The 139141-nt window shown below is 42.9% G+C and overlaps 2 protein-coding genes and 1 long non-coding RNA gene across 4 annotated transcripts; 1 reads left to right on the top strand and 2 right to left on the bottom strand.

The window, feature by feature from the left end:
- Nucleotides 1-39092: 39092 nt before the first annotated feature.
- On the bottom strand, nucleotides 39093-60044 carry LOC119876649. The gene is made up of 3 exons (XR_005364559.1): nucleotides 59614-60044; nucleotides 55051-55128; nucleotides 39093-40831 (listed from the first exon to the last, which is right to left on the bottom strand). It is a non-coding gene; the product is annotated as an uncharacterized LOC119876649 (long non-coding RNA).
- Nucleotides 60045-66626: 6582 nt separating this feature from the next.
- Nucleotides 66627-99824, bottom strand: SCPEP1 (serine carboxypeptidase 1). Of its 2 annotated transcripts, XM_038547825.1 has the most exons (13): nucleotides 99679-99824; nucleotides 95852-96000; nucleotides 91751-91840; nucleotides 87399-87554; nucleotides 86978-87052; nucleotides 81949-82021; nucleotides 78331-78368; nucleotides 77750-77878; nucleotides 76775-76868; nucleotides 75872-75985; nucleotides 72885-73022; nucleotides 71176-71339; nucleotides 66627-67221 (listed from the first exon to the last, which is right to left on the bottom strand). In XM_038547825.1, the coding sequence occupies exons 1-13, from the start codon at nucleotides 99743-99745 to the stop codon at nucleotides 67159-67161; spliced, it is 1350 nt and encodes a 449-aa protein (XP_038403753.1). In that variant the 5' UTR covers nucleotides 99746-99824; the 3' UTR covers nucleotides 66627-67158. The 2 variants fall into 2 exon arrangements, with proteins under 2 accessions (XP_038403753.1, XP_038403754.1); XM_038547826.1 differs by lacking the exon at nucleotides 76775-76868 and having other exon boundaries at nucleotides 75872-75995.
- Nucleotides 99825-108270: 8446 nt separating this feature from the next.
- On the top strand, nucleotides 108271-125036 carry COIL (coilin). Its single transcript, XM_038547808.1, has 7 exons — nucleotides 108271-108543; nucleotides 115271-116384; nucleotides 116508-116594; nucleotides 117028-117075; nucleotides 119388-119457; nucleotides 122382-122470; nucleotides 124069-125036. Exons 1-7 carry the CDS (start codon nucleotides 108299-108301, stop codon nucleotides 124150-124152), a joined length of 1737 nt encoding a protein of 578 aa, XP_038403736.1. The 5' UTR covers nucleotides 108271-108298; the 3' UTR covers nucleotides 124153-125036.
- Nucleotides 125037-139141: the final 14105 nt, after the last annotated feature.

The raw sequence follows: 139141 nt of genomic DNA, 5'->3' as shown, positions 1-139141 counted from the left end.
GGAAAAATGCTTCATCCTCCTTAGTGATTAAAATGCAAATTTAAGTGACAATGAGATACCTTTTACCAGTTGAGTTTTAAGTATAAAGTCATGTATACATATGAATTCCAATTGCATGCTGTGATTAGTGCTCTGCAGGAAACAAAGAAGAAGCTGAAATAGGCAAGAAATAGCAAGGTTCTCTGGTTCCAAAAGTCAGAAGATCCCAAAAGTCAAACTTAAACTGAAACCTAGTGGATGAGGAAGAGCCAGCCTTGCAAATAGTATTTGGGAATAAGGATTGGGAAGTATTCTCAGCAGAAGCAATAACATAGGCAAAAGGAATAAGCAGCTTCTGGCGAACCAGAAGATCATGGTGGGTGCAATATAATGGGGGTTAGGGGCAGTGCTGGGAAGGAAGGTTGCAGACAGGGGGAAGAGGGTGTTGGTGAGAGGGTAAAGAGAACTAGACCGCCTTATAAACTGTAGTAAAAATAGGATTTTATTCTACTCTGCTCAGCCCCAAAGCCAAGCATGCTTCTACCTCAGGACCTTTGCACTTGCTATTCCCTCTGACTGGAATATTCTGCAGAACTCTGCAGAGTTGACGCACCTCTTTCAAGTCCTTTGCTCAATGGTCGTCTTTGATGTCTCAGTGAAACTTTCCTGGTCTCCGTATTTAAAATTGTGATCACACACAGACACTTCTCTGTCCCTCACCCCTTCTTTTTTTTTCTTCATAGCACTTATCACTATCTAAATTCTATATGATTCATTTAGTCACAAGAAGAGACATTGGGGGCATGGCACATGGAGGGCACTCAGTAAAAAAGATGTTTAGTGAATGAATGGGAAGCCATTAAAAAAAGGTTAAGGAGAGAATAATACTAGGGGCGCCTGGGTGGCTCAGTCAGTTAAGCATCTGACTCTTGATCTCAGCTCAGGTCTTGATCTCATTCAGGGTTATGAGTTCAAGCCCTGCATTGAGTGTGAAACCTACTTTAAAAAAAAAAAAAAAAAGGCAGAGCAGCCCGGGTGGCCCAGCGGTTTAGCGCCACCTTTAGTCCAGGTCATGATCCTGGAGACCCGGGATCAAGTCCCGAGTCGGGCTTCCTGCGTGGAGCCTGCCTCTCCCTCTGCCTGTGTCTCTGCCTCTCTGTGTCTCTCACGAATGAATGAATAAAAATCTTTAATAAAAAAAAAGAAGAAAGAGAGTGATACAATGTAATTTCTATTTGTTTGGGTTTTTTTTTTTTTTAATTTATGTTTTTAAAAGGGAGCTGAAGCTGCTATGCAAAGAATGGGTTAAAAGAAGACCAGTACAGAAGCAGAGAGATCAGTAGGAAGACTGCTGCAGTGGACCAGATGAGAAATGGTACTGGCCGGAGGTAAGAGTCATGGCAGTGGGTATGCAGAGACTGCTTTGGACACAAGATATATTTTGGAAAAAGTATCAGCAAGAATACTTATGCTGTTGAGGATAAGGAAAAGGGAACAATGAACAATGCTTCCTCTGGCTTGAATCATTGGTTTCATTTGGGACCCACTATGTTTATAGTGTTTTTGGACATTCAAGTGCAAATGAATAGTTGTATATGCAAGTCTGGAGCTTCAGAGAAGTGGCTCAGGTCGGAAATACAAATATGTATTAAAAATCATATAAAAGTGGATCTTTTAAAGAAAGACAATGCCCTGCTGGTAATGGAGGGATGGACTGTCTACAGAGGAGAACCTGGGAAAATGATATCCGAGCAGTTAGTCCTAGACACATTGGTAGGAAAAAATGGGGAGTGGTAGGAAGTAAAAGAAAAAGATGAGACTATGAATATGATTATGAGGAGGGGCAGAAAAGCAGAGTCAAAAGACTGAAGATCCACCCAGCAGCTGTTGCTGAGGAGGAGGTGGCCACAAGGTCAGGGCAGTGCACAGATCACAAGGCAGCCCTTGTATGAGATTAAAACGTGAAGGAATGAGAAAGGAGGTAAGGACAGAGGGCCATCCTAAGAAGTTGGCCCTGAAGAAAAGAGGATGACCAGGCTTAAACTTTAACATCACCTCAAAATGGGCAAAAGTCTACTTAAGGCAGGAATTTTAAGCTAGGATGCATAAAACAGCTTCAGGGATGTTTGTGAACCCCCTGAAATTGCTCACATAGTTTTATAAGTATGAAATTTTTCTATGGAAATAGTCATGGATAGCTTCTATCAGATTCTCTAACCCTGATGTTAAAAAATAATAATAACAGAGGCACCTGGCTGGCTCAGTCTGTAGAGCATGTAACCCTTGATCTTGAGGTCGTGAGTTCAAGCCCCACATTGGGCATAGAGATTTTATTATTTTTTAAAGATTTTATTTATTTATTCATGAGAGACAGAGACATAGGCAGAGGGAGAAGCAGACTCCCTGCAGGGAGCCCAATGTGCACCTCCATCCTGGAACCCCAGAATCATGCCCTGAGCGAAGGCTGACACTCAACCACTGAGCCACCCAGGCCCCTGCACCAAAAAAAAAAAAAAAAAAAAAAAATTTAAATATAAGAATAAGAATCTAGTAATGGAATAAGACAGAAGGTAACATTGTATTTTAGAAAAACCGAAAAAAAGAAAAAGAAAAACCGGGGACTGGGGGGGGGGGGGGGGGAATAGGTCAGTCAGAAGGAGGAAGTGACAAAGGAGACCAAAAAAAAAAAAAAAAAAAATGCTGGAGATTAAGTAGTGACTATCTCAGGGAGAAGGTACTCAATCTAATCTGATCAAGACACTGCCCTCTCTGGTAAGTGGAAATGGCCCAATCAGAACCCAATGCTATTACTCATTTAAATCCTAGAACTCTGCTCCTCATCCTGACTCCATACCCACCAAGCAACCTTCTGATAATTCTCTCCAAGGAGAGAAGCCATGGATGTACCTGTGGCAGGCACCAGTCCAGCTAACAGGTAGGTTATGGTCTCTGTCAATTACATAAATAGCCCTCTTGTTTTCTACATCTTTTTTTTTTTTTTTTAATTTTTTTTATTTATTTATGATAGTCACAGAGAGAGAAAGAGAGGCAGAGACATAGGCAGAGGGAGAAGCAGGCTCCATGCACCGGGAGCCCGATGTGGGATTCGATCCCAGGTCTCCAGGATCGCGCCCTGGGCCAAAGGCAGGCGCCAAACCGCTGCGCCACCCAGGGATCCCCTTGTTTTCTACATCTTGTATACCCTGTGAAGGTTTGTTGTTTGAGTTGACTTTCAGTTCTGGGACTTGAACATGGTGGAGTTTTTGAGCCTGCTGTAAGGCTGAGTAAAGACTTGATACAGGACCATGGCAACTTTCATCAAAACATCACCAATACATTGTCTTGTGAGGCTCTTATTTTTTTTTTAAGTAGGCACCACACCCAACGTAGGGCTTGGACCATGACCCTGAAATCAAGAGTCACATGCTTCACTGACTAAGCCAGCCAAGCTACCCCTCTGAGGCTATTAGAAAGTCAACCAGTTATCTTCTCTGGGCAGATCATCCAATGTCAGGAAGCACATGTTTGAGAAATGTCCTGCCTTTCTTAACTGGAAGCATCTACAGAAGGAACTTTTTCAGTGGTAGCAAATACGAACAGTCTCCTTAACAGACAATACAGTGAAGGAGTGTCCCAGCTCCTTCAGTTGCACTGAATAAACAAATGAAACTAAGTCCCTCCCATGCTGCACTGGTTATGCCCCAGGATCATGTGTATCTACAGAAAAGAGTAAATGATCTACTCCTAAAGAAGTCAATAGAAAGAGTTAGGGAATAATAATACCCATAGCTAATACTTAATGAGCGCTTAATGCCCAGCATGATGCAAAGCACCCCTCCTAATCCTCCATCAACCTCAAATACTAGGCATTCCTATTGTATACTGCAATCCCATTCTGCATCCTTAGTCTCACAGTGGTGGAGGCAAGGTTTTAACCTCAGAAATCTAGCTTGGAGCCCATGGATTATAATCAACTCACTACAGTGAGTACTCCCCTCCCGGAGGCAGACCTAGAGTCAGCAGGCAGTTTTATACAGGAACATGTCTGCTATGGTCTTGAATTATGTCCCCTTAAGAAAGATATACCAAAGCCCCAACCCCCGAACCTCAGAAGGTGACTGTATTTGGAAATAGGGCTGTTGCTAAGCTGAGGTGAGGCCAGAGTTGATCTGACCCCAAAGCAGTCTGATTAGTGTGCTTCTAAGAAGATAGCCATGGGAAGATGAGAAATGCAGGGAGAAACACCACAGGACAACAAAGGATTGGATTTATACACCTATAAGCCAAAGAATGCCAAAGATTGCCAGCAAACCACCAGAATTGAAGAAGACACGACACTTCTCCAATACCTTAATTTTGTACTTCTTCCTCCAGAACTGTGAGACATGTTTCTCTTGTTTTGAGCCATGCAGTGTGTAGTATTTTGTTCCTACAGCCCTAAGAAACTGACATAGTAAAAATAAAATAAAATAAAATAAAATAAAATAAATAAAAAGAAAGAAACTGACATAGTACCTTTCTTTAAAAAAAAAGATTTTATTTATTTATTCATGAAAGACACAGAGAGAGAGGCAGAGACATAGGCAGGGGGAGAAACAGGCTCCCCATGGGGAGCCCGATGCAGGACTCAATCCCAAGACCCCAGGATCACGACCTGAGTTGAAGGCAGATGCTCAACCACTGAGCCACTCAGGTGTCCCAATACCTTTGTTTCTTGAACCTGTGGAAGCAAGTTGGTAAAAAGGAATGTGAAGTCACTCGGCTGGTGATAAAAGGGGGGTGTCCCCTTCCTCCTCTCTGGACCCAAGGTGTCCTGGCTCCACAGAGGCAGAGGCCCCATCCAAGTGGCTATCGTGAAGGGGCCTCACATCACCAGTACCCAGGCTCTGGCACTATCACCACCATATATTTCCTGGAAACTTTTCGCCTACATATTTAAGACCTTAATTCTGGGTCTATTCAGTGGGTGTCCTAGAGGGCTATGGTTGGCTCTTTCCCAGAGCCCTCTCCACTCTTTTCAGTTTCTTCCGATAGCAGTACAATTGGGAAGTAGAGCTAAGAAACTCAATGAACTACTTCAGACAGGATGAAGTTGTACCCAAAACCAATTTAGGTCCTTTTCCTATAGCCAAGCTCATACATATAGAGAAGCAATTAATTATCACAGATTGTTACTTACTTCATTTTATCCTGTGGGTGGTATTTGCTGCTAGGCCACCTGTTGTGATCCTCCCAGAAGGCCACCTGACCATGCTGCATGCCTGTAGAGGGATGCTTGAGTTGCTTGGACTCTATAAGAACACTGCAGTGAACCCTCTCTGGCAAGGTTTAAAATGATTTGAGTGTTTGTTTTGTTAGTTTGCATAACTTTTGAATGCCACTGCAGCTGGATCGACTGAAACGGCAAGGTGTAGAAGTCTCAGATAACTGCAGGGATGAGAACCGCCCTGGGGATGAGACCCTTTGCCAAGGTGACTCATGTCTAGGAGTGATGATGTTGTACACATAACGCTATAGGAGCTCAGACGCTACACCCAGTCTCCCATTGCCCCAACCTCCACACAGCCTCCACAATTCCTTTGGAACCATTTTCTTGCTCTATCTATTCTAAAACCTGGCAAGTTTCTGTCTTCTGTTTGATGAGACAGTTGCCTACAAACTAATGTGTTCTACCCAGGACTGTCACTAGCCTACAGTGGCATTGTGCAAATTAGGTAACAGGTGTCCCTTCCTCCAGACAGACACAAGTCTGTGCCAGGCCCCATGGTGAGCAGAGTGCAATAGCACAGCTTGGGTTCCAGGCTCTACTTGCCCTTGGGCTAGATGTCCTTGTGCAGGACACAAACTGCACAACCTTCTATGACATTCCTATAGTTGAGAGTGAGTCCTAACAGAATGAGTGCTGTCCACTATGACGCAATCGGCCAACCAGACCTCTGGGGTTTTTTGCATCACACTGCGATGGTTTTATTCATTTAACTGCTGCCAAAGCCTAAAGTATTGCCTTGTTCAGCACAGGTTTTTGTTTGTTTTGTTTTGTTTTTAAATTTTTATTTTTAAGTAATCTCTGTACCCAACCTAGGGCTTGAACTCACGACCCCAAGAGTCACATGCTCCACCGACTGAGCCAGCCAGGTGCCCCTCAGCACAGGTATTTTTTTAAAGATTTTATTTATTTATGCATGAGAGACAGAGAGAGAGAGAGAGAGAGAGAGAGAGAGGCAGAGACACAGGCGGAGGGAGAAGCAGGTTCCATGCAGGGAGCCTGATGTGGGACTCGATCCTGGGTCTCCAGGATCATGCCCTGGGCTGAAACTGCTGAGCCACTGGGACTGCCCAGCACAGGTATTTAAAAAACGCTTGGGGGCAGCCCCGGTGGTGCAGCGGTTTAGCGCCACCTGCAGCCCAGGGTGTGATCCTGGAGACCCTAGATCGAGTCCCACGTCAGGCTCTCTGCATGGAGCATGCTTCTCTCTCTGCCTGTGTCTCTGCTTCTCTCTCTGTGTGTCTCTATGAATAAATAAATAAAATCTTTTAAAAAAATAAATAAAACCTTAAAAAAAAATAAAAAACACTTGGCTCAGCGGTTTAGTGCTGCCTTCGATCCAGGGCCTGGTCCTGGAGACCCAGGATCGAGTCCCACCTCGGGCTCCCTGCATGGAGCCTGCTTCTCCCTCTGCCTGTGTCTCTGCCTCTCTGCCTCTCTCTCTCTCATGAACAAATAAATAAATCTTAAAACAAACAAACAAAAAAAAAACCACTTATGGCTGGCAGTTTCTCCTTTGCTGGCCTGCCCACTGCTCCCTTGTGATGTGTTCAATAAAGGTCTGCCTCCTTTGTTCTACCTTGGATGAATTCTTTCACTGCCCACATGGCCAGCCTCCAACCAATCAGGTCGCCTCACATTTGGTGGCCCTCAAGGGGGAACCATCTGCTGTGCTGTGCCAGGACTTACCCTTGGTGGACTGATGAGTATCCCTTGGAGAATTGACGACCTCCAACCAAGGTCGCTCTTCAGTGAGGATCCAAAGCCCCAGAAGAGTCTGCCAGACCACTCTTGCCCAAAAGGGTGAGGGATTTCCCCCCTTGCCCTTCAGAGTGATCCTTCCCTCCCTCTCCTTTCTCTTTTCTGCCCTCCGGCAGCTAAACCCTAGTACTCCTCAGACAACTGAGGGTCTCTGGCCACGGCAGCTCCCTGGTGTGGTTTGAAGGTCTGAGGGCAAATGAGTTGGACTGCCCATGACCTCCCCTCTCCCACTCTGTCCCCTGAGGCCTCCTTTCCCAATGTGTGGCACAATTGGCAGTGGCAGCCCATCAAAGGTGAATCTGCACATTTTGCAGACTTGGTTGGGACCCTTTCCTGAAACTGGCTGACTCTCAGCCGCCTTGCTTCTTTCAGCACTCCCTTTGTTCCCATGGGTCCAGTCACCATCTTGATCTACAGGCACAACACATTACTATGGGTCTGAGTGAATGCAACAATTCCATACAAGAATGCTGATTCCACAAGGGTTCCAGCCCATGCCATCGGAGGGTCCCCTCCCCCGAAATCCCATGGACCTGGCTATCAGAGAATTTCACTCAAATCCCCTCTCAGCATGTTAATCTAATACCATCCTCTGGTCTCCAACTGCACAGAACCCCTGATGGACACTTTAGGTAGGGACAGCCTCCCCACCTCTATCTAGCAGGAAGCAGCTACTGAAGATGAGCCCTCCACCCAAATGCCAAAGATTTGTCATCATGGAACCATCAGGGAGAATGTAGAGGCCACTTTTAGGCAAACAGGCTTGAGTAATGGAAGCCTGAGTGAGGCGAAGAGCCCATAGTGACTACTGAGCTAAGTACAGACAGGCCCAGCAACTCATCTCAAAATAAAAATAGGCCCTACCAATGGGCTACTTACAACTGGGAGGGAATAGGTACCAAATATGTTCCTATGCCTTCTCACTCCCATCCATAGCTACAGCCCCCCCCCCACCCCTGCCCACCTCCTAGCAGACAGTCTTTCCTTTGTTGACTGCCCTGCTGCTCCCCTGCAGTGTATTCAATAAACGTCTGTCTCCTTGTGAATTAATTAAAGAAAAAAAAAAAAAAAACCACTTGTAACCTCAAGTAACTTGACCTAGCCTCTCAGTTTTCTCATCTGTAAAATAAGGATAATAACAGGATCTACTTCATGTGATTTTTGTGAAGATTAAGTGAGATAATCCATATAAAATACTTTGCACAGTACTGAACCCAAGAAATAAAAGTTATTCAAGTGCTTTTCAAGTGCTTTTATTAACCAATCAAGAGCAAAGTCAAAACTCACTCAGCAGATATGTGATAACAATTATTTTTGTGCCAGGCCTTGTCTAAGGTGTGATTCCAAGGTGAATACCCCCAATCTGGTAGAGAAGGCAGACACGAACATGAACATACGTAAAGGCCATGTGCAGTGGGGTCAGTGCTATGACAGAGGTAAGTACAGAGGTGGGATGAAAGGTGGCAAGTGTTACTGTGTTTCCTTCCACTTGTCTTAGAGTTAGGGAAGCTCGAGTGGATTTCTGGTACTTTCCTGCATTTGACATTCACCAAAATAATATGTATTGCTTGCGTTAGCTGTTGTTGCATACCAAACCATCCCAAAACTAAAATGGCTTAAAACAACCACGGATTGTTAGCTCAGTGGGATGGTTTGTTTCTGCTCCATATGTTGTTGGCTGGGTGACTTGACTAAGGTTGGAGGATCCAAGATGGCATCCTTCACATGTCTAGCGCCTCGGCTGTGTTTGCTGGAAAAGCAGGGCCTGGTGTTTGTTTTTCTCTCTTTGTGGTCTCTCCACACTTCCCTTTTTGCTGGACCCCCCTACCAGGGGCTGGGGGCTCTAAGAAGAGGAAGGCTTAAGCTGACAGGTGTCTTAAGACCTAGACCCAGATCTGGGCAACAAGTTACTCAACCTCTCTTCCATGCTCTTCATCTGTAAAATGAGGGGCAGTAAGATCTAACTTGCCAGGTGTTTTTTGAGAATGAGAGAGGGTGCAATGAAAGCACTGGCACATGGTAGATGAGACAGTTGAGCAGTGATAGAATATTGTTTTTGCTAGTTTTCTTGACTTTCTTCTTAAGTAAGGTAATATGACTGGTATATTTGGAAACATTTTTCCCCCACCTGTTATGGGAACACCCAACAGACCTCTAGTATTGCCTGCCCCTCCCTAAAAACCTCAGCAATTATGCCATGGAGTTGGGGCTTGGCTTTGCGAATTTGTTCAACCTTTTGGAAAGCAATTTAGTAATCATTAACAGACTCATAAAAAACGTTCATATCCTTTGACCCAATAACTAGATTTTCAGAAAATTATCTCAAAAGAAAAGCCACATACACATCAAGTTCTTCATTGCCATTTTCTGTAGAGCAGTCTAAAATAGAGAAGCAGGGACACCTTGCTGGCTTAGTCAGTGGAGTGTCTGACTCTTGATCTCAAGGTTGCAAGTTCAAGCCCCACATTGGGTGTAGAGATCACATAAAAAAATAGAGAAATAGCTTAAGTGTCCAATAGTAAGGGAATGGTTAGCTAAAATATAATACAAATAAATACTTTCTGGAATATTATACAATTCCTAAAATGACTATTCTTATCACTATATGATAGCATGGAAATTTTTATAAATAAAATGCTAAGTGACAAATTCAGAACTCAAAAATGTCTCTACATGAAAAAAGACTAGAGCCAGACATGGAAAAAAAAAATCTGTGTTTGGGAAGTGATTTTGGAATTGATTTCTTTTCTTTTCTTTTCTTTTTTAAGATTTTATTTATTTATTCACAAGAGACACAGAGAGAGACAGAGGCAGAGACACAGGCAGAGGGAGAAGCAGGCTCCATGCAGGGAGCCTGATGTGAGACTCAATCCCGGGTCTCCAGGATCACACCCTGGGCTGAAGGTGGTGCTAAACTGCTGAGCCACCTGGGCTTCCCTGATTTATTTTCTTTAAAAATGTTTTTTATTATTTAAAATCAAAATCAGGAGAAAAATTTAGGCAAGCCCATATAGAAAAAAAATGGTTTACTGAAAAAGAAAGGTCATAGAGTAAATGCTAGAGAATAAATTGCAGAGCTTTTAAAAATACAAGTGCCTGGGGCACCTGGGTGGCTCAGTCAGTTAAGCGTCCAACTCTTGATTTCTGCTCAGGTCATGATCTCAGGGTTGTGGGATGAAGTCCCACATCAGGCTCTGCACTCAGCAGCTGAGATTCTCTCTCTTCCTCTCCCTCTGCCCCTCCCCTGCTCACACTCTTTCCCTAAATAAGTGAATAAATAAAATCTTAAAAGAAAAAAAATACAAGTGCCTAAGCTTCGTCCTACAGATTCCAATGCAGAGTCTCAGGTAGGGCTTAGCTATTTTTTTAAGATTTTATTTATTTATTCATGAGAAACATGGAAAGAGAGGCAGAGACATAGGCAGAGGGAGAAGCAGGCTCTGTGCAGGGAGCCCGATGCGGAACTCGATCCCAGGACCCCAGGACCATGCCCTGAGCCAAAAGCAGATGCTCAACCACTGAGCCACCCAGGTGCCCCAGGTTTAACTATTTATATTTTTTCAGAGTTCCACAAATTATTTTGATGTACACCAGGGCAAGACCCGCTGCGATGGAAACATCATTATTCTTTCAAATGATCTAATAAACACTCTGATCAGAAATAGTAATACAGGGGCGCCTGGCTGGTTCAGTGTTACAGCATGTGACTCTTGATCTCAGGGTCATGAGTTTGAGCTCCAGGTTGGACAGAGAGTTTATTTTTAAAAAATAGTAACACAAGGAAGATTTACATAATTAAAACATTTTCCCCCTAATAAAATATGTTCCTACTTGTGGGCCTTTTCTATTTCCATTTATTTACTTGTACTCTGATAAATTTGTAGCCTTTGTACATAATCCAGAACACAAAAAGGACAGCTTTCGATAAACACATGTGGTTCTGTACAATGTAAGGAAAAAAACATGGCATAAGAGCTGATGGCCTGAGGTTTAGCAGGAAGAGTAATAGAAGCAGAGAAAGATCTCATCTCCATATCAGTCAAAATATATTGACAGAATTTCAAGGACGATCTCCCGCTGTGACCAGCTGTGGACCTTTCCTGAGGAATAGAAGTAGTGAGTAGTTTCATGAGATTTGATATGCATATTTTTCTTTCTTTTATAACACTGGCATTAACTCACAGGGATTTATTATTAAAGACTGAAGAGTAGAAACTGAAAAAGCCAAATTGAGCCTTGTTCTACCCAACTTAGGTTTCAGAGAATATGATGAAAGAGACAGTAGATTCTTTGAGAAAATCCTGGAGTTAAGCAATTTTCATGATGACTGTGTTTCCTAAGACCATCATTTCCCAAAGTCTGCTCTTTGTATAAAACAGTCCCTCAGAAGACTGGAAGATATTGCTTGAAAAGGGATTTCACCATAAAGTTAGTTTGGAATGTAGGATTTAACCAAGTTAGAAAGATTTCTTAAAAAAAAAAAAAAGAAAGAAAGAAAGAAAGAAAGAAAGAAAGAAAGAAAGAAAGAAAGATTTCTTTGCAGGACTTCTCAGGGCCTTTGTGAATCTCTAAGAAAGAATATAGTAGGAAACATGAAAACCTTATGTTGGTGGATGGAATATACTTTACAAAACACTTCCATAGGCCATGAGATTTCCAGTAAAAGCTAAATAAATATTAGTTGTTAAAAGCAAAGAAAATTAGTATAGGGTATTATGGTCCTAGGTTTATATTATTTCATTTGGATTTTCACCAAAGAAAAATTAACTTTTATGTGAAAATCAGGAGATAATATTTAGAAAATTCAAGAGCTTCTCCAGATAAACTCTTAGGATTAATGAGAAAGTTCACTAAAGTTTCCAGACATAAGATCCTTGCCCCCTCCCACAAATAGATTTCCTATATACCAATAGCAAACAATTAGAAACTTTAATCTTAAAAATATCATTTATAATAGGGCCAAAATCTATACACTATCTAGAAAGAAGTTCAACAAAATATGGTCTAACTACTATGTATAAAACTTAAAGTCTTTATTCAAGGATATAACATAATTCATAAACAGAGAGAGAAATTATATACCATGTTTATGGTTGGTGAGACTCAATATGGTAAAGATGTAACGGCCTGCATCTTTCACTTACTTCATTTCCTGACTAAAACTTCTATTTCTCTTTTACCTTTCATTTTCTTGTTTCTTGTAATATCTAAGAACAAAGATGGTCTCCACTCTTACAGAAGGTCTTCTGCCTGTCTTAGCAAGCCTCTCATGAGACATGTTTCAGAGCTCCGTGTAGAGATGCCCAGTAATACCTGGCTAGCTCAGTTGGAAGGGCATGTGACTCTTGATCTTGAAGTTCTGAGTTTGAGCCCCATGTTGGGTGTAGATATTACTTAAAAAATAAAATCTTAGAGGACACCTGCGTGGCTCAGTGGTTGAGTGTCTGCCTTTGGCTCAGGTAGTGATCCCAGGGTTCTGGGATAGAGTCATGTATTAGGCTCCCTGCAGGGAGTCTGCTTCTCCCTCTGCCTATGTCTCTGCCTCTCTCTCTGTGTCTCTCATGAATAAATAAATAAAATCTTTTAAAAATAAAATAAAATAAAATCTTAGAAAGAAAGAAAAAGATGCCGAGTAATATATCCTGGTGGCTGTTTGTAAGAGTTCCAGTACAGTGCAGAAAGGTCTTAAAGCATTTTAGTGTACTGTCAGATTTTCTGAGCACCTATGCAATTTATTTGTGTCTTCCAACCCTTAGATATCTCTTTGGAAACCTTAGCTAGAAAGGGCTTTCTTTGTGCCCCAAACTGCCCAATTTAAAATTGTTTGTAGATGTAAATGAAGATGGCTTCCTGGCTCACAGCAATACCCACAGAGGCCACATTTGTGCAACATTTCCTCTGATAATAAATTCAACCCCAAATCATAAAGATGGAGAGGAGGTAATCCAGGCTGGGTAGATTATAATGCCTCATTCCTCTGCCCTATAATTGGACGAGATGGTGAACACATGGCCCAGGCTGAGCTGATCAGTCTTTCCTGATGGAGGAAAGAATAAAGCTAACAGAAAAAGAGCAGAAGAGACCAGTCATTTTTGAACTTCTGGCTTTAGTCACCCCTGCACTTTCATGGGTTGAGGATATGAGCCAATAAAGGTCCCCTTTTTTTTCTTAAATTTGTTCAATATGGCTTTCCGTCTCTTGCAACCAAAGAATCTGTAATAAGTGGGACACCTGGGTGGCTCAGCGGTTGAACATCTGCCCTTGGCCCAGGGCATGATCCTGGAGTCCCTGGATCGAGTCCCACATCAGGCTCCCTGCGAGGAGTCTGCTTCTCTCTCTGTCTATATCTCACCTCTCTCTGTGTGTCTCTCATGAATAAATAAATAAAATCTTAAGTAAATAAATAGCAAAAAAATAAAAGATTATTAAAAAAAAGAATCTATAATAAGTAAGCAGATGGAAGCTTCCATGCTTCAACTGCCCTGGAGTCTACACAGGCTACTAGTAGTATAGTCAGAGGTTATTCAGGGAAGCAGAAATGCTACAAGTTATGGGATAAAGAATTTATTACAGGAAAGAGAGCATGCACAATGGTGAGAGTAGCTCAGGAAGTACAGAACCCGTAGGAAAGTCAGGGGTCAGAGAAGAGGTCACTGTTTGGTCAATCTGAGAAGTTAAACACATCCAGAACTGAAACGAGATGGCAAAGGCAAGTTCACTGGAGGTCAGTGGGAAGCTGTGCCCCTATGTAGTTACTTACTTTGAGGATTACTGTCAAGCATCTGGCATTGAGTCTTGGGCCACCATCAGTCAATAGGGTCAGCAGTTGGTAAAAAAAAAAAAAAAAAAATGCAGATCAGGAGCAGAGGAGAATAAGAACAAGCTGGAACCCACAGGCACCTCTGTGTCTATCTGTAACTGCTTCCAACCTTGACAATCTTCATAAGGTAATGACTGCTGCTTCACCTTCACCTTCCAAATCTTAAGCAAATTTCTCTAATGGCTAACTCCCACCTGGAACCATACAGAATCTGGGAAATGTAGATTCCAAGTCCACTGCTTGGGTACACAACACAAAGTTAAGTTTGCTCAGAGACCACCTCTGACTTCTTGCCCCTGTCCTAGGTTCTGTTGTCTGACTTCTGCCTTGCTCTCGGAGCTGAAAAATGCCCTTTTGATTATCTGCTGAGAATTCTCTTTAGGCCCCCTAGGACTAGTCCTTGCTGTACCCTATCAACCGCACCCAAGTCCTCTGACCTCTATCTGGGAGCAGTGGGCACTACTTGCAAGCATGCCTTCCTGATATCAGCTCCTTCAAGTTTGATTTCTGATTGCAGCACACCCATGATATGCTTGAGCAATACTCCTCCAAGCCGTTTTGAACCTCTACATTGTTTGTACAGGTGGTTCTTACCCTCCAGAAGCAGAGTCACCTGCTTGTTGTACATAGTCTCATCACATTTTCATCTCCTTTCCAACTTTCACTAAAGTGTAACTTTCCCTTGATCACCAGCTTTTGTGCCATACTTAAATAGCTTCTTAATTTTTTTTGTATAGAGTCCAATTGGGATGTTCTTCCCTTTAACCCAGCACAGCTGATTTCAACATTCAGTTTTATTTCATTCTATGACTGAATTCCTCTTTACTTTAATACTAGCATCAGCAGCTGACTTTCTTTTCCAAAGAGAAAAAAATTGTGGTTATTGTTATTTTTTTAATCACTTAAGGAAAGTTTCTGCATGACTAATCATGAGCTAAGAACTAGAGTCATGGTGAGATGGGATACTGGTCATTCATTCAACTGGATTCCATGGATCAGATATTTAAGATGCTTGTCCTGGCAAAATGACAAATGACTACATGTCACAGATCTTTAGGGTCACTCAAAAGTATCTTTAGTGGTGAATGTGGCATTCAAGAGTGCCAAAGGTGTTAATTTATCTCTTGCTCTATTGCTACCCTCTGTCAACCTCTTGTCATATCAGATGACCCTGATATCTCCTGCTTTACTAAATAAATTCTTATCATCAATTGTCCTGGTCCCCAGATTCCATGCTTTGCCTACAAATTAGACAGCCTCCCAGAACCCACACCTGTGGACCACCTTCCTTGGGTATATCCTGAGTGGGTGTGGTTTTTTGTTTTTTTTTAACTAAACTCTGCACCCATTCTGGGACTCAAACTCATGACCCTGAGATCAAGAATCATATGCTCTACTGACTGAGCCAGCCAAGAACCATTGAGCAGGTGTGTGCTCTTTCTCTTTCTCTCTCTCTAAAAAAAATTTTTTTTAAGGATTGATTTTATTTATTCATGAGAGACATACACAGAGAGAGGCACAGACATAGGCAGAGGGAGAAGCAGGCTCCATGCAGGGAGCCCGATGCAGGACTTGATCCCAGGTCTCCAGGATCACACCCTGGGCTGAAGGCAGTGCTAAACCACTGAGCTACCTGAGCTGCCCCTAAACAAATTTTAAAATTTAAAAATTTGGGGCACTTGAGTGGCTCAGCCAGTTAAGCATCTGACTTTGGCTCAGGTCATCTCAGGGTGCTGGGATGGAGCCCTATATGAAGTCAGGCTCCGTGCTCAGTGAGGAGTCTGTTTGTCCCTCTCTCTCTTTGCCCCCTCCCCCAACTCATGCTCACTCTCTCTCCCTCAAATAAAAAATAAAATCCTTTAAAAAATTTTTTAAATCTTAAAAAATCTTTTAAATTAAAAAAGTAGGTTCCATGCCCAACATGGGGCTTGAATTCATGTCCCTGAGATCAAGAGTTGCATCCCCTACTGACTGAGACAGTCAGGTGCCCCGAACATTTTAATTTTTGCTTTTTGTTTTAAGATTTTTTAATTTATTTATTCATGAGAGACAGAAAGAGAGAAACAGAGATATAGGCAGAGGGAGAAGCCTGCTCCCTGAAGGGAGCCCGATGTGGGACTTGATCCCAGGGCCTGCGATCATGACCTGAGCCATAGGCAGATGCTCAACCTCTGAGCCACCCAGGTGTCCCTCATTTTAATTTTTGAATGATCCACTCTACCACTGAACACATCATGAAAGTTCTGCCTGATTTGTGCACTGAGGGTGTGTGTCTGTAGCAGACTGGGAGGAAGGGGATGGTGTGGAATGGATATGATCCTTGGAGGAGAAGCTCCATTCTCACACTGATAACTGTGACAAGTTTCCTAAATAGTAAGAGAGAGAGCAGAGAGAGACAGAGAAAGAAGAAAGAAAAGAAAAGAAAAGAAAGAAAAGAAAGAAAGAAAGAAAGAAAGAAAGAAAGAAAGAAAGAAAGAAAGAAAGAAAGAAAGAGAAGGGAGGAAAGGAGAAGAGAACGGAAGGGAAGGGAATGCAAGACAAGAACCTGTGAATTCACTACCTTACATCGTATAGGAGACTTGATGGATGTCATTAAGTTACAGGTCTTGAGATGGGGAGATTATCGTGGATTACCTGAGTGGGCCCAGCAAAATCTCAAAGGTCCTTATGAGAGGAATGTGAGAGGGTTAGAGTTAGAGAAGGAGATGTGACTATGGAAGCAGAGGTTGGAGTGATGGGGCCATGAGCCAGGGAATGCAGAGAGCCTTATAAAAACTCAAAAAGGCAAGCCTACGATTTCTCCAGAAAGAAGGCAACCTAATCAGTATCTTAGCCCAGTAAGACCCATTTTGGACTTCTGACATCCAGAACCGTACGTTTGTGTCATCTTATTACATGAAATTCGGGATGATCTGTTACAGCAGCAATAGGAAACTAATACAGTGCCCCAGGCAGCATTGACTGAAAGGTAGAGATGGCAGGGTTATCGAGAGCTGTGCTGCTCTGATGGCAGCCACTAGTGACATGCTGCTATTGAGTAACCACCATGTGTCTAGTCTGAATTGAGATGGACTGCAAGTGTAAAATACATATCATATCTTAAGGACTTCATTAATATTTTGGGTACATCAGGTTAAATAAAATATACTATTAGAAATACTTTCATTTATTTTTACTTATTTAAACGTAACCACAAGAAAATTAAGAATTCCATGTGTGACCTGCATCCTATTTTTATTGATCAGAGATTTGGATGAATCTCGCTGCTGCAGTTCCTGACATTACTGTGAAACCTGGGTTGGTCCAAGCCTTGCACTTCTAGCTCATATGTCTCTGGTTCCTATCAAGTACTCCAGGATGCTGCCAGAAGGGAACATGCCCTGAACTACCCTAAACCTGCCTGGCTTGAGTCTTGGCAACCTGCTTTAAGTTTTTCAAATTTATGTTTTATGAGCTGAGGCCATCTTTAAAGAAAAGATCACAGGAATGCCTAGGTGGCTCAGTCAGTTAACTGTCTGCCTTCGGCTCAGGTCCTGATCCCTTGGTCCTAAGGGGCTCGCTGCTCCGCAGGGAGTCTGCTTCTCCCTCTCCCTCTGCTGCTCCCCCTGCTTGTGCACTCTCTTTGTCTCTGTCTCTCTCTCAAATAAATAAATCTTTTTTAAAAATCACAAAATTAGGTATGAGTCTTGGAGTAATCTGTACCAAGTGAAGGACCTCAAAATTTCATTAGCCTCACCATGAATCTGCCTCTGTCTTCACTCTCAAATCTCACCTGGAATGGCTCCTTTCTTCTAGTTTCTTTCTTTCTTTCTTTTTAAGTTTATTTATTTATTTTTTTTAGTCATCTCTATGTCCAACATGGGGCTGGAACTCACAACCCCAAGGTCAAGAGTCGCACACTCAGGCAGCCCGGGTGGCTCAGCGGTTTAGCGCTGCCTTCAGCCCAGGGCCTGATCCTGGAGAAGACCTGGGATCCACTTCCACGTCGGGCTCCCTGCATGGAGCCTGCTTCTCCCTCTGCCTGTGTCTCTGCTTCTCTCTCTCTCTCTCTCTTTCTCTCTCTCTGTCTCTCATGAATAAATAAATAAAATCTTAAAAAAAAAAAAGTCACATACTCCTCTGACTGAGCCAGCCATGTGCCCTTCTCCCAGTTTCTACTCTGCCAGAGATCTCACTTCCCATAAATCTCTCACTCGTTCCTAAGATAATATACAAAGTGGTCACCACTGCCCTTAACTCAGGCAAAAGAGGCCTGGCCCTTAAGCTTTGGAGGACACCATATATCAGGAACACAACAGAGAGGTATATTAAAGAATGTAAGAGTGCCTGCCAGCTGAGATTTGGCACTCAGTGCTACTACAGCACAATCCATAAGCCCTAAACATTCATTCTGGTGACTAACCCTGTTCAGGTCCCAAGAAATTGCTTCATTACATTTCTAGCCTCATGTCCTTGAAACAAAAAGGGACTGAGACCAAATGCCATGATTTGTAAGTTGTACTGCTGATAACAGAGCTAGACACTGCTCTGGAATACAAGGAGGAGGAAGCACTTAAAAAAAAAAAAAAAAAAAGACAAATCAATTAACTTGTCAACCCTTCCTCCCAGCTGGCATGAATGCAATGGGCTCTTACATAACAAGGTATCATTTCCGAGGGGTACCTGCTGCTGATATTTGCAACAGTTGCAAGTGACAGCTAAGGAATATTTTGTAACATTAAATAATTCATTCATATTACTCTTGAATTTATATATATTCAGGTCTAGATGCAGCATTCATGAAACATTATATGACTTGGCAACTAGATAGACAAATACATTGGCAACTTGATGCATACTGAATGCTAGAATTATGAGTTTTTATAAAAATTTTAATAAGAAAGTAAATTTTTCAAAAACTTGGTTATAAATTTCCACTTTATTGAAATAATTTTGAAAGTGAGTACAACTCAAGATTATCACAGAGGCAGAAAATGCAGAAGTGGAGTTCAGAGAAGGAAAAGCCTGAAGGAAGAGGAAATAGAAAGTCATCTGTTTAAATTTCTAAAAACTGGAAATAGTGAAAGTGAGCTATGATCCACATAAAAAACTGCACACAGGACTTTACAAATCTTTAGTCAATAAAGATTCATTACCAAATGAACAACGAAAATAAAAAAACTCCAATCTCAAAAAAAAAAAAAAAACCTCCCAATACACATTTTGAAAAGATCAGATGAAATTTCTGCAACTCCTCATTTTTCATTAAATGAAGATTTAATTATTGGTTAAAACAATGAGAAAAAAAAGAATTATTTATAACAAAGTCATAACTCAGCTGAATGCAATTCTGGACAGTCCATTAGCACATGAAAAAAACTGCATTTAAAAAATCTGTAATTGAATGTAAAAAATCAAAAACCTCTGGACCTTTAATATGCTTATTGGATAGTGATCCTGAAAAATGCCTGTCACATCTTTTGGGCAGTGTAAATACATCCCTAGCAAAGTGCAACCTAACTCAAATTAATGGCTATAATTTTCTATTGCATGAATGTGACAGAAAATTTAGTATTTAACTTTACAGCAGAATTATTTTAGACAGAGAAAGAAATTGTAGAAATCACTTTTATATGTTTGTACATCAGAGGTCCCAAAACAAATATTTTGTTACTACTGCTGTGACAGAGTTTTATAACTGATCCTAAAGATCAGCTTAGGCCAATTAAGTTATTTCTGTCCGGAAACATGCAGGTTCTTGACTAAAGTGAAACTTACTGTACCACCCAAAAAATACATATACAATCACTAGAATTAATTTTTTAAGAGACTGAATAAACAGCAAAACAAAAATAGTATTCAGTATAGATAAATGGTGTTCTTCTGTGATATATGATGTTATTATAAAATTATGTGTATCTCGTATTTAATCGAGGATAATGATGCTTTTTGTGGCAGCTCAACATGCATGGAAAACAATAGAAATTTTCTAGGTTTCATAGAAATTCTTTTGAAATGTGATACAAAAAGGTTCCACATGCAAGGGTGCCTGGGTGCCTCAGTCAGTTAAGCATCTGTCTTCGGCTCTGGTCCTGATCCTGGGCTCCTGGGATAGAGCCCCACATAGAGCTCCCTGCTCCTCGGGGAGTCTGCTTCTCCCTCTCCCTCTGCCTGCCACTCCCCCTGCCCTATTTATGCTCTCTCTCTCCCTCCCTCTCTGTCAAATAAATAAATAAAATCTTCTTTATATTGTTCAACACATAATATAAGTTTTAAAATGCACCAAATGAGGGGAACCTGGGTGGCTCAGTCAGTAAAGCATCTGATTCTTGATATCAGCTCAGGTCTTAATCTCAGGATTGTGAATTTAAGTCTGGAATTGGGCTCCATGCTTGGCATGGAGCCTTCTAAATACATACATGCATGCATACATACATAAAATGCACCAAATGATCACTATGTGGAATGGAGTACTCAAAATGAGATTATTAATTTAATGTGCTTCAATGTAAGAGAAGAAATCATACACAACATATTTAGAAGTAAATCTTTTATTTTTTTAAGATTTTATTTATTTATTCATGAGAGACACACACACACCGAGGCAGAGACACAGGCAGAGGGAAAAGCAGGCCCCATGCAGGGAGCCCGATATGGGACTCAATCCCAAGACTTCAGGATCACACCCTGGACTGAAGATAGGCACTAAACTCCTGAGCCACCCAGGGATCCTAGAAATAAATCTTTGTTACTCAATTTACCTAGATTATATTATGATATATAATAATATTATTTATTTTTCTTTTATCATTTTAAAAGTAATAGATTTTAAAAAAATAAAATAAATAAAAGTAATAGATTTCAAAAGCCACGAAAAACAATTTATGCATATTATATACATAGATTAATCACCAAAAGAAAAAAAAGGAAATGGAAATTAATTTTCATTAGTTTTACATCTGCAGTAATAATTATATTCAGTTATCTTTGCTATTTTGCTGGTTTTCAGTCATATAAAAACTATAGTTTTATGGATTTTTTAGAAGATTTTATTTTTAAGTAATCTCTACATCCAACATGGGGCTGGAACTTAAAACCCGGAGATCAAGAGTTGAATGCTCTACCAACTGAGCCAGTCAGGCACTCCTTATGGATGTTTTTTGATTCTCTTGCCATGAAAGTATGTTTTGTTGTGATGAAGCTATATTTGTTAGGGAGTTAGAATATATTTGATTTAAGTATTTATTTGTTTGATTTTAAGCTTTTAGTTATTTAAGACCTGGTACATTAGTATTTTATTCTTATCTTATTCTTTGTTGAGAGTAGACCCAGTGTCCACTACCAGTGTTGCTACCCACTGACCTCACTTTCTCAGATACAGAGCCCCAGAGCGTACAGGAGCCAACCTGGCAGCTGGATCTGTTGCCAGTTTGTGGTCACTCCAATTCCCAGCTTCTGCCTCCACCTACCCAGCCTGTTGCTGACATACCAACAGGTGTCAGGATCAAGAGCATCAGCCAGTTCAAATCTAATTTCTGTCATTTGCAACTGAAAGAGATTTGTAGTATTCATTCATAGGGCTCTTTACAAATTTTCCATTTCCTTATTTTCAGACACACGATAGGAGCATACTTCCACATCCTCTTTGAAGTTAGGTATGGTTATGGCACCTGTTTTGACCAATACCATGTAAGCAGAGATTTTAAGATACAGTACAAGATCAGCCACTCTTTTCTCTCTGTCATAGCAAATGGCAACACTCCAGATGCTTTCTTAAGTTGCGTATCATTTAAAAATCATCATCATGCACAGCATGCCTTACTTAATGCCTCTGAACTATATACCCTTAAAAATTATTTCTCCCTTCACCCTGGCTCCCAAAGTGAGGATAATGTGGGACAGAGCCCCCAGCAACCTGCAATGGTCATGTAAGCATGAGCAAGAAACAAACTTTTACTTTTTCTTTTTTTAAGTAAGCTATATGCCCAACATATGGCTTGAACTTATTTTTTTTTAATTTTTTAAAATTTATTTATGATAGTCACACGGGGGGGGGGGGGCAGAGACACAGGCAGAGGGAGAAGCAGGCTCCACGCACTGGGAGCCCGACGCGGGACTCGATCCCGGGTCTCCGGGACCGCGCCCTGGGCCAAAGGCAGGCGCCAAACTGCTGCGCCACCCAGGGATCCCTGGCTTGAACTTATGATCAGGAGTTGCATGCTCTACCAACTGAGTCAGCCAGGCACCCCCTAAACCTTTGCTTTTTTTAAGCTACTGAGATTTTGGAGTTTTTGTTACCACAGCATAACCTATGACATCCTGACCAATACGAATGTTGACTAGTTTAGGGACAAAAAGCATTATTGCTCTCTTAATTTGCATATCATTTAAAAATTATCAGCTTGCACAACATGTACTTAATGCCACTGAACTATACACTTAAAAAGTATTAAAATGGTCAATTTCATGCTGTCTGTATTTTACCACAATAATAATAATAAAAGAGATTATCAGCAGGCAATTGTATATTAGCCACAGCCCTAGGGGTAATTTCATGTAAATGGCTATGATGGCTCAAAAAAGGGTCTTTCCTGCATTCATTTGGCAAACTTTTATTGAGCACCTACCTACCATGTGCTCACCACCATGCTAGGCACTGGTGGTACCAAGACTATACTTTTTTTTTTTTAATTTTTATTTTTATTTATGATAGTCACAGAGAGAGAGAGAGAGGCAGAGACAGGCAGAGGGAGAAGCAGGCTCCATGCACCGGGAGCCCGACGTGGGACTCGATCCTGGGTCTCCAGGATCGCGCCCTGGGCCAAAGGCAGGCGCCAAACCGCTGTGCCACCCAGGGATCCCCCAAGACTATACTTCTGACCTTGAAAAGCTTTCTTCCTGTAACAGAGCCCTCATCATAGCTGTCTGCCATCCATCCTAGCCCACCTTCCACGCCCCTGCCCCAGCCCCTCTTAGATTCTTGCTTTATCAGTAGACCCATCAGTAGCCCATATCAAGCAGTGATAGCTATAACTGAAAGGCACTGTAGCCACTTAAGGAACACTTGCTCTTCCTAATCTTTTTGCCCCTTTCCTTACTAGTGTGGTGTGTAAAAGGACCAGGTCTCCAGTCCAGCAAGCCAGACTCAATTCCCTGCTCTACTACATCATAGTTTGGTGACATGGGCAAGTGACATAATTTCTCTATGCCCCATTTCTTCGCTGGTCAAGTAGAGATACAAAGAATGCCTGCCTCTTGTGATCATTGCAAAGATTACATGAGTTATTTCATATAATCATTTAGCCCAATGCCTGGTACAGATTAAGTGCTGAATAAATATTAGTTATTGATGAGTTGTTGTATGCTCCTGGTTTACCCTGTGATGCTGGTGTATCCAGCCCACTAATGGAAGTTACAGTCAAGGATTCTGCACCCTGGACTTCTCCAGGTCTCCATCCACTGATACTTCTATACTTACAGTTGGGCTCTCACATCTTGCCTTTCTCTGCAGGGGACTGTTGCTGGTCCACAGCCACTTGGGAGCACCCTCGAGTTAAGCGCGATCCGTTCTCTCTCCTGACAAGGTGGCTCAGTTCCCAGCCAGTGAGTTCAGTGAGAACCTTTCACTTTCAAATCTAGCCAGAGCTGGGGAACTGGGTGTTTCCTCTCAGACACTTGGCGGGGAAACTGGCTCTCAACAGTGAAGTAGCAATAAACCAGGAGGTGCCTGGCTGGCTCAGTTGTTGGAACCTTCAACTCTTGATCTCAGGATCATGAGTTCAAGCCCCACACTGGGCATGGAGGAAGGAGAAAGAGAAGGAGAAGGGAAAGGAGAAAAGGAGAAAAGGAGAAGGAGAAGAGAAGAAAAAAAAGAAAGCCATAAAACTGAGACCACTTCCGCAAGCGAAGACTTCTAACAGCACAGTATCCCAACCTCTGGAGGCAATCTGAATGTAAAGTCCTAGATGATGATAATTTTCTTTCCATTATTCATGGTTATCTCAACCAAACCTAAGTTCAGTAGTTCAGTGACTTCCCTTTTTTTTTTTTTTTTTTTTTTTTAGCAACTGTCCCTTATTCAGAAATTCCAAAATATATAATTTGGGGTTTTTCTTCTATTTTCCTTATTTTGTTAAAAATTAGCAGATGGGATGCCTGGGTGGCTCAGCAGTTTAGCACCTGCCTTCAGCACAGGGTGTGATCCTGGAGTCCCGGGATTGAGTCCCACGTCAGGCTCCCTGTATAGAGCTGACTTCTCCCTCTGCCTATGTCTCTGCCTCTCTCTCTCTCTCTCTCTCTCCTTGTCTCTCATGAATAAATGAATAAAAAATCTTTTTAAAAAGTTTTTAAAAAATTAGACTTGATTTTTTAAGATCAGTTTTATTTTCATTAATCGTTTAAAAAGATTTTATTTATTTATTTATGAGAAACACAGAGAGAGGCAGTGACATATGCAGAGGGAGAAACAGGCTCCTAGCAGAGAGCCCTATGCAGGACTTGATCCCAGATCCCGGGATCATGCCCTGAGCTGAAGACAGATGCTCAACCGTTAAGCTACTCAAGCTTCCCTTTGGAGCAGTTTTAGATTTATAGAAAAACTAAGCAGAAAGTAGAGAGAATTCCTATATACGCTCTCTCCCCAGGACACACTTTCCCATTATTAACATCTTGTATTGGTACATTTATTATAATTAATGAATCAATATTGGTACATTATTGTTAAGTTAAACCCATAGTTTACATTAAGCCTCATTTTCTGTGTTATATAGTTCTATAGGTTTTTTTTAAAAAAATTTATTTACGTGTTTGAGAGAGAGGCAGAGAGAGAGAGAGAGAGAGCATGAGTGGGGCAGGGAGGGGCACTGGGAGAGGGAGAAGCAGGCTCTTCACTGAGCTGGGAGCCCAATGTGAGGCTTGAACCCAGGACACTTAACCAACTGAGTTACCTAGGTGTTCCTATAGTTCTATAGGTTTGGACAAATGCATAATGTCATGTACAGTATCAGAATAGTTTCACTGATCTAAAATCCCCTATATTCCACTTAATCGTTCCTTCCTTCCATCCCTCTCCTCTAACCCCTGGCAACCACTGTCTATGTCAGTTGCCTTTTCCAGAATGTCATATAGTTAAAATTATACAGTGTGGCTGTAGCCTTTTCATACTGGCTTCCTTCACTTAGTAATATGCATTTAAGTTTCCTCCATGTCTTTTCCTGGCTGATGGCTCATTTCTCCCTCCCCTCTCCATCTTTATTAAGAAATATTTGACACATAACATTGTGTAAGTTTAAGGTATAAACATATTGACTGCATACATTTATAAACTGCAAAATTATTACATTATAGTATTAACTACCACCTCCATCCCATCACATAATTACCACTTCTATTTTGTGTGAGAATTTAAGATCTCATCTCTTTGCAACATTCAAGTATATGTGTTGCAGGATCATTAAGTGTGGTCAAAGAAAAATTCTTTTTTTAAAAGATTTTATTTATTTATTCATGAGAGAGAGAGAGGAGAGAGAGAGAGAGAGAGAGAGAGAGAGAGAGGCAGAGACACAGGCAGAGGGAGAAGCAGGCTCCATGCAGGGAGCCCGATGTGGGACTCGATCCCGGGACTCCAGGATCACACCCTGGGTGGAAGGCAGGCACTAAACCACTGAGCCACCCAGGGATCCCAAGGAAAAATTCTTGAGATGTTTTATGGTGCAAATCAGTAAGTTTAAGTAGCACAGGGACAGGACCAGTGGGCAGAAAGAGCCGCAATTTTTGCTCTATGAAGCTGGTGACCAGATGCTTAATGCCCAAGGGGAAGGGGATGTGCAGGGAGTATGAGATCATAAATGTCTTTGAATTTCTACACATAAAACTACTTTCGCAAGGTTTCTCTGCTGCTTATTATTTAGTTTGATATTAACTATGGGTGAGATGTACAGGCAGTCATGGGACCCTTTAAGAATGCAGCAACCAGCACGTATTTGATCCTTATCAAAACTATGCAGGCTTTAGGCCAGCCTTCTGGGATAAAGGTGAACATTTTTCTGCTTCTGTCCCTCATCATTTCTCCCCTAACTAATTTTCAGATCTTAAATCTTTAAGGTTGTTGAAGGGCAAAGGGCTCATCTTCTGTAACTTCTGCAAGCTGACAAGGGCCATAGAGCTGTCCCTACCCATGGACCAAAATTGGTCTCTATCTGTCCTTACAAGTAACTATAACGGAAGGCCATTGCTATAGAGTCCAGAATGACATCAGAGTGAATTTGTTTAGAGTAGTAAGAATCATCTGCTGGCTGGGCGAAGGAGTCAGGAACTGCTTTCATGTATCTCAACAATAGGAAAGAACAAAGCAAAAGAGACAACACATTAGGATTATTATGATGATGAAAATAAGAAGAGCAATGAGAAGACCCTTTGGTATAGTCCATAGTCCTCTTCCTGACCAGGAGTGTATCCAATCATTAAGTGGCAATATAGGGCCTTTAAGAGCACCAATTTGATTATTCATGTCAGTAAGTACTCCTGTTATATTTTTGTTATAATCTGGAATGTAGACACAGAATTCTGCTTTAAAAATGGCACGTATTCCTCCTTGCACTGCTGTTAAGACATCTAACACCATTCTATTTTGTAACTGCTTTACCCACTTAGATCATTCTAGTGTTTTATAATATAATGCTATTTTGAGAGTCATTTAAGGCCTTAATCATGTAGTTATCAAGGACCTCCATGTGCTATTTAACATCTTATAGTCCTAGTGATGGAAGAAAAACAGATGTCAGATGATCATACCAATGGAATGCAGGTCTTGTCCATTATTGTTTTAGATATGGAAGATTAGCTCAACTTGTGATAATCTTATTGCTATGACCACGTGTCCAGGCATAATCCATAGTACATTTTCCAATCCAGCCTGATGGAAGCCATGGCCATAAACTTGACCCACATAACCATTGTGTTCCATTAGGTGCTAGCCATCTGACGTCTTGTCAGTTTGTCCAGTCCGTAGCAAACCAATTGGTTGCCTTAAAATAATGGTATCACCACATACTTCCAGAGGGAGCCATCTCATTTGGCAAGTACTATCGGACCATGAATTGAGGGTATGGTTTTTCTATTCCAAGCATAAAAGGGCCTTTTGGCTTAGTTGTCCTATTGTGGGAGTAAGCCACATATATCTATCCTATATTTGATATAATCCTTCCTGAGTGTATCAATAGGAAGAATTACATAATCAAGAAATCTGTTGTCATAAGCCTACCTATGGGTTGGCATAATTGGTTAAAATTTTGATAGTTTGAGGATAAGAGAAAGGCCTCATATGGCCTGGAGAGTCCCATGTAACATTTACCATGTAACATAGGCCAGCAAGAAACATTCTTTTTAGTAATAGAGATATCCCTATATGTACTAGTATTAGGGTGATGTATCATATCGACTACATATTGATATAAATAATGCCAATCTGTACTTTGTCACAGAGAAATCCACCAAGGAAGTCCTGAGGGGCTTGATATGGGCAGTAAGCCACAAATCCAGCATGTAGATTGGTTTTGGAGCTCAGAGTAATATGCCCATTGTCAAAAAAGTTTACCATTTAGGTATGGTTTGCAGATGGCAGGTAGAAGAAAAACAACCTACACTCTTTTTTCTTATCTCATTGTTTAAAGAGGAGTTTGATATCTTTCACCAGTTCACAGAATATGAGGACACGTTGTCCAGTTTGTTGTCAGCCTGTGTTAAAGAAGGTATAAGTTTAATTCTGGAAATACGAGTCCATGTTGAGTGGCTTTCTGGTTTTATCACAGTGGGAGTGCTTAATATACCCTGTAAATTCCTTTGCATTTAGAAATTAGTTGTCCAGAGTTATCTGCCTTCCAATCTTTTATATATATATTTTAAAGATTTTATTTATTTATTCATGAGAGACACAGAGAGAGAGGCAGAGACATAGCCAGAGGGAGAAGCAGACTCTCTGCAAGGAGCCTGATGTGGGACTGGATCCCAGGACTCCAGGATCATAACCTGAGCCAAAGGCAGATGCTCAACCACTGAGTCACCCACGTGTCCCTCAACCCTTTAAATAGACTAGTTCTCCAGGGTTTACTTGCAAAGAATTTTGAGTTTCCTTAGGTCTGGTTTTGGCAGTTCCTTATTAGCATATTCATTGAGAGTTTTATGGATTAATCTAGCTTCTAATAAAAACTGTAAAAGATTATTATAATCTTGGGTCTAAGGATAAGTCAATGGTAAGGAAAGGTCTGCCATGTATTAATTCAAAAAGGCTTAACCCCAATCTTTCCCACGGGGTGTTTTTTAAAATTTTACTTATTTGAGAGAGAGAGAGAGAGAGAGAGCAAGTGGGAGGAGGGGCAGAGGGACAAGCAGACTCCCTGCTGAGTATGGAGCCCAAGGCAGGGCTCTATCTCAGAATCCTGAGATCCTGACCTAAGCCAAAGTCAGATACTTACTGAGAGCCATCCAGGTGCCCCTCCCATGGGGTGGTTCTTATTCTCAAGAGACCTAGTGGTAAAGAGTTATCCATTTTTCTTGTGTTTCTTTTTTTTTTTTTTTTTTTTTTTAATTTTTATTTATTTATGATAGTCACACACAGATAGAGAGAGAGAGGCAGAGACACAGGCAGAGGGAGAAGCAGGCTCCATGCACCGGGAGCCCGACGTGGGATTCGATCCCGGGTCTCCAGGATCGCGCCCTGGGCCAAAGGCAGGCGCCAAACCGCTGCGCCACCCAGGGATCCCATTTTCTTGTGTTTCTACATTCATCTTAGTGAGGTGTCTTTTTTTCTTTTTTTTTAAATTTAATTATTTATTTATTTTAGAGAGAGAAGGTGAGCAGAGGGAGGGGCAGAAGGAGATGGAGAGAAAATCTGGAGCAGACTCTGAGCTGAATGTGGAGCTCAATGTAGGGCTTGATCCCACAATTCTGAGATCACAACCTGAGCCAAACTCAAGAATCAGACGCCTAACCTACTGAGCCACCCAGGTGCCCTGTGAGGTGTCTTTTTAAATTATGGCTAGTCTTGGGGCACCTGGGTGGCTCAGTTGTTGAACATCTGTCTTTGGCTCAGGTCATGATCCCAGGGTCCTGGAATCGAATCCTGAATTGGGCTCCCAGTGAGCCTGACTCTCCCTCTGCCTATGTCTCTGCTGCTCTCTCTGTATCTCTGATGAATAAATAAAATCTTAAAAAAAAAAAAAACAGAATCCCATAAATTATGTTAATCTTTTTAATTTAGTGTGATGAGTGAGGATGCCAGGTTCTATGCAAAAAATATTTAATTTTAAGGGCTTGGCCTACCTGTTGAGTTAGTTGGGCTGTAAAGGATGAGCTGTTGTCACTTTGAAGAGATCAAAGGAGCTCAAACCAGGGATAATTTCCCTTATAAAGTCTTTGCTACCTCAGTAGCCTTTTCTGTCCTACGTGGGAAGGCTTCCACCCATCCAGTAAGGTATCTATATAAGCTAATAAATATTTATATCCCTTACAAGGTGGCATTTGTGTGAAATCAATTTGCCAGCCTTCTCCAGTATATGTTCTACATCTTTGTTCAAGTGTTAAAAGAGGGGGTAGCCAGGTTACCTGGCTGGCTTAGTTGATAGAGCATGTGACTCTTGATCTTGAGGTTGTAAACTTGAGCCCCATATTGAGTGTGGAGGTTACTTTAAAAAGTTTTTAAATCTTAAGGGATGCCTGGGCTGGCTCAGCGGTAGAGTGTTTGCCTTCAGCCCAGGGCATGATCTGGGTCCCTGCATGGAGCCTGCTTCTCTCTCTGCCTGTGTCTCTGCCACTCTCTGTGTGTGTCTCTCATGAATAAATAAACAAAATCTTTAAGAAAAAAAAGGTTTTGAATCTTTAAAAAAAAAAAAAAAGAGGGGGATGGTTGTAATGTACCTTCTCAGTTAACCTGGGCACATATTGCCCAAGATTTACATGTCTTTTGTAAAAGCACTCTTAATCCTATTCTATCAAACAAGGATTTGGTGAAATCCCATAAAGCTTCTCTTCCCATAAGAGAGTAGCCTGGTACAGGCCTGTTGCTAATTTCCATTGTTTTTCCTTAGGGACAAAGATTTTTCCTTCATCATTCTTATACTATCCCTTGGCAGTTTTAGTAGTTCTTTCGAATGCTCTGTCGTTCCCTTCTATGGTATAAATGGGAACAAAAATGCTTAAGGGATTAGAGACTAGTATAAAACCCCTAACTAGTTTAGTTTGAATTGCCAATTTGACTACCCAATTGGCTAAATTATTTCCTTTGGATTCTAACCGTTTTCCTTTTGGATGTCCTAAGATATATTACAGCAACTTCTTTAGGGAGATGAACTGCCTTTAATAGAGTTACAATTTCAGGTCCATATCTAATAGGGGAATTATGACTAGTAAATAATCCCCTTTTCTTTCCAGATGGCACCATGTGCATGAGGTACAAGGAAAGCATATTTTGAATCTGTATATATATTAACTCTTAGGCCATTAGAAGAGCTGGAGGGAGAACTATCAGTTCTGCCTTTTGAGCTGAAATATTGATCAGAGGGTTCCTGGCTGGCTCAGTCAGTGGAGCTTGTGACTCTTGATCTTGGGGTTGTGTGTTTGAGCCCTATGTTGAGTGTAGAGATTACTTAAAAATAAAATCTTGGGGTATCTGGATGGCACATTTGGTTAAGTGTCCAACTCTTGATTTTTGGCTCAGGGCATGATCTCAGGGTCATGGGATAGAGAACTCTGCTCAGCAGGGAGTCTGCCTAAGGATTCTCTCTCCCTCTCCCTCTGCTCCTCCCCCCACTTGCACACACACACACACTCTCTCTAAAATAAATAAGTAAACCTTGAAAAATAAAATCTTAAAAAAAAATACTGATCGGTAATGAATTGGCCTCAGTAGTCTTCATTAAACTAACAATTGCATAGCCAAACTTTCTTTGTTCTCCTTCTGTAAAACTACTACCATCCATAAACCAGCTATCATCAGCATTATCTATGGCTTAATCTTGTAGATCTGGATGGCTGGAATAGACTAGTTCTATTACCTCTTTACAATCATGTACAGACACAATAGTGGCATGGTCTGATCCAGGCATGAGGGATGCTGGGTTTAGAATTTGACAGGTTTTGGGGGAATCTAAAGGTATAGCTTGATATTTAGTCAGTCATTCCCCTTTTATCCATTGATGCTCTTTAGTTTCTAAAACTCCTTGAACCTGATGAGGAGTCATCACTGTCAATGGCTGTCCCATTGAAAGTTTAGATGCTTCTTCTAGCAGTGCGGTAGCTGCTACTGCTTGGAGCACATTGGCCATCCTTGGGCTACCTTATCAATGGCTTTGGAACATATCCTACAGGTCTCCATGCATACCCTCATTTTTGTATTTGTACTCCTAGGGCTTGGCCCTGTTTCTCAGGAACAAATAAGGTAAACGGCTTTTCTAGCTTTGGTAGAGCTGGAGTCAGGGCCAAGGATAGCTTTTATTTAGTTACTGAAAAGGCCTCCTGTTGTTTTTTATCCTATTTTAAAGGCTCTTCATCTGGCCCTCTAGTGGACTCAGAGAGTTTTGGCTAAGACTCCAAACTCTGGGATCGATAGGCAGCAAAATCAGCCATTCCTAAAAAGGTTCAGAGTTGTTTTTTTTTGTCGCAGGTAATTTCAACTCTATATAGCTCTTTTTCCCTCAGTTGACAAGGAATTATGTCCAGGAGTTAATTCATACTCTAAGGATTTTACCTTCTGTTTAGAAATTTGAGGCTTTTTTGATGATATTTGATATCCTCTCTCCCTAAGAAAGCTTAGTACAACAATAGAATTATAGTCCAAGGCCTCTTTCATGAGGCTACATATTAAAATATCATTGACATATTATACTATTGTTCCTCAAGTCAATGTAAGATGTCTCAGTTCTCTCCTGGGTGCATTGCCAAACAAATGGGGACTGTCTCTAACTCCCTTGTAAGCTGGCATGCTTCTTCTACTATAGAAGATGAGGTGCTTCTTCTTCTAATGGAATCCATTCAAAGGTGGATAGAAGCTGGGCCCCTTCCCTTAAGGGATTACAAAAATGAGAGAACAGCAAGTAGAGGGGGAGGGAGAGGCAGGCTCCCCACTGAGGAAGGAGCCTGGTGTGGGGATGACCCCAGGACACTGGGATCATGACCCAAGCTGAAAGCAGATGCCCAACTGAGCCACGCAGGTGCCCCTAGGTTCTCCTTCTATTCCAGTAATTTTCTGTTTAGAAAGGTCAGGCCAGAATGCTGAACAAGGACAGAGTAAGTGGCTCTTGTATCAATAAGAAAATTGATGAATTTACCTCCCACATCCAGGGTAACTCCAGGGCTCAGCCATCTTCATGTTCAGGGGAGCTGGACCAGCCTCAGGACCCTTTAACACCATATCTTCTTTCTCTCTCTCTGGTGAGAAGGGTAGTCCTTTTTCCATATCCCTCTGCCCTGCGGGTAGGACACAATCTTGGTGGAGGGCATTTAACAGGACATTCTTTACTTCACTGTCCATAAACCAACTATCTATAGCATGAGGTCTTACCTGGACTTCTGACTGATACTGGCTTCTCCTGTTGCTCCCGGCCATCCTGGCATTGTGGGAGATCCACAGTTGTGCAGCCAATATTTAAGGCTACATTCTGCCCCGTATTTTAGCCCTGAGGTCCTTTTCCTGTCTTAGAGCCATATCTTTGTTATTAAAGCCATATCTTTGTTTGGAATTTAAGGGCCTATGGGCATTTTTGCTAATTTATGACCAATGTCTGGTTCTGACTGGCTCGTAACATGCATATTTAAGACAGCCATCCCTTCTGGTGTGGTTGGGTCTAAATTTGTATATTTATGAATTGCTTCTATTAAACATCCCTGAAATAAGGCTGGATTTTCATCATCTGCCTGGGTTACTTCCCTAACTTTATCAAAATTGACAGGTTTAGAAAATCCTCTTTTCATTCCCTCCGATAAACAGGTGACCATATGGTCTCATCTTTCCCTGCCAGATCTGTCCTCTTGGTAGTTCCAAGGAGGCACTGCATTAGGAACAGTGTTTCCTCCTACTGGATAATGATTTCCCAATTTCCAGCTTATCTGCAAATTCTTGTGCCCCAGCCCAAATTTGAGCCTTTTCTTCTGGGGTACAACAGTGTGTTAGGATAATATAGATAACCTGCTAGGTTAAATCAAATGTTAGAGACACCTGGTGAAATCTACCTATAAACTTGGAGAGATTCTCTGAGTGTCATCTTAGCTGTTTTTATTTGAGCCAGATCTGACATGGAAAATGGGACATGGGGATCCCTGGGTGGCGCAGCGGTTTGGCGCCTGCCTTTGGCCCAGGGCGCGATCCCGGATACCCGGGATCGAATCCCATGTCGGGTTCCCGGTGCATGGAGCCTGCTTCTCCCTCTGCCTGTGTCTCTGCCTCCTCTCTCTCTCTCTGTGACTATCATAAATAAATAAAAAAATTAAAAAAAAAAAAAAAAAAAGAAAATGGGACATGGACCTTAATTGTGCCCATTTCCCCATTTGCTACTTTCCTAAGTAGATACAATCCTGCCTTAATGTGAGTGTTTGGTAGGTATGATGTTCCACTTCCAGTATGTCTGCTGGACTAGAAGTGGAAGGCTCCAAAGGTTTGTATGGAGGGGGAATTTCTCAGGGGTCTGGGCTCACTTGCAGGCTTATTTCAACTTTTTCTTCTGCTGATTGATTTTCTTGTTTGTCTGACTCTGTTGGTTTCTTTGATTGGGGTAGTCTACTTAAACAATCATCTTCTAAAATACCTATGGTGGATGGGCCTGTAATCTTACCAGAAACATCCTACAAGTCTTTCTTGGATTAGGACCCTGACTTAGTGGCATTAAGGCCTGGTTGTAGGGCACTTTGGTCCATTTTCTTTGATGCCTGTAAAAAAAAAATTGATAAATACAACTGAAGTATTAGGACCTTTTAATGGGCTATTTTTCATCATCCTCCAGAGAACATTAAGGCCAAGGAATTACTACAGAAGAAGATGAGGTGCTTTTTCTTTAAATCCTGTTGTCCAAATTGACTCCAGTGTGATAGGAGACAGGCCAAAGGGGAATCCTCTGGGATCGAGAAAATTGGTTCCATAATTAACTCCTAAAAATGAAGAGAGTTCATTAACTAACTAGGGATCCATTACCAAAATCCCCCTCAGCTTTCAAATGGTGTCCTGTTAGGAATACTGCTGAATGTTCCTGGGGTTCAGAGTGGTGGGAGGTGTCCCTCATTTTCAACTGCTCTGACACCTTTATGCCACTTAAGGGATGTCAACTTCCCTTCTCCTTCCTACTGCATCCTAGGCTACAGTAGATGCTGGTGAATGGACTGAAGTGCCACAGAGATTGGGGCTGCCTCTTTCCATTTTGAGAGAGTTGATATATTTGGTGACCAATGATACCACCCTTTGTAAACCTCTAGAACTAGTATTAATGGATGGGGTAGAGGCCATGGCCTTTGTTAAGAAAGGGTAGCTATTTTATATCGTATTAAGAATCATATATCTAAGCTAGAAGTACTTTCAACATGAGAGCAGAACGGAGAATGCCAAATAGCCCATGGGGAAGGACAAATGAGAAACATGAAAAGACCCCAAAGTATGGAATGCCTGTCTAAATCAAGCAACTTTCTCGTGAGTTTTATCTGTGATCCCGTCCTAAGGGAAGGGTCCCCTGTTGGGTGAGTGCTTTTAAAGCCTCCGGTCCCTTTCAGGTAAGAAACAAAGACTAGGGGCTCCCTGCTGGCTCAGTAGTTGAGCATTGCCTTTGGCTCAGCTGTTGATCCCGGGGTCCTGGAATCAAATCCCGCAGTGGGCTCCCCTCAGGGAGCCTGCCTCTCCCTCTGCCTATGTTTCTCCTCTCTCTCTGTGCTCATGAATAAATAAATAAAATCTGAAGAAGAAGAAGAGGGAGAAGAAGAAGAAGAAGAAGAAGAAGAAGAAGAAGAAGAAGAAGAAGCAAGATTTATCAAGTCACACTAAGGCTCTTGGACTCACTCTGTTATCCCCATATGGGGGACAGCATAGGTAAAAGAATTCTCGAGCTGTTTTACTGTGCAACTTAGTAAGGTTATTTAATTAGCATGGGGACAGTACCCGTGGGCAGAAAGAACTGCACTTTTGCTGTATGAAGTTTGTGGTCAGATGCTTAGTGCCCAAGGAGAAGAGGATGTGCAGAGAGTAGGAGATCATAAATGTCTTTGAATTTCTACATATAAAACTACTTTTGCAAGATTTCTCTGGTGCTTATTATTCAGTTTGATATTAACTATCAGTGGGTTAAGGGGCATGAGACCCTTTAAGAATGCAGAAACCAGCACATATTTGATTCTTATCAAAACTATACAGGCCATAGGTCAACCTTCTGAACTAAAGATGGACATTTTTCTTCTTCTATCCCTCATCATATAGTACAGTATTATTAGCCATAATCGCCATGCTGTACATTAGATCATCAAACTTGTTAATCTTATAAATAGAAGTTTGTGCCCTTTGACTGATGTCTCCCTATTTCCTCCATCCCAACCCCCTTGTGGCTCTTTTTTTTTTTTTTTTTTTTTTTTTTTTTAATCATCAAACACTATTCCACTGTCTGCATGTACCACAGTTTGTTTATCCATTCACCTACTGAAGGACATCTTGGTTAGTTCCAAGTTTTGGCAATTATAAATAAAGCTGCTATAAACATTCATATGAAGGTTTGTGTATGGACATAAGTTTCCAACTCATTTGGGTTAATACCAAGAAGTGTAATTGCTGGATCGTATGGTAAGACTATGTTTAGCTTTGAAGAAACTGCCAAACTGTCTTCCAAAGTGGCTGTACCATTATACATTCTTGCTTTTTTGGATTCTCATTTTTTTTCCTTAATGTGTAATGAGAATTCAAAGTCACTTAGAGGAAATCTGAATATAGACTTCTAGATAATAAAAGCTTTATTTCAGTCCCTCACAGAGATCAACCCAATTCCAATGAATTAGATCCAGTCAACCAAATCAAATTCTAACGATATTTTTTACATTATTGAGAGATTCCAAAACATCTAATTTAGAATTTTCTTCTTTTGTCCATATTATCTTTTGAAAACCTTTTTATTACAGAAAATTTTGTACATAGTTCAAAAAGCAGATAATCAGTGTAATGAAATCAATGTGTAAACACCCCCCTGACCCACCAACTGGAAACCAACTTGTGGCCAACACTGTCTCACCCATAACCCTGTCCACTTCCCCTCCCATATCTTAGTTTTCCAACTAGTAATTTTATTGAGGTTATTTCTTTATTTCTTTTTTATTTTTTAAAGATTTATTTATTTATTTATTTATTTATTCACTCACTCATTCATTCATTCATTCATGAGAGACACAGAGAGGCAGAGACATAGGCACAGGGAGAAGCAGGCTCCACACAGGGAGCCTGATGTGGGACTCGATCCCGGATCTCCAGGATCATGCCCTGGGCTGAAGGCAGGTGCTAAACCGCTGAGCCACCCGGGCATCCCTGAGGTTATTTCTTTATTAAGGTAAAATTCATTTACAATAAACTGCATACATTTTAGTCTACAGTTTGATGAGATTTAACAGATATATACACCCTTGAAACCACTGCCATAATCAAAATACTGAACATTTCTATCATCCCCCAAATTCTCTTGTGTCCCTTTACAGTCTCTTTCTCCTTCTGCTGCTAGTTCCAGATCACCATGATCTTCCCTTTTTTCAATATACATCCCCCCTTATATTATTTTGAAGCAAATGTTAGATATCAGTTTGTTTAGAGATATTTTATGTTTAATAAATATTTTAGGATACATCTCTAACACATAAGATCTCCTTTAAAAAAAAACCAGCATAACCACAATACCATGATCACACAGCATAATTAACAAATGTTCCTTAACATTATTACACATCCAGTACAGAGCAGATGCATAACCTGCACACTAGGTTGAAGCCTCCAAAAGCTGGGAAAGGGGAGACAGGTAAGGATCATGAGCAGAGCAAGGAAGCAGTATCCACTGCTAGCTGCACAGTGCTCAGGAGCAGCTTGCCTACACCTGGAAGATGCTGAATGCCTTCTCCTCAGGTTGTCAGCTTTAGGAAATAAAAATACAGGATATTGGGATCCCTGGGTGATGCAGCGGTTTAGCGCCTGCCTTTGGCCCAGGGCGTGATCCTGGAGACCCAGGATCGAATCCCACGTCGGGCTCCCGGTGCATGGAGCCTGCTTCTCCCTCTGCCTAGGTCTCTGCCTCTGTGTGTGTCTGTGTGTGTGTGTGTGTGTGTGTGTGTGACTATAATAAATAACTTTTAAAATTTTTTTTTAAAAATAAAAATAAAAATACAGGATATTGAGTTGGATAGTTGAATTTGAATTTCAGATCGGCAATGAATAATGCTTAAGAACACCTAGGTGTAAAAAAAAAAAAAAAAAAAAAAAGAACACCTAGGTGTTACATGGGACATACTGATACTAAAAAGTTATTTATTGTTTATCTGAAATTTAAATTTAGCAGGTGTTTATCTGGCAATCCTACACCTTCTCCCCAACACACACATACACATTGATACAGAACACACGCTCTTCTAGGCCCTCAGCTCCATGTGACCCTGCCTTCAGTGCAGGCAACCAACCCCCACATCTATATATGGAACACTGTCATGAGCCCAGGAAACATCTAGAGGGCTGGTAATTCAGAAAGCTAAGTTCCATCTTGACCAAGGTGGGACTGGATAGAAAGAGCTCAAAATCCCCAAAGGAGAAAGGATATCTCCTCCCAGTCCCCCTCTTCTTCCCCACCCTCTTCATGGACAGAGATTGACCTCCAAGTTCCTCTTGTGTATATCCAACTGGTCTAGCTCCAGAGTCTCAAACTTAAATCCAACCCAAAAGTCCCCTCTGCTTTTTTTTTTTTTTAAGTGTGTTTGTTTGTTTAAGTAATCTCTATGTCCAATGTAGGGCTCAAAATCACAACTCCAAGATCAAGTGTTGCATGCTCTTCTGACTGAGCTAACCAGGTGCCCTGCCCCCACTCTGTTTTTTTGACAGGCTCAGAAAGAGAATAAATTAAAACGTCATTAATTGGAAGTACCCAGGGAGTAAGCTTTCCCTCACACTTTTGTACAGAGTTGCTCTTTGCTGTGGAAAGCTCCTAGTGGCTACTGTTAAAACATGACTAGGGTCTCATTCTTTAGCAGTCCTTTTGGGAATGCTTGGACATGTTGGCTTAAATGGCAAGATGATCTCACTTGATGAAGATGAAGCACTGTCCTCCTCACAATTTATTTTGGGTATAATGCATGTTACTGTAGTGGTGAGCCAGGCTGCAGGTGCACCTGTGTCGGACATTTGCAGAAGGCAAAAAGACCTTTATGCCCCTTGTGTGTCTGAAGAAGAGAGCTCTTTACCTGCCATCACAAGTGCCTGCACCAGGCCAATAACATCCCTCATGACACAATTGTTTTTTACTGGAGTTTTATTTATTGTAAACTATGTCATACATACAGAGGAGTAAACAGAGCATATGTACAGCTACATGTATCATGATAAATTGGACAGCCACCACCAGAGCCAGAAGAGTACTCAGCTCTTCAGAGGCCCTTTGTACACCCACCCCTCCACGTTCCCTTCCTCCCTTCAGAGATGGCCACCACCCTAATTTGTGGAAATCATTTTTTACTTTTCCATTCAGTGTGTCTAAACAACCCCACCACTAAACAAGCTTCTGTTTCTGAAGTTCATATAAATATTCTTTGTGACTTGTTTCATCCTTAAAATTGTTCTTGGACTAACGATGTTTTTAAGCTTGTGAATTCAGGAGTATGTGATCTTCACAAATATTAGTGGCCCTGATGTCACACGGACCAGCTTCAGCCTCCTAGCTCAGCCACTTACTTACCAACAGTGTGGCTCCTCTTTTTCTCCCTTGTAAAATTGAATAAATTATGCCTCTGGACATGACCACCTCAAGAACAGGAAGTGTACTTCATTTGTCTTTCTGTTTTCAGCAGTTCAGCGCCTGCTAGCTGATGAATCCTAAGTGAATAACAGAGTAGGGGGCCCCTGGCTGCTTTAGTTGGTAGAGCATGTGACTCTTAATCTCAGAGTGGTGAGGTCAAGTCCCATGTTGTGCTTGGAGCCTACTTAAAAATAAATAAAATAGGGATGCCTGGGTGGCTCAGTGGTTGAGCATCTGCCTTTTGCTTAGGGCATGATTCCGGAGTCCTGGGATTAAGTCCTACATCGGGCTCCCCACAGAGAGCTAGCATCTCCCTCTGCCTATATCTCTACCTCTCTCTGTGTCTCTCATGAATAAATAAATAAAATCTAAACAAACAAACAAATAAATAAAAATAAAGGAGTAAGGATGAGGTGATATGGTGAGGACCTAGTACCACCTCTAATTCATAGCAAATGTTCAACACATGGTGGGTAAACTTATTACTATTGTCATTATTGTTTTTTGCTTTTTTTTTCTTTTAAGTAAGCTCTACACCCAACATGGGGCTTGAACTCAGACCCTGAGATCAAAGTCCCATGCTCCATCAACTGAGCCAGCCAGGCATCCCCCATTAGTGTTATTTATTTGAATATGCTATGGGAGGCAGCCTCTGAAAGGGCTGCCAGTGATCCCCAACTCCTGGTATTCTTGTACTTGTATCTTCCTTGAGTATGGCCTGGACTTACTAACTCAATTCTAACAAAACAGAATGTGGTAGAAATGATGGGATGTCACATCCAAGAGGAGGTTATAGAAAGCCATGACTTCTACTGTGGGTCCTCTTTCTCACTGCCTCTTGGGCTGCTTATCCTGGAGGAAGTCAGCTGCTATGTCATGAGGTAGTCCTGTGGAGAGGCCAAAGTGATGGGGGCCCATGGCCTGCCAAAAAACATGCATGTGAGCTCAGAAGCCTATTACCCTTCCAGTTGATCCTTCAGGTGAGATGGTGACCCCAACTACAGCTTGACAACAACCTCACACTAGACCTTCAGCCAGAGGCTCCCACCTAAGCCATGCCTGGACTCCTGATGCACAGAAACTGTAAGATAACAAATACTTGCTATTTTAAGCTTCTACATTTGGGGGCAATTTGTTATACAGCAATAGATAACTCATGCACACCCTTCTCTTGGATGAAAGGAGCACTGGCAATTTTTAGAGCATGTGACAGATGAGGAGATGCACTGCTCAGATCTCCATTTAAGGAGATCTTAAATGCCCGATGCAAGGAGTGCAGTTCACTGACAGCCTTGAGGGGCCAGACCAGTTTTCAACCTGAGATCATGGCATGCTCTCCCCAGCTGATGGGTGAGCTGAAGTAGTGGTACAAGGGTCCACCCATCTCTGCCCAATGCAGGCCCCCTTGAATGGGCAGTCTTTGCTTCAGAGCTCTATGCTGGGCTGGCAGAGATTTTGTCTGGTCTGTACTGCATCTTGCCCATCTGTGGGTGTCACTCCCCAATAAACCTCTCTCATTCTCAATCCCACTTTGGCCTCAATCCCTCTTTTACCCATTCTGTAACCAAGGGCAATACCTGCTTCATAGAAATCTGAACTTTCTGGTCAGCTCAGACCTGGGTCTGATACAAACTCCACCCCCTCCTAGCTCTGTGACTCTGGGCAAGTTACTTAACCTTTCTGAGCTTTTTCTTCTCACATGTAAAATGGATGATAGGCTGTGGACTGTGGGCTGCTGGGGTCAGTGAAGGATCTCAAGATGGCCGGGTGAAAACTTGCTCTAAAAACCATTGACTGGGTAGCTTTTGGGGAGATCATACCCTGAAACCAGAAGGCCATTGCCAACTCCCTGAAATCCTGGAATGAGATACTTACCTCCAGGTTGGCTACTCTTCCTGAGAAACCACCTGCTATTGACTGGGCTTACTGTAAGGCCAATGTGGCAAAGGCTGGCTTGGTAGATGACTTTGAGAAGAAGTTTAATGTCCTGATAACTCCTTCTTGTGCCAGAGGATAAATACACTGTCCAGGTGGATGCTGAGGAAAAAGAAGACATGAAAAGCTGTGCTGAGTTTTTGTCTCTTTCAAAGGCCAGGATTGAAGAATATAAAAAAGAGCTCGAGAAGATGAAGAACATAATTCCATTTGATCAGATGACCATTGAGCACCTGAATAAAGTCTTCCCAAAAACCAAATTAGACAATAAAAAGTATCCCTATTGGCCTCACAAGCCAATCAAAAATTTATAAACTTGAGTTGGGGAGAAAGCCCTGGCCCTTATATTATAAACTTTGGACATTAAAGATAATGATATGGAAATAAATAAATAAATAAATAAATAAATAAAATGGATGATAAATAATGTGGAGCTCAGGTGAAATATTTATAGAGTATATAACAGAATGTGGAGCACATAGTAAGTGCTAAATAAAGGATAACTATTGCATATCCACAGAACACACACCAACTAGCCACTTAACATTTTCCATAAAGTTGTATTGGAAATCAGTTCAAGATACTGTGTAGTGTATCTATATGGTAGATCCTGTTTTTTCTTTTTTAAAGATTTTATTTATTTATTTATTAAAGATACAGAGAGAGAAAGGCAGAGACACAGGCAGAGGGAGAAGCAGGCTCCATGCAGGGAGCCCAACGTGGGACTCGATCCCGGGACTCCAGGATCACACCCTGGACCAAAGGCAGCACTAAACCGCTGAGCCACCCAGGCTGCCCTCTATAGTAGATCTTTGACATTCATGAGGATTATACCCATTACCCTTATGAAAACTACCAAATGCCCCCATAGCACATATTATCACCCATAAAATGAAATAAAGTACAACTGAACATTATCCATGACATTTTAACATCCTTAATAGTTCTGTAAACAGGGAACTAAACCTTTATAAAGCTGTTAAGTTGTGCCAAAGCAATTTAGTGAATTGTTTCTCTTGTTTGCATTGGACTTCATCACATCGAAGGACTGAGTCACCTCTAAATGCCACCTTTTTAATAAACCCAGACATCTGAAATTTAACATGCCCAAACCTATTCCTCCCACAATCTGCTTCACTTTGGTAGATAATTCCAAGCCAGAAAACAGGAAGCCATCTATGGCACCTCCCTCTCTCTCATTCCCACCTTTGATCCAATAGCATGTTTTGTCTTTTTGTTTTCCCTTCAAAATGCCCTAAACCCAAGCACCTCTATCTGGCTCCATTGACGCTGCTCTGGCCTCTTTCTTCTCTTTCAAGAACCTCCTAAATGGATTCCTCTTGCATTTGGAATAAAGAGCAAAATCATTGCCAAGGCTTAGAGGCTTTGCATGAGCTGGCCTCTGCCCCTCTGCAATACTACCTCCACTCCCCAAACACGCTGGAGTGCCAACTTTGCTCCTCCTATAGGACCATCCCACAGGCACTTCCTGTGTCTGGAACTCCTCTCCACCTACTCTTTGCATTGCACACTCCTTCTCTGCCTTCAGTTCTGAATCTCCATGGCACCTACTAACCACCTTCTGAAGTAGGTTCCAGGGACGCGTGGGTGGCTCAGTGGTTGAGCATCTGCCTTTGGCTCAGGGCGTGATCCTGGAGTCTGGGATGGTGTCCTGCATCAGGCTCCCTGCATGGAGTCTGCTTCTCCCTCTGCCTATGTCTCTGCCTCTTTCTGTGTGCCTCTCATGAATAAATAAATAAAATCTAAAAAAAAAAAAAAAGTAGGTTCCATCACCCACAGCCTCCTCCCACTGTCAACTGCAGCAGCCAGGCCATTTCCTTTGTTGCATGCATCCCAATTTGCCATGACATACTTGTTTATTTATTGAAGGCTTTCCTCAGTTCATTGCAGCTTCTTTGAGTGCATGAGTCTTCCTTATCCTTTTTGCTCAATCAGTGCTAAGCCCGGGGCTGGCCATACCATAGGTTTAGTAAACACCTTTCGAATGGATTTCCCAGCTAAGTATGCCTATTTTGTCCTTAACAGTCATTTTCCCCCAATTGCAAAAGCCATATGTTTTCATTGTATAAAAGATTATATTTAAATACAGATTTAAGAAAAGGATAAAACTGTGTCATCTCTCATTTAAATTTACAGACAGCCACCATTAACCCCCAGATACATGCTTCTAGGGCAATTGTAATGCATCTTAACCACATATATAGGGACATATATGTTCCCAAGTCCTTCAGCTCTCTGTGGTCACTCTTACAACAGCCAAATAGAACATCTTGGTCCCCATGCACACCCTGAGGGAAATCAGGCCTTCCGGAGGGGCAGTAATGGGGGCTTGGCATCCTTGTTTACAAGGAGTAAAGAGTACAGATGGTAGCATTCAGTGACAGCCTCTGGGGAGGTCCCCAGAAGCAGAGGAGGAGCAGCTCACATGGACAGCAACCCAGAGCTGGTCAAGAGAGGGAAACATACGGTTCATAATAAATGTGTCTGACTTAGAGTTTCCCACCAGTCTAGATTTCCTCGTGCTTCTTGAGACAGCCTGAACCTCTGAACTAACCCAGTCCTATTTCAGCCAACCTGCTTGGCAAAGCTGAGGCTAATGGCATGTCCAGACAAACAGAGAGGAACAATTACCAACAAGTGAGGTTAACCTCAGCCAGACTTAACCAAATGTGGGAAAAGTCTGAAAAGTCTAGGAGCCCCCAGAGCCATTTAGAATGCATGTGGAGGGATGCCTCGGTGGCTCAGTGGTTGGGCACCTGCCTTCGGCTCAGGGCGTGACCCTGGGATCTGGGATTGAGTCCTGCATCAGGCTCCCTGCATGGGGTCTGCTTCTCCCTCTGCCTGTGTCTCTGCCTCTCTCTCTGTGTGTGTCTCTCATGAATAAATAAATAAATATTTTTTAAAAAATAGAATGCATGTATAGTCATGCAGAGTGGGACAAGGGAGCCACTGGGCCATTTCATGATCAGACCAGATGAACAGGACGTGGCCAGACACTTTCCATGGGAGTTTATTTTCCCAACAACCCTGCAGGGCAGGGGATGTGTTTTTCACCCCTTTCACAGGGAGGTTAAGTCACGTGACCAGAGTGACCCAGCTAGAGGGGACAGAGCTGGGATTGGAACAAATCTGTTGGACTTTAGCATCTGAATTCTTTCTGTGGGTCAGAAAGATAGATAAAATGATAGCATCAAAACATGTTATTCATGGCATGGTCCTATGTTGTTAGAAAGTCATGAAAATAACAACTAATATTTATCACCTTGTGCTAAAATTCATATGTACATGACTTCATTTACTCCCCCCTGATAATCCTATAAAGAGGGCACGGTTATTTGTCTTGCTTTTACAGATGAGGAGACTGAAGTGCAGAGAATCAGAATGATTTGTCCAAGGTCTAGTAAATACCTGTGCTAGAAATCGAACCCAGAGAATCTTGCTCCCAAACACACCCATTTATGGCCTGTGCTATGCTCCTCCCAACAGAACCAGAGGCCAGCAGCTTTCAGGCGCTACTTGCAATAGTTCCAAAGCGCTGTCCAGGAGGAGGGACAGGACTACCCAGATCATGGAGATGGGGAGCTCTGGGGTTTGGCAGTGCTGAATCCATATTTAGCCCGGCCACCTCACCTTGGGTCTGCCCCTCAGCTCAGCTCCAGGCCTCCATTTTTCCACCCCTGAACACCTCTGGTTGCCATCTCCTTCCTGCCATTTTGCCAGGACTGTGATGTGAACTCACAGAGGAACGAAAGTGCCACAGCCCTGCTGGGGCTTTCCTACCTCCTGCATCCAGCACCGTTCTCTCTCTTTTTCTCACCTTATGTCAACAGACTGTGGGACTCAGCGCCTCCTTAGTTTCCAGAAAGATTGTGCTCGCCCACACACATAACAGGGAACACCATCTACTTGAATGAAGGTTGAAAGCACAGCTGGGGAAGGGGACCCACAGCCCACCACTCACAGAAAACCATTATTCTAGTTTCATTCTTCAGCACTTCTCTCCAGCCTGCCACCCAATTGTTTGGCATCCCCACCTTGGCTTTTTCCCCACACATATCCCCTGCCGTCCGGGGTGGCAGATGGTAGCCCAGAAAGGACTTCTCTCTTCTCTGTGTCTTTGCTTTTCACTTTCCCCCTCACCCCCTGGGCTCACACAGATTCCTCTAAGAGCCTTGTCTGGCGTAGCCACTATCTTTTTTTTTTTTTTTTTTTTAACTTATTAAGTAAGCTCAACACCCAATGTGGGGCTTGAATTCAGGACCCTGAGATCGAAAGTCCCACGCTCTAGCAACTGAGCCAGCCAAGTACCCCAACCACTGCATTTTCTTATATAGTACATCCTTTGCATCCTCCATCCAGCCCAGGTGATTTGTTAAAGGATTTGCTCTAAATAAGTGCTGTTCTCACCCCTGCTTAGAATCCTAATTAATGCATGAGCTCCCTCTACCTCCCACTGCCTTCACTGAAATGAAGATCTCTAGAAAGAGGATGTTGGAAAAGCCTAGCCAGAGCTATGGTGCCCATGGTGTGGAGTGGGGTGGGGTGGGGGGTGGGGGGTAGTTCAACTGCCTTTGCCTGTACTGGCCTTTTCTCCACTTCCTCCCTTTTTAAAGGTCATTGGCTTCAAAGGTCTTGGCAAGTGTGTCCCAAACTTTTATTTTTCCATCTGTGGGTTTCTAGCTCCTCCTAACAGCAAGAGGGATTTGTCTCTGGTGAAGGCTGCCAAAGGTAGTGGCAGGAATCTCTCAGAGAGCAATTACCTTGAAGAGCCTTCCCTGGAGAACAGGCTCTTTCTCTTCCAAATTGGAAAATTCTCACATTGTGCCAATTAGTCCAGAGGGCACTTGGAACTTTACCAGCTGAAATACGAAGGACTCTTAAAGGGAAAGTGAGCAAGGAATGAAGGCGCCCTTCCCTGTGCTGTGGCAGCAGGCAGGTGGCTTTCAGAAAGCACAGGTTAATAATGAGCCGTTATCCTGGCTGAACACACTGGAATAGAATGTTAAAACTCATCACCAATTAAAGTTAAATGCAAGGCTTACCTCTCCCTCCCCTGCTCCCCAAGAGAGTATAGATTTCATTGCCAGGTTCTCCTTTACCCTAGAGGTGAAATACCTATTCTGAAAAAGACATAATATCAGAAACCTTTTTTAAAAAAGATTTTATGTATTTATTCATGAGAGACACAGAGACAGAGGCAGAGGGAGAAGCAGGCTCCATGCAGGGAGCCCGACATGGGACTCAATCCCGGGACCCCGGGATCATGCCCTGAGCTGAAGGCAGATGCTCAACTGCTGAGCCACCCAGGCGTCCTTACCAGAAACCTTCTAAAATCCACACATGAATAGATAATTTGACCTGCTGAAAGTTAATTATTTATCATAACAGGAGAACGGCTGAGGATGGTTGAATGTTTTCATTATATTGGCTTTGGGATGCACTGCACGATTTCTTTTTTTGTGTGTGTGCGTGTGTGTGTGTGTGATTTTATTTATTTATAGGAGAGAGCACATGCAAGAGACAGGGAGAGAGAGAGAACAGGGGCAGAGGGAGAGGGGACTTTGGGATCTTGGCCTGAGCCAAAGACAGACACTTAACTGACTGAGCCACCCAGGTGCCCCTGCATGATTTCTTTTGAGACAGATTTGCTACCTCTGTCAGGCTTTGCCTAAAACAACACTTAACTTTGTTTGTTTGCTTTCCCCACATGGGCAGCAACTGCCTGGAGTAGTCCAGAGGTGTGCATACTGGCAGGAGGATGGCTGGGTCAGGTTAACACGTTGCCAGTGCAAAATCACACGCTGCATAGCCTCTCTTCTGGCTCACTTGAGAGTTGACTGCGCACAAACCTAGCTTCAGTCCATAGCGAGTTAGGTGGGAAGAGGGAATCTTGCAGAAACTGGCCAGAGCCATCATTCTTGGTTTGGTAGAGGGGACAACATGCAGGGAGTTTGGAAAAGAGAGTGAGCTCTGCACACCAGAGGACATCAAATTAAGCTAACTTGATGCTACTATTTAATTCTGGAGAGAATCATCTGAGTGAAGCTCTTTGCTTTTGAGTCTGACCCTGATTTTCACTGCTGACCAATTCGAACTTTGGCAGGAAGGAGTAAGCACTAGGATTCCTCTAAACATCACAGCAATATATTGCACCTCCCTTCACCACACCCACAAATAACTTTTTAAAAAAGTAATCTCTACACCCAACATGAGGCTCAAACTCACAACACCGAGATATGAAGAGTTGGATGCTTTACTGATTGAGCCAGCTAGGTGCCCAGTAACCATCCTTTTTTTATTCGAGGAACAACAAACAAAAAAACCCTGATTCCCCAATCCTAATGTATTTTATTTTATTTATTTTTTTATTTTAAAAAATATTTTATTTATTTATTCATGAGAGACACAGAGAGAGGCAGAGACACAGGCAGAGGGAGGAGAAGCAGGCTCCATGCAGAGCCCAATGCGGGACTCCATCTCAGAACTCCAGAATCATGTCCTGAGCTGAAGGCAGACGCTCAACCGCTGAGCCACCCAGGTGTCCCAGTCCTAATATTTTAGATCTGACTCCCAAAGTGTGTTTTCAGCAGACTTGATTTACTGTAACCGAAGTACATTCTAGCATAACCTTATTTGAACTTGGCATTTTGCTTTTTAGATTGGCATTGTTGTTTTAAAATATTTTGTCAGTGGTTTTCCTTTTCCCAGCCCAGATGAAAACATGATTTGACTTGAGCTTTTTAGCAAATTAAAACAGGTTATTCTTCTAGGAGCAGAGTTAAATGTGTTCCCAGAAAGATGCCAAATGCCACTTTATTTTTGGTTGCAGTTCTCTCAAGAGGGCCTTTTAATAGTTCTTGGAGTGGGGATGGTAATCTCTGGAAACAAGATAAACTGGGAGAAGATTACCCTGTCCCAAGTCCTTTCTTTTCCCTTATATTCAAGGCAACTATATTAGAAATTGGACGTCGTGAATCTCACAGTTTAACTTGGAATTACCTGCTTGCTGACACTAGATTTTGTGTTGGGACCAGGAATACTTTAAGAAGCTAAACCTAATGATATGGTCTGAAAATACATTTGAAATGCTTCCCATGGCAATAATTCCCAATGTCTCTGGGCTTATGAAATGGAGTGTAGCAATGCCACTCCTAGCTTCTAAAACCACACTGTATTAGAATTAGGTTTAGCAGATGGCTCAGCGGTTGAGCATCTATCTGCCTTCGGCTCACGGTGTGATCTTGGGTCCTGGGATCAAGTCCCACATCGTTCCCTGCAGGGACCCTGCTTCTCCCTCTGCCTCTGTCTCTGCCTCTCTCTGTGTGTCTCTCATGAATAAATAAATAAAATCTTAAAAAAAAAAAAAGAATTAGGTTTGGCCATATGTGGTAGGAAACCCAAACTACCAAGGGCTTAAAATAGAACTTTCTTTCTTTCCCATGAAGAGAGGGAAGTGGTGGAAAAGTGGAATGGTGGCTCTGTACTTCAGAGTCCTCAGAGACCCTGGTTTCTTCCAGCTTTTCTCCCAACTATGCCTGTGCTTTGGTCCTTATGCTCATTACCCCAAAAGCTGTCATGCACTTTCTAGCCACTAAAATGAAAAAAGGGGGGAAAGAGGGCAAAAAAGACCTAATGGGAAAGGTTTTGAGCCATCAACAGGAGAATATTTCTGCTTCTATTTCATTGGCCAAACCTTGGTCACATGGTTGTGCTGCGCTACAAGGGAGGCTGGCAAATGTAGTTCTTTTTTCTAGACAGCAGTGTACCCAGTTAAAAATCCTATTTCTTTGTCATATACTCTAGGGCTTATATTCTTAAAATTCATCAGTGTTTATCAATTTATCTTGAAAAAATTAGAATGGCTCTTGAGATTATTATAGAACAATACAAGATGGTGTAAAATCAGTATTAGAGGGATGCCTGGGTGGCTCAGTGGTTGAGTATCTGCCTTTGGCTCAGGTTGTGACCCCAGGATTGAGTCCCACATCGGGCTCCCTGCATGGAGCCTGCTTCTCCCTCTGCCTATGTCTCTGCCTCTCTCTCTGTGTGTGTCTTTCATGAATGAATAGATAAAATCTTAAAAAAAAAAAAAGAAAGAAGAAAGAAAAGAAAGAAAGAAAGAAAGAAAGAAAGAAAGAAAGAAAGAAAGAAAGAAAGAAAGAAAGAAAAAGAAAGAAAGAAAGAAAGAAAGAAAGAAAGAAATGCCCCACTTGGGCACCTGGGTGGCTTAGTCGGTTGAGTGTCTGCCTTTGGCTTGGGTCATGATCCCAGGGTCCTGGGATCAAGCCCTGTACTGGGCTCCCTGCTTAGCGGGGGAGCCTGCTTTTCCTCCCTCTGCCACTCTCTGCTGTGCTCTCTCACTCTCTCTGTCAAATAAATAAAATCTTTAAAAAAAAGAAAGAAATGCCCCACTCTATAATATTCATATTATTTGTTTTTTTTTTAATTTTTTTTTAATTTTTTATTTATGATAGGCACACAGTGAGAGAGAGAGAGAGAGGCAGAGACACAGGCAGAGGGAGAAGCAGGCTCCATGCACCGGGAGCCCGACATGGGATTCGATCCCGGGTCTCCAGGATCACGCCCTGGGCCAAAGGCAGGCGCTAAACCGCTGCGCCACCCAGGGATCCCAATATTCATATTATTTGACCAGTAATTTTGCTTTTGATAGTTCATAGTAATTAAATACTTCTAAATACAGAAAAAGTTTTAAACAAAACCATTATTAATCACATGGTTATTTATAACTGCACACACACACACACACACACACAAACAAAATGGAATTAGAATACCAAAATGTGAGGGAATGGGCACATCAACTATGGAATATGTTCTTAATGAACTACTATACCTCTGTTAAAAATTAGGTTTACAGGGCAGCCCCGGTGGCTCAGTGGTTTAGCACCGCCTTCAGCCCAGGGCATGATCCTGGAGACCCAGGATTGAGTCCCACGTCAGGTTCCATGCAGGGAGCAGATGCAGGACTTGATCCCAGGACTCCAGGATCTCGCCCTGGGCTAAAGGCAGGGAGGCACTCAACCCCTGAGCCACCCAGGCATCCCAGCATCATTGTTAACACCACTTGTAATGGGAAGTCACCGTTCCAACTTGCCAGCATCAAGGGAAATCCTCTGCTGGAGAAGTCCTGGGGTCTCAAGGGTGTTAGACCTCCACTACATCTGCTCCTTGGCAATTAGAGTGATGTCCTGTGACCCATGCACACTGATCAAATAAAATAAAGCACGGGATATACTTTAAAAATAATCCATTGGGGGGTGCCTAGGAGGGGGCACAGTCAGTTAAGCATCCAACTTTTGACTTCAGCTCAGGTCATGATCTCAGCATCAAGTATTGAGCTCCATGCTCGGCATGGAGCCTGCTTAAGATTCTCTCTCCCTCTGCCCTTCTCACCCCAATCGTGTGCTCTCTCTAGCTCTCTCTCAAAAAATAAACAATAATAATCCATTTTGGAGAGGGTGGTGGAATGTAGAATAGGTAAAAAAAGTTTGCCCATGAGTTGATCATTGTCCAAACAGAGTGATGGGAACATGGTGGCTCATTATACTATCATCTCTACTATCGTATTTGCTTGAAATTTTCCATAATATAATTTTGTAAAAAATAGTACCTAGGATTTACTCCAGTTTCTGAAACTGGCTGGCTAGGCAAAGCCAACAGTTCATTTAATTAAGCATTAACAGCTTTGAACAAAGCAGTGAAATTTAAGGCAGGAGGCAAATATGAATTAGGTACCACTTGTATCATTTAGGGCTGTTTCAGTTGCAAGTGAAGGAAAATATAATTCAAAATGGTTTAAGGAATTCATTGGATTCCACAGGAAAAATTTGGAGAATACTTCTCCCTTCAAATATTATTTGATACAGGGTTCAAATATATCATTACGTTGGGACTCTATTGCTCTCCATTTCTTGGCTCTGCCTTATGCCAAATTAGCCTCCTCTTCAGGTTTCCTGAGGTGTCTCTTGAGGGTCACATCTGTCCTGGTTCAACCCCGGCAGAAAAAAGGTTGTGGCTGCTGTTGGTGTCCAGGAGGGTCCTCCCACCCATGCACACATGCACACACTGTATCGTACATTTCTGCATCCCACCATCATCCGACATGGTTCCTGCACATGGAAGGGGTTCAACAAATGCTTCTGAATACCTCTATAAATGGAAAATGTTGTGCCAGTGTACCATCACGGGATGAGCCAGCCAGACTCAGAGGAGGAACTCAGTACCACCCCAGAGGGAACGGCCTTTCATTAGGCCCATCTGATGACTAATGTTTATTAATTCTGTGGAGGATAACACCATTTGCAGGCTTCTCGAGGGATTAGCCTTTACCAAAACAAAAACAAAAACTAAAACTAAAACACCTTCCTCTTCTGTGGAATGATTAACAATGATAGCAGCTGATGCTCACTGAGGGTTTACTGTATGCCCTTCACACTTAACCATCACAATAACCTTACAATATACCTTTTCATTCTTTTTTAAAAATATATTTCTTTAGGTAATCTCTATACCCAACGTGGAGCTCAAATTTACAACCCCAAGGTCAAGAGTCTCATGCTCTATAGACTGAGCTAGCTTGGCATCCCGGTTATTATTATTATTATCCCTATTTTACAGAAGAGGAGGTTGAGACACAGATCACCTGGGTAGCAGTGACCTGAGCCAGGACTGAATCCAGGTAATTTGTCTATGAGATGATTCTTTTAACCTCTCTGCTTCCTGGTCTTGGAGACGCTTACTTCCAAGCACTCCTTGCTCAACACTGATTTCAGGTTTCTTCCTACTTCTCCAAGTTCTCTTGTAAGTCTGCCTCCTCTGTCAGGTTGTTACATGTTTCAAGTTCCCATAGGATTCTCACTAGGCCTCCCTCTCTCCTCACAGTCTAGACTCTCCCTGGGCAATTCCAAAAAGGCCCCCTGGGTTCAGCAGTCATCAGTAGCAGGGTAGCATTTGCCTACATGCAACAGAAAAAGTCATTATACTATAACTTAACCAAAGAGGGGCTTATTTTTCTAGTAAGACTACCTGATCTGGGACTGGCACAGTAGCTCTACAATGTCATCATTGTCCCTCTCCTGTTCTTCTCCACCATCCTCACACGTAGCTTGCACTTGCATGCTCTTTTTTGCCTTAAGAAAGATGGATGCTCTGCCTCTAGCAAGTTTATATTTGGGGCAGATGGGGAAAAGACAAAACTGCACTCAAGTCTCATCTATCCCTTTGTATAAAGTATGCTGGTAAACTATCCACCTACTTCTCCTTCCCTCCCATTGGGCAAAGCTGGCCATTCCTAGCAGCCAGGGAGTCAGAGAAGGTATCTTCAATGAGGCACACTTCACTCTGAACAAATTTGAGACTGACAGAATGAAGAGAATTTACATATATGCAGTGGAATATTATTCAGCCATAAGAAAGAAGGAAATCCAGCCATTTACAACATGGATGGACCTTGAGAGTACCATGCTAAGTGAGCTAGTAAGTCAGACAGGGAAAGGGAAATACCATATGAAATCAGTTACATGTGGAATTTTAAGAACTCATAAAACTCATAAAACCAGAGAGTAGAATGGTGGTTACCGGGGACTGGGAGATGGGAGAACTGGGGAGATGTTTAAGGTTACAAACTTGCAACTAGTAAATAAGTTCTGGAGATTGAATACACAGTATAGTGATAATAGTCAACCATACTATAAGCTTCAAAGTTGCTAAGAGATTAGATCTTAATCGTTTTCCCCATGAAAAAGAAATGATAATTATGTGACATGAAAGAGCTGTTAGCTAATGTACTCTAGTCATCATATTGCAATGTATTGCAATGTAGCAAGCCAATATGTTGCACACCTTAAACTTACACATTGTTATATCCACTACATCTCAATTAGAAAATGAGAATTAATATTGGACAGGCAACCAATGCACCATTTATACACCACTGATCCCAAATTTACCATTCTATTTCAGACCTCTGCAGAAACTCAAGATGAGTTGAGTTCCCTATTGCCAGAGTTTTACTAACCTCAATCTCTATCCTTGGATCTATCCTCATCACTTTAATTAGGCTCCACTTTTGTAGATCTTTGATACCATCTGTGTGTAAGGCACACATTCTCCACCCTTTCCTTGCAGGGCCTTTTTTTCTCAAATACCTTTTATTTTATATTGCAAATCAAAAGCTATGGTTCCTAATTTTTTTAAAGTAATCTCTACACCCCTACATGACCCCAAGATCAAGAGTTGCATGCTCTACCAAGAGCCAACCAGGTGCCTCTATTTGCATTGTTCTAATAGCGCCAGGCCTCCCTCCCTCCCTTCCTTCCTTCCTTCCTTCCTTCCTTCCTTCCTTCCTTCCTTCCTTCCAAGTAGACTCCATGCCCATTGTAGGGCTTGAACTCACAACCCAGAGATTGAGAGTTGCATACTCCTTGGACTGAGCCTGCCAGGTGCCCCTCTCCAGGCATTTTAGATGTCCCCGGATAATTTGGTGAAGGGCCATACACTCAGTAAGACAGAGAAAAAAATCACAAGTATTAGCATTTCAAAATATTATCTTGTTGTAGATAAAGAATGCTTGTGGCAGTAAATGTAAAGAGAGGCTAACATAAACATAAAGATGAATGACATCAACCATTACAAATCAATTTCATGGGGCAGCCCCGGTGGCCCAGTGGTTTAGCTCCTGCTTAAGCCCAGGGCGTGATCCTGGAGGCCCGGGATCAATCCCACGTCAGGCTCCCTGCATGGAGCCTGCTTCTCCCTCTGCCTGTGTCTCTGGGTCTCTCTCTCTCTCTCTCTCTCTCTCTCTGTCATGAATAAATAAATAAATAAAATCTTTTAAAAAAAATCAATTTCATGGAATTAACTCTGAGTCCAGAAAATGGGAACTATAAAATTTACATAAGTACCTGGAAAGATATTGTGGTTATTATTTTATTTACTATTACTGGTTTATTAGAAAGGATGTAACTCAGGAACAGCCAAATGGAAGGAATACATAGGGTGGGGTATGGGGGCAGGGTGAGGTGCACGGAGCTTCCATATCCTCTGTGTATGTCACCTGTTCAGCACGTTGATTTCTTCACCAGTCTGGAAGCTCCAATCACTGGAAAGTTTTCTATGCAATACTATTCAATTCTGCCCACTAAACAGGCATAAAATAGAAATTCATGACGTTTAAAAACATATCAAAATTAAATTTCCTTAGGGATCAAAACTAGAAGAGCTTATACTTAATCTTTCTAAACTGATTTCCTCATAAATAGGATGATTTTTTTAAGATGTCCATTTCATGAGGTCAGTGTAAAGAATAAATAAGACAAATGAGGCATGTATGAATGCCCAGCATTTCATACACAGCAGGTGCTCAGTAAATGATAGTTGTTCACATGGTATAGTAGTCAGAAATGCAAATTTTAAGATGATAAGGTAGGAAAGGCACATTTTTTTTTCAAAAATTATTTCAAGGTCACACATTTTTAAGAAAAAAGGATCTTATGAAAACTTGTTTCACTTAATGAAACCAAAGTGTCTGCTGATGACCTGATCAGAATCCTATGTATCTCCAAGACCAGACATATTAAGAAACTCCTCATCAAGACCCTGAGGTAATGAAACAGTGCAACCCAAGTTTGGTTCCCAGTTAGATTTGGAATATTGTTGGAGTCCGGAGCCAACAGCCAGGAAAGAATTCTTGAGATGTCTTTGGTACAAAAAGGTGGTTTTATTAAAGCATGGGGATAGAACTCGTGGGCAGAAAGGAGCTGCTGCTTTAGGATTTTGAGGAGCAACTGATTATATACTTTGGGGCTGTGGGATGTAAAGACAAAGGGAAGTTCCAAAAGGATGTTCATATGGTAAAGAAGACTATTACAAGGTACTGGAGGCCTGGCTCTTGTCAAGCTAAGGTTGTTTTCCCCTCTAGCAAAGTATTAACATTAAAAGGGTTGAGAGTTTCCTGGAGGAACTTTATACTCTGCCTGCCTCAAGTATTTGTCAACTGGCTACAGGTTATAAGGACATTTAATTTTATCTACATTTCCTTCTGCCTTTGTTTCCCACATCAGGTCATGCTACAGGTCAACCAGACAGAGCTCTCCAGATCATTCAAAGAAGGAGCACCTGGCAGGAGTCCACGAAAGGTCTCAGAGTGTGGTGAGAGATGGGTGAAAGGGGAGATAGACTTTCTTGTAAAGGCAGCCTTCTCCATTTCTTAGGTAGGCTCTATGCTTCCAACATGATGCCCACAATTTCAGTTCAGCTAATATTTATCAAGTCCTCTTTACCTGTCAGGATGTGGGCCAGGTGCTTGGGATATAGAGATGAGTCAGACACTTTTCTGTTCCCTTGAAGAGCTCTATTGCCTGGTAGAGGAAAAAGATAATGGTGATTCCAGGGACAGTCCTACATCAGAAGCTTTACCAGATGACAGAGAGTCTTATTAATCTGGGGACAACGTGGAGGTGAAGTCAGAGAGGGCTCGTCCAGGTAGTTGAAGTCCTCTAAGATATAAGACAAATCCATTTTGCAGCAAAGAAGGCTTTGGTACACTCAACCTACAACCTGCTTGATAATCAATACCACTGCATGGATATGGACTTCCATAAAGTCCAACCTCACAACAGGCAGCTCTAAGTCACAGCACAGTTCCTTGTGAGAAATGCCCTTCTTGCAGTCACTGAAGACACTACTCCCAAAGATCCGACTATGGCAAACCTCATCTGCCAAAACACTTGGAAAAAGGGCGGCACAAATAAGGAGGCCAAGTTTCTGAAAGGAGGAAATGTGGCAAATTTTCATAAACAGATGAGACAAAAAGTGGGTGTCATCATTAAGTGTTGAAATCCCACCAAAGTAAATGAGGTAGGTAGGAGCCTGCAACAGAGCAAACTCCAATGAGCCAAGAATGAAGCTCGAGGGCCACACTTCCCAATCTGGAAGAGGTCCATCGTGTCCTTCCTCCGTCCTCACCCCGGAATGCCAGCCAGCCAGCCAGCCATCTAATGAACACTGAACACCCTCCCTGCACCAGGGACATGAGGACATCATCACAAGGAGCCTGAGGGTTAGAGTATGGGTAGGGTGCTAGGAGGGGAACTCTCAACCTCATGTGGGGGATCAGAGAAGGCTTCTGGGAGGGGGTCTTGTTTATGCCAAGACCTGAAAGGTAAGTAAGGAAGTAGCCAGGTGGGGAGAAGCAGGACATATCTCATCGAGAAGGGCACGTGACCAGTCCAGGGCTGGCTGTTGGAGTAGGGAGGAGAAATGCCTCTTCCTTATTTCTGGTTTTAAGTCTTCCCTAAAGACTCTTGGCCTCTGGCCCTTAATCCTCCACAGTGAGGAAGGGTGAGTTATTTGGTGGGTATCTGTTTTGTGTTAGTCTCAGCCTATAGACAGTAATGTGATAGCACCAGCCAGGAATGCCTGGGAGCACTCACCTGGGCCCCTACTACTGCTGTGCGCCTCCCCTCCTCCCACTGGCGTCAACCCAGAGGCTGGACTGCAAGATGCACATCCCAATAAGCTTCAGGGAACTTGAACAAAACGAGGTTTATTACTCACAAGCCCCAGAGGGGGCATGACAGCCTGAAGGCCACACCCTGAGATCAAGGATAGAGAGCAGCAGACCCGGGACTCTGCCTTTTCTGAGTTGAGTGTGGGGACCTAGGTTTCACGAGTTCACTCTTTATCGGTGAATTTAAAACATAAGAGCGGGTAAACAAGTTCTGGAGATCTAATGCACTGCATAGCAATTACAATCAATTGTACTATAAAGTTCAAAGTTGCTAAGAAACTAGATCGTAACTGTTTTCATCACACACTCAAAAAATTCTGTGACATGACAGAGGTGCTGGGTCCCGTTGTGCTGTAAGCATGCTACAATACGTAAGTGTAGCAAGTCAACAGCATCCTATGCCTAAGACTTACACCGTGTTGTGTATCCATTATATCTCCATGAGAAAAAGAAAAAGAATAACTTTAAAAATAAAACATAAGAGCAGAATTAGAGCCCAGGAAGGGAAAGGCAGGGACACTCACGTGGCCAGTTATATAGGTCACCCCGGGCTCTCTAAAAGGGGAACTTCATGGATGGGGCAGCCTGGCTCTCTATCTATGTGTGTAGCTGGCAGTGTGTTTATTGGACATGAACGATTTTAAGATGGATGCCTTGGCAATCAAAGGCTTAGTTAATGGCAGGCACTTGTGTCAATGATCTAAAAAGCTAATTGTCAGGCTCTGGCACTACAGTATCATTCAAGTTTGGTGCAAGAAAGAAAAAGCTCTCTAGATGCTTTGGGTAGGAAAGGATTTACCAGGTTTCTGTGCTTACATCATTGGAAAGACTGAGAGGAGGGGAAGAATTGGCTCTAGGATAAGGCCTCCAGGGTCACTCCAAGAAGCCAGGAGAAATGGCCCATGAGTGGGGCTACTACCTTTAAGCCCTCCACTGGACTATTGCCTGAACACAGACCTCCATAGTTGCCAGTCAGAGGCCTGGAGACCTTAGTCAAGAAACTGCCACAAGAGCCTGTTGATATGTTCCAAGAATGAGTGCTGGATGGCTGCTGCAGAACAATCTCATGTTTCTACACCCCAACCTGTTGGCAACAACAACAAAAATAAAAAAGGGGCCACCATCAAATTTGCACCTATTTCCAACTAGACCCCTAGCTACAAAGGAGTCTGTGACTACATTTTTAGCCTTCTGACCTCTGCAGTCAGGAAGGTGCCTTTGAGGGTGGGCTGGAGGTTGGAGAACTGAGCCACAGTACTCATCATCACAGTGGGGCACCGACATTGGTCAGCATTTCTTGACTGGGTAGATCCAATCTAGCATAGGCGCTGGATCTCAGGATTTGGTTTTTCCTTTTTCTCTCTCTACTGGGATAAGTGAGAGGCAGTGTCTGGCTTCCACGGGCCACCTTTCCCTTTGTGGGCTGGTCCAAGGTCAAGATTGGGGACTGGGAGTTAGCAGGTGGATTTTGACTCAAACACTGAGCTATGTCCTCCAATCTATTTTGGTTTTCTTATCTGCTGACTTTTTTGTTTTGGGGTTTGTTTGTTTTTGAATTGTTTCTTGGGAACCCCAGGTGGCTCAGTGGTTTACCGCCGCCTTCAGCCCAGGGCGTGATCCTGGAGACCCGGGATCGAGTCCCACATTGGGCTCCCTCCATGGAGCCTGCTTCTCCCTCTGCCTGTCTCTCTCTCTCTCTCTCTCTCTCTCTGTGTGTGTCCCTCCATGAATAAATAATTTTTTTAAAATTTTTATTTATTTATGATAGTCACAGAGAGAGAGAAAGAGAGAGAGAGAGAGAGAGAGAGAGAGAGGCAGAGACACAGGCAGAGGGAGAAGCAGGCTCCATGCACCGGGAGCCCGATGTGGGATTCGATCCCGGGTCTCCAGGATCGCACCCTGGGCCAAAGGCAGGCGCCAAACCGCTGCACCACCCAGGGATCCCTTTTTAAAAAAATTTTTTTTTTAAATTTACCTCCATGAATAAATAAATAAAATCTTTAAAAAAAATTGTTTCTGAGTGTGGGTAGGGAAAAATACAATGTATGTAGGATCCTCCCAAAAACCCATCTTCTAATATGCTGCAGTGCAAAGAACTAGGGATAGAGAGACACCAAATGAGGCTGAAGAGAATGATTCTATTAGGTCTTCTGGGTCTACTAAGGATTGTGGATTTGAACATAAGGCCACAAGAGAGCCATTAGAGAAGCATATTTGAAGGGATAGGCCTAAAGTAAAAAGGCATTAAGTGGACAAAACAGCAAAATGAGGAGAAACCCATTGCAGGAAGGTACAATGAGCTGGTTCCCTTGTTCTGCCCCTTGTGGGCTGTGTGACCTCTGGGTCTCAATTTCTTCATCTGTAAATTGGGCATAATTAAATCTTTATCTCAGGAGAACAAGAAGGGAAAACTGCCTAGGATGGTGCTTGCCAGAAAAGGGTTGAATCTGAATCCAACTTTGTAATCACTAATGAGGCAAGTTCACAAAATGAATTTGGACGAAAACAAAGTAACCTAAAGCACCCTCTCTCTGAAACCAAACCCCAAACAATGAGTTTGCCTGAGAGCATTTGAAACTTTGTATTGTGGTTACACACTTAACATTCCCAATCTTCCACCCATAGCTGTGGGAACGCAGCCAAGTTATGTGATCTTTCCAAGCCTAGGTTTTCTTTAGTGCTTTAAAATGGCAACAAATAGGGGCAGCCCTGGTGGCTCGGTTTAGCGCCGCCTTCCGCCCAGGGCGTGATCCTGGAGACCCAGGATCGAGTCCCACGTCAGGCTTCCGGCATGGAGCCTGCTTCTCCCTCTGCCTGTGTCTCTCTCTCTCTGTCTCTCTCTCTCTCTCTGTCTCTCATGAATAAATAAATAAAATCTTATTTAAAAAAATGGCAACAAATGATTGTACTTCACTGCAGAAGCCTGGGGGAATCAGATGTGAAAATCCATGCAGAGCGTCTAGCACAGAATAAATGTTCCAAGGCTATGATACAGTGTAGATGTTACATGTTGTTCATCTGGACCAAACTGTCAGAGGAGGAGCAGGTTTGAGACACAACTCCCCCCTGCAAGGCAGGAATGCAGTGTGGTGCAAAGTGAGTGGATGCCAATTCTTAAGGGTCGCACCACTGCTCCTCCCACGTGGCAGGCAGGCATCAGGAGGGATCTAACACATTTTGGTGAGCTCGTTCTTCCACCATAGCAGTGTGGGGAGTGAGGAGAGCCCAAAAGACCACACGTCACCATGCTTTCTCCACTGACCCTATTCCTGACAGAAAGGGATCTGAGGTGAATAAAGATAGAAGCAAGTATGAGAAAACAGTGTCAACCCACCATGGTAGCTGGCTTCTAAAGGATTCCCGATGACGGTCCGGCTCCTGGTACTCAGGCCGTCCTGTAATCCTCTCTGCTCCTGTGTGGGCTGGACCTGTTGACTTGCTCCTAAAGAACAACAGGCCAAAGCGATGAAGTAGCATTTCCGAGATCACTTATTAAAGATGGTGACCTTGATCTTGCTGCACTGACTCCTCTCTTGCTTGCACTGATGAAGCAAGCTGTCACACTGAGCTGCCCTCGGGAGAGGCTTACAGGGCAAGTAACGGAAAGGCCCTCAGAACAACAGCCTGTGAGGAACAGAATCTTGCCGACGACCTCATGAGTGAGCTTGGAAGCAGGTCCCGCTGGAGTCTTGAGGCAACTATAGCCCCGGCCAACCCTGTGATGGCAGCCTAGTGAGAGACTCTTAAGTACAGGACCCAGCTAAGCCACACCCAGGTTCTTTTTGTTCTTTTTTTAAAGATCTTATTTATTTTTTTATTCATGAGAGACATACAGAGAGAAGCAGAGACATAGGCAGAGGAAGAAGCAGGCTCCCCACAGGGAGCCTGAGTGGGACTTGATCCCAGGACCCTGAGATCACGACCTAAGCCACCCAGGCACCCCATACCCAGGTTCTTGACCTACACAAACTATTGGATAATAAATGTTTTAAGTCGCAGTTTATAAGTAATTTATTATGCAGCAATAGATAATTAATCTGCCCAGCAAATAAGAAGTCCCTAGGTCTCTCTTGACTTTGCTTCTTACCAAAGTGGTTGGTTGTCCATCCTGAAGCAGAAAACACAATGAATACAGGGAATACGTTCCCAATAATTACTGCCCAATCTGCCAGCACTCCCTCCCTCAGGCAGCGGAAAGACTAAATGGACCATATAGAACCACAACATCCAATCTTCCTAAATAAGAACTAAGTAAGTGAACGATCTAAGAAATAGCCAGATGAACTGGATGGGGAATTAGAGGATTCCCATAACCACCCTCATTCAAACAGATACATGCACAAAAAAGCAAACACACGAACATGAAAAACACACAAAAAAACCAACGCTCAACTAAAATGGAGGAAGTTAATGAGAGATACAAAAGATAGATGAGGAACATTCCTTCGAAGGTTTATACTAGGAAAGTCTAAATACTTTGCTCCCTCTCAAGGAGATTAGAGCAAACATGAAGTCCAGGAATTAGGAAATGAAGAGGCAAACAAGAAGACATCAATAAGAAGGTGAAACAGCAGCTGGTGTAACTGGGGGAGATTAGGAAAAAGATAGTTATAGAAAATAAAAACGCTTTAGAAACATCAAAAATTGACCAAATTTGGGGCACCTGGTTCAGTCAGAAGAGTGCATGACTCTTGATCACAGGGTCATGAGTTCAAGCTGCATGTTGGGTGTAGGTAGGGGTGACTTAAATAAAACTTAAAAAAATATTGACCAAAAAAAATTTAACTCAGAGTTTACCAAAAATTATAGTAATATTGATGTAGTCTTGTTTTTCCCAGATTTTTTTTTGAGATATAATTGACATATTGTGTGAGTTTCAGGTGTACAATGTATTGATTTGACAGGTTTATACATTGCAAAATGATTAGCACCCTAGTAGTGCTAGCTACTACCTGGCAGCAGTCTTGGTTAAAAGTACCCAGGATGAAAACCAAACGACAAAAAGTGGGAACAAGAAGTTGAAACGATAGGGTAGCCTGGGTGGCTCAGGGGCTAAGCGCCGTCTTCAGCCCAGGGTGTGATCCTGGAGACCCGGGGATCGAGTCCCATATCAGGCTCCCTGCATGGAGCCTGCTTCTCCCTCCGCCTGTGTCTCTGCCTCTTTCTCTCTCTCTCTCTCTCTCTGTCTCTCATGAATAAATAAAATCTTTAAAGAAAAAAAAAGTTGAAACAATGTTCACATAAACAGTGGAAAGCATTGCTGAACTGAAGATCTGAATCCAGAAACCAAAATGCTCACTACAGGGTCACCTGGGTGGCTCAGTGGATTGAGTGTCTGACTCTTGATTTTGGCTCAGGTCATGATCTCAGGGTTGTGAGATCGTGCCCCCTGTCAGGCTCCGAACTCAGCACGAAGATTGCTTGAGATTCTCTCACTCCCTCTCCCTCTGCCCCTCACCCCTCCTCATTCTCTCTCTCTCTGAAAAAAAAAAAAAAAAAAAAAAAAAAAACCTCCAAAACTCACTAAATATCAGGCAAAATTACTTAAAAACTATAAACACCAGAGATGCCTGGGTGGCTCGGTGGTTGGGCATCTGCCTTTGGCTCGGGGCATGATCCCAGGGTCCTGGGATTGAGTCCTACATTTGGGCTCCTTGAAGGGGGCCTGCTTCTCCCTCTGCCTATGTCTCTGCCTCTCTCTGTGTGTCTCTCATGTATAAATAAAATCTTTAAAAAAACTATAACCATCAATGTACCATCTGTAGTTACCAACTAAAAGATTAAACGAAAAGGTGTATAGCATCCAGGTATCCAAATTAACTGTTTATAAAAGTAAAGAAAAAGCAAATGAACAAAATCAAGTTGTTTTCAAATTTCTCAGCAACAGTTGAAGCTAACAGTGAAGGAGAGATGTGACCCAGGGCTCTGCATCTGATTAAGTTGGTGCTCACATGTACAGAACAGAAAGGCATTATCGCACATGCAGATTCCAGTTGTGGGGACCTTTGAATCCATTAAAGAATAATTGAATCTAATTTATGGTATCAGTCAGCATTCAATCAGAGAAGCAGAACTGTGTGCATGCACATCCATGTTTGTGCATTTGTGTGTGGTGGGGGGATTTGACTCCTGCGGTGTGGGAGCTGAGTGGGCAGCCTCCTTAAAGCTGGTGCCTTTGAATTGTGTTGCTGGAGACTGAAGGACACAGGGCCAGCAGTCGGAAGGGATAGGAGACATACAGTAGAGAAAGAACAAGAACAATCTGAATCCCATAAGTTGGTGTCCAGGAGGACAGTCCATGGGACAGAAACTCATGCCAGCTGGGTCCTTCCTTATCACAGAGCTAAGCACGCTCAACTGGCCCAAGAGGCAGAGAAGCTCCAGGAGGATCCAGGGGAAGGTGGAGCCATTGCAAGCACGGCTGCTAATGAGCTGAGCCGACAGATAAATGACAGCATGACTGGGCTGAATTGGCCACTGTCTCATGTCCATCCTCCAAATCTCCATGAGCATCTCTAGTCTTGTGGGCCATTCTAATCAGAAACATGCAGGAAAGGTAATTCTAGAAAATATAATTTGGCATGGGCAAGTGGAAACACTACAAAGATCCCACACTCCATCCCTTTTTGTCTTGGCATCTGTACACACTGCCTTAAACCACACTTATTCTCCAAATAGAGATAACAACAAAATCACGCTTCTGCATCACATGACACAATATTCCCTGTGCACCCAAAACCACACTGACCTTCTCCTCAGAACAGTCTCAGGGTCCCTTATGTCTTTGAATAATGTGCTTTCTTTTCTGAGCTGGTTCATACTCTCTTTTTGACATCTTATAATTTAAATACTTACATATAAAGCTATTTACTATGAGCATATCTTAAATTAGAAAATAAAGGGTTGGGAGAAGAGATTTTAAAAATTTGGCTAATATTTATTAAAATATATTCACACTCAAATAAGGAAGAAATAATTGTAACTATGACAGTCTTTATTCTATACCAGGTAATGAGGTCACAGCTAGTATTTATAACTACAATCATTCATTACTTATTTCATATTTCTTTTGTCCTCAGCACATACCTCAGGTGGTTGTAGTCCTTCGCTTGGTGTAATGACCCAAAGCTTTGTGGAGGGTGTGGGCCATTACCAGTATAGACTGGGTTATTACTGTTTTCCTTTGACTTTAATCAGAAGCCATGGGGGTACTATAAGGTACCGCAAAGGATCTCCTGCATTCTCCCTCCTTATCCTACTGTGTAGTAACAACCCAATTTCCTTTGATAGCTAGGATCAATCAACCCACCAGTCCTTTGCCTGTTTATTCAGTGCCCAAAGATACCAGATGGCAGCTTCAAGCTCCATTTCAAGGCAATCTTTGCTGTATCTCCTGGTGAAAGCATTTCTCCCTTTATAACTAAGACTTCTAGACCAGCAGAGGCTAAAGTTGTAGGAAGGGAAAGCAAAAATTTGACTAATGGGTCAATAGGGCTGATAGTGAGAGGAGTGACATTCATTTTTAATGCCTTGATTGCTGGACTCCTGGATCCAGGGTGTGGGAGAAGCATGATGCTGATTTAGAGCATATACCACATACTGAAGAACACTGCCTCAGCCCTGCAAGGTATCACCACCTAGCTGGTACTGTAACTAAATCTTCAAAAAGTCATTCAACCATGCATCAAGGCAGTTGCCTCAAGATGATGGGGAAACATGGTAAGACCAATGAATGCCAAGAGCACGAACCCACTTCTGCATTTCGTCTGCTATGAATACCATGATGGTGGATGACACATTCTCTAAGGCCACAGATGGCAGTTTTGGCAGAAGAACTGTGGGCAGGGAAGGCAAGTCTATGTCCGGGGCAAGTGTCAACTCCAATAAGAACAACTTGCTGCCTCTTTCATAGTGAAAGTGGTCCAATGTAATCAACCTAACACCAGGTAGCTGGCTGATCCTTCTGGGCAACGGTGACATATCAGGGGCTCAGTGTTGTCTCTTCTGCTGATTAGGCTCTCAGCAGCTGTAGCCAGGCCAGTCTTGGTGAGCACAAGTCCATGTCCAAGAGCTAATGCATGACCTCCATTGCTGTCACTGTGGCCACTTTGGTTGGCTTTGAGTTCACAGGAATTGCTGGGGAAGGAGGCTGTCTGATGTCTACGGAATGGGTCATCCTACCCATCTGATTATTAAAATCTTCCTCTACCCTTTGGCGAGGATTCACATGGAACACAAATTAGCTTCATATTTTGCCATAAAGGTCTATCCTCATACCTCTTCCTCAGGCCTTTTGATTTTTCCGTTGTGTTCCTTCTAAGTCCAACTACTCAACCAAAAGAATGAGTTGGTACAGACCCTTTCTTCTGACCATCTCTCTTTCCAGGAATGAACAAACAGGTACATGTTCCAAGTTCTGTCCACTGGGGGGATTTCCCTTGCTCATCTTTCAGGGCTGTCTCAGAAAAGGGCTTTAGTGCTATAGCTGTCCACTCTCAGGTGATGCATGCCCACCATGTAGAACCATCTGTAACTAAACCCCAGACTTCCTCCCCAAGGGAACTGATCATAGGGAATTTCCCATGAAGGCATGAGTGTGGGTTGAGAAAGAATGTAATGTGGCCGGAAGAGGGCTTTGGGCATCTTGTAATTGGTTATAGGATCTTAGGGAAAGAGAAGATTAACTTCCTTAGGCAGGGATGGAAGAGTTGATTCTAGTGGCAAAAAAGGTTTGAGGTCCCTAGCTTCACTCCAATCTACCCATGTGACTATCCTAATGTTAAAACTCAGATTCCTTCCCAACTATTACCCTAAGGTCTTTTTTTTTTTTTTTTTTTTTTTTTTTAAGTAGGCTCCACACCTAACTTGGGGCTTAAACTCAGGACCCTGAGATCAAAAGCCACATACTATACCAACTGAGCCAGCCAGGTGCCCCCTAATACCCTAACTTCTAACGAAAGAGACCCTGTGAGGCTGGGAATTCAACTGTGTTGTAATTCAATGCTAGAAGGACTCACAGGACTCAGTAAGTAGTTACATTCATAGGTAAATCTTTCAGTAAAGGATACCCAGCAGAAGCAGCAGAATAATATGCACTGGTGGAGTCCAGGAGGATCCAGCATAATAAGCCTGTCATGTTCGTCCTTGTCCAAGGGCACACAGGAGTGCTTTCTCTCCAGTAACGAACCACGGGTAAGTGCGGGCTGCCCCTGCCCAAGGAGGCCTGCTTTAGTCTCAGCTCCAAGGGGGCAGGCTATATAGGTATAATCTGTTTGTTTGTTTGTTTTTAATTTAAATTCAATTAGGGCCACCTGAGTGGCTCAGTCGGTTGGTTAAGCATCTGCCTTTGGTTCAGGTCATGATCCCAGGGTCCCAGAATCAGGTCCCACATCAGGCTCTCCACTAAGTGGGGAATCTGCTTCTCCCACTTCCTTTGTGCTCTAATAAATAAATGAATGAATGAATGAATGAATGAATGAATAAATAAATAAATAAATTCAATTAACCAACATATAGGTTACATCATTAGTTTCAGATGCATAACCCTCTATTAACACTCTCCTCAGGTTCCACAGGAAGACTCTGGGTTTGGTTTTCTTTTTCAAGATTTTTTTTTTTTTTTTTTTTAATTCATGAGAGGCACAGAGAGAGAGAGAGAGAGGCAGAGACACAGGCAGAGGGAGAAGCAGGCTCCATGCAGGGAGCCCGACGTGGGACTTGATCTCGGGACTCCAGAATCACGCCATAGGCCGAAGGCAGGCGCCAAACCGCTGAGCCATCCAGGGATCCCCCTGGTTTTCTTTTTCTTTTTTTAAAGATTTTATTTATTTATTCATGAGAGACACAGAGAGAGAGAGTGAGAGGCAGAGACACAGGCAGAGGGAGAAGCAGGCTCCATGCAGGGAGCCCGACATGGGACTCGATCCCAGGTCTCCAGGATCATGCCGAAGGCGGCACCAAACCACTGAGCCACCCGGGCTGCCCTGGGTTTGGTTTTCAATGTCTCAGTGCCACAACCACATGACATAGTGTTTCTTTCAGGGCCATCATAGAGGCCATTACACCCCTTCTTCAGACTGCGAGCTGCAAATTAAAACTTAAAAGTCCTGATTTTAAAATTAAAGACATCATTTTAATTTTAAAGAAGTTACAATTCTTTGACTAAACAATTAAGCCTTTAGGAATTTACTGTAAGAAAATAATAAGGATGTGTATAAAAATATAACTGTCAGGATGAATCACCAGAGCACTGTTTATAGCAGTGACAAACTAGATGTTGCTTCTGTGAAACAGTTGTGCATTTGGTACTAAGTGACAGTACATCCACAAAATGGAATGCTCAGCAGCTATTAACAACGTTATAGAAGAACATTTATTGACATGAAGAGGTGTTTGGGGCAAATTGATATGTGAACCAGGTAGTAAAACAACATACAGTAATGATTTCATTTTTGTAAAAAATATATATGCATATAAAGCAGAAAAAGACTTGCAAGGGTAGATGCTAAATTGATAACAGAGCTTATCCCAGGGAAAGGAGTAAGAGGGTGTTTATTTTACCTGTATCTCATTTTTGTCCTATAAATTACATAATTTACTTTTGTAATACAAAAATGTTAACTATTTCAACTCTTCATTTTGATGAAAACAAATCCATTAAAAAAAGATTGAGGTTTCTTAGAAGCAGAAATGATTTCCAGGTGCACAGAGGCAGCGAGTGTTTTCTGGAGAAGTGGGCGGGAACCATCATGGGCCAGGCAAGCCTTGCAAGCCAGGTGCAAGCCACAAGCCGGTGGGGAGAATGGTGCCTCCTACAGCTTCAGGGTCCTTACTCCGGCCTCCTGGGCCCCAAGGCCAAGCACTTCACCTCCAGACAATCCTACTCTTGCTGAGTCACCATCCTCATCATCTTCAGAGCCATGTCCCCTTGGTCAGAAGGAACCTAGAACCAAAGAGTATCTGAGTTTGCACTCCTGGTTCTGAGTTCAAAGGGGTTCAGGGATGACATACCAAGACCCTGCTCCTGAGAGGAGTGCCAGCCGCCTATGATGCCCCTGAAGGAGGGTCCCATCTGTGCAATGACCCCTGCATGGGACAAAAGCTCATCAGGTTGCAGGGGTCTAAAGAAGTTAGCATTTAGGAAAGAATGTGCCACTCCAATTGGAGCTGATCTGCTTGCTTGCTTTTTCTTTTTTTCTAAAGATTTTTTTTTTTTTTTTTTTGAGAGGGAGGGAGGGAAAGGCAGAGGGAGATAGGAGAATCAACAAGTGGATGCCCTGCTGAGCAGAGTCCAACTCAATCTCATGACCTAGAGCCAAAATCAAGACTTGGATGCTTAACCTACTAAGCCCCCCAGGCACCCGTTGATTTCTTTACAAGACCCTTGATTTCTTTATAAGACCCTCTCTCTGTCTCTCATGAATAAATAAATAAAATCTTAAAAAAAAAAAAAAAAAGAAAGGCCAGTGCTTCTATTACCAGGACCTAGCCTGTTCAAGGAAGAGGGAAGATTCTAAACATTTTTTTTTTTTTCTTTTTAAGATTCTAAACATTTTAAAGGATTCTCTGAGTACAAGGGATCCCAGACTGGGAATGGAGTACAAAATAGCCAAGAGGGAAGCCAATAGTAAATCTATCAACAGATATAACAAACAGATGCTTTGTTTGAGTGGCATCCCATTTTTTTTGGGGGGGGCATCTCATTTTTTATTATTGTTATTATTCAATTTTCTTTTGTTTTTTCTTAGATTTTTCTTTTTCTTTTTTTCTTAAGATTTTATTTATTTAAAAAAAAAAAGATTTTATTTATTCATGAGAGACACTGAGAGAGAGAGACAGAGAGGGAGACATAGGTAGAGGGAGAAGCAGGCTCCCCGCAGGAAGCCTGATGTAGGACTTGATCCCAGGACCCCAGGATCACGACCTGAGCCAAAGGCAGACAGTCAATCACTGAACCCTCCAGCTGCCCCTTCCTTAGATTTTTCAAGTAGGTTCCACACCCAATGTGGGGCTCAAACTCATGATCCTGAGATCAAGAGTCACAAGCTCTACTGATTGAGCCGGCTAGGTACCCTATCCCTTAGATTTTTCAAATAATTCCTTTATAAACCTCCTTCCCATACACCATCAAAAAGGGGAGGGACAGAGGCCTCAGTTTCTCCTCCTCAAAGATGGATGTCGAGGTCAGCCCAGGTGGCTCAGTGGTTTAGCGCCACCTTCAGCCCAGGGCCTGATCCTGGAGACCCGGGATCGAGTCCCATGTCGGGCTCCCTGCATGGAGCCTGCTTCTCCCTCTGCCTGTGTCTCTGCCTCTCTCTCTCTCCTCTCTGTGTATTCTCATGAATAAATAAATAAAATCTTAAAAAAAAAAAAAAAAGATGGATGTCGAGTTGATGGTCCAAGTTCTGAGAGTCCATAGCTCCTTGCTTCTCTATGGCACACTACTGTCCCCAACCCTCCTGTTCAACTCCAACCCTGAGACACAGGCACAGTGGGGTATACCAGAACGACATTTCATCCACTAAAGGGGAAGTGGTTGGGGATAATTTAATAACAGTTTCCAGGAGCTATTTTAAGGCTGTGCCAACTGATGTCTTGGTTCTATTGGTGACAAGCCAGAGGAAATGGCCTGAACTCCAGCATGCCAGCGAGAGAGCATGCAATCTCCTTCCTCTCCCCTTTCCTCTTCCCCTCCCACCTGCCCCTGCAGGGACCCTTTTCTGGTCACAGTACTGTGCCCTAAGACCTCCTACTAGCTTCTTCCCTAGCTGATACTGAGGGTACTCAGACTATCTAAAGCCCAACAAAATGCCTTCCTAACCCTGGGTCCTGCTGGGTCTGGCTTCCCTCTACTGGTCTTTTCAGATCAAGTTTCTTAAAGGGGCAGGCCACTACTTCCTTCCAGGTTTCCAAGAAGTTGTCTTCCCTCCCTCACTGCTCATTCATCTGCTCCACCCTCTCCAGGCTGGCTTCCAGGCCTGCCACTGCACTGAAAGCGCTTGCCACGAGCAACATGGATACCAGTGCGCCCAACTCACTGCTGACACTTTGTGCCTTTATCTGAAATGGTGGCAGCTTGTGTCACTATCAGGCCCCTTGAGACTTTGCAGATGCCCAAGCCCCTGGTCTCCCTCCTATTTTTCTGGCTATCCTTTCTCAAGCCTTATTTGTAGATCCTTCTTTCACTTTCTGCCTCTTAAATACTGGCGTACCCAGGGCCCCATCCCTAGCCTTTTTCATATTTGACTTCCAAATCTCTCTCTCCAAGAACAAAAATTTGACTCCCGATCATATATGCACAGTGTATATATTCAGCTGCCTTATGAGCCGTCCCACTTGGCAGTTCTACAGGCAAACAGTTACCAAGTCCTGCCAGTTCCCCCTTCTGATACTTTATGAAATTTCCTCTACTTCTCTCTCCCTCCTAGATTACTATAAAAGTGCCTTAGATCAGCTCTTTGTACCCATCTTATCTCAGGCCCTTTGCTGCTAGAATGCCATTTCTTAAACAAATCTGGCAATTTCACTCCTTTGCTTTAAGATCCTCAATGGCACGCCATTGCTTTCAGGATATGTGTGAGCTCCCTGGCAAGGTATCCCCAGCCTCATCTCTCCCCAGTGCCCTGCCTGAGGCTCCTCTGGACCTGCCCGTGCTGTTCTGGCTTCTATACCTCCTTCTTGCCTAGCTCATACCCCCAAGGAGTTGGTTTGTGGAGAGGGAACTTTGGCCCCTGCTGACATCTCTGTTAGCACCTCCTCTGCCATCCAAGTAAACACACTATGTGTGTTTGATGTGCAAACTATGTGCCTGATGCACAAATGGAGCTTAAAGGCCAGTTCTCTAGCCAGACCACTGCCCCTCAGCAGTGGAGATTCTCCATGGAGATTCTATCCTAAGCACCAGGGGGACAAGTGGGGAGAGCTGCCCAGAGGGCAAATAACCACCCCTCCCAACAAATCTCCTCTAGGAAACCACTGTCCTGGGAAGAAGAGAGACCTGTATTTAAGTGGCCAGACCAGAGCATAACCATGAGGGAAGCACCTGGCCCCTCTGGCACCTTTGCAGATGTCTGTGTGTGTACACTATGCAAATACATGTGTTTATAGTGAATTTATCCCTCCATAATCTCCCTCAGCCCATGGACAGCACCCAGTCAACCTACAGCCTGGGGAAGATATTATGTTTGCTTAGCAAGTGCAGGAATCAGACAGCCCCATATTTGTGCAAAAAGCTGCTTCCAAACTGGAATTCTGAAAGCTACTGCTGCTCAGAGACACTCCCCCCACCTTCTACCATGCACTGCGACCTTCTACCATGCAACGCCAGAGTGTTGCACTTTGGTTTCCACTCCCTGAAAATGTTAGGGGAAGACAATTTCTCCCTTCTTTCCGCTAAAACAAATTATTAAGAGGAGAGTAACGTTAAACTCAGTTCAACTAAAAAGTAGGGGCACCTGGGTGGCTCAGTCAGTTGAACATGTGGCTTCGGCTCAGGTCATGATCCTAGGGCCTTGGGATTGAGTCCCATGTCAGACTCCCTGCTCAGTGGGGAGTCTGCTTCTCCCTCTCCCTCTGCCCCTCCACCCCACTTATGCTCTCTCTCTCCCTTTCAATCTGTCTCAATTAAATAAAATCTTTAAAAAAAAAAAAAAAAAGAGTAAAAGAGAGCTCAGCTTAATGCTCTCAAAAGGATTTAGCTTTTTAAATGAGAATTTCTCGATTCAAAGGAATGAAGCATTAACAGCAGGATTTCATTAGAGACCTGGAAATACTTCCACACTCAAAGCACTTTTTCTAAGACCAGTCCAGGCAGTGTACCCGTGTGTAATCAACTGCCCGTGGCTTTAATCTCAGATCAGCTAAGGGCCCATGACAAAGGCTGAGGATATGGCCTCACCATGTGCCCAGCTCTGAGGATCCAGTAGAAAGCCAGGTTCTTGTAGGACTTGACGAAAGCAGACGTTTCCGAAGATTTAGGGTCACTATACAGGGCCTTCCACTTGAGCTGATTGAATTTGGGCAGTTCTGCCCACTTCAGTCTCCGTATCCAGGCCTCCTGACCTGGAGAGAGGAACAAAGCAGGGCCCTGCATTAATAGCTGGCTGGGGAGAAACAAAAATCTACATCCCATAATTTCACATTTACCAAACTGTAATGGGCACAGAACTCATCCCAAGATCTTGTTAAAAATGCAAATTCTGAGTCGGTGGGTCTGGGTAGGACCCAAGACTCTGCATTTCTAGCAAATTCCCAGTGATACCCAAGATACCTGGGAGAAATCTAAAAGCTGAGAGCCTGACTACTTGTGCCTCCGTGTCTCCTACCACTGTAAGCTCTGAAGGAAGGAAATTGGGGACCTCTGGAGGTGGCAGGACTCTCTGAGGACTAAAGTCTCAGCGTTGGGAAGTGCTAACGTGGATCACCTGGGCAGGTCATAGAAGAAACCCAGAACACTTTCAAAGTGTCCTCAGTGCCCTTGGCTTACAATTGGTGGAAACAGTCAATCCTGCTGACCTCAAGAAGTATATCATACCTGTTAGATAGTGTGCCTCGATTTACCTGCTGGTTCGGAGAACCTGCCTCTAAGTCTTAACCTGGTCCTACTGAAACCAGAACCACAAAGGCTATTCCCTTGGGTCCTCACTTACAGAGTCAGTAGGGTTTAGCTTTAATTCAGCTTGCAGTGCTTACCACTGTGACAGTGACAAAAACTCAGTTCAACAGTGCATTTATACCATGGCCAGGAAAATGTCTCCTTTTCTATTTCTGCGGGAGTAACTGTTGTGTTTTTCTTAATCATACATAGGGGCCTTAAATCTGGCAGGCCCAGGCTTCTCTAAGGGGTCACAGTGATGAGGGAGCAAAAGGCTAGCTAAGGGCAAAGCACCAGCTGACACCCTGCAAACTGCCCCTCTCCTCCAAATGGGACATGTGTACATTCATCAGGCACTCTTGGCTGCCCTAAAGCTAAGGGAAGGAAAAACAAATGGTTAACTAATAGAGATCACAGTCTAGCAAGACATGAGTCGCCCTAAGGTTACAAATATCTTCATGATTTACAAGCAAAAACCATTCTTATCAATAACCTCACTTCCAGAAGGAAACTCTCAATTATCTTAATATTAATGCCTTACTAGAGGGAGAAACCTTAGCTTGACAACAACAAGGCCTCCAGTATCTTGTAGGTCCTCATTAGCATACAAGACTTCTTTTGAAAACCTCCCTTTTTCCTTACCTCCCCCAACTCCCAAGTATATAATCAGTTACCCCTCACAACCTCGGGGCAGCAGCTCTTTTTGCCCATGGGTCCTATCCCCATGCTTTAATAAAACCACAATTTTCCACCAAAGACATCTGCAGAATTCTTTCTTGGCCATCAGCTCCAGACCTCACTCCACCAAACCTCACCTATGTTCCAAAACTACATCAACAGCTCTGTCCTCTTCAAAGAGGTCAAGGTCAGGGAGGATGGACCTAACAGAAAAGGGCCTTCCTCCTGGCATTTCAGTGTCACCAGGCCCAAGTGACTGCCACATCGGAGGTCAGTTCCCTTCCAGCTCAACCCACAGAACTGCCTCCACCTGCCCCCTCAGAGTGTGTTCCTACCTATGGTATCCACGATGAGATCGAGCTGTCCGTTATACACGGTCACATTGACCCCAGCTTCCAGCAGCTCATCCACAATGCTGATGGCCGGCTTCATGAAGTCCCCTTCCATGTTCTCAAAGACATTGGTAGACTGGCCTGCACATGAGGATAGAGAAAGAGGTAACAGCCTGCAATCTGCCACAAGAGGCACCTTTCAGACCAGAGCCTCCTGGGTCCTGGTGCCCACTGTACTTCACCTAAAAAGGCTGAGAGCACAAGCGCTTCAGCCATGGGGACCAGCCAGCCCAGAAATCCATGCCTTGAGCTAGTCACCTAAAAGGGAAGCATATTGGGATGCCTAGGTGGCTCAGTGGTTGAGCCTTCGGCTCAGGTCGTGATCCCGGGGTTCCAGCATCAAGTCCCGCATCGGGCTCCCTGCATGGAGCCTGCTTCTCCCTCTGCCTCTGTCTCTGCCTCTGTCTCTCATGAATAAATAAATAAAATCTTAAATAAATAAATAAATGGGAAGCCTATCAAACACATGTGCTCTATTCACTCAAGTGCTTGTGATGACAGCAGACGCATTTTTTTTAAAGATTTTATTTATTTATTTATTTATTTATTTATTTATTTACCTATGAGAGAGAGCATGAGCAAGGCACAGGGCAGGATAAGCAGACTCCCTGCTGACCAGGGAGCCCTTGTGGGGCTCAATCCCACAACCCCGAGATCATGACCTGAGCTGAAATCAAGAGTTGGATGCTTTACTGACTGAGCCCCCCAGGGTGCCCCTAGTTGTCATTTTTTTTTTAAGATTTTATTTATTTATTCATGAGAGACACAGAGAGAGGCAGAGACACAGGCAGAGGGAGAAGCAGGCTCCATGCAGGGAGCCCGATGTGGGACTCGATCCCAGGACCCCGGGATCACGCCCTGGGCCAAAGGCAGACACTCAACCGCTGAGCCACCCAGGCGTCCCCCTAGTTGTCATTTTTTTTTTTTTTTTTCCTAGTTGTCATTTTTAAAGAGGAATTGAAACCTAAAGAACGCTAATGCCCAAGCAAACAGGGAGTGTCACAAAACACTTGTTTGGCCGGTCCTTTCAGGGAACAATGGGGCAGGTGTGAGCTTTCCTTGTTAAGTAACACCAGGGCCAAGTTGTAAGCTCTGAACGAGTGGGCACATGGGCCATGTAATAAACCAAATCAGACCTAAAGCCACGCTGAGCTGGCCCTCAGGAAAGCCACGAGGAGGAGGACCCCCCGCAAGAGAGAAGCTGGTCAGTATAGTGCATTCCTGCTGGATTCCGGACCGTCGTCACCACAACGCTGTATGGGACGCTAAGAGCAGCTAGTGTTCATTTGTTTGCCAGTCACTGCGTGAAGCAAGCACCTTACAAGCGATACCCCATTTCCTCTTCACCAACCCTGGGAGGTAAGGAGCCTTAACTCGTGCAGCAGTTAAAGCAGATGAGGCTCAGAGAGGCTGAGAACCATGTCTAGGGTGAAAGAGCTAGTCAGTGGCAGGTGGGGCTGTGAGCACAGGGTTGGGGGGCTCCAGAGCATGTAGGCTTTGTTAAAAAATAATTTAAAAAAATATTTTATTTATCTATTCATGAGAGACACACAGAGAGAGAGAGAGAGAGAGAGGCAGAGACACAGGCAGAGGGAGCAGCAGGCTCCATGCAGGGAGCCCAACGCGGGACTTGATCTTGGGTCTCCAGGGTCACGCCCTGGGCTGAAGGCGGTGCTAAACCGCTGAGCCACCCGGGCTGCTCCAGAGCATGTAGGCTTAACTACAAACCAGAGCGCAGGACACTGGGTGTGGATGGCAAGTCTGGCACCCACAGCACAGGACACTGGCGGGCTGACAAGTCTGTCCCTTCTGCACGGACACAGCTGGGGCCACAGAGAGTTTCTCCATCAGTCATTGTCTGCAAAAATGGAGTCCCCTTGCCCGTTCAGCTGCATGGGGCAGGGATGGAGGGGCCCCATAGCCAGAGAGGCTGGCTCTGGAAAACGAAGTCACAGGGATCAACTGAAGGGGCAGTGCAGAAATGGTGCTCTAGAAGGCTCGACCTTTAGCTGCCTTCCCCCAGTGGCTTACACCCCTATACTCTGCCACGACAGCTCCCCATGGTGGTACCCACCCTAAAGCTCTGACACTGTATCCTTTCACTTAATCTAATTAACTCCCTCCCCCTCATTTCTAGAAAACTCTGAGGGGTGAGGTGGAAATGAAGACGGCCCATGTGCCCCGAGAGAGCCAGGGCCAGAGCGGAGTCTTAGGCTCTCAGCAGCTATCAAGGGGCTGCCCTAGAAAGGCATAGCCTTGGGATAACTCAGACCTCAAGGAAGCCCTCCTCAGCCTGGAGTGTCTCTTCTCCAGGACTCTGGGCGTCCTGCTGGCTCACAGCCTCCCTATAGGACCAAGCAGGAACTTACCCAGATTTCTACCTGGTCTGGGCCTCTGAGGACCCCCAGTAGTTCCTAATATGGCCTCCAGAACAGAATGCAGTAGACCCCAGACCACATCTAGCATCAGGACCTGGGGGAGTGAGGGGGGCTGGCCAGGAAGCTGGTCAAAGCCTGCCCCAAAGGACCTTTGTCTGGAAGTCATGCCCACAACCAACAGTGGCTTTGGAAGTGGCTTTTTTATCTCAATTTGTTTTATTATGGAAAACTCCAAACTGATACAAATGTCAGATCAGTGAGAGGATTCCCAGGTGCCCATAATTTGGCTTCAACAATGATCAACACCCAACCCATCATTTCATTTCCATCCCCACCCACTTCCCTGACAGCCTCTTAGTCTGAACCAGTTTTGCCATGTTATTTACTGTCTATATTTGTTTGCTCATCTATAAAATGTGGCTAGTAATGCTGTCCTACCTGCAGCATATTGCCACCACTGACAAAACCCACTCTTCAAATTAAGGCATCTGAATTGGCACTTCTATTGCCCTATAACCCCACAAATGGCACTTAATTAGGTCATAGAAGTACCTCCCCAGGAGCAATCCTCAGGAATAATTTTAAGCTTCTTTCTGATGGGTCCATTCATGAGCTGACTTAAGGCATCCCGTTGCAGGTGTCTCACGTGGCGTTGGTAAAGATGAACTGAAACAAACTGGTACACGGTGAGTCAAAGGACTGGAAATAAGGCCAAGAAAATGTCTTTCCCAACTGCTGGGATAATGTGTCAAAGAGTGAGGCTTTCAGCTGGAAAATGAAAAGCATAATCTTAATTCACCCCAGATGGAAGAAGAAAGCCAGAAAGGTACCAAAAGTGGAGATGCTTTATTAATTTTGATTGCTGCATTTTATGCACTTTGGGGCCATGGAGATTATCCAGCATGGCCAAAGGAAATCAACTGAGAAGTGGAATCTAGAGGCTCCTGCAGCCTTTATAGTCCTCCTATGGGAGGCCAGGCATTCAACATCCAGAGTGAAACTGGGTCAGCTGAAAGACAACTCAATCCAGCCTTCAGGAGGACTGATGTTGTGATGTGATGTGCAGAAGTTGGAGTCTAAACTACAAAAACACTAAGCAAGCAAAAGAAGCCAGATGCAAAAGACCACCGAACTGCATGGTTCCGCTTATATGAGTTGTCCGTCCCAGAAAGGCATCTGTAGAGACATCGACAGATTTGTGGTTGCCTGGGGCCAGGAGTGGGAACAGAAACCAAGGGCCAGGAGACACGGGATCTTTTTGGTGTAATGGAAATGTTGTAGAACTTGACTGTGGTAATGGCTGTGCAGCTCTGCAAATGCACTAAAACTGCTGAATCATACACTAAAAATGGGTAAATTCTGTGGTATGTAAATTATGTCAATAAAGTTAAAAGAATGGATTCCCTCTTGCACAGAGATGGAGACAGGGGTCTAGCCACATCAAGGTTGACTTACCTAGGTGGCTCTGGGTGAATTCTAAGCTCGACTTCATTGCAGATGTGGGAGTACTTTTAGTTAAGATGTTATAGAAGTTCACCCCATCCGTGTTCTGAAATACAGAATTATATTTGGCTGTTTGTTTTATTTATCCACTATCGAAGCTGCAAAACAGAAAGGCAACTGGCTCTCCGTCTTATCCAAGGACAGCTTTAACTTTGTAGATTTGCCCAGGCCAGAAAGAAACGCAGCTCTGGGGGTATCCAGGTGGCTCAATGGTTGAGTGTCTGCCTTTGACTCAGGTCATGATCTCAGGATCAGGCTCCCCAAAGGGAGCCTCCTTCTCCCTCTGCCTATGTCTCTGCCTCCTTCATGAATAAATACATAAAATCTTTAAAAAAAAAAAAATAAAAGAAGGAAGGAAGGAAGGAAGGAAGGAAGGAAGGAAGGAAGGAAGGAAGGAAGGAAGGAAGGAAGGGAGGAAGGAAGGAAAAAAAAAGAAAGAAGAGAAAGAAAGAAAAAAGAATGCAGCTCCGAGGGCTGAGACCAGCTGTCCGCCTGATCTTGGAGGGGTAGTGAGTAGCTCATCCGAGTGGAGCTCAGATGCTGGAGAAAACCAAGGGCCCACGTGTTAATTTACAGGGCAAACAGGGCCACAGAGGGTCCTGCACACTCATCCTCAGCTATGCATTCTTCCCTCCTGGCTCACTGGGGCACAATGTTGTCTGGCAAGAATTCAAACATTCACTTCTGCAAGACGTATTGTTTTTTCTAGCACGCATACATCCAGTCAAGGGGCAAGCAGGTCTTGCAGGCCTGGATAGCTTTCTGACCTCATCACTGCTCAGGTTCGTTGGCTTTGTCATTCACCATGTGATCATTTTCAGATTTTCGGGGAGTTTCAGGATAGACCTAAGTCCTGACAGCACAAACCAGGGGCCCCTGCTCCAAGGGAACAAGCCAAGTGGGCTGCACCTGAGTGTGTCCTGTTACCTGTTCAATGACCATTTCTGCTTTCCCCCACAGCTGCGTGGCCTCTTTGTAGAGCCCCTTATTCACAGCATCCAGGACTTGCTCTGCCACCTGAGACACCTCTGCCAAGCCTTGGTCGTCAAGAAGAGACTGGAACGCAAATGGAGAATGCAAAAGCTCACTTTGCGCAGAGTCACAAGCCTAGCATTACTACAGCTGGGGACGGGTGACAGAAAAAGTGGGAGGAGAAAGGAGGACTACATATGGAAATCCATGGCTGTTAGTCACATATTCATTAATAAAAGAAACAGCAAAACAGTTGTAGAGTCCAGATGGTGGCTACCTGGGTATGCACAGGCATCTTCCAGCTTTTTTGCACATGTGAAAAATTTTATAATAAAAAGTTGAAATTTTAAAACCTGTGTTTCTTATACCTGGAGAAATGGGTAACTGTGCTGATAGTTCCTTAGATTTTCCCTCAAGGAGCAGCATCAACCTCCTAGGCAAACCTAGCTAGCCTATTCTTCCTGGGGACAGAGCCAGAAGAGGTCAGCTGGGCTGCTTACCATGGAGGGTGAGCAGGTGGGGACTCATCTACTCACCACACTGTACAGGTAAGGTCCCCAGGAGAGCACTGAATCTAGAGGAAACCACATAGGTACAAAATAAGTCTGTTATGCCTCTTTTCCCAAAGAAAAACCCAACGAGCTTCCCTCCCAAAGCAGAGAAGGAAGCAAGAAACCAGGTGGCTTTGGGTCTAAAGGCTCCTTAACTCACTGGTGTCCCTGCAGGGCCAATGTCTCAGTAGTCAGGAGGTGGGATGATGTGGGAGCCTTTCTGTTGACTCAGGACTAATGACACGTTAATTTGGCCTGATACTGGTGCAGCAAGTGAGTCACAGCCAGTGATGGCATCCCCACAGAAATGCTGTGTGTGTGTGCGTGTGTGTTCCTCTCTGCCAGACCTCTAGGCTCTTTGACAGCTTAGAATATTTCCCCTGCCCTCGCATTTCTGCTGTGTATTTGCTCCTCCAGTTTGGGGACATTAGCTTCTGCCAAGGAGCTATTTAAGGAAGAAGACTAAGGAATTTTGTAACTCAAGTGTCTATGACTATACTGTCAATCAATTCTTTTCTATTTCACAAACGTATTGAGAATTTACTAAGGGTCTGAAGCCATCAAGGAGTTTTAGATCTCTAAATGAGTAAAACAATGCCTGCCCTCAAAGAGAATAGGTGGCTTGGTTGGACAGATTCACAATTCACCTACCTCCCAACAGAAGGCTAGGACCACAGAGATGTGCCAAGAAAGTATCAAGGACCACAACCTGCACATTTGAATGTGTCACCCCTTTGCTTAAAAGTCTTCAATTATTCCCTAAGGCCAAGCATCCCAAAATATGTTTCAAGTAACCTCAGTACTGTAGGAGTTCAGTCTAGGTATTAGAGTAGAAAAAATGATTCTTCAGTTAAATATCTTTAAGGCTATGCAAAATAAAGTATTCCACACTCCATCCCATGGGACTTCGCAGAGCCTTTAACATCTGTGTGAAACCTTGGGGAGGTGGAAACAGTACTTAGCACTGGCGACTTACATGACCACGGAGCCATTTGTATAGCACCTCATTGGTCTGGTATTCTTCAGAGTACACCCTGAGAAATGCAGGCATACCAGGTCCTCCGGGACCTAGCTATCATTCAGCTCTCCAGCTTAATTACCAAGCTTGTGCCTTAGTTTCTTGAAATACAGAATCATGTGCAATTTTCCAATGTGCCCCATTCCTTGCTTGATCTAGACCAGGGAGGGACAAAACTTTTCTGTAAAGGAACAGTCAACATTTTTTGCTTTGCAGGCCAGCCAGTCTCTGTTGCAACTACTCAACTCTATTGTGGCAGCCTCCAAGCAGAGACAGTATGTAAACAAACAGGTGTGACTATGTCCCAATAAAAAGCTTCTGTACCAAAAGAGAGTAGCAGAACAAACTCAATTTGTAGGTTGTAGTCTCCAACCTCTGATGTCCAACAGAACTTTCTGCCATGATGGAAATATTCTATATTTCTCTGGTCCAGAATGAGTCAATAGCCACATGTGGCTACTGGGTGCTCGAAATGTGGATAGTGCAATCGAAAGATGTATTTCGGGATCCCTGGGTGGCGCAGCGGTTTAGCGCCTGCCTTTGGCCCAGGGCGCAATCCTGGAGACCCGGGATCGAATCCCACATTGGGCTCCTGGTACATGGAGCCTGCTTCTCCCTCTCCCTGTGTCTCTGCCTCTCTCTCTCTCTCTCTGTGACTATCATAAAAAAATAAAAAAATAAAAAGAAAGAAAGATGTATTTCAATTAATTTAAATTCAGTTGTGTATGGCTATGGCTACCATCTTGAGCTGTGTAGATCTTCTTGAAGACATGGAGCAGGTCTGCGCATCTTTTGTAGCACCTAGCACATGCCCACTACCTAGCAAATAATAATGATTCATACAAATTTAACAGTATTTCTTTCTCAAAAAAGGAGTACTGGGAGGGAGGGGTGGAACTTAAGTGGATCTCAAAGAAGGGATTCAGATCTGGGTAGGAAGATTTATTTTTTCTCTTTCTTTCCCTTTTTTTTTTTTTTTTTTGTTAATTTAGAGACAGAACGGTGTGCATGAAGGGTTGGGGATTGGGATAGGGAGGGAGGGGCAGAGGGAGAGGGAGAAAGAATCTTAAGAGGCTTCATGCCCAGTGCAGAGCCTGATGCGGGGCTCAATCTCACAACCCTGAGATCATAACCTGAGCCAAAATCAAGAGTTGGATGCTTAACCGAATGAGCCAACTAGGTGTCCTTGGGCAGGGAGATTTCTAAAGGGGAAGCTGGTCCCAGCAAGGTGAAAAAGGATAAACTCTGGACAGGATGAATAGCACTTGCAAAGCCATGGGGCTAAACTTCCTGGTCTTGTGTAGGTAGTGTAGTGTAATGGGTGAATGCTTAGATTCTGCATAGCCTGCTGCCAGGAGGTGAATGCTAACTTCAGCTGTGTGACTTTAGGAAAATTGCTTAACCTCTCTGAGTCTCAGTTTCATCATCTCCAAAACTGTGGTAATAACACCATCCATCCCATGGAACTGTTGTAAGCATTCAATGAAGTTAACACATGCAAAGTCTTGACTGCTGTTAGGAAACTGTGATGAGACCCCAGCAGGCACTGTGAGGCCAATGGCTAGGATTGTGAGACAGGGGGCCTCATACCTCTGATCAAGGCTTCCAAAACTTCATGATGTCCCAGGAGGTTCATCCAGGAAGGAAGGAAAAACCAAGAGCAGCCTTTCTCCTGATGCTAACTCAAGAGCTCTCAGTTATTCCATTTCAGGCCTGGATGATGCCAAGAATAAGGGCAAGAAATGCCATTTCCAGTAACATCAGAATTATGTGGCCTAAAATGTCAATAGCCCTGAGATTTAGAAATCCTGTGTTAGAGTTAACCCCACCAAGATGACTATTTCAGACATCGGAAGCCACCCCCTAGATGTGTACATCATAAACAACTTTTAACTGTACTTCCAAAGAGGACACTCTAGTTATGAAACTAGGAACCTGAGCTGCAGGACTTAATAGTAACCTTGTCTCACCACCAGTGTGAGCAACAGATAGGAATTTCACCCCTAATGTTCATTCTAGTGGTGGTGACAAGTGACCAACAGACCTAGGTTTGAATCCTGACCAGGCCACTCATGCTGTGTGTCAGAGAGCAAATTTCATCACCTCTCTAGTCTTTAGAATGTTTTCAACTGTTGGGGCACCTGGGTGGCTCAGTCGGTTAGGCATTAAAATCTTGATTTTGGCTCAGGTCATGATCAGGGTCGTGAGATCAAGCCCTCTGTTGAGCTTGTGATGGGCATGGAGCCTGCTTAAGATTCTCTCTCTCTCTCCCCCCTCTGCCCTGCCACCTTCTCAAAAAAAAAAAAAAAAAAAAGCCAACTGTAAAATGTGATTCTTTTGTTGTGAGAATCAAATAAGAGAATTCAGTCATTCAGTCCAGTCAGCAGCAGTCCATGGTAGGAGCTCTATAAATGAGTTCTCATCCCCAAACTTGGATGCTCCTGAGGCAAACACTTCCTGTGTTGACATCTCTAAGGACCCAGAAAATTCTGTCACCCTGTTTTTTGATCTGGACAGCAAAGCCCAAAGTTCCAGGGAAAGATGGAGGAAAGGAGTAAAGAAGTATCTGAGAATTCTGTACTTACGAACAGGAGAGATCCACGAGTCACCCAAAGCAACACCGGCAAAGTTGCACTGGATGGTCCCTTGCTGAATGGCCTGAAAGAAGAGCCAAGAAACATCCTTGCCAAGGGAACCCAGAGACCTCCATCCCTTCTTCAGCAGGAGGGAGCCAAGCCTTTATGCACCACCCTTCCTGAGCACAGAAAACTTCGGCTCATCCTTTCTAAGATTCCCAAAGACCTAAGTGACCCAGTAGAGAGCAAGAGTAATTCTTTTCCTGCTGCCATTTGCAAAATGACAAAGAACTGTTTGAATTTCTCTCTACTGTTTTCATGAGTGTTGGCATGAATTAGTTAACATAAGCATGGAATACCTCTGGAATGATACAGAAGTAACTAATAACAGGCTAACTTAGGAAACAGGATTGGGGCAAGAGGGAGATTTTTTACAAAATACCTTTTTCATTTTTTGAATTTTAAATTATGTGTGTGCATAAACTATTCAGAGATCTAAAATAAAACAATGAACATCCTGAATCTGAACATTAGCAATTACACAGAAAGAATTATGCATTTATCTGGGTTTTCCAAAAGGAACTTACTTCTTCTTTAAAAAAAAAAAAAAATTTTTTTTTTTTTTTAATTTAAGTAATCTCTATTCCCGACATGGGGCTCAAACTCATGACCCAGAGATCAAGAGTCTTACACTCATCCCACTGAGTCAGCCAGGCACCCCAGGAACTTATTTCATAAGTTACCTAAGTAGTTCAGACGATAAGGGAAAGTTCCACTTTATAAAAGAATACCAGCTAATAGGTGTGGGAAAAAAAAAAAAAACCAAACAGGAGAAAACCACCATTTTGAAACTCCTAATGAAATTACTGACTACGTGAGAATTAAAAATTGATATTAAAACCGTTAGGTGATGGGATCCCTGGGTGGCGCAGCGGTTTGGCGCCTGCCTTTGGCCCAGGGCGCGATCCTGGAGACCCGGGATCGAATCCCACATCAGGCTACCGGTGCATGGAGCCTGCTTCTCCCTCTGCCTTTGTCTCTGGCGCTCTCTGTCTCCCAGTCTTTCATGAATAAATAAATAAATAAAATCTTAAAAAAACAAATAAAATCTTTTAAAAAAAAAAAAAAAAAAAAAAAAAAAAAAAAAAAAAAACCGTTAGGTGAAAGATGGATGAAGAACTGAAGATCCACATAGTTTGAAGAAAACACCACTCAGATAATTTTCTGCCCAGGCAGAGGGTGAGAAAGTCCAGTTGAAAAATCAGACTAGATCTAGATGCTATGTGCTTTCTGATTTGAAGCCCAATGAAGTACACAGCATCATAGATATCAGAGGCTGGCAACTTATTCTATAAAGGGACAGAATTTCAAATATTGTAGGCTTTGTAGACCAGTCTATGTTGCAATTACTCAGCTCTGCCAGTGTAACTCTAGAACAGCCATAGGCAATAGGTAAACAAATGAAGAGTTCTAATAAAACTTTATTTGTGGATGCTGAAATTTGAGTTTCATGTAATTTTCATACCATCATGAAATATATATGTATATTTTTTAAAGATTTTATTTATTTATTAATGAGAGACATAGAGACAGAGAGAGAGGCAGAGGGAGAAGCAGGCTCCATGCAGGGAGCCCAACATGGGACTCGATCCCAGGACTCCAGGATCAGGCCCTGGGTTGAAGGCGGCGCTAAACCGCTGAGCCACCCGGGGATGCCCACCATCATGAAATATTATTCTGCTTTTGGGGCACCTGGGTGCTCAGTGGTTGAGTGCCTGCCTTTGGCTCAGGTCATGATCTCAGGATTGGGCTCCCCATAGGGAGCCTGCTTCTCCCTCTGCCTCTGTATGTGTGTCTCTCATGAACAAATAAAATCTTAAAAAAAAAATTATTCTGCTTTTATTCCCCTCCCTACATCACCACCACTTGAAAATCTAAAAGGCACTCTTAGTTCATATAAAAGCCCTTCTTAGCTCACAGATCATATAAAAACAGGCGGTAGGGGCGCTCAGATGGTTAAGCGTCTGCCTCCAGCTAAGGTCATGATTTCAGGGTCCTGGGATTGAGCCTCAGTCGGGGTCCCTACTTAGTGGGGAGCCTGCTTTTCCCTCTCCCTGTGCCCCTCCTTCTGCAGTTCCCCCTGCTTGTGCTCTTTCGTGCTCTCTGTCAAATACATAAACACTTTAAAAAATAAATAAAAACAGGTGGTGAGCTGGATTTTTCCTGAAACCTGACCTATTACAATATATGCTAGCCAAAACTTTTACCTTGAATCTATTAGACTTTATCTATAACTTACAGTTTTGTAGGAAATACAGTAAAGAGAGAATTTAAATAAACACCATGAAGGCATGACCAGACAAAAAAGGAGACAAGCCAAGTAGTCTGGTTTCTTCACGGAGTCTGAGTCATTTTAAAGGGACTGTGCTAGATGAAAACAGACTTTAGAGACATCACAGCCAGCTGTGATTCCTGCATCTGCTTTGATGCAGGACCAACCAGCTACCAAGGACACGTTGGGATCATTAAAGGAATCTGAATATTTGAGATGAAAATGTGCTGAAATGGGAAGGTGAGGACTAGTGATGAAGAAAGCAGGCTGTAGACATGATGTCTAAGATGACCTCATATTGGTTTAAAAAGGATTTTATAAAGTGCAGAAAAAGATGTAAAGGCACATCCACTAAGGTGTTAACAGGGCTCTCCACGTGGTGCAAAGGTGACATTCTAAGTTTAAATTTGTGCTTTGCTGTATTTTCTAATTTTCTGTTATCACACATATACTATTTCTTATAAAAGGTTAATTTTTTTAAAAAAATTAATAAATCTTAAAAAAGCAAAGGCCATAATAAGAGCATTGTAAATAAATTTAAACAGTGCAGTGGACGGGAGAAAATGTGGAGAGACTTGCCCTCTGTCCCACATGGCCAGCTGGCCACAGTTAACATGTTACATACCCTTCTAACCCCTTTCTTTGCTTTCACAAGCTTATACACACAGATATAGAAATGTAGCCATTCTTTATACTGGCTGCAAAGTGTCCTCTCATGGAAGGATACATTTATTTTATCTAACTAATCTTATAGGGACAGCCCTGACCTTGTTTCCTGTTGAAGGGCATGGTAAACAATAGTGTATTAAACATCCTCGGACTTGGGGCGCCTGGGTGGCTCAGTTGGTTAAGTGTCTGACTCTTGGTTTCAGCTCAGTTTGGGATCTCAGGGTCATGAGATTGAGCCCCATGTTAGGCTCTGTGCTCAGCTGGGGGTCTGCTTAAGTCTCTCTCTCCCTCTGTTCCTTCCCCCACAAACTCTCACTTTCACTCTCTCTCTCTCTCTCTCTCAAATGTTAAAAAAAAAAAAACTCTCACACACACACACACACACACACACACACACACACAAGAATTCCCACAGGACAGATTCCTGGAACTGAAATTATTGGGTCTGAGGGCATATAGATTTACAAGTTGACAAAGACTGCCAAATTGCCCTTTTAAAAGGATTTATCGGGCATCCCGGGTGGCTCAGCGGTTTAGCGCCACCTTCAGCCCAGGGCATGATCCTGGAGACCCGGGATCGAGTCCCATGTCAGGCTCCCTGCATGGAGCCTGCTTCTCCCTCTGCCTCTGTCTGTGCCTCTCTCTCTGTCTCTCATGAATAAATAAATAAAAATCTTAAAAATAATAATAATAAAATAAAATGATTTCCCAATTTCCAATCTCACCAAAAGTGGAGAAAAACATTTATTTCCCTGACTTCTTACCAAAACTGGGTGTCACTAATCTTTTAAATATTTGTAAACCTTATAGATTTGGCTAACAAAAGTTGAGCATTTGTCATATGTTCACAGGCTGTTTGCATTTTTGCTATACACTGCTTTATATTTTTTGCCAATTTACTTCTAGGATCTTGTCTCTTTTTATGGTTATCAATATAAGTACTTTTTTGGGACGCCTGGGTGGCTCAGCGGTTGAGTGTCTGCCTTTGGCACAGGGCGTGATCCTAGAATCTAGGATCGAGTCCCACACTGGGCTCCTTGCAGAGGGCCTGCTTCTCCCTCTGCCTATGTCTCTACCTCTCTGTGTGTCTTCCATGAATGAATAAATAAATTCTTTAAAATATATATATAAGTATTTTTTCTAGCATATATTTATGCCGGCATACATATATATGTCTTCTGAAATTATGGAACTCTTGAGTTTTAAGTTTTAATGTGGTCTAAATATATCAACTTTATCCTTTTTAGCCTTTGGGTGTTTCATCTTATGAAGGAAAGCTTCAGGGACACCTGGGTGGCTCAGTCAGTTGTACCCAACTCTTGATTTAGGATCAGATCATGATCTTGGGTTGGAAGATGGAGCCTCATGTTGGGTTTTGCAAAGTCTGCTTGAGATTCTCTTTCTCCCTCTGCCTCTACCCTCCTCCCTGCTCACACACCTACACTCTCTCAAAAAATAAAAAATAAAAGAAAATAAAAATTTTTAAATGAAGGTAAGCTTCAGGTTCTCTTATAGTTTTGATTTTTATGTTTGGATTTTTTCTTTATGTTTAGATGTTTATCTAGAACTGATGTTTTATGAAAGGAATTCAACGTTATAGTTTTTTAAAGTGAGAACCATTTGTTTCCATGCCATTCACGGAATATTCTATCTGCTACCCAATGATCTGAAATGCCATCTTATCATCGGATGTGATAATGCCATATGATCATATGCATTACATATATATGTTATTTACATACACATGTTTATACACCAGTATATGTAAAATCTGTTTCTGGATCCTTTATCCTGCTGCATTTAATCTGTTAGTCTGCTGCTGTGCTAGCACAACATTGTTTCACTCACTGTAGCTTTCTTTCCAGCTTGTTTCACAACTGGTAGGGCAATTTTCACTATTCTCTCTGAAACTTCTTGTGGCGATTATTACAGATTTTATATAAGGTCCTACTCAAAGTATATTCAGTCTAAGGTGATATAGAAAAGAACAGAATCAGTTTCTGTCTGAAACCAAAACAGAATCATCTTTCCCATTACCTTATAAAGTTCTAGACCAATGCCAGCAGCCATTTTGCCTCCGTAGGACTCTGAGAAAATGTAGAATGGAATCGTCTAGCAAGAAAAGGAATTTACAAAGAATTAAACATCCCAAATGCTTTTTTATTCACGTGAATTTCAAATTTCTATTGCATGTCATGGCCAGACAAGACAAATCTGCTTTTATTGGTCTTTCCCCCCTATCTGATCAGAATACTGGACTCCAAGGTCATTCTTTCAAGCTCAAAACCACTTTTAGAGATGACAGAAACAAAAGGCCACAATCTGACCTCAGGTGCAGAAAAGTTTTCTCTGACAATGGCTAGACACTGATCTCTTGGGGAAATTTAAGTTTATTCAGGTGGATGTAGTTGTGTGACCGCTAGCCCCTTTGCTTAGCTGTGCCCGAGTCACTGCTCACCTGGAATTCCTTGTGGCAATCGAAGAAAGTCTTCAGGAGAACCATCATGTCTGACGCCACTGTGGCAAGGTCTTTGGCATATGCATCACTCTTGTTCACGTAACTGAACCCAGTGCCCACAGGGTTATCCACAAATAGGAGACTGGCTGACTGGAGCTACATGTCACATAGGAAAGTCAAGTGGTACAATCACTCAGTCACTGACTGTCTTTCTACCATCTTCTATGAACTCAACAAAACCCAAGGATGTGAAGGTACCAGCATGCTTACAATCCTACTGCTAAAAGGGATTTCAAAAAATAGTAAGGGACAGGAGGGACACCTGGCTGGCTTAGTCAGTAGAGCTTGCAACTCTTGATCTCAGGGTTGTGAGTTCAAGCTCCACATTGGGCCTGGAGCCTACTTTCAAAATAAATAAATAATAAAGGCCAGAAACAGAGACTAAGACAGAGAAAGGCAAAGTAGAAGTGATATTTCAGTCAGAAACAAGCTCAGGAATGTTCCAGGCTAAGGAAACGGCATGTGCAAAGACTCAGAGGCAAAAGTAAACTGCACTTAAGGGGGCAGCCCCGGTGGCACAGCGATTTGGTGCCGCCTGCAGTCTGGGGTGTGATCCTGGAGACCAGGGGTCGAGTCCCACATCGGGCTCCCTGCATGGAGCCTGCTTCTCCCTCTGTCTGTGTCTCTGCCCCTCTCTCTGTGTCTATGAATAAATAAATAAAATCTTAAAAAAAAAAAAAGGAGGACCAGAAGGGAGACACAGAGAATCCAAGGACTCAGAGGGACATGGAGGAAGAATGGCCCTGCACTGAGTGACTAATGGAGATGTGAGTATGGGAAGCTAGGTGTGAATGAGTGGTCAAAGGAATGAAGTCCAAGCCAAGGAACTGGCCAGGCAGAGGCCTGAAGGTAGAGTGTAGATGGACAGATGTTGGGAGATGTGGCAGGAGGTAGGGAGAGAGCAGGAATCTGGATCTGATCTTCTGGGAACTGAAAGAGTGATTAAACTAAGGAGAGATCTGCATTGGAGATGCACTCTGAAAGCAGCCACTAGAGAGGATGGAAAAGGGGTGGATGAAGAATATTACCAATGCTCGGGTGTTAAAGAGAGTTCTCATGTGACACAGCAATTCTATTTTGAGGTATATCCCCCTTCACCAAAACTGAAAATAGGAACTCAAATAAATGTTTGCCACCAGTGTCCCCTGCACTATTCATTGAGCCAAACCATGGAAACAACCTAAGTGTTCATCAGCAGATGAAGAGACAAAATGTAAAAAAAAAAAAAAAGAAAAAAAGAAGAGACAAAATGTGGTATAGCCATACAATGGAGTATTATTCGCCCTTACAAAAGGAGAAGAAGTGGCACGCACAACATGGATGAACCTCGTAAATATTATGCTAAGTGAAAGAAGCCACACACCAAAGGCCACATACCATATGACTCCATTGTTACAAAATGGTTAACACAGGCAAGTCTACAGAGACAGAAAATAGATTAGTGGTTGCCTAAGGAGAGACTGGTGGTTAATAGTTAAGGGGTAGGAGGCTTTCTGGGATGGGAGAGTAGTAAAATGTTTTGAAATTGATTGTGGTAATGGTTATAAAACTCTGAATATACTGAATGATGCTGAATTGTATACTTTAAATGGGTGAGTTGCAGGGTATGTGAATTATTTCAATAAAGCTATATTTTATGAATTCATTTTTTTTTAAAGATTTTATTTACTTATTCATGAGAAACACAGAGAGAGAGGCAGAGACACAGGCAGAGGGAGAAGCAGGCTCCATGCAGGGAGCCCAATGCGGGGCTCAATCCCAGGACACGCCCTGAGCCAAAGGCAGACGACGCTCAACCCCTGAGCCATCCAGGAATCCCTACGAATTCATGTTTAGGGGCGCCTGGGTGGCTCAGTCAATTATGCATGACCTTTGACTCAGGTCATGATCTCAGGGTCCTGGGATTCAGCCCTGTGTCAGGCTCCACAATCAGCAGGAAGTTTGCTTCTCCTTCTGCCCTTACTCATGCTCCCCCTCTCTTTCTCCCTCTCTCAAATAAATAAATAAGATCTTTAAAAAAGAAAAAAGAATTTATTTTTAGTTAAAACTGATTGGATGAATGGGTGAGGAGCACAGGAAGACAAGGATGGCTCTCTGGTTTCTGGCTCAGACAACTGATTGGATGGTGGTACCATCTGCCACAATGAGGGACACATGGAGCTGGCTGGTTTTGTGGGTGGGTAGAGGGTACGGTGTACTAATGAACATAGATTGGAATATCTTGAATAGGGGATGTATGAGGGACATCCACACGGAGACATCTCAGAGGCAAATGGAGAAATAGTTCTGGGGCAAAAAAGTTCTGAGCTAGAGATACTGACTTGGGAATCATCATCATCTATGTATCATTAAAGCAGTCTGAGAGGATAGGGCTGCCAAAAGAACATATATAGAAGAGAATATTACCAAGGACACAGTATGGGAAACAGCAACATCTAAGACATGGGAATGGCCAACAGGATAGCAAAAAAGTCCATGAAAAGAATCCCATGAAGGATCTGCTGGACTTGGAATTGGGAAGCCAGCATGCCCCTGAGGACAACAGCTCCAGCAGAGTTAGGGGAAGAGCCAAATGGGTTAGGGCAGTGCTTCCCAACCTTGTCTGGGCCATGGAGGAGATACGTGTACTGTACCCTAGAGCTAATGTGCGTTGGGTTCCCTAGCACCCACTCTCTCCTGCCCCCAGCCCCCAGCCCAGAAAGCTCTAGGCTAAAGCATATATAGGAAGTAAAGACTAGACAGCAGTATACAGCACACCTCATTTTACTGCTCTTTCTATAAATTGAAGATCTGTGGGTAATCCCACATTGAGCAAGTCCATGAGTACCATTTTCCCAACAGCAATTGCTCACATAATGTCTCTGTGCCACATTTTGATAATTCTTGCAATACTTAAACTGTTTCATTATTATTATTGTACTTATTTTAGTGCTCTGTGACCAATGAACACCACTCATGGGAAGTTCAGATGATGGCTAGCATTTTTTAGCCATAGGGCACTTTTTCATTAAGGTATGTACAGTGTTTTTTTACACATCATGTTAGTGCCCATGTAACAGACCACAGTATAATGTAAGCATTAACTTTTATATGGCCTGGGAAATTTAAAAAATTCAAACCAAATCCAGAACCAAACCCACAGTGTCTCCACGGTATGCCTATATAAAGAACTCTCTTAAGAAAGGGTAGTAGCTAGGGACACCTGGGTGGCTCAGCGGTTGAACATCTGCCTTCAGCTCGGTGTGATCCTGGAGTCACTGGATCGAGTCCCACATCAGGCTCCTCACGGGGAGCCTGCTTCTCCCTCTGCCTGTGTCTCTGCCTCTCTCTCTGTCTCTCATGAATAAATAAAATCTTTAAAAAAAAAAAAAAAGGTAGTAGCTGGAGTGGCTTGTGTAGTAGGTTGTGGGAAACCTGTGTACCCCGCACCCCAGGAAGAAGAGAGCCTAGAGACAGCGTAAGGATGTGGAAAGGTACTAACTGTCCAAGTTAGGAATCTTGGAGGAGGGACCTCAGCAGGGAGGAGCCTCGTGTGTTGTTTTGAGACGGGAGGGTAGTGAGGGGCAGGGCAGTGAAGCACTTATTAGCGAGGCCAGGGGCTAACTGGTCACAGGTGATGGCTCTGCTCTCTCGGGGAGGCGGGGAGGCCGGTCAGACCGGGAGGGGAGCGGGGCCCCAGCACACCGATGAGGGCGGCCTCGGCCCCTCCCTGCCAGCCAGACGGTTTTGCCCACCAGCATTTGGCACCCGAGAGGAGATCCAACCAGGGGGACAGTGGGACTGACACAAGCCTGGGGGTGGCATGGCTGGTCAGGGAGAAGGATGAAGGAGCCAGGGGTTGAGCAGAGAGGGGTTAGGGCAGGAAGTGAAACTAAGAATGAGGGAGGGAAGGAGGAAGGCAGAGCTAGAGAGACACCAACAGGGTAGAGGACAAAGGCTCTGAAGTCGTGATGAAGTCCAGAAGCAAGGTGGTAGCGAGGGGGTGAGAGGGGGTTGGCATGAAGGTGGTGGCCAGAGGCAGGGACCCTGCAGGTGGATGACAGAGATGGCCCATATGGGGGGAGTCACAAGGACTCTGGTGTCTGCGAGAACAACCTTCTGCCGCGATGTGGGAAGGCCAGAGAGTCCCGGGAAGGGATAAGCTGTCCTGAGAAATGGACACAGGGAAAGGGATGGGGCAGTGCTGCTAAACTTGTGACCCGCCCCCCCAGACTGCGGGAGGGCCGGGGTGGGGGTGTTCAGGCTTGGCGAGGCCATAGGGCATGTGCAGATAGGGGCTACGCTCACTGTACCCAGGTGGTTCTTCGTGGTTTGAGATCACTATCAAGGGGCCCGATTTCCTCAAAGTTTCCAAATCCAGTGCTGGAACCACCTGGACCACCCTGTGGAAGAGAAAATAAACCCAGAGAAAACATTAGTCAAAGTACCATAACACTGACCACATTCACGATAAACAAGTTATGATTTTTTTATTTTTATTTTTTTTTAAGTTATGATTTTTTTTAAAGATTTTATTTATTTATTCATGAGAGACAGAGGCAGAGACACAGGCAAACAGAGAAGCAGGCTGCATGCAGGGAGCCTGATGTGGGACTTGAACCTGGGAATCCGGGATCACGCCTTAAGCCAAAGGCAGGCACTCAACTGCTGAGCCACCCAGGGTTCCCAACAACTTATGATTTAGTGATGGCTGGGTCAACATTATAGGAAAGACACAGCTGACCTGGAGAACCGGGGTGTCTGTATCAACAGAACCCCCTGGTAATTGACTGCTCAAGCTTTCTTTCTTTTTTTTTTTAATTTTTATTTATTTATGATAGTCACAGAGAGAGAAAGAGAGAGAGGCAGAGACATAGGCAGAGGGAGAAGCAGGCTCCATGCATCGGAAGCCCGATGTGGGATTCGATCCCGGGTCTCCAGGATCGCGCCCTGGGCCAAAGGCAGGCGCCAAACCACTGCGCCACCCAGGGATCCCTGCTCAAGCTTTCTACAGGGAAAAGACCCAGGGACACCTGGCTGGCTCAGTACAGTATGTGACTCTTGATCTCAGGGTTGTGAGTTTGAGCTTCATGTTGGGTGTAGAGATTACTTGAGAATAAAATTAAAATCAAAATTAAGTAAGTAAACAAATAAATGGAAAAGATCTGGTCTAAGAGCCCCAGAAGGGACTTTCCTACCCCTGATCCTCTGAGATTGAACCCTGGCCTGCCATGGGGTTCACTGATCTTCACAACACCTTGCCCAACCCCTAGCATTTCCAAGATGAGCAGTAAGTCCAGGGAAGGGTCATACCCTGTGACTCTCCACCACACCACTGTCTCCTCAGTGTCCCTGTGAAATGACTAGGGCCACAGTTTAAGGGGCAGTGTGATCACATGGATCCCTAGGATATAATTTAGCAAATGCAAAAGTCCCAGAGCAGGGAGGGCTGGACACTGTGCGCTCAGGGCTGAGGGCAGGTGGGGCAGGGCTGTGAACAGAGCTCAGTGTCTGGGCCCAACCACGGGAGCTGGACGTCCCATGGGTTGTGAAGGGCTAAGCCAGGGAAGGTGGCCCTTTGGGAGACAGTCAGGGGAAAGCGTGGTCAGTGCTCTTCTGAACAAAGCCTCAGGGACCAGCTGAGCCAAGGGCACAGGCATTCAGAGAAAGGATCCTGCCTCCCTGTGCACGAGCAAGATGGACAAGAAAGGATCATACACAAACACGGAAGGAATAGCTCCGGCAAAACAGAAGCCAGGGCTACTTGTACAGGGCAATCTAAAGGGGAAAAAAAAAAAAGACAACGTCGGGTCAGGGCTCAGGGGTAACTGGAAGATTCCAACAGGGAAAGACTGTGTGAAACTATGTAATGTTTTGAACCTACCCCAAACTATTATAAAACTGGGAGGCTATCCATCCCTCTAATTATATGCACTCAGTATCTTAAGCTTTCCCAATATCATGGTAAAAAGCTCACAAACCAGGGGCAGCTGTTCATCACAGTGACATTTATGACAGTGAAAGGATGCACCTCCAATGCCCCTCGCTAAGGGAACAGATCAGTACAGACTGTGAAACAGCCATTTAGAACCACAAACTATATGGAATTATGTGGCAACACTGCAAAATGCAACACACAGTAAATTAAGAGCAAGCGTGTATCTCCAGGTGGCTGCTGGGCCCCTTTCTCCTAGTGGACTGACTGGGAAACAGGACAGGACAGGACCAGAACAAAAGGAGGGAAGCTGGGAATCCTAGGAGGCTTGGCCTTGGTGGGACAACTCCCAATTTCCTGGGCTGCTTTTGATAAGCTGTGGTCGGAGGCAGGAGATGACACCCCTCCCTCCCCTAACCCCAAAGGCAACAAGAAGCTGGCTGAAAGATGTTTCTGTTCTATTTGAGAACATCCTACCGCAAAGTCTTTTTTTCCCTTAGAACTTCGGGATGGGGTGCTTTCATGGCCCAGGACTATCCAGTGACTCTGAAATATGGGAAACATGTCAGCAGACCAACTGGACTGCTTAAATGACTTGAAAGTGTATCGAAAATAGCTCACTACTGCACTCAGAGTTACTTCACTCTGGTGACATGACCTCAATTACTCAAAGACCTGCCCACAGAAGTCAGTATGTGTGTCACCAGTAGGCTGCTAAAATAGATTTCCTTTTCATCAAAATTAATTATTTCTTCCCTAATCATAGTCTTTTTCCTTCTCCTGTGGGCCTCAGAGGAAATGAAGGGCAGGTTGGTTACTTAGCCTGTGGATAACCTTCAATGAGTATCTTAGCTCAGAGGGTTAACCTAACCAGTCATATACTGGGCGGCACGACAAAGTGTACGCAGAGCAATCAGCTGTGGGCAGAGGGAGCCCCTCCTCCAGAAGCTCCTGCCTTGTGTGAAAGGGGCCACGGTCACTCAGCTTTGGGATAGCAAGTTCAGGACCCAAGGTGCCATGTCTCCTGATGGTTGGAAAAAGGAAAATGTTTTGAATTTAAGATGTTGGCAAGTGAGATGTTTGGTGGTGCATTTGGAGTGTCCAACTCTTGGTTTCGGCTCAGATCAAATAAATAAATAAATAAATAAATAAATAAATCTAAAACAAAACAAAAAAAATGTTGGCAACTAATTCAGATCGAACAACCACCTCACTCTGCAATCAACCAAAGGAAAGATCTGCAACTTCTAAAGTTGAACAGTTTTTAAATTCCTAAGAGCCCAGAAACTGCTTCAGGGGCAGCATGTGACAAAGAGGATGCTGACTGGGTAGCATCTGGCCTACACTCCAGTACTTCTGCTTTCTGCTTTGGCTCCTTCTGTAAGCTTTCACTTGAGGTTGGAAGAAGTCCTGCTGATTAACAAAATCCTCAGATGAAAAACCAAAGCTCAGAAAACAGAACTCTGCTGCATTTCCGCCTCCAGCAGCCCCGAGGTAAACAGAAGTTCATGGGGATACACACATGCGTTCTTTTTATCTGCACCCTCAAGCGGGGCCTCACATCCAGCCCTCAAAGGTAACAGTTGTGATAACGCTACAAGGGAAAGGGCCTTTCCCTACAAAGGGCTCCTCTGAGCCCTATCTCACCAGAAAGTCTGTGGGGGTTAGCCAAGGAGGCCAAGCCCAGGGCACTGGCAGGTTGCTGGTGAATGCTGACATTCTGGGAGGAAGTGACATTTGCATCCCTGGGAAGGGAGAAGCAGGACACTTATTTACCGATGAGCCACCTGGAGCCCAATCTGGGCCATACCTCCAGTCTCTAGAGGCTGAAGCAAGAGCGTGTTCCTCAACCCCTCCCTACAGACTGGTCTTCCAAGTGGGTGTGGGCCACCTCTGGGCAGGTATTTTAGGAATGCAAGGAAGGCTCCTCTGACTACCCCCAAATACCCTTCAGCCAGTCCCTTGCCTTCCAGCCTACAATCAGAGCTCAAGATGAACATGCAAACACACTTAGGGAGAAGGATAGGCCCAATATTTAATACTAAGATACAAAAGGCTGAATCCTTTACAAAGATCAGCTTTTCTGGGGGTGAGGACTTAGGGTCTAGGAGGGACTAGTAGAAGAGGGAGAGGGAGGGGTGCTCAGAGTGCCCTAGCCTTTGCTTTGGAACCTTTCAAAACATTTCTGTGAGCATAAAGTCAAATGTGTCTTTAAGAGCTTCCACGAAGGCATCCTGCCACTGGCTGAGCTCGATATAAAAAGACCCCCCACAAAGGCTAGAACCCCTCACTCTTTGATTTGGCCCCCTCGGTAGACCATTGCCTTTGCTTGCCCCAGAAGGACACCAAACCTCCAACCCTAGGAGACCCTCCATCAGCTGCTGGATCTGATTAGTCCTTCACAGCTGAGCTGTGAGACCTTAAGAGCAAGCAAAGTGGTATGTGGGGAAAGCTGGCTGGGCAGCCAAGCCACTTTTACCTGAAGCCACATGACCAGGGGCAGTTCTGAAAAGTTCTTGCAGGGGTTCGTGGCATAATAGAGCCACCAGAACATGTGGGCATCCTTGCGGACGGTCACGTAATCCCATACTTCCTTTCCCTCTTCTGCGGGCCAGTCAGTGACCGCTCCTAAAACAGAAGTACAATGTGATTTCCCGAAGAATGTGTAACATCCAGGTAAAGTCCAAACCTGCAGAGACAGCCATGCTAAACTGGAGAAAATTTGGTTCCTATTTGAGGCAATTTACTCACTTTAATATATTGTGGAGATAAGGAAAAGCACTTAAGTTAATGAAAAAGCAAACCAGGAGTGCCTGGGTGGCTCAGTCAGTTAAGCACCTGACGCTTGATCTCAGCTCAGGTGTTGATCTCAGGGTCATGAGATCATGCCCTGCATGGGCTCTGTGCGGAGCAGTCAGCTTGAGACTCTCCTTCTGCCTCTCCCACCCACTCTCTCCTTCTAAAAAAAAAAAAAAAAAGAAAAAAAAGCAGAGCAGCCCGGGTGGCTCAGCGATTTAGCGCCCTCTTTGGTCCAGGGCCGGATCCTGGAGACCAGGGATCAAGTCCCACATCGGGCTCCCTGCATGAAGCCTGCTTCTCCCTCTGCCTGTGTCTCTGCCTCTCTCTCTGTATCTCTAATAAATAAATAAAATCTTAAAAAAAAAAAACTATTTAAAAAAAGGCCAACCAAACTTTTTTCTTTTTTTATGATAATCACACAGAGAGAGAGAGAAAGAGACAAATCAAACTTAATAGTGGCAAAAGAGGTTAAGGGCTTTCACTTTTTCCTCTGCAATATTCAGATTTTTTTTTAAAAAAAGATTTTATTTATTTATTCATGAGAGACAGAGAGAGAGAGAGGCAGAGACAGGCTCCCCATGGGGAGCCTGATGCAGGACTCGATCCCAGGACATGAGGATCACGACGTGAGCCAGAGGCAGAAGCTCAACCACTGAGCCACCCAGGTGCCCCAATACTTAGATTTTTAACAATAAGCCTGAAACACATTTACAATTCTATTTTAGAAAGACAGATTCACATTTCTGGAAAAAAAAGAAAAACTGCAAGATGCTGGCTTTTAATATCTCATTTAATATATGATTAAAGTATCCCAAATGAGAGGGACCAATATTCACTTTATTATGCTGGGGCAACTGTTAGCTTTTGTGAGGGAGAAAAAAAAAAAAAACAACACAGGTCCTTACTTGACACTGTAAACCAAAATAAATTTCAAGTGGATCAAGCGTTTCAATTTAAAATTTTAGACATTAAAAAAATACAAAAATATAATTGAATGCTTTTCTGATCTCTGGTTGGGGAAGTGATGTGGCCATACCCCCAGAGACTACAAAGAAAAAGATAAACAGAGTTGAGGACAGAGGCTTGTTATATATTCTGTACAACAAAATTTATGTACATCAGAAATAAAATTAAAAAGCATACAAGAAAGAAAGATCTGCAACAAATATGAAAAAAGGGTGATTTTCCTTTCTCATGTAGATCAATTTCAAAAAGTAAGATCAGGACAGCCCGCGTGGCTCAGCGGTTTAGCGCCGCCTTCAGCCAGGGTGTGACTCTGGAGATCCAGACCCAGGATCGAGTCCCACATCGGGCTTCCTGCAAGGAGCTGGCTTCTCCCTCTGCCTGTGTCTCTACCTCTCTTTCTCTCTGTGTCTCTCACGAATAAATAAATAAATAAAATCTTTAAAAAAACAAACAAACAAAAAAATCCAAAAAGGAAGATCCTAATTAAATGTGTGAAGGCTCTGAGGAAATAATTTACGAAAAGGAAATTTGAATGGCTAATTAATATGTAAAAAAAGAGTTAACATCACTAATACTCAGCTATGAAAGTCAAATCAATATGAGGTCACTAAAAAAACGTTGGCTTGGGGGCAGCTCAGGTGGCTCAGCGGTTTAGCGCTGCCTTCAGCCCAGGGCCTGATGCTGGAGACCTGGGATCGAGTCCCGTGTCGGGCTCCCTGCATGGAGCCTGTTTCTCCCTCTGCCTGTGTCTCTGCCTCTCTCTCTCTCTTTCTCTGTGTCTCTCATAAATAAATAAATCAAATCTTTAAAAAAAAAAAAAACGTTGGCTTATTTGATGGATAAAAAAATAATGGCAGGTGCTCAATGTCCACAAGGAGACAGGAGATCAGTCCTCAGCACTGTCAGCAAGAGTGCACGCTGGCATCACCTTTGGGGAAGGCAGCTTGGCTTTCCAAATATCAAAAGAAAGATATTCCATAGATCAAAAGCTATATATATACACACACGCACACACACATGCACACACACATGCGTATCCTTTAATTCCACAGCCTCAATTTTCCCTAGTTACCTTTGTAGCATCTGAAAAGATGTTGTATCAGAAAAGAGTAGGTTCGATACATTTTCTGTCACCTTTGCTAAAGTAACAACTCTCGAGTCAACAGTTGTTTTCCTCAAATACCCCTCTGTGGGTAAGAAAAGGCTGAGGTTAAAGACGATGAGAGCTGACCCTCCATGATGGGAGTTTCCTGCCTTCTACTTCCTCTTTGCTGAAATTTCAAGCCCCCGTGACAAGGCAAGGCACAAAAACTGGTCTGAAACAGAAGAGAAGGGAGTAGACCAGGACACTACTCCCTTGGGGGTGGGATTTTGGGGTTTTGTAAGAAGGATGTAGATTAAGAAAACCAGAAAGTGGCTTGAGGAGCAAAACAGAATGGCTAGATCACAGGTGTGGCTTAAAGATTCTCTGTTCAAGTGACCCAAGATTACAGCCTCCTGGAGATATGACAAATAGGGTTTGCATCCCTTTTGACTTAGCGGCTGGCACTCCTCCCTTCCCTGGCAGTGACCACTGTTAAACATTTGGGGAGGGCGATATATTTGACAACATTTCCCAGACCCAAGCTGAAGGGCCAGAGGATCCCCAGTTTACAAAACGGAAGAGAACTCCTAAGCACTCCGCCTAAGATCACAAGGCAAGTTTGTGGCCAGTTGGAATTCTCGGGACCTTGATTCAGACCACGAGACATTCTGGTGAAAGAGTGAAAACCAATGTGCAAGTCATCCTATTAAACACGAATTTGTTTTTGTCAAAAAGAACTGCAGTGAGGGGAGATGTTATCCCGTCCTGATGAGGAGAGAGAGAAAGACCTTATCTCAATGAAACGTCCCATTCGTGATAGGGTTTGTTTTTCAGGGTCCTTCGCACCGCATGTTTCAGCTCAAATTAAAAAGTCCTCATGGGGGATCCCTGGGTGGCGCAGCGGTTTGGCGCCTGCCTTTGGCCCAGGGCGCGATCCTGGAGACCTGGGATCGAATCCCACGTCGGGCTCCCGGTGCATGGAGCCTGCTTCTCCCTCTGCCTGTGTCTCTGCCTCTCTCTCTCTCTCTGTGTGACTATCATAAATAAATAAAAATTAAAAAAAAAAAAGTCCTCATGAACCCACTTAGCAGCCAATCACCGCAGGAAAAGGGCGGTGGACTTAGGATCGTGGAAACCTCATTGATCAGCAGTTTTCCCAAGTCATGTATTTTGCACAACTGCTTCTACCTAGGGGGTAGGGAAGAGAGGAGGAGTACCAGACCACTCAGCCAGAAAGGGGTGTAGAAAAAATACTTAGCATTAAAAAAAAAAAAAGAAAGAAAGAAAGAAAAGAAAGAAGGAAGGAAAGAGAGCGAGGTTCCAAAGCAGTATAATGATGCAAGGTAGAAACTGGGGGAAAGAGATTTGCTTTCAAAAGCGCAAACCCACTAACACACGCTCAGCCCTGGAGAGAGAAGGAGGCACCGGCCGCTGATGCACCTTTTGCCCGAACCTACCGGTGCTCAGGCCCAGAAGTAGCAGCAGCAGCAGCGGCACGGAAGAGGCTCGGGGCGCCAGCTCCATGGCGAACGCCGGGCGGCAGCATCAGCAGCTGCAGGCTGCACCCCGCGCCCCGCCACGTGACGGCGGCGGGTGGGGCCTGGCGGGGGGGCGGGGCCTGTCTGAGGGGGCGGGGCCTGGGCGGGGCTGGGCGGGGCCAGGGCGGCGGGGAGTGAGCCCCGGTGGCTACCAGTGTCCCGGGCGCGCTCTGCTGGGCTGGTCCCCCCGGAGCAAGACGGCCGCGCTCGGGGTGTCCCGTCTGCCCCACCGCATCCTCCTCGGCGTTTTGGGGACAGATCAGAGAGGAAGAGGCGGAGAATGCATTTGATGGTCTGGGTCATGGGACGGGACTGAAACGCTGCAGAGAAGTAACCACGAGAACCGCCCTTCAAGCCGGGCTCCTCTCTTCCTTCCCCCCAAATAGGCCTGGCATTTCAAAAGCTACCGCGCGTGTACCTCCGAGAGATGAAGCCAGAACCAGCTGGTTCGTAGAAGCCTGCGATTCCGTCTTCACAGATTTATCTTTAAAATTACTTTAACTATAAGATTACATATGTCACGGACATTTTGGAAATTACAAAAATGTGTTGGATCCTACAGAACCGTTGTTGGCATTTGGGGTATATATATATTTTTTTCCTGTGGTCTTCATCTTTTGAAGTACACTGATAAAAAGTTTTATTGTTTTTTTTTTTTTTTTCTGTGTTGATGATAATTTGTCATTGTCAGAATTCGGTGTTAGCATCGTCTTCACAGCGGTCATTTTAAAGAGGAAACTGTAGGTTTGGGGAGGGAGAGGGGGGAAATGAATGGTAGAGATGTGTGTGTGTGTGTGTGTGTGTGTGTGTGTGTTAAAAGGTCATTTTTCCCCCTAAGGATGTACTGAACAACACCTCGTGGAACTAGGAAACAAGATAATACAAGGACAGTGTGAGGGTCAGGTTGTTGCTAACTCCTCTATTTCAAAAAGCGCACGTGACAGAAAACGAAACAGAAAAACAAAGTCCAGGTGACTAGGACTCCTTCTCCTGTTCCCCTCAGCATCCCTCTCCTCCTGACTCTCATCAATGATCAGGTGTTTTTATCTGCCACCCTGTGAAGTGAGAGTCCTGCCGGTGATGGGCAAAGGCCCCGAGACTGAGGCCAGAGAAAAGAAACAGGTAACCAGGTTCCCTTAAGCTTTAGCTTGGGGGGTGGCCCCCGGGGCGGTGTAAAATGCCATATTGAGGGTACCAGCTCGGTGGGGGGGAGGGTAATAAACCTCTAGGGGAACATTTGAAAAATATACAGATTACACCCTTAGTGAAACAGAAGTAACTATCTTACAGACATTGTAACAAAGCTTCCAAGTTGGTCTGTGTCACCAGAGCTTCAAATCCTCTTAATCAGTTCCAGTATAGCTAGACTTTCAGAGTTTTGTGTTTTCTTTTTTTTTTTAATTTTTATTTATTTATGATAGTCACACAGAGAGAAAGAGAGAGAGGCAGAGACACAGGCAGAGGGAGAAGCAGGCTCCACGCACCAGGAGCCCGATGTGGGATTCGATCCCGGGTCTCCAGGATCGCGCCCTGGGCCAAAGGCAGGCGCCAAACCGCTGCGCCACCCAGGGATCCCAAGTTTTGTGTTTTCATTGCAAAAATAACACTATAGTAAATATATTTTCCGTATGGTATTTTCAGGGAATTATTTCTCGAGGATAAAATAGAAATGATACTCTTGTATGAAAGTCTACAAATGTTATATAGCTTTATTTTTTTTTAAGATTTATTTATTTTAGAATGAGAGAGTTGTGGGAGGGGCAGAGGGAGAGGGAGAGAGGATCTCAAGCAGAGTCCCTGCTAAGCAGGGAACCCCACTTGGGGCTTGATCTCACGACCCTGAGATAAAGACCTGAGCCAAAATCAAGAGCCAGACTCAACCGACTGAGGCAACCAGGCTCCCCACTTTAAGCCCTGGGGTGGGCTAATTCAGTAGGGGTGATGGAGATACAGGTAAGGGCCAGGGAACTGCCTGATAAAACAATGATGGATGTATGGGGTACCCAGGTGACTCAGTCCAACTCTATCTCTGTTCAGGTCTTGATCTTAAAAGTCTGAATTCAAGCCCCATGGTGGGCTCCCCACTGGGTGTGAAGCCTACTTAAAAACAAACAAAATAATGGTGTAAAAATCAATTAGAAACTATGGTTACCCCTCAAGGATAAAGGGCAGACATTGACAGGGGTACGGGACATAAAGTAATTTCCTGAAATAACAGTAATGTTGTATATTTTGATAGGTGTGTTGAACAAATAAAATACAACTGAGTAAAATTTTTTAAAGTTTTATTTAAGTCATTTCCACACCCCACAAAGAGCTTGAACTCATGACGCTGAGATCAAGAATTGCACACTCCTCCAACTGAGCCAGCCAGGTGCCTCTCAACTGAGTACATTTTAAAGATCTTATTCACTGTATTCAATGATTCATGAATTTGGCAGCACACCATCCAGCAGATAGAAAGAAAGGGGATCCAAGGAGCTCTACAAAATTGAAGGCTTTTTATAGGCAGAAACCTCTCAACAAGGAAGTCATTAACAAAAGAAAAGAAATAAGAAATAAAATAAAACAAAAAAGAAAAGAATTGTTTCAGGAAAGATCCTCTTTCTTGCAGGGGAGGGTGGGAGGTGGGCTTTATCAGGCAGATTACCTAACTAGTGCTGATTAGCAGGCTCTAGATTCACTGGGGCACCTGGCTGGATCAGTCAGTAGAGCATGTGACTCTAGATCTCAGGGTTGTGGGTTTGAGACCCATGTATGTAGAGATTACTTTAAAATAAAAATCTTAGGGGTGCCTAGGTCTGCCTTTGGCTCAGACTTCTGGGATCAAGACTGACATCAGGCCTCCCTGCTCAGAGGGGAGTCTGCTTCTCCCTCTCCCTCTGCTGCTCTCCCTGCTTGTGCTCTCTCCCTGTCAAATAAATAAATAAAATATTAAAAATAATAGTCTCTTAAAAATAAATAAAGATCACATTTCTGCAATTAAGTTTTGGTTTGCTGGGATGCCTGGGTGGCTCAGTGGTTGAGCGTCTGGCTCAGGTACTGGGATCAAGTTCCGCATCGGGCTTCCTGCAGGGAGCCTGCTTATCCCTCTGCCTATGTCTCTGCCTCTGTGTGTGTGTGTCTCTCATGAATAAATAAAATCTAAAAACAAAAACAAAAACAGAATGAGGGGGTGCCTGGGTGGCTCAGTTGGTTAAGTGTCTGTCTTCAGCTCAGGTCCTGATCCTAGGGTCCACATTGGGGGGGCTTGATCCCAGGCTAAGCTGGGAGCCTGCTTCTCCCTCTCCTTCTGCTGCTCCCTCTGCTTGTGCCTTTTTGCTCTCTCTGTCAAATAAATAAATAAAATCTTAAAAATAAATATAAATAAATAAAACCACAATGTGATACCACTACACATCTTTCAGAATAGCTGAAATGAAAACCAGCAACGAAGGATATGAAGACATTGAATCACTTCATACATTGCAAGTGGGAAGGCAAAATGGTACAGCTACCCTGGAAAACAGTTGGGCAATTTCTTAAAAAACTAAACATGCCGGATGGCTGGGTAGCTCAGTGGTTGAGCATCTGCTTTTGACCCAGAGTGTGATCCTGGGGTCCCAGGATTGAGTCCTACATCAGGCTCCCTGCAGGGAGCCTGCTTCTCCCTCTGCTTGTGTGCCTCTCTCTGTGTGTGTCTCTCATGAATACATAAATAAATACTTAAAAAAAAAAAAAAAACTAAACTAAACATGCAAGGGTCCCCAGGTAGCTCAGTTGGTTAAGCATCTGCCTTTGACTCAGGTTGTGATCCTGGGGTCCTGGGATGAGCACTGTGTAGGGCTCCCTGCTCAGTGGGGAATCCACTTCTCCCTCTCCCTTTGCCCTTCTTCCCCCCTTGTGCTCTCTCTCTCTCTCAAATAAATAAATAAAATCTTTTTTTTTAAAAAGCGCAAAAACTAAACATGCAACTATCATATGACCCAGCAATTGCACTCCTGGACATTTATCCCAGAGAAATGATTTACATAAAAACCCACCAAGGAATGTTTATGGCAGCTTTATTTGTAATAGCCCCAAACTGGAAATAACCCAAATGGCCTTAAACAGGGTCAACAGGCCTTCACCCCAAATGATTAAACAAACTGTGGTTTACTCAAGCCACAGAATACTGTTCAGCATAAGGAACAAATTATAGATACACATAGCAGCATAGATGAATCTCCAGAGAGTTATGCTGAGAAGCAAAAAAGTCAGTACCAAAAGGTTACATACTTTACAATTTCACTCATATAGCATTCTTGAAATGACCAAAAAAAAAAAAAAAAACATAGAAATAGAAAGCACTGTGGTGGCTATAATAGAGCAACAGGGAAGATCATTGTGATAATGGAATTGTTCTGTGTTTTGGCTGTATCAGTCAATACCCTGGTTATCACTGAGGGAAATTAGCTAAAGGGTACATGGGATCTCTCTGTATTACTTTCTACAACTGCATGAGAATCTATAATTATATTAAAAAACTTAATTTAAACATACTGGATCGATTGATTTAAAGTAGGCTCTCCCTCAGTGCAGGACTTGAGCTCATGACCCTGAGATCATGAACTGAGATCAAGAGTCGGATGCTTAATCAACTGAGCCACCCACTTAAAAAAAAAAAAAAAAAGGTTAATTTAAAAAGGAAAGCAAATCGAAGCATAAAACATATAGTGCTCTGCTCCTTGCTCTTTTTTTCTCATTATATCCTAGGCACATTTCCATGGCAGTATATTTGGAACTACCTCAATATGGATTTCATTACATAAATTTTGATACAGGGACACCTGGGTGGCTCAGCAGTTGAGTGTCTGCCTTTGGCTCAGAGTCCCAGAATGGAGTCCCTTGCATAGGGCTCTCTGCAGGGAGCCTGCCTCTCCCTCTGCCTGTGTCTCTGCCCACCCCTCCCCCTCCCCGTGTCTCTCATGAATAAATAAATAAAATCTTTAAGAAAAAAATAATAAAAAAATAAATTTTGATACAGTGAAATTCTATACAACCTTGGATGTACACTAATTTTATTCAATTAAATCTCTGTTGATGGTTATTTACTTTGTTTCTTGTTATTTGGTTTTTACAATGTTTCAGGAAACATTATATAGGATTCTTTGCTCATAGTCTATACATGCCTAGATATGGAATATGCCTAGATATGACCTATCCTATATGGATAGGTCAAAGTACGTGAAAAAAAGGGATACATGAATTTATAATTTAGACAAATGTTGTCAAATGACCCTTTAGAAGTTTTTAAAGGGTCATTTGACAAATGATAGGTCCTTTCAATAAATTTTTACAGTCATGAACGTTGCAAAATACAGATAAACACATATAATTGGGTACCTACCACTCAGTCTTATTAAATTAATATTAATACTTTGGTTCTGAGTCTTAGATTAGATCTGATCAGATTTAATCAGATCATATCTAAGACTAAGTCTGACTCTTAGATTTATCACTTTGAATCAATCCTTTGTCATCACTCCAGGTTCCATAGTAAAGAGAATGGTGGCATTTTGCCTATCTCTAGGAAGGAAACAAGAATAGGCAGGCAAGTACTTAAAAGCCACCTGCTGCTTAGGTAACTTTCCATTTTTGGAGTAGCAGTCTTGTAGGGGGCGGCATAAGTCAGGCCTAAGGAATACCCAAACACTTCCTAAGGAGAAACAAGCATGTATGGTTTTAAGAGAATTAAGTTATACTTCTTGTTTCACTTGAACTTCTTCCTAAAGTTGCTTGCCTGAGAATGTGACTGCACTGTTTTCTGTTCTTCGAAAAGAAATGTATCTCTTGGGCAGCCCGGTGGCTCAGCGGTTTAGCGCCACCTTCGGGCCAGGGCCTGATCCTGGAGACCCGGGGTGGGAGTCCCGCGTCGGGTTCCCTGCATGGAGCCTGCTCTGCCATTCTCTCTCTGTCTCTCATGAGTAAAAAAATACAATCTTTAAAAAAAGAGAGAAATAAATGTATCTCTTTCTCTCTCCTGCCCCATATAGATAAGCCTCACTGGCACCTACTAGGTCATTTGTTTCTACCATGTATTATTAAATTTACATTAACTTTAAGGAGGGACACCTGCACCCCGATGTTTATAGCAGCAAGGTCCACGATAGCCAAACTGTGGAAGGAGCCTCGGTGTCCATCGAAAGATGAATGGATAAAGAAGATGTGGTCTATGTATACAATGGAATATTACTCAGCCATTAGAAACGACAAATACCCACCATTTGCTTCGACGTGGATGGAACTGGAGGGTATTATGGTGAGTGGAATAAGTCAATCGGAGAAGGACAAACATTGTATGGTCTCTCATTTGGGGAATATAAAAATTAGTGAAAGGGAATAAAGGGTAAAGGAGAGAAAATGAGTGGGAAATATCAGAGAGGGAGATAGAACATGAGAGACTCCTAACTGTGGGAAACAAACAAGGGGTGGTAGAAAGGGAGGTGGGCGGGGGGTTGGGGTGACTGGGTGATGGGCACTGAGGGGGCACTGGACGGGATGAGCACTGGGTGTTATGCTGTATGTTGTTGTTTATTGAACTTCAATAAAAAAAATACAAAAAAAAAAAAAAACCAAAACTTTAAGGAAAAATGAGGGCCCCTGGCTGGCTCAGTCAGTAGAGAATGTGACTTTTGATCTCAGAGTTGTAAGTTCAAGCCCCACATGAGTTTAGAGGTTACTTAAAATTAAAAAACTTTAGGGACACCTGGGTGGCTCAGCAGCAAAGTGCCTGCCTTCAGCCCAGGGCGTGATCCTGGAGACCCAGGAATCGAGTTCCATGTCAGGCTCCCTACATGGAGCCTGCTTCTCCCTCTGCCTGTGTCTCTGCCTTTCTCTCTCTGTTCTCTCATGAATAAATAAATAAAATCTTAAAAAAAAAAACTTTAAAAAAACTTTAAAAATGTAGTGCATTCTACTGTAATAATGCACATGACAGCAACCATTGATACATAAAATCTAGTAATGCCCTGAACTTGAGAACAGCTTTCTTGTATTGGGATTAACTCCTTTCTCTTAGATATTGATACGCTCTCTCAATTCAAATGCATTCTTATAAACACAATTGATTTCAACTATCAGATTAAATTGCTAATAAATCTATGACAGTTCACAAATGTCCATCACCCTATCCATGAATACGCAAGTCTTTGATTACAATCCCCATTTCAATGGAATTGTCATTTTTACCCCAGTTTCATCTAATGTTAGCTCCAGAAACCAGGCACCTCTAAGTGTAAATGGTATAATAATCACTTAAGTCTTTTTTTTTTTTTAAGGATTTTATTTATTTAGGGCAGCCTGGGTGGCTCAGTGGTTTAGTGCTGCCTTTGGCCCAGGGTATGATCCTGGGGACCTGGGATTGAGTCCCATGTTGCCTCCCTGCATGGAGCCTGCTTCTCCCTCTGCCTGTGTCTCTGCAGAGAGACACACACAGAGAGAGAGGCAGAGAGACAGGCAGAGGGAGAAGCAGGTTCCCCACAAGGAGCCCAATGTGGGACTTGATCCCAGAACCCGGGATCACGACCTGAGCCAAAGGCAGATGCTTAACCGCTGAGCCATCCAGAGGTCCCTCATCACTTAGTCTTAGTAGACCCTTCCCAGATATTGAGAATGTAAATGACTCTAGCAACTTGGTAAACACTTCTTTGGGAAGTCAAGTGTTTGTTTTTACATTTAGTTTGTTACATTTTAACAATTTTTTGTTTTTAAAATATTATTTTTAAAAGATTTTATTTATTCATAGAGACACACAGAGAGAGAGGGGTGGGGGGCAGAGACGCAGGCAGAGGGAGGAGCAGGCTCCATGCAGGGAGCCCCACGTGGGGCTTGATCCTGGAGCCAAGGGACAACGACGCCCTGAGCTGCAGGCCGACACTCACCCACTGAGCCACCTCGGCGTCCATACGGCTTTATTTTAAAACGGCGACATTTACAATACACTGGGAATTGCATGAAAAATTTTGTCAATTAAATGTATTGGGGGGGGATTACTGTTTTTTGAGATTCTTTTCTGTACAAAAGCAAATATGTTAGAAGACAACTACTAAGCAGTGCTTATTTTTTTAAGATTTTATTTATTATTCATGAGAGACACACATAGAGAGAGAGAGAGAGAGAGGCAGAGACACAGGCAGAGGGAGCAGCAAGCTCCATGCAGGGAGCCCGACGTGGGACTCGATCCCACGACTCCAGGATCACGCCCCGGGCTGAAGGCGGCGCTAAGCCTCTGAGCCACCCAGGGATCCCTGAGCAGTGCTTGTTTATCCAGAGAGTTGCCTAAATTCGGACCCCGCACAGAGCTCAGCGGGACAGGGATTCACTTATCCTCTTTCCTAGCCCAGGGACGACCCGAATTGAGGCCCGCAAGCCCCACGGCGTTGTCGCGGGGTGCGGAGCCTGTAGTAGCCACTTGGCGCCCATAGGGGGCACACGTTAACAGGCCGTCGGGGGCGGGCCGCCGAGCACGCCTCTCCGTAGCCCTGTGGAGCCTCTCGGCTTCCGTTGAGCACCGGGCAAGATGGCGGCCTCCGAGACGGTTAGGCTACGGCTTCAGTTTGATTATCCGCCGCCAGCGACCCCGCACTGCACGGCCTTCTGGCTTCTTGTCGACTTGAACAGATGCCGAGTGGTCACGGATCTCATTAGTCTCATCCGCCAGCGCTTCGGCTTCAGTTCTGGGGCGCTCCTGGGCCTCTACTTGGAGGGGGGGCTCTTGCCCCCGGCCGAGAGCGCGCGCCTGGTACGAGACAACGACTGCCTCAGGTGCGCGCGGCGCGGGGGCGCGGGGGCGCGGGCGGGGGGGGGGGGGGGCCGGGGCCGCGCCTGCGCAGGCCCGCGGTGCGGTGCGGTGCGCGGGAGGGGGGGAGGCCGGGGCCGCGCCTGCGCAGGCCCGGGGCGCGGGGGGTCCCGGGAGGCCGCGCGTGGGTGGGGGGCGGGGCTGTCAGGCGGCGCGGCCGGAGCGGCGGGGCCGGAGCGGCGGGGCCGGCGCGCCCAGAGCGCGGCGCCCAGGCGGACCGTCCGCCGTGTTCTCTCCGGAGCGTGCGGTTCGCCCTGCCTTCGCGCGCCTGCGAGACCCGCGGAGACCGACGCGTCGCCGTCGCCGCCGCCGCCGCCGCTCGTGGGGGCTCTGTGGTTCTTTTACACGGCGTTTGGGACCTTGTGGCTTGCGACTCGGAAAAGAACATGGTTTTAAATGTGCTTTTAGAAGTCAAAAAAAAAAAAAAATGATGCTGCGTATCCAGGCGCCGTTGTGGTATGAAACGTATACGTGTGGTTGATTTGTGTTGGTAAAATGCTAAGACGTGATCGTATCAGTTTGGATTTTTGGACTAATTTATTCAGGGCCTCTTTTTTTTTTTTTTTTTTAAAGGTTTTATTTATTTGTTCACGAGACACACACAGGCACAGGGAGAAGCAGGCTCCATGCAGGGAGCCCGACGTGGGACTCGATCCCGGGTCTCCAGGATCAGGCCCGGGCCCAAGGCGGGCGCTAAACCGCTGAGCCACCCGGGCGTCCCTAAACATTTACAATTCAATTGCAAGGACCGCCTCCCCCTCCTATTCAGAACTATCTTGCCTTTTTACATTTTTTTTTTTAGGATTTTATTTATTTATTTGACAGCGCGAGCACAAGTAGGGGGAGCGGGAGCGGGAGCGGGAGAGGGAGAGGGAGAAGCAGGCTCTCTGCCGAGCAGGCGCCCGGAGTGGGTGGGGCTCTGTCCCAGGACCCTGGGATCCTAACTTAAGCTGAAGGTCGCTGAACGGACCGAGCCACCCCCGCGCCCCTGAACTATACCATGTCTAATGAATTAATAATTTGCTGCTCACTAACTGCAGTTATACCTCAATTAATGAATCATCTGAGAATTATACTCTTTATTTTTAAAGATTTTATTTTTCATGAGAGAGAGGCAGAGACACAGGCGGAGGGAGAAGCAGGCTCCATGCAGGGAGCCCGACGCGGGACTCGATCTTGGGACTCCAGGATCGCACCCTGGGCTGAAGGCGGGCGCTTAACCTCTGATCCACCCAGGGATCCCTGGGAATTATACTCTTTCTGATGAAATTAATGTCAAAAGCAATCCATGACAGCTGTTAGAAGAAGAAATAAATACAGCACAATGGCAGGCAGAATTTCTCCTAAACACTTCAAATGCATAATTGTGTGTGATAAGAAATAACCTCTGCAGCTGGCTTCAGTGATAGATGGGGGGTGGACTTTAGGAAAAAACTGAATTTGGAAAAATTTTGTATATTTTTGTGGTTTCCTATTTTCAGTCATTCTGTCTTTCAACAGATTTCACCTTTCTTCAGAGCTACAGAAGAAAGCATAGTCTCTTTTCTTAAAGGTTCCTAATATTGTGGGAGTAGACCAAAATAACTAGTTTCATGCCTCTGCATATTACTTTCTGGAGTGATTCAGGCAGTCAGCCTGGATAATTATACTAGGTTGTGCTGCTAAGTGCAGAAGATGATTGAGAAGGGAGAGAGGTCATCGTGGAACACAAATGGTCAGGGAATTTCACAGTTCCTTGATGGACATGTTAGATGGCACAGGAGAGTTGTAGAGGCAAAAGCTAACCTGACTCAGTGAAGAGAGAAGTCTCACCGCAGAAGGATTCTGTACGATTGCTGGGAGTACTGAGAAAAATCTAATGAAGAACGGTGGAGCAGGAGGCTTGCAAGGATTCTCCCCAGTGCCACGGCCATTTCCTCATAGCCCATTCTTTGAAGCCCCCAGAACCTGACTTTTTCTACTCTGACAGATGAAAAAAAAAATATTTCAAAATAGTTCAGGGTAAAAAGTTCCTTATTTGTCTTCTCTCATATTCTTCCCACATCCCCCCTGTCTAGAAGTATCCTCAGTTAAGTTTGGGGTAATCATTCTTTTTAAATGCCGTGTAGTATTCTTTTACATGACCATGTCAATTTATTTAACCAACCTGTTACTAATGGATGTATTAGGTTACCTTAATTCATTTGGGCTGCTATAATAACAGGCATTTATTTCTCACAGTTCTAGAGGCTGGGGAGTACAAGATCAAGATGCCAGCAGATTCAGTGTCTGGTGAGGCTTGCTTTCTGGTTCATAGATGGCACCTTCTCACTGTGCCCTCACTGCAGAAGGGACTAGGGAGGGCTGTAGGGTCTGTCTTATAGGAGCACTAATCTGGTTCGTGAGGATTCCACCCTCATTACATAAGCACCTTCTAAAGTCCCCACCTCCTAAGTCCATCACATTTGGCAGTTAGGATTTCAGCATATAAATTTTGCAGCGACACAAATATTTAGACCATGGCTTTTTTTTTTTTTAAGATTTTTATTTTTAAGTAATCTCTACATACAATGTGGGGCTCAAACTTATAACCCCAAGATCAAGAGTCACATGCTGCATTGACTGAGCCAGCCAGCTTGCCCCCATGACAGTTGTTTTCTGTTTTTCACTGGTACGTACTGCTGTAGTGAATGGTCTTGTACATCTTTGTGTACTTGGGCAGTGGTTCAGCAGCATACATTCCTAGAAGAGGTACTTTTTGGTCAGATTTTAAAATTTGATAAGTACTGTCAAATTGGCCTCCAGAAAAAGTTGTATAGGTCTGTATTTATGCCAACAATATGAGTTACTTTTGTTCAGTATTGTGTGAAAGGCAAGAGAGCAGAATGATTAAAAGTTCACGGTCTGGAGTCAGAACCCTAGTTTGAATCATAACTCATTAGCTGTGTTCCCTTGGTCAAGTAACTTGACCTCTATGAAGGTGATAATGCAGCAGCCAGGCAGGAAGGAGCCTGCAGGGACTGAGGGGACCCAAAGAGAGTGCAGCTCTACCTTTTTACTTTTCTTATTGAATTTCACCCCCATTTCTTTTTTTTTTTTTAAGTAGAATGCTTTTTTTTTTTTCTTTTTAAAGATTTTATTTATTCATAGAGACAAACACACACACACACAGACAGAGACAGAGACACAGGCAGAGGGAGAAGTGGGCTCCATGCAGGGAGTCCAACGATCCCGGGTCTCCAGGATCACGCCCCGGCTGCAGGCGGCGCTAAACCGCTGCGCCACTGGGGCTGCCTTCACCCCCATTTCTTGAGACAAATTCATTAAAAACCCACCAACTCCTGCTGTCAGAGGACTTATAATTATTGTTTTAATAAAAATTAGAGTTAACATTTGGATACTACTTGTTCAGAGTCTGGCACTGCTCTAAACATATGATAGTTCATCTGAATATTATAATTATCACTATTCCCATTTTTACAAATGAGGTAATATTTAAAAATTTTACTTAAAGTGGCAGAAGAAGGATTTGAATCCAATCACTTTGGCCTTGGTAGGCGGTGGGTTTGGGGTATCTGGCTGTGCAGTTGGGCGTGGCTGTATTTCTCTGTGATAGAATCCTAGAAGTGAAATTTCACACTTAAAGGGAGTACCTTGCATTTTCGGGTGGCTGGGTGGCTCAGTTGGTCAAGCATCTGACTCTTGGTTTCTGCTCAGGTCATGATTTCATGGGTCCTGAGACTGAAGCCCATAAGTTGGGCTCTGTGCTCAGTGGGGGAGACTGCTTAAAGATTCTCTCCCTCTGCCCTTCCCCCCACTTGCTTGGGTGCGTGCTCTCTCAAATAAATAAATCTTAAATACATAAATAAATAAAGGAAGCGCCTCTCATTTTGATAATACTACCCAGTTTGTCCAAAGAGTGCATCAACGGTGGAGAGTCTGTTTTAAAAATTTCTTGGAATTAAATCTCTTTCATTGCTAATTACCTAGGTAATTCACTTCTCTTTGTACAAGGACGGCTACATTTGTTGTCTGTGATCCAAGTAGAGAAATAAAGGAATTGCCAGGGAGAGTGTATTCTCTAAAAGGAATGGTAACTCAGCAGACCCAGGTGAACTGTTTCTCATCCTCTGGATGACATTTTGTCTCTCAATCTTACAGTGTTCCAAATAGAAATGCTTCTTCTCAGGAATGGGAGATAGTGAGGCTGTAGTAGTCACAGGTCATACCTTCATATCAATATCCACAGATAGATGCCTTCAGAATGGTTGAGGTAGTGCCAAGGGCTGCTTTTGAAAGCATGATGGTGTAACAAGCTCCTCTGAAAGGCAGCAGGTGCTGTGTTCCAGTGATTTAATGAGCCACAGTGACTGAACCAAGAGTATTGCAACCATTTTCAAAGTTTTTTTTTTTAATTTTTAAAAAAGATTTATTTATTTATTCATGAGAGAGAAAGAGAGGCAGAGACATAGGCAGAGGGAGAAGCAGGCTCCCCACCAGGAGCCCTATGCGGGACTTGATCCCAGATCGCTAGATTACACCCTGAGCCAAAAGCAGACACTCAACTCCTGAGCCACCCAGATGTCCCACCATTTTCAAAGTTTGATGAAAAAATTGGTCCTTATTGGTTACCTCAGAATTGAAGCTTGAATATTTAGCAATAACATTGCTACAGGTAAAACAAATTAAGAATGTCAAGGGACAATCCAATATTCTGTAAGTTCCTCAGTGGTTCTTGGGTTCACAGGATGCCAACCTAGTTTTTGCCCATTTGAGAACTACTTCCTTGCTGCTAGTTGCTGAGGTCCATCCTGGGAATAGAGGGACTTTTATTTCTTTCTTTATCCTGATATAAGTAGCTTTGATTTTAATTTGATTTGTATATATCTGTGTATTTGTGTACTCTGAAGAATAATAGTGGATGTTTTTTCCAACTACCACATTGCAATAAATCACAGCATTACTATCCCATAAACATTTAAAAAAAAATGCTTGATCTGCTTATCCACCACTTATACCTTATTTTCAAATATGATTAATCTTTCTGTGGTCACTAAGAAAACTTGATGAAATGTATAGCTAGATATAAATGTATTAAAAGTATAATGTCTTTTTTTTAAGATTTTATTTATTAAAAAAAAAGATTTTATTTATTTATTCATGAGACACACAGAGAGAGAGAGAGAGGCAGAGACAGAGGTAGAGGGAGAAGCAGGCTCCATGCAGGGAGCCCAATGCGGGACTTGATCCCAGGACTGCGGGATCACGCCCTGAGCCAAAGGCAGACACCCAACATCTGAGCCACCCAGGCGTCCCTAGAATGTTTGTTTTTAGCAGGCAATTTTGAGCCCCCACTATATACTTGACATTGGGGACACTCTCAGCTTTCCATCATTGGACTGCACATATTAGAATTAGCTGTTGCCAGTTCACCGAACAACAGAATTCCTTCACTATAATAGTCATTTTGGATGGAGTGTATGTTAGGGTTCTCCAGAGAAATAGATAAAATAGGAGATAATAAATACATATAGAATTGAATGTGTTATAAGGAATTGGCTCATGAGATTATAGAGGCTCAGAGGTCCCAAGATCTACATTTGGCAGGCTGGAAACCTAGGGGAACCGATGATATACTTCTAGTCCAAGTCCAAAGGCCTGAGGTCCAGAGAAGTCAATGGTATAAGTTCCAGTCCTAGTCTGAGTCTGAAAGCAGGAGAAGGCTGACAGCTCAGACAGTTAGGCAGAGAGAGGGGATCCTCTTCAGGCATTCAGTGGATTGGATGAGGCTCACTCACATTAGGGTGGACAATCTTTTTGATTTAGTCTCCCAATTCAGATGTTAATCTCATCTAGAAGCACCCTCATAGACAAACCCAGCAATGTGTCACCAAATCTCTGGGCACCCGAGGCCCAGGCAAGTTGACACATAAAATTAATCATCATAGGTTATCATGGAATTTTATAATGGCTGTTATGAATTGTTAGAATTCTTTCCTAAAATTCAACAAAATAAAAGTAAAATCTGATTTTAAGAAAAAGCAGCCCATATATAAAAACAAAAGTGGGTACTCTGCATTATCACCATTTGGAATAGGTAACATAGTAGCGTGGAAAGATTGAACTTTGAAGTTAGACAAACTACGGTTTGAATGCCATTTCTGCTGCCTCTTAACTGTTGAGTTGCTTACTTGTCTGATCTGTTTTAAAATGGAAACCTACTTCATGTGGCATTTAGATGAGAGAAAAGGTCTAGAAAATATTTGGGATGGAGTAGATATTCAATAAATAAAACTAGTCATGGGCAGCCTGGGTGGCTCAGCGGTTTAGCGCCACCTTTGGCCTAGAGTGTGATCCTAGAGACCCAGGATAGAGTTCCATGTCGGGCTCCTTGCATGGAGCCTTCTTCCTCTTCCTGTGTCTGTGCCTCTCTGTCTCTGTGTCTCTCATGAATAAATAAATAAATAAAATCTTAAAAAAAAAAAGAACAACAGAGGAAGATTTTAAAAAAATAAAATAAAACTAGTCGTTTGACAGTTGACCATGATACCACATAGGCCAGTTTGTCAAAAAGAGTCTTTTATCCTTCAGTGATTTGACATTTTTTCATTGACTGATGGCAGGAATGTCTACAGTCATCTCAGTATGTAATTGTGTCCTGGAGAAATGCTTATGAATTACTCACTGCAGCCTTCTCTCTTGTTGTTTTGATAGAGTTAAATTAGAAGATAGAGCAGCTGCTGAGAATACCGTGACGGTCAAGAATGGTGATGATAGTCATTTATTACCTAGAAAAGCAAAGAAGAGGGCATTTAAGTTGGAGGAGGGTGAAGAAACTGAAGTAGATTATAAAAATTCAAAGAAGCATTGGAAGAGGCAAGAGAACAATAACGATGAGAAGACTTTGGACCTAGAACCAAAAACTGTCACAGATTTGAGTGTGAGGAAAAAAAGCAAGAGGAAAAACAGAGCCACGTGTAGTGTAGTGGATGGTGATGACGAAGAAACCAAAAGAAAATCACCAAAGAGAAAGGAGAAATGTGAATATAAAAAACAGGCAAAGAACTCCAGGTCTTCCAAAGCACAGTCAGCAAAGGACTGGGCCATCCCCAACGGTGGTCCTCCAAAGGGCTCACCTGCTAGAAGCAGCCTGATCAAAACCAAAAGGAAAAGTGGTGCAGGCATTAGTACAAAAGATAGTCCCATTTCCTCCTCAGAGTCTGAGTCCTATCATGAATCAACCAGTGATGGTCTCAGCCATGTCATCTTGGAGGTCAGAAATTCCTCAGAAAAAATATCAACTGAGATATCAAAGGAAGGACTCTCTACCAAAACCACAGCTGCAAACAAAGTTGCCACTAAAATTGGCTTTAACTCTCCTGCTGTCAAGGGCAAGACAACCAGAACATCATCTTCTAGTTCCGACTCTAGCTCAGAGTCAGATGATCAGTGCACAGTGTCGAAGAGTACCCCAGAGCCCGCTGCAGGTTTCCTAAAGCCAGTAGGCCTCTTTGCCGGACGAGGCTGTCCTGGCCCGGGGCCCTGCGCACAGACTCCCAGTGCTGCTGGGTGGAAGCACTCTGACGCAAACGGGGTCAGGCAGGCCCCTCCTGGGCCTCCTCCCAACGTGACTCTCCCCACCACTTTGGGCAGAGGTTGGGGGAGAGGCGAGGACCTTCTTTCTTGGAAGGGGGCTAGGGGTCGGGGGATGCGGGGGAGAGGCCGAGGCCGAGGGCAGGCTGTTTCCTTTCTGTTAAATAGAAATGCTGAATATCAGAAGAACCAACAATTGAATGAAATGGTAACAAACACATCCACTATTATCCAGGCAAGTATTATTTCTCCTGAGCATACCTCTTTCCCTTCTCCCATGGGGTGTGTCTGGAGTAGATGTCACAGGTTTGCTTTTTTTCACCAGTAACAAAGTCACATGACTAATGCTGTTTTTCAGAATCCAATAGAGACACACAAGAAGGACTACAGTTTGTTACCACTGTTAGCAGCTGCTCCTCAAGTTGGAGAAAAGATTGCTTTTAAGGTATATTTTGAAACCATAACAATTATAACAAAGAAGATTACCTTGCCTCCGAATAAATTTACTCATTAGCAGGTCACAATTATATATGCATATGTGTACAGAGCCTTTCCAGATCATATCTGTCCTGTTCTTGTGCCTAGCATGTAATAGGTGCCTACTTACTGTTTTCTGAATGAATAAAAATGGCTTAGCCTGGTGCTGGAACATAGCAAGTGCTCAATAAAAAAAGCTTTATATAATCACAAAACCTGCCCTCCTAGCCTCCTGCCCCAAACCAAAGAAACCTTTTCCACTAGAACCCCTGTTTTGCCACAAGTTCATGGTAGGGCACCCAGAGCGGTGGGGTGGGTACCCCAACCCAGCACATTTTCTCAGGGGCAGAGGAGAGGAACTGCAGAGCTTGTGTATTTGTGGGCTCTTTCTTCTTTTTTAGCTTTTGGAACTAACATCCGATTATTCTCCTGATGTCTCTGACTACAAGGTAAGGCTGTTTATTTAAAAAATAACTGTCTTTATATTAAAGAAGCTGAAGTCATATTTACTGCTGCTAATATGGATAATTTTGATTTTTTGGAGTAAATAATGTCGAGTAGAAGATGCGCACATTTTCAAAATGTAAACTTTTTAATAGTCTCACCGTGGAGCTCCCAGGGTTTTCCTTGCACTTGGGGATGGATGTAGGGCAGTGATGAGTTTTAAGCTTTTTTTTAAAAAGATTTTATTTATTTATTCACGAGAGAGAGAGAGAGAGAGAAAGAGGGGCAGAGAGGCAGAGACATAGGCAGAGGGAGAAACAGGCTCCATACAGGGAGCCCGACGTGGGACTTGATCCCAGGTCCCCAGGATCAGGCCCAGGGCCGAAGGCAGCACTAAACCGCTGAGCCACCCGAGCTGCTCAAGTCCTTTTTTTCTAATCAGCTTCAGTACTTGCAAGCTTATCTGAATGCCACTCCCCCCAGAACCTAAACTTTGAAAGGAAATAATAAATAGTTCTCAGCCAGAAAATTTGATTAATTTCATCATAACAATCGGTATAACTGTGGATTATTGCAGGTTCTTTTTTTTTTTTTTAATTTTTATTTATTTATGATAGTCACAGAGAGAGAGAGGCAGAGACTCAGGCAGAGGGAGAAGCAGGCTCCATGCACCGGGAGCCCGATGTGGGATTCGATCCCGGGTCTCCAGGATCGCGTCCTGGGCCAAAGGCAGGCGCCAAACCGCTGTGCCACTCAGGGATCCCTATTGCAGGTTCTTATGGTCAAACATGGCCCCTTTTGCATTATCTGTTAACCACAGGTAACCCACAAATATTATCCTTGGAATTTATTCACTACGCATCTGTGTGGGACTTCACATTGGCATGAGCTTTATCATACTTCAGGAAAAGTTTTACTCCAGTGGGATTACAGAATTACATGTTTCCTTCCCTTTTTCACTCTTTCAAAATTTTGTTAGAATGCATAATTTCTTATTTTGATGTAATATGCAAAATATAAGACCATTTAAAAAACAATGATTAGTAATGTTAACATAGTAATACAAAAAAAGTACAAGGAGATTTGATTTAATTTGAGTTGATACCTTGGAAGACCTTTTTTTTTTTTTTTTAAAACGTTGTAAAACTTTTAAAATCCTGGTAAGAACCTTTCCTCAAAAGCAAACTAGAAGAAGAATCAGTTCATGAAGGGGTTTGGTAGGTCAGTTCTGGGTAATTGGTATTTTATCATATTTTTCATCTTAGTCCCTTAATGTAGGTGACATAGAAGTTATCTAAAGCAGGTTCCTTGTGAGTGAAAAGGGTTAATATTATATTAATAACTATCCTGGAAGGAAAATGTAAATGGACCTGTCTAGGGCAAACCAGGATGTTTTGTCACCTTACCATAGTGATATATGAGGAAATAGAGATAAATATAGAATTGATATGTCCTATAGCCTCTACATATTATGAGTCTAGATAATACTGATTTTTAAAAATGCGTAGTAAATCAATGTTGGTCATCACAGTTATTACCCTAGAAAGCTATCTGCTTACTTTCCCAGTATTTTTAGAACTTTCTAGAAATTATTTTGAAAACCATTTGCAGGGTGAAAATCAGTCCCACTTTTTTTTTTTTTTTTTTTTTTTTTTTTTTGCTTTGACCTCAAGTGCTGTTATCTAGCTCAATTACTGGTTGTTTTCCTGAAGCTTGCTTCAGAAGTCAAATCTGTCTTCAAAGAATGTAGTCTCCTCTGCCCTTGACCCTGTCTCATGTGTACATACTTATATGTGGGATTTTAATCAATAGAGGTGACTGAGTGATACCACAGGAATCCGTGCAATGAAAGAAGAATTTATTACTTATATTTCCTGAGGGGGCAGAGAATGCCGTGCTGTGCAGGCCCCTGGGGGAAAGCATCTGGGTGCCATTCAGAGACAGAGGTAGGCAGAGGCCCAGAACCTGGGCCAGGGACTTTATTGGGATTTCCTTGGGATAGGCAAGGCAAGATGGGGGAGCAGTTTAGAATTGGCTAGTTTGAATAATTAGCAGGCTTTGGGCTACAGGAGCTATGCCTATATGTGTGGTACTTGCCCCTGGGATGATTTAGACCAGGGGAAATATTGGCTTGGGGTGTGGGAGTTTTATTTCTCCTACAAGTTGATTTATTAATAGAAAGTTTGAATACTGAGATAAAATTTATATAATGTAAAATTGACAATTTTAACCATTTTGAATTGTATAATTCGGTGGTTTTAGTATATTTGAAGTGTTTCACATGTTGGTTTTTGACTTGGACTTTTATTTTTGAAAGGAAGGAAAAATACTAAGCCACAATCCAGAGACCCAGCAAGTAGATATAGAAATTCTTTCATCCTTACCTGGTGAGTTTTCTAGAAAAGAATTTGAAAATTTAGGCTCTTCATATCTACTTTGCTTTCTACATAGCTTTTATACTCAGGGGCTGCTCCCTGCCTTGGCCTCTGTGGCTATCTCCACTAACCCCCTCCACCCACCCCCAGCACAGAGTAAGCCCTTGGGACCTATGCTCCTCCTAGTGGAGGTGTGTGGCTGCTAAGGGTTGTTGGGTTTGTTTCCAAAGCTGTTGGGCAAGTTGTTCTTATTCCTGTAATTATGTAATTTCATAAAAATTACATAAACTCATATACACTGATTATAAAAAGAATTATTTCTGTGAAACCCAAATTGAATGCAGACCCAAGAGTGTAACTAAGAAATATACTATTGAATTGTGCATGAGTGGATCTGCTGTAAGAGATTGGGAGGAATTTGATAAAAATCTAGAATGATTCTGAACTTAGACTGCCTTGCTAGTGTTTTTGCATTCTTGCATCCCTTTAAAAAAAAAAAAAACTCAGAACTGGAAATTGTAGAAATTGCAGACATACTTTAAGTATATGGTTTATAAAAGAGAGATGACTAGTCAGTGGGCTCCTAAGGCCTACTCAGCTCTATTTCAAAAGATTAGCAAATGAACATACTTTTGTGTGTTAAGTTAAAATAAAATGTCTAAAGTGTATGTGCGCACACACTCTCACACATTAATTCAGATGCTTCCCTGCCTTTTTTTTTTTTTTTAAGATTTTTAAAATTTATTCATGAGAGACACAGAAAGAGAGAGAGAGAGAGGCAGAGACATAGGCAGAGGGAGAAGCAAGCTCCATGCAAGGAGCCCCATGCGGGACTCAATTCTGGGACTCCAGGATAACACCCTGAAGCCAAAGGCGTCCCTGCTTCCCTTCTTTATCTCCGATTCACTTCACCTGTTATTGGTTCTAAAATCTAGGAATAAGAGAGCTTTTACTGTATATGGCTTCAGTTGTGTTGTGTTATAGGGGTTCCTGGCCAGGGAGCAGGAGAGATCCCTCTTTCTTTAGCAGACCCTAAGGCAATTAGTTGTATTCTGTTTGTATTTAAGTATTGTAGTGGGTAGAAGATTCAAAGCTCCAGTACACAGAAGTTAAAGTTTTCCAGCAGAATCCCCTTATATTAAGTAAATGATTAGATATAACTTAAATTGGTTTTCTAGCTTTCTTTTGATTAGGTTTTATTTGAAGAAATCTCCCTTCCTAGGAATGGTGGACAGAGAAGTTTGTTCATGGTCAGATTCCATGGACACAGCCTGAGCACTGCTTGTCTCAGGTGATTGACAGAACATCCAATTAGACTTTTCTTCTTTGGAGCATCTAGAAATGGCTTTATCTGTTCACTAATAGAAATACAGATAGTCCTCACTTTGCATGGTTCTGATATATATATATATGAACTTTAGTTACCTTGGCTTGGTTAAATAACAACAGTTTCAATGATATTAGGTATGCTGTGAACTGTGAATAACTGCATAAAGTACTGCTAGCTTTTTGGTCCACAAATCACTGTAAATTACAGATGCCCATCATGATTAGTGACCAATCACATCACTTCCAAGTCTCCTGGTGATTGGTCACTGTGCATCTGTTACTCTGTTTCCATACACCCAGCAATGCATGTAGCTGTGCTGCCTCCTACATGGCATTTTACAAAAATAGTTAATTGAGATAGGGAATTGGTCAAGAAAGATGAAAGTACAACAAAGAAGCAAAAAGTGATGATTCTGGAGGTTACATCCAAGAGGAGTTCAAATGAAGTGGGGTTAGAAGAAACAGCTAACCAAAGGGATGTTGGCACTGCAGTTTATGTGAACTCCTTGACATAAATGAGGAAGGGTGGTGGTAACAAAAGGGATGAAGAGGTCCCCAAAGTAACATCAGCAAAAATGTCACACAATTGCAAAAAAGCAACAGAGGAGCTCTGAGAGCTATTTCATGTTCATGCTAAGAGCTCAAAGGATAAAATACTCAAAGCTCATCCACACTTAGGAGTCTGTTGGTTCTGCAAGGTGTAGAAAAGATTGTTACCCTGTGCTGTTACGTGACAGGAAAGCAAGCACTATTCAAACCACTCTTGATACATTTCCTTTTTTTTTTTTTATGTTTTTTTTTTTTGATGTTTATTTTTAAGTAACCTTTACACCCAGTGTGGGTTCAGACTCACAAACCCAAGATCAAGAGTTACACAACTCTACCGACTAAGCAAGCCAAGTACCCACATAAGTTTCTTAACAAAGAAATAGGACATTAATTCTTAGTCTTTCTGGTGTTTTAGATTACAGTGTACTATATTTACTCTTTTTTTCATCTCCCAGTACAATAGGTTTTAATGTTTTGACAATTTTTAAAAGGTCCTGATAATTTTCCCCATTTGATTATTCAGATTGTTTTGCATGATTTCAGCCTGCAAGGTCATTTTTGTAGCCTCACACTACCATACAAAGTGAGGACTGCTGTATTACCAAGTTGTAAGCATGTTTAATTTCTGAGGACACAGAGCAAGATAGACAAATTTTGCAGAATTCATATTGCCTTTCCCTGCTGGAACATATCAATGATCTTTTGGATTATCTAATGGTTACACATATATTTTTTTTTCTGAGAGTACTAATAACAGGGTGACAAGCTTGTTTATTTTTTGATGAAGGAAAGATTGTCTCTGATAAATGACCAAGAAACTACCTCTGCTGTTACAGTTTTTTTTGTTTGTTTGTTTTTTTGTTTTGTTTTTTTGTTACAGGGTTTTTTAAGGGTCTCCTGTCACTGAGCACTCCATGCTTTCATGTGCATACCCAGCCTCTACATCAGTGGACAGTTTGTTTGTGGTTGTTTTTCTAATGATATAAGTTCCCTGTAGATGAACATTTTCACTACCGGGAAATGACTTATTGTCTCTCCTTCCTACCATCTGGTTTCAGCCATGAAAGAACCTGGGAAATTTGATTTGGTTTATCACAACGAAAACGGAACTGAGGTAGTGGAGTACGCTGTGACGCAGGAGAAGAGGGTAGGCACGCTTCTCTTCTTGGGATTGCTTGGTTGTTCATTCTCTCTCCACTGGCTCCTGGTGGTCTGGAAGGTGACATTGCAGCTTCCTGAACTGCCTATGTTAAAGCCATAAAAGATGTAGGCCCTGGGATCCCTGGTCTGCCTACAGGGTGGCAGTTTCAGTGTCCAGTGCCAAGTTAGGGTGCCATCTTGGATCTCAAAGAGCCTATGTGACAAGGCGCACAAATAGCAAAGTCTTATTGAAGACTATAGAGTTGCATAAAATCGTAGTTATGTCACAGTTTTGGTAGAAAAGAATAGTGTATTTAAAAAACTTTATTGATATATACATTGAGAAAAGTATACTTAAATATATAGCTTGAACAGTTGTCACAAATGAACATACCCATATCACCAGCACCTAGGTCAAGAAGCAGAACATTAATAACAGCCCCCCTGGAAGTCTCCATCATGCCTCCCTGTAGTTACTACTACCTCCCGGTTGTTACTGTGATTGTGACTTACAACAGCATAGATGGTTTCAAAGAATGACATAAAATGACGATTCTGTCTTTTGACTTCTGCTTAAATCCTTAAAGTGCCATTTTAGGAAATATCTGGTTTAGAGCTTTTAGACAGCCAGACTTCCAGAATTGCTGGCAATGACTGACTCATGAGGCTGTGCTAACATTAAGCTAAATAGAATTTATATTTAAGAAAATGCTTCCTCTTAAGGTGTTTATATTTGAAATGTTATGGTTATTATTCTGTAACTTTCAGTATTGAAAAGTCACATTTTAGAAATGTAAACTTGTAGAAACCCTAACCAGACTATGTTTTGCTTTGTCTTTAGGATAGATGACACTTTTAGGGATTTATTCCAAAAATACATTTTTAGGGTCTGTGGGATCAGCAGATTTGGCCAAGTCTCCTGTACTTCTTTATTTGCAATGTATGCCTGTTCACTTTTTTGTTGAAATGTATTCTTGGAAACTACATTGGAAAATTAAACCTTGGAAGCTTTCCTCTCTATGCCTTATTAAATGGGGCCTGAAGCAGAGCCTGTCATTCATTAACCTTTCTCTGACACTAGATGGCCCTCGTGATTCATCCACATGGCCAAGCGTTAGTATTTGCTCTTGGTAAAACCTGAACCGCCTAGATTTAGGTAGCAAAGGATAGGAACTGTAGAGCTGTGCAAAGGAACATCAGGAGTCCAGTAATAACCCTAATGGGCCATATCTGCCTATGAAGAGTATTTGTGCCACTGAGCCACAGGGTCTGGTTGGGCAAATCCTCTTGACCCTGGGTAACCAGCTGCCCCACACCCTAGCCCATCCCACCCCCTGCTTGAAATGAGAGAAGGGTGAAATGTGTTTATTTATTTTATTTATTTATTTATTTTTTGTGAAATGTGTTTAAAGTGTAGTTGCATTCTAGGTAAACAGGTGCTTCTGTCCTAATTGAACTCAGCTTACTGGGACTCAGATCATTCCAGGTCTTCTTCAGCCAATTCTGCACAAATGGAAATTTACTTGACTGAAGTTTTTAACCAACTAAAATTTCTGTGACCTCAAAATGAAACCTCTAAACCAAATATTTTGTGTTTTTCCCCAGATCACTGTTTTTTGGAGGGAGTTGATTGACCCAAGATTGATTGTTGAATCTCTGAGTACCACACCAAGTACAGAGCCTGCTTGAGGATGACCTCTCCACCTCATAGTTTATAAATGTTTTGTTGGTGAAAGCGACTATAACCTGAACTTTAAGAAAAAAAAAAAAGATTCGAAAGTTGTATGCATTTTTTGTTCACTTTACTGCATAGGAAAAAAAATCTACCTCATCATTTAAAATAACATGGATATGCTTTTTGTAGATCTTTTTTTTCTTCTTCCAGGCTTAATTTCAGTAACAAAATTTAAAACATGACATTCCCTGCAGGCATTGTTATATATCAGTATATATGGTTTCTTCTCTTTTTTTATTTATTTTTTGACCATCAAGTAGCCAACGTCAGTAGGAGTTTATAACACCAAGTACAAGAAAATGCTGCATATCTTGTCTCAGTAAGTTCTATTAAGTAACATTTTAAAACATGAAAGCATGTTACTTGACCTAATTTTTTTAACATTCGAGTTGTTCCATTAAATGTGGAACATCTTATAAATTGCAAGTATTTTATACTTGTAACTGTCAAGAATTTAAAAGTAACTGGGTTTGTTGCAGGCAATGAGTTAAGGAATCCTTTCACATTTTTCTCAACTTTAAAATTGAGGATTTCCAGAGCCCTGGGTAGAGCAATGAAAATAAGACTTTGTATGTTTGCCTGGGGACGAACTGGTATTCCACCTGGGTGAGGGGATTTCCTATGAGTTCAGGCCAGGGAACCTGTTATCTTACTACAAGATCCCAAGCACCTGGCTGAGTGTGCTGGAGTGAGGACTGAACAGAAACTCTGGTTTCTGTTATTATTCAACACAAAGCTAAAATGGCTAAATATATACTGTGAAAATTGCTTCCTTTTAACAAAGATTAGGTTCCTCTTCAGCTTTGCAAATTTTTAAATAAAATCATATTGAACTAAACTTCCATGCTGAGTCATCATGTTTAGTTGAGTATTGTAAACTGCCGTCTTATTTCACAATAACACGAGAGATACAAATGTTCTGGAACAGGAAAGTTTGCTTTGACTGAAGAGTCTATCGTTGCAAAGCTTAGTCCAATGAGATGCATTAGATCTAGGAGCTATTGGGCCGGTGGTGCTGTCCAGTTTTAACCTGCATGACATTGATGTGTATCAAATGTGTATTTATTGATCTGTAATGGGAAGTGTTACTCCAGAAGGAGTGAGATCAACGTGAATGATTGGATCTTGGCACTAGGGTTCTTGCATAGCACACTTTCTTTCCAGGATCTGAAAAACAAGGTAACTAGTAAGTGGCAGCAGGCATATGAATAAATGTTCAATATCATTCATTATCAATTATCAGGGAAATGCAAATCAAAACCTCAGTATCACCTCAGAACTGTTAGAATGGATATTATCAAAAAGACAAGAAATAACACGTGTTGGTGAGAGTGTGGAGGAAAGGGAATCCACTGTTGGTGGGAATATAAATTTGGTGCAGCCAGTATGCATCCCTATGTTTGTTGCAGCATTATTTACAATAGGCAAAATACAGAAACAAGTGTCCATCGACAGATGAACGGATAAAGAAAATGTGGTATATGTATATGTATGTACTTTTTATTCAACCATGAAAAGGAATGAAATCTTGCCATTTGCGACAACATGGATGGACCTTGAGGGCACTATGCTAAGTGAAGTAAGTCAGAGAAAGATATTGTATAGTCTCACTTCTATATGCAATCTAAACATCACCACCATCATTCCCCTGCTCCCCCTCCAAAACGAATTCAAATACTGAGAACAGATTCATGGTTGTCAGTGGTAGGGGGTGAGGGGTGGGCAAATTGGGCAAAAGGGGTAAAAGGTACAAGCTTCCAGTTATAAAATCAGTCATGGGCATGTAATGTACAGCATGGTGACTATAGTTAATAATACCATATTCTATACTTGACAGTTTCTAGGAGAATAGATCTTAGAAGTTCTCATTGCAAAATGTTTTCCATACATAGTGGTAGATGTTAGCTAGGTTTATTGTAGTTATTGTTTTGCAAAGGGTATATGCAAATATCGAGTCATGTTGTGCACCTGAAACTGTTACATGTCAATTACATTTCAGTTAAAAAAAGATAGTAAGCATTGACCAAATGGAAGTGTTGACCTCAGGGTGTCTTTTCTTCAAGATTATAATCAGTTTATGAGTCCCCTTTCTCCTCTCTAGTGGTGTTTTTCAAGTTACTAGAAGGGTCATGATGTCAAATTAGAGGGCACAACCTTTTTGACAGATGCAGTATGATAGAAAAATACTGTATCCAATAAATTTCCATTTTCTTTATAAAACAATTTACAGGGGCACCTAGATGACTCGGTTGTTTAAGCGTCTGCCTTTGGCTTGGGTCATGATCCTAGGATCCTGGGATTGATTCCTGTGTCAGGCTCCCTGTTCTGCAAGGAGCCTGCTTCTCCCTTTCCCGCTGCCTCTCCATTCCCTGCTTGTGTATGCGTGCGCTCACTCTCTCTCTCTCTCTCTCAAATAAATAAAATCTTTAAGAAAGCAGAATTTACATATATCCATGTGTATTTACTGGATCACCATGTAAAAAGTAGCTGTATTTCTTCTTGCTTGAAATCAGATCGTTGTCTGATGTGGCAAGTCTATACAGTTTATCCCAGGAGTGAGAGAGAAGAAGGGAGATGAAGAAAGATGCTGGGCAAAGAGTACCTGCCAGAGACGAAGTCTTTGCCTCACTTGTTTTGGGTTGGTGGTCCTGTTATAGATGAGGAAGTAGCGAGTACTCAAGAGACCAGTTCTAGCCTGTTGGTTTCAAGTAGTTACACATCTAACTCCTCTCAATGTAATATTGAGTAACTTGCCAAAGACAATACAGCTAGAGGAGAAAGTCTAGTGTAGTTTCAGAGCAGTATTTTTCCCCAAGGTGTTTTAGTGGCTGTCCCTAAAGCTCCTGTGTCTCAGCCTGAGTGTAAGCAGTAGTATGCTCTCTACACCCTTCCCGCCTGCTGCCTGTGTCATTTGGAACATGAAACTTCCGGCTAATGAGCCTTCTGCCCCCACAGCTCAGTCTGGTCCATCCTCGGGTTGTCTGCTCACCATTACGTTCTTTTTTTTTTTTTTTTTAAGATTTTAATTATTAGAGTGCACATGCACAAGCACAGAGGAGAGGCAGAGACAGAGGTAACAGGGAACCCAAGGCCGGACCCGATCCCAGAATCCTGAGATCATGACCCAAGCCAAAGGAAGACACACAATGGACTGAACCACCCAGGCGCCCCATTTTTTTGTTTTTTAACTGAGTGTTTGTTTTTACTTTGTTTAGATTTTAAAAATTATTTTTAAAGAGCTTTATTGAGGTATAATTGATATCCTAAAAACTACACGCATTAAATATGTTTAGTTTGATGAGTTTGAACATCTGCATACACTCATGAGACCATTACCACAGTCAAGCTAATGAACATGACCTCCAAAAGTTTCCTCTTGCCGGGTTTTGCTTTTGTGTTTGTTTTTTGTGTGTATGGTAACAACACTTCACAGAGACCTACCCTCTTAACTGTTTATAGAAATGGAATCAGGAAATACTTGTATCTTTACAATTGGTTTATTTCACTTAGCATAGTGCCCTTTGGTCCATCCATGTTGTTACAAATGGCAGGATTTCCTTTTTTTTTTAGGCGGTACTGATGATACTCTGTGGTTTGTGTGTATGTACCATGCTTTTTATCCATTCATTCGTGGATGGGCATTTAGGTTTCTACATCTTGGCTATCGTAAGTAGTGCTGCAATGGCCATGGTCAGCGTTAAATTCTAAACTGCTTTTGCTCCTAGACATTCACCTCTCTCTAAAAAGGCTGCATGCGATCCACACTTTATTAGTCCAAAATCCTGCTGGATCTTTTTTTCCCTTCTGAAAACTGCAGGTTCTCCAGCTCCAGTCACATGCCTCATATAATTGACCTCTGCTTTGCCGTCCTCATCTGGGGCACTGTGGTGTTAACTTCCTACCTGCTAACTTTTTTTTTTTTTTTTTTTTTTTTAGCTACTTCCAAATCTGGATTAGTTGGGTCATTCACTCACAACCTTTTTAACTGTTCTAAAGGGATGACTTCAGAAAAACTTCCCAGATGAGAGAACTATCCTATTCAGAATGTAGGTACTATTTGGTTCTTTTAACTTCCTTATTTATGTCTAAAAGAGCTGTTCCAAACTCCTCCTTCAACCCATGCCCTCTTTCCCCCATGTCAAGTAGACAGCTCTTCCCACTCAAAGATGAGGAGGACCAGCAGGATTACCTTTCCCCCACAGTAATGACTACTGGTTGGTTTTTCTTCCTTGGGCTCTGTTCTCAGCATTGGCTTGCAAGGCCTAGATCCAATTAGAGAGAAACCGCACAGTAATTCAAACAGGAAAAGTTTAGTATCAAGAATTACTAATTCTTAACTCCTCAAGACCTCTGCCCACTCCCCCCACCCCCCCGGGGCTCTGATGAGGGCCTGTTGGGAGGTCGTGGCCATACCTCACTGGAGGGCAGGGAAATTTCTGTGATGCTGTACTGGCAGACCTTGCTGGAAATCTGCCATCTCCCAAACATTTAATTACGTGATTTTTTAAAATTACATTTATTAATATTGCCAAATATCTGATCTCATCAAGCCAGCCTCTAAGTATTGGAAACTGTCAGTTCACTATAGCAGATAGATTTCCAAAATTCTAGCCAAATTTTCTCATTGGCAACTAACACGGTCAGTTGCTCTTGAAGTGAGAGACTCACTTGGCTCATTGTCAAGCAGATGTCTGCCAGACCCATGTCTGAACAGCCACATGTTCTCGGTCAGTAATTATTTCAAGTAACAATGGTGTTCCACAAAAAGCAGTTCGGCTCACCATGTAACATGCCTTTCCGTGAGAACACCACTGTTCTATGGTCTGTGGCAGCAAATGTTCCTCTAAAGGTCATGGTTTCATAACAGTAATTGTCCCTGCTCTATCAAGGACACTCTTAAGGCAACTGGCTTTTTTTCTTTTCTTCTTTCTGAATCCAGAGCCCAAGTGGTACCACTGGCTCAATTCATGCAAAAGTGTGGCAGTTCACTGCTTTTGCACCATCATTGCAAACATATAACATAATTGAAAGACAACATCTTCATAGTTTTGACCTCACAGACCCTCCGAAAGCATCTTGAGGACCTACAGTAGTCCACAGACTACACTTAGAGACCTGCTGGCCCACTGGAAAGACATGGTTTGTTTTTGTTTTTGTTTTTGTTTTTTAAGATTTTATTTATTTATTCATGAGAGACACAGAGAGAGAGGCAGAGACATAGGCTGAGAGAGAAGCAGGCTCCCCGCAGGGAGCCCGATGAAGGACTTGATCCCAGGACTTCAGGATCACAACTTGAGTCAAAAGGTGTCTAGCTTGGGCATCCCGGGTGGCTCAGTGGTTTAGCGTCGCCTTCGGCTCAGGGCGTGATCCTGGAGACCTGGGATCGAGTCCCACGTCAGGCTCCCTGCATGGAGCCTGCTTCTCCCTCTGCCTGTGTCTCTGCCTCTCTCTCTCTCTCTCTCTCTCTCTCTCTCTCTCTCTCTCTCTCTCTGTGTCTGTCATTTGCTCCCGGGGGGGGCGGTGGGTTTGCTGGGGTGTGGCCAAGCCGGCAGGCTCCTGCCTCCCCATCACCCGGTTAGGAACGAATGGAAGGAAACAAATACGCATTAGGAATTGAGCAAAAGGTTTGCGCCGAATCCCTTAAGAATATGTTCTTGCAAAAATTGTTAAAGGGAAAAAGCAAAACACAAATGAGAACAAGAATGTGCTTTTGGCCCACTGACAGCTGCTCTGTCTGTACATCATAAATACGGGGCTTGGTTTTTTGTTTTTTTTTTTTAACTTGTTTATAATAATGACCAATGCAATATTTTAAAAGTTGTATTTTTTAATGTAAATTCAAATGTATGTTGTTTCATGTCTGATCAGATTAAGATTTTTAACGACATACATCTTCCTCCTGTCCTGTTTTTTTCTTTTTTCTTTTTTTAAAGTTCTTATTTATTTATTTGGCAGAGAAAGAGAGAAATCGCACAAGCAAGGGGAGAGGCAGAAGCCGATTCCCCACTGAGCAGGGAGCCAGAGATCACACAGAGCACAGGACTCCATCCCAGGACACTGACTGATATCGACTGGAGCCGAAAGTAGCCACTTTTTTTTTTTTTTTTTTAAGATTTTATTTATTCATGAGAGACACAGAGGTAGAGGCAGAGACATAGGCAGAGGGAGAAGCTGGCTCCCCGCTGGAGCCTGATGCGGAACTCGATCCCAGGACTCCAGGATCATGATCTGAGCCAAAGGTGTCTGGCTGAACCACTGAGCCTCTCAGGTGCCCCCAAAGGCAGCCGCTTAACTGATTGAACCACCCAGTTACCTCCCCTCTGCCCATCCCATTTTTTTTTATTTATTTATTTATTTATTTATTTATTTATTTATTTATTTATTTATTCAGTATTTTAAAAAATTTATTTATTTTATTATTTTTTTAAATTTATTTTTTCAGTATTTTATTTTTTTATTCCATCCCATTTTTAAAAACAAATGCTGTCTTACAAAAACCCTTGGAATTTCAAATGCTTATTCCATTAATGCTACCAGTTTGCTAACCAATCTTTGGACCTCCTTTCAGGAACAATCTTGAGAACCCTTGTCAAATAATCATAGCAATAACAATAAGAAAAATATAGCTAATAGACAATTTGAATTCTCATTTTTAACCATAGATTTAATTTCTGGAAACAGCCAAGTTTGGTGACTCCTAATCCATTTTTAAAAATAGACTTTGCTTCTGGAGCAGTTCTCACAGCACAATGGAACAGAAAGTACAGAGTTCCCATATATCCCTTGACACTCTGCCATTATCAGCATCCCACACCACAGTGGGACATTTGTTACAATTGGTGAACCTACACCAACACAGCATTATCATCCAAAGTTCAAAGTTTCCATTAGGGTTCACTCTTGGTGTTGTACATTCTATAGGTTTTGCTAAATACATAGTAACATGTGTCAATTGTTATAGTGTTATATAGAATAATTTCAATGCCCTAAAAATCTTCTGGCTGTGCCTATTCATTTATTACCATCTCTTAGCCCCTGGCAACCACTGATCTTTTTACTGTCTCCATATTTTTGCCTTATCCAGAATGTCATATAGTTGGAATCATGCGTATAGCCTTTTCAGATTGGCTTTTCTCACTTAATAATATGAACTTAAGCTTCTTCTATGTCTGTTTGTGGCTTGGTGGCTCATTTATTTTTAGCACTGAATAATATTTCATTGTCCAGAGGTACCACAATTTATGTACCCATTCAGCCATTATAGAACATCTTGGTTGTTTCCAAGATTCGTCAATTATAAATACAACTGCTATAAATATCTGTGTGCAGATTTTCAGATGGACGTAAGTTTTCAATTGCTTTGGGTAAATACCAAGGGCCATGATTGCTGGATGGTACAGTAAGAATATATTAAATTTTGTAAGAAACTGCCAAACTGTCTTCCAAAGTGGGGGTACCATTTGCATTCCTTCCAACAATAAGTGAGAGTTCCTGTTGCTCCACATCCTCACCAGCATTTGATATTCCAATGTTCCAGATTTTGGCTGTTCAAATTGGGATATGGTCGTATCTCTTTGTTGTTTTAATTTGTAATTCTTTGAGGACATATAAACTGGAGCATCTATTTGTAAACTTATTTGCCATCTATTTTCTTTGTTGGCAAAGTATCTGTTCAGATCTTTTGCCCATTTATTATTTGAGTTTTTTTTTCTTGTTAAGTTTTAAGAATTCTTTGTATATTTTGAATGACTGTCTTTTGTCAGTGATGTTTTTTGCAAATATTTCTCCTATTCCGTGGCTTGTCTTCTTTATTCCCTTGATCTCAATCCATTTTTAAGATTGGAGACAGAGTTGGGGCACCTGGGTGACTCAGTTGGTTGAATGCTTGACTTGATTTCATCTTGGGTTGTGATCTCAGTGTCATGGGATCAAGACCTGGGTCAGGCTCTGTGCTCATCATGGAGTCTGCTTAGGATTCTCTCTCTCCCTCTTCCCCTCCCTCCCTCAACTCAAACTCTTCACTCTCTTAAAAAAAAAAGAGAGAGAGAGTGAGAAGAGAGAGAAAAAAATGACTTAAAAAAAAAAAGAAAGAAAGAAAGAAAGAAATAGGAGACAGGGTGGTGCTAGATTATCCAAACAGTGGACTAGGCCTAAATTCAGGGCACCACCAAAAGGATCATCAAAAGCATGAGGAATAAAATATTTTTGAAAGAATTTGGGCAGCCTGGATGGCTCAGCGGATTAGAGCCTGCCTTCAGCCCAGGGCGTGATCCTGGGGTCCCAAGATCGAGTCCCACATTGGGCTCCCTGCATGGAGCCTGCTTCTCCCTCTGCCTGTGTCTCTGCCTCTCTCTCTGTGTGTCTCTCATGAATAAATAAATAAATCTTAAAAAAAAAAAGAAAGAATTTGATGTCAGATAACATCCACTTTTGGCTATAACAGAGTAATTGGTACAAGAATTACCCTTCCACTGAACAACCACAAAACTGAACAAAATATGTTATGCAACTTTTTTCAAGTATTGGGTAAAAAGTAGCATAGGACTTTGATCCTGTGAAGGGAAACAAGTGAAGGAAGCCTCACAATTGCCCCAAACTCCTGTGTGTTATGGGTCACTGATCTCAAGTGGAAAGGTATCTTGCAGAACTGAGGGGACAGAGATTGGATTAGTGGGATACTGAAAAGTTAAGAATTGGAGGGCAGGTTCCTGAAGAAAAGGAAGCTGTGTGTGGGGAGGAGGATTCTGGAGATCTGCACAGGGCTCCGCCATGGGTCTTTAACTGGGGCTGCCATGCATTGCTGCAGTATGAGGCTTTGCAAGGCCTGGTAGGGATTGTCTGTTGTGGGATTGAGAGTTTGGTGATAGTAGAGTTTGTGTGGTTCTGAGAGATGTTAGTGCTCTGACCTGGCCAGACTGGAAAGACTTCTATGAGCTCCTTCAACTTTCAGGTGAGACTCCAGAAAAGACATGATTTAGGAGTCAGGAATATGTCTTAGTTTAAGGGCCAAGCCCTAAGATCAAAGCCAAAACTAAAATATATGCATTCTGGTGGGTATACTTTATTTATTTTATTTTTAAAAAAGATTTTGTTTATTTGAGAGAGAGAGTGCACAAGCAGGGGGAGAAGGAGAAGCAGACTCCCAAGAGGGAGTCCAACACAGGAATCTATCCCAGACCTCAGGACCAAGACCTGACCTGAAGGCAGATGCTTCACCAACTGAGCCAACCAGGTGCCCCTCTGGTGGGTATACTTTAGTAAAGAATAAAACCAAAGCTGACTTGGCCGAAAAGCCATGCCTGTGATTTAACAACCTAGCAGAACAAAAGTCAACACCCTGTAAAGGAAGATAGTATAATCCAGACTTCCAAAAATGTATCATCCAAAATATTATGTATCCAGCACACAATAAATTATTAATGTGGAAAAGCAGGGAGACTTGACCCTTCCTCCAAGAAAAACAAACAAATTTAAAAATCAATAGAAGAGACTCCAAAATATCACAAATGTTGGAACTGACAGAGAAGGATATTCAAGTAGCTATTATTATAAATAGTTTTAAGGCCTTAAAGGAAAATATAGTCAAAATGAATGGATAGATAGGAAATCTCAGCAAAGCAATCAAAACCATTAAAAAAGAGCAAAGTGGGGATTCGAGAATGGAAAAGCAAAATATCTGAAATTAAAATTTAAACTGTAGGATATTAACATCAAGTTGGAGACTTCAGAAGAAAAACTGAATAAAGCTGAAATCAGATCAGTAAGGATTATTTGAAGAATAGAAAGAAAAAAGATCAACAAAGCCCCAGCAACCTATAAGCAATATCAAGCAAGCTAACATATATTTTAACTAGAGAGAGAGCATGGGGCCAAAAACATTGAAGAAAAAGTCCAAGAAATTCCCCAAATTTGCAGAAAAACTTCAAGTTACAAACCCAAGAATCCTAGCAAACTCCAAGCAGAATTAAAGAAAAGACATCTAAGGCCATCATAGTTAAAATGCTGAAAATGATAAGAGAATAATCTCACAATTCACCAGAGGAGATAAAATACCTGCAGAGAAACACCTATACAGGGACAACTGGGTGGCTCAGTGGTTGAGTGTTTGCCTCAAACTGTTGGCTCAGGTCATGATCCCGGGACCTGGGTGGCTCAGGTCCTCGGATCCCACATCGGGCTCCCTCCATAGAGCCTGCTTCTCCCTCTTCCTGTGTCTCTGCTTCTCTCTGTGTGCCTTTCATGAATAAATAAATAAAATCTTAAAAAACAAAACAAAACAAAACAAAAAAACCACAACAACACATACAGTACAAGTGACAGTTGACATCTCATCAGAAAAATGGAATCCAGAAGACAATAGAATGACATCTTAAAAAAAAAAAAAAGATTGCTCGATTGATTGATTAGAGAGAGAGAGAGAGAGTGCATGCAGAGGGAGAAGGAGACAGAGAATCCTCCAGCAGACTCTCCGCTGAATGTGGAGCTCAATGCAGGGCTCAGTTGATCCCAGGACCCGAGATCATGACCTGAGCTGAAATCAAGAGTCAGCTGCTTAACCGACTGAGGTATCTTTAGAATGACACCTTTATAAAGAGTTGAAAGGAAAGAAAGTCAATTTAGAATGATATATCCTGTGAAGTTATGTATTAGAAATTAAGATGAAATAAAGGCATTTTCATATAACCAAAAGCTGAAAGAATTCGTTGCTACATGGTCTGCACTATAGGATATACTGAAGTCAACTGGTATGCATAAGAAGGAAGAGTACTGAGAATGGTAAATATGTTGGAAATTTATCTATATTTTTATATTGAACCATATTTTCTTCTCTTTTTAAAAAACTTTTTTGGAAGCTAACTGGCTTTAAATGTAACAATATATTACTGTTAAAAGATAAACTGAGGCACATGACATTTTTGAAGAGTTTATTTGAACAAGCACTGATTTGTATCAAGTAGCACTCACCCTGAAGTGGTTGGGGGTGCTCTACTGGCAGGAGCTGGGAGAAAGCTTTGTGTTATTAATTGGCTGTACCTTAAGCAGCTGCCTTATTTGGGAAAGCCTAGTTCACTGGTTGTGATTGATGGTTCTTAAGCTTTGCTTTCCTAACCTCAAGGCACTATTCCTCAAGGAATGGGCTCTGGCTCAGGTTTTGGTTTGGCTGCCAAAACATCAGAGCCATCCCAGACTAATGACTTCCTTGTTTAATGACTTTTTCAGTAGTTGTGGGGTTTATTATGTAAGTATATGTGACATATATGGCAACAATAGCAAAAGGTAATAAGATTCGCATATTTTATATGAATTATTAATGCAATATTAATTCTAAATAGACTGTGATAAGCTAAAGATGCATATTAAAACCCATAGAACAATCACTAGAAATATAATAAAAACTATAGGTAAAGGCCAATAAGAGGAAACAAAAATGAAGTGTATAGTGTGTGTATGTGTGTGTATGATTTTATTTATGAGAGAGAGAGAGAAAGAGAGAGAGAGAGAGAGAGAGAATAGTCAGGGGGAGGAGCATAGGCAGGGCTCGATCCTAGGATCCTGAGATCATGACCTGAGCTGAAGGTAGATGCTTAACCGACTGAACTACCGGGTGCCCAGGAAATGTATAATATATTTGATTAGAAAGAAAGACTGGAAAAGAGGAAAAGAAAAACAAAAAACAAAGAGATAACTAAAAAAAGTAGCAATTTGGTAAACGTAAAAATCAATAGGTACATTAATTGCTAATGGACAATATACTCTAACTAAAAGGCTAAGATTATCAGAGTGGACAAAAAAGCAAGATCCAACTATATTTAATCTACAAGAGACATATTTTAAACATAAAGACACAGAGAAATTGAAAGTAACAGATAGATATACCATGCAGGGAGTAAGATAATAAAACTGGTGTGACTCTTGCTATCAGATAGAATAGATCTTAAGAGAAAGATTAGTATGAGAGATAAAGGGGGACTTTTCTTTTTCTTTTTTAAAGACTTTGTTTTTAGGGTGCCTGGGTGGCTCAGTCAGTTAAACGTCTGCTTTCTGCTCAGGTCATGATCCCAGGATCCAGCCCTGCATCAGGTTCCTTGCTCAATAGGGAGCCTGCTTCTCCCTCTCCCTCTGTCCCAATACCCTGCTCATGCTCTCTCTCTCTCAAATAAATAAATAAAATCTTTTAAAAAATTGTTTTTAAAAATACTTTATTTTTGAGTAATCTCTACACCCATTGTGGGGCTTGAACCCACAACTCTGAGATCAAAAGTCACATACTCCACTGACTGAGCCAGCCAGGCACCCCAAAGGGGATTTTTCATGTTTATAAAGGAGTTAAATAATAAGAAATACATAAAATCCTTAATGACATGTACCTGTATTCGTTTCCTAGGGTTGCCATTATATAGTACCACAAACTAGGTGATACAAAACAACAAAATTTCATTCTCTCATGATTCTAAAGACTAGAAGTCTGAAATCAAGGTGTCAGAGTGACCATGCTCCCTCTGAGACTTAGGAGAGACTCTTCTTGCCTCTTCCTAGTTAATGGTGGTTTGCCATCAATCTTTGTTGTTCCTTGGCTTGCAGTTACAGGACTTCAATCTCTGTCTCCATTGTCACATGGCACTCTCTCTTCATGTGTGTTTGTCTTCACATTGCATTTTCCTAACTTGTGTTGAGTCCTAATGAACCCATCTTAATCGGTTACATTTGCAAAGACTCCTTTTCCAAACGAGGTCATATTCACAGATACCAGGGATTAGGATTTTATTTTTTAAAAGATTTTATTTATTTATTCATGAGAGACAGAGGGGGAGGGAGAGAGAGAGAGAGAGAGAGAGAGAGGGAAGCAGAGACACAGACAGAGGGAGAAGCAGACTCCATGCAGGGAGCCCCATGTGGGACTCGATCCTGGGTCTCCAGGAACAGGCCCTGGGCTGAAGGCGGCGCCAAACCACTGAGCCACCTGGGCTGCCCGGGATTAGGATTTTTTTAATTTTTATTTATTTATGATAGTCACCCAGAGATAGAGAGAGAGGCAGAGACACAGGCAGAGGGAGAAGCAGGCTCCATGCACCGGGAGCCCGACGTGGGATTTGATCCCGGGTCTCCAGGATCGCACCCTGGGCCAAAGGCAGGTGCTAAACCGCTGCGCCACCCAGGGATCCCAGGATTAGGATTTTAATAACGTATTTTGGGGAGATACGATTCAATCACTATAGTACTAATAACAGGACTTCACAATACATGAAGAAAAACGGGTAAGTGAAAAGTAAGAAATCGACAAGTTCATTATCATATTGAGGAATTAACATCTCCTGTCAGATACTGGTAAAACCTCTGGACAAAAGGAAAATTGAGAAGGATACAGAAGATCTGAACCTTGATATTATTGACATTAATACAGTCAATAACTGGAACACACAGTTTTCAAGTATACTAGGAATGTTCGTTAAGATAGACCAAATGCTGAGCCATAAAATAAGTCTCAACATATTTCAAAAGACAGACATCTTAGGTAGTAGAGGTGAATAAGATTGGATTAAATTAGAAATCACTAACAATAAGATATCCAGAAAGGCTTCAGATATTTGGAAACGAAGCCGTATCCTTATAAAGTAGCTAATGAATCGAAGAAACTACAAAGGAAATTAGACAATATTTTGAATGGAATGATAATAAAAACACATATATCAAAACTTGTGGGATATAACTAAAGCAGTGCTTAAAGAGAAATTTAGTTTTAAATATATTAGAAAAGAAAAAGTTCAGCAATGATGATCTAATGTTACAACTTCATGTAAGCTTGAAATAGAAGAGCAAATTAAACCAAAAGTAAATAGGAGGAAATAATAAGAAAATAAATCAATGAGAAAAAAAAGAGTACATAAATAACAGGTAAAATTAAAGCCAAACTTTGATTCTTCAAAAAAAAAATCAGTAAAATAAATAACAGAGGGATTAATCAAGAAAAAAAGAAAAACAAAAAGTGCTTATATTAGGAGTGAAAGAGGAGTTATTACTACAGATGCTACTGACATGGTGACTTCAGCAAAAATGGCAGAGTAAGAATCTTTTAGGGTTCCTGAACCTAATTCCAATGAGTGGGGGGTGCCTCCAACAACACCAAACAGTCAGTTTAGATGTCTTGGATGCCAACAGTGTGTCTGAGAATTCAGCTCAGTTCTGACACTTTCTACCTGGAGATAGCACCAGATTCTATAGGTTAAGGGCTCAGTCCTACAAGACTGCTCCCCATTTACAATGTCAGGTGCCCGTTGCAAGCCCCAGACTGTTTCCTGCACTTCTGACCAACTAGCTATAGATTGGAGACTCCAACAATCTCCTCCTTAAGTTTGATTAATTTATTAGAACAGGTCATAGGACTCAGGGAAATTATTTATGTCTACCAGTTTATAATAGGATATGATAAAGAATATGAATCAATAGCCAGATGGAGAGATACATAGGGCAAGATCCCAAAGGAGCTTCTGTCCTCTTGGAGCTTGGAGCCTGGCTTGGTGACATAAGAAAACATTCTGGTTCCCCAAGCATCAAGGTTCTCTGAAAAAGACCAAAAAACTATTATCTTGGAGTTTTATGGAGACTTCATTACATAGTCATGAGACTAAATTATTGGCCATTGGACTAATTAAACCTCCAGCTCTCTTTCCTCTCTGGAGATAGGGGTGGGGAATATTAAAATTTCCAACCCTCTAATCACTTGGTTGGTCCTCTTGGCAACCATCCTCCATCCTTGGGTGGGATCCAAAAGTCCCCCTCATTAATAAGAAGCCACCCATTTCACCTTTATGGCTCTGGAGTGTTTTTAGGAACTGTGGGTAAAGATCAAATATCTGCGAAATATATTTTGGTTATTCAAATGGCCAAATAGATATTTCTTATAAGTCATTATATTGTGAAAGACCTCTGAAAATTCTGCTTTCA

Source organism: Canis lupus, chromosome 9 (assembly GCF_011100685.1).
Source record: "Canis lupus familiaris isolate Mischka breed German Shepherd chromosome 9, alternate assembly UU_Cfam_GSD_1.0, whole genome shotgun sequence".
Taxonomy (NCBI): Eukaryota; Metazoa; Chordata; class Mammalia; order Carnivora; family Canidae; genus Canis; species Canis lupus.
The sequence above is the reverse complement of the archived record's forward strand: the minus strand, read 5'-3'. Positions and strand labels throughout refer to the sequence as shown.

Excerpts from the sequence above, each read along its gene's own strand:
- SCPEP1 (XM_038547825.1), bottom strand. The coding sequence starts at position 99,745 with ATGGAGCTGGCGCCCCGAGCCTCTTCCGTGCCGCTGCTGCTGCTGCTA. Across the intron at positions 91,841-95,851 it reads CCCTGGTCATGTGGCTTCAG|GGTGGTCCAGGTGGTTCCAG; the intron begins GTAAAAGTGGCT and ends TCTCTTCCACAG. Across the intron at positions 87,555-91,750 it reads AACCACGAAGAACCACCTGG|CTCCAGTCAGCCAGTCTCCT; the intron begins GTACAGTGAGCG and ends TGTGACATGTAG.
- COIL (XM_038547808.1), top strand. The coding sequence starts at position 108,299 with ATGGCGGCCTCCGAGACGGTTAGGCTACGGCTTCAGTTTGATTATCCG. Across the intron at positions 108,544-115,270 it reads CGAGACAACGACTGCCTCAG|AGTTAAATTAGAAGATAGAG; the intron begins GTGCGCGCGGCG and ends TTGTTTTGATAG. Across the intron at positions 119,458-122,381 it reads AATTCTTTCATCCTTACCTG|CCATGAAAGAACCTGGGAAA; the intron begins GTGAGTTTTCTA and ends ATCTGGTTTCAG.